Raw genomic sequence first — 144,179 nt, 5'->3', positions numbered from 1 at the left:
CATGCACAAAACAGCACACCCTAACGCCTTCACCATCGTTTTAGGAGATTTTAACCAGGCCAGTCTGAAAAAAATCCCTAAACAATTACCATTAACAGATCTCTACAGCTGTGAAGATCCCTGCTACACCCAGTGACCCTGTGATTTCCGTCTCAGAGGTCGATGTTAGACTGTCTTTAAAGAGAGTGAACCCTTGCAAGGCAGAAGCTCCCAATGGAGTACCTGGTAAGGGTCTGAAAACCTGTGCCAACCAACTAGCGGGAGTATTCAAGGCCGTTTTCAACCTCTCACTGCTACAGGCAGAAGTTCCCACTTGCTTCAAAAAGGCAACAATTGTACCAGTGCCTAAGAAGAATAATATGAGCTGCCATAATGCCTATAACCTGGTAGCACTCACATCAACAATGATGAAATGCTTTGAGAGCTTGGGCATGACTAGACTGAACTCCTGCCTTAGCAAGGACCTGGAACTACTATAACCGGAGCACCATTCGTGAGTTGGAGAGCAGGAAAGGTTCAGTCATAAAGGAGAACACTGCCTAGCAGAGTGATCTGAGGCAGAGTGGTAGGGCTTTGGCTCAGTTGGGCTTCAGTGAGATAAGTGGGTAAGTGGACATTGTTTTTTATCCTCCTTGCATTTTTTTCTGGAGGAATGGAGGGCATGTCTGTAGGGTTAGTACTTTGATCTGGGTGTCAGATTTGGGAATGCTGGGAATCATCCAGTCTCGCAGATTGCCACATCTGCACTAGGTGCACCGAGATACATCTTCTGAGAGACCGCTTATTAGGGTTAGGGAAAGTGAGCAGGCGAAAGATGGAAGCTACAAGGTGTTAGTCAACCTGAAGCTGCAGGAGTTAGGTAAGTGGGTGAATGTCAGGGAAGGGAAGGGAAGAGTTCAGATAGTATCCACCTATGAGGCAACTTTCAGGGATCTGTGGACATGTACCCCCAGATCCCTCTGCTCCTCCCCACTACCAAGTATCCTGCCATTTACTTTGTACTCTGCCTTGGAGTTTGTCCATCCAAAGTGTACCACCTCACACTTCTCCGGGTTGAACTCCATCTGCCACTTCTCAGCCCACTTCTGCATCCTATCAATGTCTCTGTGCAATCTTAGACAATCCTCTACACTATCTACAACACCACCAATCTTTGTGTCGTCTGCAAACTTGCCAACCCACCCTTCTACTCCCACATCCAGGTCGTTAATAAAAAGCATGAAAAGTAGAGGTCCCAGAACAGATCATTGTGGGACACCGCTAGTCACAATCCTCCAATCTGAATGCACTCCCTCCACCACGACCCTCTGCCTTCTGCAGGCAAGCCAATTCTGAATTCACCTGGCCAAACTTCCCTGGATACCATGCCTTCTAACTTTCTGAATAAGCCTACCTTGTGGAACCTTGTCAAATACCTTACTAAAATCCATATAGATCACATCCACTGCACTACCCTCATCTATATGCCTGGTCACCTCCTCAAAGAACTCTATCAGCTTGTTAGACACGATATGCCCTTCACAAAGCCTTGACTATCCCTGATTAGACCATGATTCTCTAAATGCCCAGAGATCCTATCTCTAAGAATCTTTTCCAGCAGCTCTCCCACCACAGATGTAAGGCTCACTGGTCTATAATTACCCGGACTAACCCTACTACCTTTTTTGAACAAGGGGACAACATTCGCTCCCTCCAGTCCTCCGGTACCATTCCCGTGTACAACGAGGACATAAAGATCCTAGCCAGAGGCTCAGCAATCTCTTCCCTCACCTCGTGGAGCAGCCTGGAGAATATTCCATCAGGCCCCAGGGACTTATCCATCCTAATGTATTTTAACAACTCCAACACGTCCTCTCCCTTAATATCAACATGCTCCAGAACATCAACGTCACTCATATTGTCCTCACCATCATCAAGTTCCCTCTCATTGGTGAATACCGAAGAGAAATATTCATTGAGGACCTTGCTCACTTCCACAGCCTCCAGGCACATCTTCCCACCTTTATCTCTAATCGGTCCTACCTTCACGCCAGTCATCCTTTTTTTCTTCACATAATTGAAGAATGCCTTGGGTTTTCCTTTACCCTACTCGCCAAGGCCCTCTCATGCCTCCTTCTTGCTCTTCTCAGCCCCTTCTTAAGCTCCTTTCTTGCTTCCCTATATTGCTCAATAGACCCATCTGATCCTTGCTTCCTAAACCTCATGTATGCTGCCTTCTTCCACCTCACTTGTCACCCATGGTTCCTTCACCCTACCATTATTTATCTTGCTCACCGGGACAAATTTATCCCTTACATCCTGCAAAAGATCTCTAAACATCGACCACATGCCCATAGTACATTTCCCTGCAAAAACATCATCTCAATTCACCCTGCAAGTTCTAGACTTATAGCCTCATAATTTGCCTTTCCCCAATTAAAAATTTTCCTGTCTTCTCTGATTCTGTCCTTTTCCATAATAATGCTAAAGGCCAGGGAGGGGTGGTCACTGTCCCCCAGATGCTCACCCACTGAGAGATCTGTGACCTGACCCAGTTCATTACCAAGTACTAGATCTAGTATGGCATTCCCCCTAGTCGGCCTGTCCACATACTGTGACAGGAATCCGTCCTGGACACACTTAACAAACTCTGCCCCATCTAAACCCTTGGAACTAATCAGGTGCCAATCAATAATACGGAAGTTAAAGTCACCTATGATAACAACCCTATTATTTTTGCACCTTTCCAAAATCTGCCTCCCAATCTGCTCCTCTGTATCTCTGCTGCTACCAGGGGGCCTATAGAATACCCCCACTAGAATAAGTGCTCCCTTCCTGTTCCTGACTTCCACCCATACTGACTCAAAAGAGGATCCTACTACATTACTCACCCATTCTGTAGCTATAATAGTATCCCTGACCACCCCTCCTCCCCTTTTTCTGCCCTCTCTATCCCTTTTAATGCACTAAAATCCAAGAATATTGAGAATCCATTCCTACCCTGGTGCCAGCCAAGTCTCTGTAATGGCCACTACATCATAATTCCATGTATGTATCCAAGCTCTCAGTTCATTACCAAATCTTCTTGCATTGAGGTACACACATTTCAGCCCTTCTACCTTACTGTCTTTACTCCATATATTCTACTTCTCTTTCCTCAAAGCCTCTCTATATGTTAGATCCGGCTTTACTGCATGCACTTCCTTCACTGCTCTATCGGTCTGGGTCCCATCCCCCTTGCAAATTAGTTTAAACCCTCCTGAACTATGCTAGCAAACCTACCTGCAAGGATATTGCTCCCCCTCAAGTTCAGGTGCAACCCATCCAATCTGTACAGGTCCCACCTTCCCCAGAAGAGATCTCAATGATCCAAAAATCTAAAACCCTGCTCCCTGCACCAACTCCTCAGCCACACATTCAACTGCCATCTCCTCCAATTCTTACCATCTCTGTCACGTAGCACTGGCAGCAATCCTGAGAACGCCACCCTTGAGGTCCTGTTCTTCAGCCTTCTGCCTAGTTCCCGAAACTCACACTTCAGGACCTCATCCCTCTTCCTGCCTATATCGTTGGTCCCGACGTGTATCAGGACTTCTGGTTGCTTTCCCTCTTGTACCAGGATGTCGTGCACCCGGTCAGAGACATCCCCGACCATGGCACCCGGGAGGCAACAAACCATGCGGGTGTCCTTCTCACGTCCACAAAATCTCCTGTCTGCTCCCCTGACTATAAAGTCTCCAATGACGACAGCTCTCCTCTTCTCCGTCCCACCCTTCTGCACCACCGGGTCAGGCTCAGTGCCGGATGCCCTGCCACCGTGGCAGGTCCACCCCACCAACAGTATCCAGGACGGTAAACTCACTCTTCTGGGGAATGGCTACAGGGGTGCTCTGCACTACCCATCTACTTATCTTCGCTTTCCCCGCTCTGACTGTCACCCAACGACCTGCTTCCGACAGCCTAGGTGTGACTACCTCCCATCTATGACTGCCTCATTCTCCCTTATAAGTTGAAGGTCATCCAGCTGCCGCTCCAGATTCCTCACACGGTCTTCCAGATCGCCCAGCCGTGTGCACTTCTGGCAGATGTGACTCTGCGGGAGAGGGGAGTTCCCCCAAGACTGCCACATCTCACATGAGAGGCACGTCACCATCTCAGGAGACATTGTAAAGACTAACTGGGAACAAGCTCATCCTCCGCCTCTTCTCGTCGAAACCTCTCAAGTCAAAGCCTCAAAGCCCCACTCCTTCACAGGCCGCTTCGCTTGAGCTATCCCTCTATTTATCTGTTTGAGCTTTTCAAAATGCTTGGTCACCTGACCTCGATTGCCCAATCAGCTGCTTTCTGCTGAGTCTGAGCTATTCAAATCTTGATTGTCTAATTACCGGCTTCCTGCTGATCTGTTCAAATCTTGATTGACTTGATTGCACAGAAACAACTGCCAAAACTGCCAGAATCTCTCGAGTCAGAGCCTCCAAGCTCCACTCCTTCACTGGCCCACTCACCCACTGGCCACTTTTCACATCTGGGAATGTGGTATTCATAGGGGAGTCCACAGTGAGGGGAACAGACAGGAGTTCTGTCAGCCTGATAGAGGTACCCACATGGTGTGTTGCCTCCCAGGTGCCATGGTACAGGATGTCTCAGATCAGGTGCAGAGTATTCTGAAGGGAAAGGGTGAGCAGCCAGAATTGTTGTGGTACACGTTGGTACCAATGACATAGGTAGAAAAAAGGAGGAGGTCCTGAAGAGAGAATTCAGAGAGTTGGGTAGGAAGCTGAAAATCAGGACCTCCAGGGTAGTAATCTCAGGATTGCTGCCTGTGTCACATGCTAACGAGTGCAAGAATAGCATGATCAGGCATATTAATGTGCGGCTGGGAATTTGGTGTAGGGGGCAGGGCTTCAGGTTCCTGGATCACTGGGGCCTCTTCTGGGGGAGGTGTAACCTGTACAAAAAGGTCAAGTTATACCTGAACCCAAAGGGGTCCAATATCTTAGCAGGCTTATTTAATAGAGCTGTTCGGGAGGGTTTAAACTAGTTTAACAGGAGAATGGGAACCGGAATGATAGGGCTGAGGAAGGAGAAAACAAAAATAAATCAAAGATAGCATGCAACAGAGATGATAGAAAGGACAGCCAGGAGATGAAGATTAATCACAGCCAGTGGGATGAGTTACAGGGCAATAGAGGCATTGTACAGGTAAAGCAGAAAGCAACAAATACTGGACTCAAAATCTTATATTTGAATGCATGCAGCATAAGAAATAAAATGGACAATCTTGAAATTCAGCTTCAGATTGGCAAGTATGACGTTGTGACCATCTCTGAAACTTGGCAAAAGGATGGCTGCCATTGGGAGCATGAACATCTAAGGATATACGGTGTAGCAGAAAGATAGGCTAGTAGGCAGAGGGGGTGGTGTGGCCCTGTGTATAAGAAATAATATATCATTAGAAAGGGATGACATAGGATTGGAAGGTGTAGAGTCTCTTTGAGTTGAAATAAGAAATGACAAGGGCAAAAGGACCCTAATGGCAGTTTTATACAGGTCTCCAAACAGTAGCCAAGATGTGGATTACAGATTACGGCAGAAGATAGAAAAGCTGTGTCAGAAGGGCAATGTCATGATAATCGTTGGGAATTTTAACATGAAGGTGGATTGGGAAAACTAGGCTAGTAATGGACCTTATGAGAGAGAATTTATAAAAGGTCTAAGGGATGGCTTTTTAGAACAACTTGTTCTTGAGCCCACTGGGGGATTCGCTGTGCTGGATTGGGTGTAGTGTAATGATCTGGAGGTGATAAGAGAGCTTAAGGTTAAGGAACCCCTTAGGGAACAGTGATCACAATATGATCGGGTTCACTTTGAAATTTGAGAAGGAGAAACTAAATTCCAATATGTCATTAATCATTGGAATAAAGGAAATTATAATGGCATGAGAGCGGAACTGGCCAGGGTTGACAGGAAAGAGACACTAGCAGGAAGGACAGCAATGGCTGAAATTTCTGCGATAAATGAGGGAAGTGCAAGGCGGATGTATTCCAAATAAGAAGAAATTTTTGAAGAAAAGAAGGACACTACCGTGGCTGACAAGTGAAGTCAGAGCCAAAGTGAAAGCAAAAGGGAGGGCCTACAAGAAAGACAAAGCTACTGGGAAGATAAAGGATTGGGATACTTTTTTAAACTTACAGAGGAAACTAAGAAGGTCATTTGAAGCATTGGCTGGTTGACAGGAAACAAAGAATGGGTATAAAGGGATCCTATTCTGGCTGGCTGTTGGTTGCCAGTGGAGTTCCACAGAGGCCGATGTTGGAACCGCTGCTTTTTACAATATATAACAGCGATTTGGATTATGGAATTAGTGGATTTGTGGAGGAGTGGGTAGTGTTGAGGAAACAGAGAACCTGCAGAGCAACTTAGTTTAGGGGAATGGGCAAAGAAGTGGCAAATAAAATACAATGTTGGAGAGTGTATGGTCATGCACTTTGGTGGAAGAAATAAATGGGCAGACTATTATATAGATGGGCAGAGAATTCAAAATACAGAGATGCAAAAGGGACTTGGGAGTCCTTTTGCAAGATTCCCCTGAAGTTAACCTCCAGGTTGAGTTGGTTGTGAAGGATGCGAATGTAATGTTGGTATTCATTTCTGGAGGTATAGAATGTAAGAGCAGGGATGTATTGTTTAGGCTCTATAAGGCAGTCGTGAGACCACACTTGGAGTATTGTGTGCAGTTTTGGTCACCTTATTTTAGAAAGGATATACCGACATTGGAGGAAGTTCAGAGAAAATTCGTGAGAATGTTTTAGGAATGAAAGGGTTACCGTATGAGGAACATCTGACAGCTCTTGGGCTGTACTACCTGGACTTCAGGAGAATGAGGGGAGATCTTATAGAAGCATTCAAAATGTCAAAATGCCTGAACAGATTAGATATGGCAAAGTTATTTCCCATGGTGCAGGATAAGAGGGCACGACCAGGATTGAAGGTCGTCCATTTAGAACGGAGATACGGAGAAATTACTTTAGTCAGATGGTGGTAGATCTGTGGAATTTTTTGTCATGAGTGGCTGTGGAAGCCAATCATTGGATGCATTTAAGTCAGAGATAAGTTCTTGATTAGTCAGGGCATCAAAGGGTATGGGGTGAAAGCAGGGAAGTGGGGATGACTGGAAGTATTGGATCAGCCCATGACTGATTCTTCCCTAGGATCTATTGCAATTTACCTATTCCCACAATAGGTCAAAGGCAGATGCAATCTCAATGGCTCTTCATACAGCCTTAGACTATCTGGACATTACAAACACCTATGTCGGGATGCTGTTCATCGACTATAACTCAGAATTTAACAACACCATTCCCGCAATCCTGATTGAGAAGCTATAAAACCTGGGCCTCTGTACCTCCCTCTGCAATTGGATCCTTGAATTCCTAACTGGGAGACCACAATATGTACGGATTGGTGATAACATCTCCTTCTCACTGACGATCAACACTTGTGCACCTCAGGAGTTTGTGCTTAGCCCACTGCTCTGCTCTCTATATATCCATGACTGTGTGGCTAGGCATTGCTCAATTATCATCTATAAATTCCCTGATGATACAACCATTGTTGGTAGAATCTCAGGTTGTGACGAGACGGTGTACAGGAGTGAGATATGCCAACTAGTGGAGTGGTGTCACAGCAACAACCTGGCACTCAACGTCAGTAAGACGAAAGAGCTGATTGTGGACTTCCGGAAGGGTAAGATAAAGGAACACAAACCAATCCTCATAGAGGGATCAGAAGTGGAGAGAGTGAGCAGTTTCAAGTTCCTGGGAGTCAAGATCTCTGAGGATCTAACCTGGTCCCAACATATCGATGTAGTTTTAAAGAAGGCAAGACAGATGCTATAATTTATTAGGAGTCTGAAGAGATTTGGCATGTCAACAAATACACTCAAAAACTTCTATAGTTGTACTGTGGAGAGCATTCTGACAGGCTGCATCACTGTCTGGTATGGGGGGTCTACTGCACAGGACCGAAAGAAGCTGCAGAGGGTTATAAATCTAGTGAGCTCCATCTTGGGTACTAGCCTACAAAGTACCCAGGACATCTTAAGGGAGCGATGTCTCAGAAAGGCAGCATCCATTATTAAGGACCTCCAGCACCCAGGGCATGCCCTTTTCTCACTGTTACCATCAGGTAGGAGGTACAGAAGCCTGAAGTTGCACACTCAGTGATCCAGGAACATTTTCTTCCCCTCTGCCATCCAATTCCTAAATGAACATTGATCCCGTGAACACTACCTCACTTTTTAATAACATTTTATTTCCATTTTTGCATGATTTTTAATCTGTTCAATTTACATTTACTGTAATTGATTTACTTATTTACTTTTTTATTTATTTTCTTCTATATGATGTATTGCATTGAACTGCTGCTGCTGCTGTTAACGAATTTCGCAACACATGCCGGTGATAATAAACCTGATTCTGATTCTGATTCAGATATAGGAGCAGAATTAAGCCATTTGGCCAATAGAGTCTGCTGTCCCATATCATGAAGACTGATCCATTTTTCTTCTCAGCACCAATCTCCTGCTTTCTCTCCATATCCCATCATGTCTAGGCCAAACAAGAATCTAGCAAATTCTGCTTTAAATATTCACAAAGATGGCCTCTATAACTCCCTGTGCCAGTGAATTGCACAGATTAACCACTCTGGCTAAAAGAAATTCTCCTCATCTTCATCCTAAAAGGATGCCCTCTATTCAGTGTCCGCTGCTCTTAAACTCCCCCTCCACAGGTTTCATCCTCTCCGCATCCAGTCTATCAAGACCTTTCACCATTTGTTAAGTTTCATCATGGTCAGCCCTTGTTCTTCTGAGTTCTAGTGAATACAGGTCCAGAGCCTTTGAATGCTCGTCATATGACAAACCTTTCACTCCTGGGGTCATTTTTGTGAATCTCCTTTGAACCCTCCTCAGTATCCGCACGTCCTTTCTCAAATGAGGTCTCACAATGCTCCAAATGAGGCTTCACCAGTGCTTTATAAAGTCTCATCATTATATCTTTGCTTTTATATGTTAGTCCTTTTGAAATGGATGTTAAAATCTCATTTGCCTTCAATGCCACTGATATTGAGGGATCCTGCACAAGCACTTCCAAGTCTCTTTGCACCTCAGATTTTTATATGTTCTCTCAGAAAATATTCAACAGTTTCATTTCTTCTACTGATGTGAAGGACCATACATATTTCTGATACTGTATTCTATCTACCATTTCTTTTTCATTTGGCGTGTGCGTCTGCGTGCATGCGTGCATCCATGCGTGTGCGATGTTGGTGGGACGATGTCTTTTTTATGCCTTTACAAGGCACAGAGTGAGAGAGAGACTGTGTGGTGCACCACTCCTCACACTGACATTACGCAGTATTTTCCCTTTATGGGGTTGAGTTGCGATCTCGACACTCAGCTGGGCATGGATGGAAAGCATGCTCGGGAGTGGCTCCGACTGGGTTCAAACCCAGAAACCTCCGTTCCAGAGTCCGGCACTGCTGTCATTGCGCCACCAGCCAGCCCCTATCTACCATTTCTTTGTTCATTCTTCTAATCCGTCTAAATCTTACGTAGCCTCTCTACTTCCTCATCACCTATCTTCATATCATTGCAAACTTTGCATTAAGCCATCGATTACATCATCCAAATCATTGACAAATAACATAAGAAGAATTGATCCCAACACACAATGGCAGTCGACCAGAAAAGGCTGCTTTTCTTCCAACTCTTTGCCTCCTGCCAATCAGCCATAACTTTCTTCATGCTAGAATCTTCCCTGTAATACCATGGGCTTGCAGCTTGTTAAGCAGCCTCATGGTGGCATCTCAAGGAAGGCCTTCAACTGATTTTCCTTTGTCTATTATGTTTGTTATTTCTTCAAAGAATTCCAATAGATTTGTGAAGCAAGATTTTCCCTTGAGGAAACCATGCTGATTACCACCTGTTTAACATGTGCCTCCAAGTACCCCGACACCACATTCTTAACAACTGAATCCAACATCTATCCAAATACTGAAGTCAGACCAACAGGCCAATAATTTATTTTTTTCTACCTCTCTCCTTTCTTGAAGAGTGGAGTGACTTCTGCAATTTTCCAGTCTTCCGAAACCATTCTAGAACCAAGTAATTCTTCAAAGATCATTACTAATGCCTCCACAATCTCTTCAACCACTTCTTTCAGAGCCCTGGGGTGTAGTCCATTTGGTCCAGGTGACTTATCTACCTTCAGACCTTTTAGTTTCTCAAGAACTTTCTCCCTAGTAATAGCAACTTCACACACTTCATACTTATACTTTATACTTCATTGTCGCCAAACAATTGGTACTAGAACGTACAATCATCACAGCGATATTTGATTCTGCGCTTCCCACTCCCTGGATTACAAATATTAAATATTAAAATATTAAAAATAGTTAAAATTAGTAAATATTAAAAATTTAAAATATAAATCATAAATAGAAAATAGAAAAATGGGAAGTAAGGTAGTGCAAAAAAACCAAGAGGCAGGTCTAGATATTTGGAGGGTACAGCCCAGATCCGGGTTGGGATCCATTCAGCAGTCTTATCACAGTTGGAAAGATGCTGTTCCCAAATCTGGCCATACGAGTCTTCAAGCTCCTGAACCTTCTCCTGGAGGGAAGAGGGGCGGAAAGTGTGTTGGCTGGGTGGGTTGTGTCCTTGATTATCCTGGCAGCACTGCTCCGACAGCATGCGGTGTAAAGTGAGTCGAAGGACGGAAGATTGGTTTGTGTGATGTGCTGCACCATGTTCATGATCTTCTGCAGCTTCTTCCGGTCTTGGACAGGACAACTTCCATACCAGGTTGTGATGCACCCTAGAAGAATGCTTTCTACAGTGCATCTATCAAAATTAGTGAGGGTTTTAGGGGACAGGCCAAATTTCTTTAGTTTTCTCAGGAAGTAAAGGCGCTGTGGGGCCTTCTTTGCAGTGAATTCTGCTTGGTTGGACCAAGTCAGGTCATTTGTGATGTTGACCCCGAGGAACTTAAAGCTTTTGACCTGTTCCACTTGCACACCACCGATGTAAGTTGGGTCATGCGGTCCGCTACTCCTTCTGAAGTCAACAACCAATTCTTACACTTCCTTCCTTACCAACAATCAGGGCCCCAGACAGTCCTTCCAGATGAGGCGACACTTCACCTGTGAGTCAGCTGGGGTGATATGCTGCATCCAGTGCTCCTGATGTGACCTATATATTGGCAAGAGCCGACACAGAATGGGAGATCGTTTTTCTGAACACCTACGCTCTGTTCGCCAGAGAAAGCAGGATCTCCCAGTGGCCACACATTTTAATTCCACATCCCATTCCCATTCTGATATGTCTATCCACGGCCTCCTCTACTGTAAAGATGAAGCCACACTCAGGTTGGAGGAACAACACCTCATATTCCATCTGAGTAGCCTCCCACCTGATGGCATGAACATTGACTTCTCTAACTTCCGCCTATGCCCCACCTCCCCCTCGTACCCCATCCGTTATTTATTATATACACACATTCTTTCTCTCTCTCTTTCTCCTTTTTCTCCCTCTGTCCGTGTGACTATACCCCTTGCCCATCCTCTGAGTTTTACCCCCCCTCCCCCTTTTCCTTCTCCCTGGGCCTCCTGTCCCATGATCCTCTCATATCCCATTGCCAATCACCTGTCCAGCTCTTGGCTCCATCCCTCCCCCTTCTGTCTTCTCCTATCATTTTGGATCTCCCCCTCCCCCTTCAACTTTCAAATCTCTTACTAGCACTTCTTTCAGTTAGTCCTGACGAAGGGTTTCGGCTGGAAACGTCAACTGTACCTCTTCCTACAGATGCTGCCTGGCCTGCTGCATTCACCAGCAACTTTGATGTGTGTTGCTTGAATTTCCAGCATCTGCAGAATTCCTCTTGTTAACCAATTCCTTCGTTCTGCTGACGTTGAGGAATAGGTTATTGTCTTTGCACCATGCCACCAGGTTCTTAATTTCCTCTCTGTACTCAAACTCATCATTACCTGAGATACGGCGTACAATTGTTGTGTCATCAGCAAACTTATATATTGAGTTTAATGGAAACTTGGCTACACAATCATGGGTGTACAGTGAGTCCAGCAGGGGGCTGAGTACACAGCCTTGTGGGGCACCGGTGCTCAGAGTGATTGTAGAGGAGAACTTGTCCCCTATTTTTACAGCCTGGGTCCTGTCTGTGAGGAAGTTGAAGATCCAGCTGCAGATCTGAGTGCTAAGGCCCAGATTCCGGAGCTTAGGAATCAGTTTATTTGGAATGATGGTATTAAAGGCAGAACTGTAGTCAATGAAAAGGAGCCTTACTTATGTGTCTTTATTCTCCAGGTGTTCTAAAGAGGAATGTAGGGCCAGACAGGTGGCATCTGCCATTGACCTGTTGCTCTGGTAGGCAAATTGCAAAGCGTCGAGATTGACCGGTGGGCTGTGGTTGAGGTGTGCCGTAACCAATCTCTCGAAGTGCTTCATAGCAATTGATGTCAGATCCACAGGTCGATAGTCATTCAGGCATGCCAGCTTGCCCTTCTTCGGCACTGGGATTATCGTTACCTTCTTAAAACACGAGGGGATCTCAGACTGAAGCAAGGAGCAGTTGAAGATGTCAGCAAACACTCCAGCTAGCTCGCTTTCACAGGCCTGGAGAACCCGTCCTGCGACGCTATCTGGGCCCGTCGCCTTCCTTGGATTTATCTTCAGGAAAGCCCTTCTAATGTCCTCCTTGGTGACGATGAATCTCGATGCCACCAGGTCCGGTTCATCCGGAGGGAGCGGGACGCTCCTCTTCTGTTCGAACCTTGCCTAGAATATGTTAAGTTCAACAGGAAGAGAAGTGCCACAGTTATTGATATTCCCAGCCTTTTATTTGTGCCCAGTGATCTCATTTAGACCCTGCCATAGTCTACTGGCATCCCACTGGTTAGCCTGCACTTCCAACTTGGTTCGATATTGTCTCTTAGCACCCTTTATGGCTTTCCGGAGTTCATGCCTGGATTCCTTGTAGCGACTGGTATCCCCGGACCTAAAAGCAGCAGCTCTAGCCTTTAAAAGGGACTTGACCTCATAATTCATCCAAGATTTCTGGTTAGGGAATACCCGGATCATCTTGCGAGACACACAGTACTCCGTGCATTTCCAAATAAAGCCCGTGACAGCTGAGGCATACTCATCGACGTTAGCTGCCCTGTCCTTGAATACTAACCAGTCCACCGATTCAAAGCAGTAAAGGAGGACCTCATCCGTTTCTTCCGTCCAACGCGACACCACTTTTGACACCGTGACCTCTCGCTTCAGTTCCTGTTTGAACATGGAACATAGAACATAGAATAGTACAACACAGTACAGGCCCTTCGGCCCACAATGTTATGCTGACCCTCAAACCCTGCCTCCCATATAACCCCCCACCTTAGATTCCTCCATATACCTGTCTAGTAGTCTCTTAAACTTCACTAGTGTATCTGCCTCCACCACTGACTCAGGCAGTGCATTCCACGCACCAACCACTCCCTGAGTAAAAACCCTTCCTCTAATATCCCCCTTGAACTTCCCACCCCTTACCTTAAAGCCATGTCCTCTTGTATTGAGCAGTGGTGCCCTGGAGAAGAGGTGCTGGCTATCCACTCTATCTATTCCTCTTATTATCTTGTATACCTCTATTATGTCTCCTCTCATCCTCCTTCTCTCTAAAGAGTAAAGCCCTAGCTCCCTTAATCTCTAATCATAATGCATACTTTCTAAACCAGGCAGCATCCTGGTAAATCTCCTCTGTACCCTTTCCAATGCGTCCACATCCTTCCTATAGTGAGGTGACCGGAACTGGACACAGTACTCCAAGTGTGGCCTAACCAGAGTTTTATAGAGCTGAAACAACAGGAATTCTGCAGATGCTGGAAATTCAAGCAACACACATCAAAGTTGCTGGTGAACGCAACTTTTATAGAGCTGCATCATTACATCGCAACTCTTAAACTCTATCCCTCGACTTATGAAAGCTAATACCCCATAAGCTTTCTTAACTACCCTATCCACCTGTGAGGCAACTTTCAGGGATCTGTGGACATGTACCCCCAGATCCCTCTGCTCCTCCACACTAACAAGTATCCTGTCATTTACTTTGTACTGCCTTGGAGTTTGTCCTTCCAAAGTGTACCACCTCACATTTTTCCGGGTTGAACTCCATCTGCCACTTCTCAGCCCACTTCTGCATCCTGTCAATGTCTCTCTGCAATCTTTGACAATCCTCTACACTATCTACAACACCACCAACCTTTGTGTCATCTGCAAACTTGCCAACCGACCCTTCTACCCCCACATCCAGGTCGTTAATAAAAATCACGAAAAGTAGAGGTCCCAGGACAGATCCTTGTGGAACACCACTAGTCACAATCCTCCAATCTGAATGTACTCCCTTCACCACCACCCTCTGCCTTCTGCAGGCAAGCCAATTCTGAATCCACCTGGCCAAACTTCCCTGGATCCCATGCCTTCTAACTTTCTGAATAAGCTTACCATGTGGAACCTTGTCAAATGCCTTACTAAAATCCATATAGATCACATCCACTGCACTACCCTCATCTATATGCCTGGTCACCTCCTCAAAGAACTCTATCAGGCTTGTTAGACACGATTTGCCCTTCACAAAGCCATGCTGACTGTCCTTGATCAGACCATGATTCTCTAAATGCCTATAGATCCTATTTCTAAGAATCTTTTCCAACAGTTTTCCCACCACAGACGTAAGGCTCACTGGTCTATAATTACCGGGACTATCCCTACTACCTTTTTTGAACAAGGGAACAACATTCGCCTCCCTCCAATCCTCCGGTACCATTCCCGTGGACAATGAGGACATAAAGATCCTAGCCAGAGGCTCAGCAATCTCTTCTCTCGCCTCGTGGAGCAGCCTAGAGAATATTCTGTCAGGCCCCGGAGACTTATCTGTCCTAATGTATTTTAACAACTCCAACACCTCCTCTCCCTTAATATCAACATGCTCCAGAACATCAACCTCACTCCTATTGTCCTCACCATCATCAAGTTCCCTCTCATTGGTGAATACCTAAGAGAAGTATTCATTGAGGACCTCGCTCATTTCCACAGCCTCCAGGCACATCTTCCCACCTTTATCTCTAATCGGTCCTACCTTCACTCCTGTCATCCTTTTTTTCTTCACATAATTGAAGAATGCCTTGGGGTTTTCCTTTACCCTACTCTCCAAGGCCTTCTCATGGCCCCTTCTTGCTCTTTTCAGCCCCTTCTTAAGCTCCTTTCTTGCTTCCCTATATTCCTCAATAGACCTATCTAATCCTTGCTTCCTAAACCTCATGTATGCTGCCTCCTTCCTCCTGACTAGATTTTCCACCTCACTTGTCACCCATGGTTCCTACCATTTTTTATCTTCCTCACCGGGACAAATTTATCCCTTACATCCCGCAAGAGATCTCTAAACATCGACCACATGTCCATAGTACATTTCCCTGCAAAAACATCATCCCAATTCACACCCGCAAGTTCTAGCCTTATAGCCTCATAATTTGCCTTTCCCCAATTAAAAATTTTCCTGTCCTCTTTGATTCTATCCATTTCCATGATAATTATATGGCCAGGGAGCAGTGGTCACTGTAAGTCATGAGGAGGAGTACGGCCTGATGGTCCGATTTTCCGAAGTGAGGTCATGGGATGGAACAGTAGGCATTCTTGACTGCTGTGTAGCAGTGATCATGTATGTTCGGGCCTCTAGTGGGGCAGGAAACATGTTGGTATAACTTTGGCAGCGCTTTTCTGAGGTTGTCCTGGTTAAAGTCCCCGGCTGTAATGAGCAAAGCCTCTGGATACCTGGTCTCAAGTTCACTGATGTTGGCATACAGTATGTTCGGAGCACACTCCACGTCCGCCTGGGGGGGAATGTAGACCGCTGTCAGTATGACCGAGGTGAATTCCCGTGGCAGATAGTAGGGACGACACTTCACCGACACGTGTTCCAGGTCCGGGCTGCAGGAGCTTGTCAGTGCCACTGTGTCCGAGCACCATCCAGTGTTGATCAGTAGGCAGACACCACCTCCCCTTGTCTTTCCCGAAGATGCCGTGCAGTCCATCTGATGGATCGAAAATCCCTCCAGTCGGATGGCACAGTCGGGGGTGGCAGGGGAGAGCCATGTCTCAGTGAAACAGAATACACAGCAGTTCTGCATCTCCCTGCTCTAGGTGAGTCTCCCTTTAAGATCATCCACCTTGTTCTCTATTACTTGCACATTAGCTAGTAAGATGGTGGGCATAGGGACCCTGAATCCCCTCAGCTTCAATCTGACCAGCAGCCCAGCTCTTTTCCCACACTTCCTCGGTAAGTAGTGCATCTTTCCAGGTTTCCATCGATGCAGTGTATTCTGGTTAGCTCTTTGAGGTGGACTCGTCCCGCGGGGATCGATCAGCAGGTTGCGTTGTCATGCACTCTGGGTCAGGCCGGGTAACAGGGGAGGCTCCACTGCCAGTTCCAGCTGACGGGGGCCCGGGCTGTCGATTGGGTCGGGCCTCGAAGCCGACACTTAATCCCAGAGGGCCAGCCTCCTGGCTGAAACAAGTCCTTAAGTCCTTAAGCCGAGTCACGGTTGCGGAGGCCTCTGCTCCAGCCGAGCCTCGGGCTGGATTTCCAAGGTCGGCAGCGGAGGCCTCACTTCTGGCAGCTGTGGATGGCCATCAACGGGGCTTTACGGTGGTCACTCTGGGGAAACGTCTGGGGCACCTTGAGGTCTCTGCCATCACTTCTGTGTGGTATCTGCTCCGGAGGGGTGCTGGTCAGAATGGGCTGTGTCTCCAAGCGCTCCGGCACGATGGCAGACCGCGGGTCTCCAGGAACGTGGTGGGACTCGCTGGTCAGGTCCAGGTGCGGTCCGGAGTTTCAGAAGCAGTTCTGGCACGGTGGTCTCCAGCTGGGTCAGTAGCTTCACCAGGGTGTTGTTGATCTTGATCTTGCTAAATTGGGGGTTTAGAAGGGTTTCTCGGGTATAGGACAGTGGAGAAGTCAGTTTGCTCGGGAGAGCACATACAAAGTCGCCAGTTACCGGCACCATCTTTAACTTCACACACTTCGGACCTCTAACAATCTCAAACTTCCACCTTCAACAGTGAAGGCTGATGCAAAATACGTAGTCAGTTGGTCTGTCATTTCCTTGTCCCCATCACTACCTCTCCAGCATTGTTTTCCAGTGGTCCATATCCAGCTCACTCAACTAATCCTATAAAGTCACTCTCACCTACCTTTTATACGTTATGTACCTGAATAAACTTCTGGTATCCTCTTTAATATAATTGGCTAGTTTACTTTCATATTCTATCTTTTCCTTCATAATGACTTTTTTAGTAGCCTTCTGTTGGTTTTTAAAAACTCCCAGTCTTCTAACTTGCCAATAATCATTGCTCTATTGTATGGCCTCTCTTTGGTTTTTACGTTGACTTTGACTTCTCTTGTTAGCCATGGTTGTGTCAACTTGCGTTTAGAATACTTCCTTTTTGAGATGTTCTATATCCTGTGCCTTCTAATTTGCTTCCAGTAATTTCAGCTTTTGCTGCTCTGCTGTCATCCTTGCCAGTGTTTTTTTTCAATCAGTTTTAACCAGCTCCTCTCTCATGCCTGTGTAATTCCTTTTACTCCACTGTAATACTGATACATCTGGTTTTAGCTTCTCCTTCTCAAATTTCAGGACAAATCCATTACATGCTGATCATTTTCTGCTAGGGGTTCTTTTACTTTAGTTGTTGAATCAATTCCAGTTCATTGCACACAACACCCAATCCAGAATAGCTGATCCCCTAGTGGGCTCAATAATGAGCTGCTCTAAAAAGGCAGCTCATAGCCATTCTAGAAATTCTCTTTCTTGAGATCAGAATTGGAGTGACATTAAATATCATCACCATTTGCCTTGTATATTTTGTAACCTAACAAAAGCAGTGCAATACCATATATAATAAATATAGAAAATAATTAAATAAATTACATCAATTAATGACATTAAATAGTGCAATAACAGAAATTTTAATTAAAAATGATGTAGTGTTTATGTATTCAAAGTCAATTTAGGAATCGGGTGGCAGAGGGGAAGAAGCTGTTCCTGAATCACTGAATGCGTGCCTTCAGTCTTCTGTACCTCCTACCTGACAGTAACAATGAGAAAAGGGCATGCCCTGGGTAGTGAAGGTCTTTAATAATGGACATTGTCTTCCTGAGGCATCACTCTTTGAAGAGTCATGGATAATACGGAGACTTGTCCCCATAATGGAGCTGACTAATTTTACAAAGTCCTGTAACTTCTTTTGGTCCTGTGCAGTTGCACCCCCCCCACCCCCCCACACACACACACAACAGACAGTGATGCAGCCCATCAGAATGCTGTCTATGGTACATCTGCAGAGATTTTTGAGTGTTTTAGGTGACAAAACAAATCTCTGATCCAGCACCATTTAGTCACTACTTTTCCAACCTACCTACAATTTGAAACACCCCATGGCTATTGTAACATTGCTCTTTTGGCATTCATTTTCTATCTCCTGTTGTAATTTGTAGGCCACATCCTTACTACTGTGTCAGGGTCTGTATACAACTCCCATTAGGGTCTTTTTTACCCTTGCATTTGCTTAGCTCTACCCACAATGATTCAACACCTGTTTCTATTGCCTCCTATGTCACCTCTTTCTAACTTTGCCAACAGAGCCACACCACCTCCTCTGTTTACCTGCCTGTCCTTTCAATACAATGTATAACCTTGGATGTTAAGCTTCCAGCTAACATTTTCTTTGATCAGTGAGATGCCTACAACATCATACATGCCAATCTACAAACAATGCTACAAGTTAATTTACCTTATTATGTATCTGCACTCATTCAATCATAACAACTTCAGTCTTTTTCAATTTTGTCCACCTTTTTCATTGCAATGCATCCTGTTTACTGCAATTAGCCATCCCTTGCTACAACTGCCTCTGTTTGTAAACCAACGTCCCTAACCTCAATACTATCACTTCAGTTCCCATCCCTCTGTCAAATTAGTTTAAACCTTTGCAAACAACTCTAGCCACCTACTGGATCCCTAGGTTTCAGGTGTAACCCGTCCCTTTTGTGCAGTTCATACTTTCCCCAGAAAAGATCCCAATGATCCACAAATCTGAAACCCTGCTCCCGGCACTAGTTCTTCATCCACACATTTATCTGCCAAATCAACCTATTCTTACTCTCACTGACACAGGCAGAAATCCAGAGATTACTACCCTGGGGGTTCTATATCTCAGATTTCTACTTAGCTCCTTAAAATCTCTCTTCAGAACCTCCTCACTTTGTCTACCTATTTCATGGGTGCCAATATGCACCAAGACTTCTGGCTGCTCAGCCTCCCCGTTTAGAATGCTATGGACCTAATCCAAGTATCTCTGATCCTGGCACCAGCGAGACAAGACACCATCCGGATGTCTCTATTGTGCTCACAGAACCTTGTCTCTGTTCCTCTGACTAAGGACTCTCCTATCAACAACGCAGTTCTTGTCACCTGTCTGCTCTTCTGAATCTCAGTGCCAGAGACCTGGTCACTGTGGCTCTCCCCACCCCCAGTAGTTCTTTCCCTCAACTGTATCTAAGATTGTATAATTATTATTGAGGGGAATGGCCGCATGTGCATTCTGCAATGGCTATCCATTTCTCCCTCATTCTGACAGTCACCCAGTTACCTGTTCCTGCAAATTAGGGGTGAGTACTTCACTGTTGTTTCTGTTTATCACCTGCTCATTGTCCCATATGAGTTGAGGTCATAGAGCTACACCTCCATGTTTTTAATATATTCTCTCAACTTGTGTAGATGTGTTTATCCAAGAGACTATAGGTTTCCCAGACTTCCCACGTTCCATACACAGTACAAAACACTGCCTCTGAAGCCATTCTCACTGCATCACGATGCCCTAACAGATGAGGAATGAACAATTAGAGAATGAACAAAAAGAGAAAATTGCCAGATACTTTACTTTGTCTAAGACTTTAATAAATCCCTCCTTGTTTATTGCTTACCTCGAAACTCAGAGAAACTGCTGTGTAGCTCAGCCTTTTAAATCTCAATTGTGGATCTATCTGAAATTGAAAAGGTAGTTCCTTTTATGCACCCATCTTGCTGCAAAACTGTACATTTTGATTTTTTTCTCTTCCATTTCTAAATTGAGTTAGTTTGACAGCCTTGGTTTGTCTCCTATCATAAACATCCCCTTTGTTCTTTCCATTCTCCCTTCCACTTTTTGAGTTCTGGCAGCTCTCTCGCTGCAGGAGTACTCTCTCTGAGTACTTAAAGAAATTCCATTTTAAATTATGAATAAGCACTGATTTCTCCCCACTCCACCCCCACCTTCCTCTTCCAATTTGAAAACGATTGCGTAATTTAATAACAGATACAAAATGCAGAAGGAACTTAACAGGTCAAGCAGCATTTTGAGTGTGTAACTCTGGATTTCCAGCATCTGTGCAATCTTGTGTTTATGACTTGCACCTATTCTACTATTTCTCTTTGTGACTTGTTCCTAAATATTATTTAATTGTGTTTCCATGAACAAGGTGCTAATTTAATACAGGTGGGATCTGATTCTGAGTGGGCATCTCAGACAAACACAATCTGGCTAAAATAGTAACACACAAAGAACTGTACTACTTATGCTGAGTGCATCATAGTCTAGGTTCAAAGCACAGAGTAATGTCGAGCAAACTGCCCTCTACACTATCCTATACCTGAGAAACCCTTCTGAACCTCCAAACCGCTACATCTAGCAAGATCAACAACATCCTGGCGAAGCTACTGACCCAGCTGGAGACCACCGCTCCAGAATTGCTTCTTAAACTCCGGACCGCACCTGGACCTGACCAGCGAGGCCCACCACGTTCCCGGAGCCCACCATGCCGGAGCGCTTGGAGACACAGCCCATTCCGACCAGCACCTCTCCGGAGCAGATAACACACAGAAGTGACAGCGGAGACCGGCCACAGCTGCCGGAAATGAGGCCTCTGCTGCCAACCTCGGAAATCGAGCCCGAGGCTTGGCTGGAGCGGAGGCCTCCGCAACCATGACTCGGCTTAAGGACTTGTTTCAGCCAGGAGCCCGGCACTCCGGGATTAAGTGTCAGCTTCGGGGCCCGAACCAATCAATAGCCCGGGACCTCGGCAGCTGGAAGTGACAGCAGAGCCTCCCCCGTCACTCGGCCCGACCCGGAGTGCCCAATGACGCAACCCACCAATCGATCCCCGCGGGACGCGTCCACCTCAAAGAGCTGACAACAGCACACTGCATCGATGGAAACCTGGAAAGATGCACTACTTACCTAGGAAGCGTGGGAAAAGAGCTGGGCTGCTGGTCAGATTGAAGCTGAGGGGCCTCAGGGTCCCTATGCCCACCATCCTACTAGCTACTGTACAAGTAATAGAGAACAAGGTGGATGATCTTAAAGGGAGACTCACCTACCAGGGAGATGCAGAACTGCTGTGTATTCTGTTTCACCGAGACCTGGCTCTCCCCGCCACCCCCGACGGAGAGATTTTCAATCCATCGGATGGACTGCATGGCGTCTTTCGGGCAAGATGAGGGGAGGTGGTGTCTGCCTACTGATCAACACTGGATGGTGCTCGGACACAGTGGCACTGACAAGCTCCTGCAGCCCGGACCTGGAACACGTGTCGGTGAAGTGTCGTCCCTACTATCTGCCACGGGAATTCACCTCGGTCATACTGACAGCGGTCTACATTCCCCCCCAGGCGGACGTGGATTGTGCTCTGAACATACTGTATGCCAACATCAGTGAACTTGAGACCAGGTATCCAGAGGCTTTGCCCATTACAGCCGGGGACTTTAACCAGGCCAACCTCAGAAAGGCACTGCCAAAGTTATACCAACATGTCTCCTGCCCCACTAGAGGCCTGAATATACTTGACCACTGTTTCACAGCAGTCAAGGATGCCTACTGTTCTGTCCCACGACCTCACTTCGGAAAATCGGACCATATGGCCGTACTCCTCCTCACGACTTACAAACAGAAACTGAAGTGGGAGGTCACGGTGTCAAAAGTGGTGTCGTCTTGGACAGAGGAAATGGATGAGGTCCTCCATGACTGCTTTGAATCGGTGGACTGGTTAGTATTCAAGGACTCATCAGCTAACCTCGATGAGTATGCCTCAGCTGTCACGGACTTTATTTCGAAACGCACGGAGGACTTTGTGTCTCGCAAGACAATCTGGGTATTCCCTAACCGGAAACCTTGGATGAATTATGAGGTCAAGTCCCTTTTAAAGGCTAGAGCTGCCGTTTTTAGGTCCGGGGATATCAGTTGCTACACAGAATCCAGGCGTAAACTCCGGAAAGGCATTAATATCGAGCCAAGTCAGAAGCCTCAGGCTAACCTAAGGGATGCCGATAGAATATGGCAGGGTCTAAATGAGATCACTGGTGCAAAGAAAAGGCTGGGAATATCAATAACTGTGGCGCTTCTCTTCCTGACAAACTTATCATATTCTACACAAGATTCGAACAGAAGAGGAGCGTCCCGCTCCGAACTGGACCTGGTGGCATCGAGATTGATCATCACCGAGGAGGACGTTAGAAGGGCCTTCCTGAAGATAAATCCAAGGAAGGCGATGGGCCCAGATAGCGTCCCGGGACGGGTTCTCCGGGCCTGTGCAAGCAAACTAGCTGGAGTGTTTGCTGACATCTTCAACTGCTCCTTGCTTCAGTCTAAGATGCCCTCGTGTTTTAAGAAGGCAACGATAATCCCAGTGCCGAAGAAGAGCAAGGTGACATGCCTGAATGACTATCGACCTGTGGCTCTGACATCAATTGCTATGAAGTGCTTCGAGCGATTGGTTATGGCACACATCAACCACAGCCTACCGGTCAACCTCGACGCTTTGCAATTCGCCTACCAGAGCAACAGGTCAATGGCAGATGCCATCTCTCTGGCCCTACATTCCTCCTTAGAACACATGGAGAATAAAGAAGCATACGTGAGGCTCCTTTTCATTGACTACAGCTCTGCCTTTAATACCATCATTCCAAATAAACTGATTCCTAAGCTCTGGAACCTGGGCCTTAGCACTCAGATCTGCAGCTGGATCTTCAACTTCCTCACAGACTGGACCCAAGCTGTAAAAATAGGGGACAAGCTCTCCTCTACAATCACTCTGAGCACCGGTGCCCCACAAGGCTGTGTACTCAGCCCCCCTCTGTACTCACTGTACACCCATGATTGTGTAGCCAAGTTTCCATCAAACTCTATATATTAAGTTTGCTGATGACACCACAATTGTAGCTGTATCTCGGGTAATGATGAGTTTGAGTACAGAGAGGAAATTAAGAACCTGGTGGCATGGTGCAGAGACAATAATCTATCCCTCAATGTCAGCAAGACAGAGGAATTGGTTGTTGACTTCAGAAGGAGTAACGAACCACACAACCCAATTTACATCGGTGGTGCGCAAGTGGAACAGGTCAAAAGCTTTAAGTTCCTCGGGGTCAATATCACAAATGACCTGACTTGGTCCAACCAAGCAGAGTCTACTGCCAAAAAGGCCCACCAGCGCTTTTACTTCCTGAGAAAACTAAGGAAATTTGGCCTGTCCCCTAAAACCCTCACCAATTTTTATAGATGCACTGTAGAAAGCATTCTTCTAGGGTGCATCACAACCTGGTATGGAAGTTGTCCTGTCCAAGGCTGAAAGAATCTGCAGAAGATCGTGAACATGGCACAGCACATCACACAAACCAATCTTCCGTCCGTGGACTCACTTTACACCGCACGCTGTCGGAGCAGTGCTACATTCATTCCACATTAACACATGAAAACAAGTGTTGAACAATATCAAAGCAAAGTAAGGGAAACAAAATGGCAGAAATGTGGTTTTTGAGCAGAATGATGAAAATATTGCGCAAGGACAGAATAATAAATGAGTAAATTAATTTACAGAGTATGGAGTATTGTTTGATTATCCTTGCATTATGTAATTTCAGTTTATTGGGAACTTGATTCCCTCAGGACCAAGAGGTCTGACACTGGAACTTTCCCAGAATTTAATATCTGTACTAAAAAAGCCTGTCACATTGTCAATGGTACCTTCCATCAGATGGTGTTCATTTGGTCTGCAACTACCCAGAAAAGTGCCTTTTGCCCGGAGTTGAGTGTGGCTGTATATACATAAATTTAATTTAAATGCATAGATTGATTTATGTACATAAAGTATATGACCATAAGGAGAGGCTGAAAGGAAATGATGCAGTGACAAGTTGATTCTTGGTAAGAGGAACTTTTCTAGGGTAAATGAAAACACAGTAGAACAATGATTGTCGGAGTGGATATGAGGTGTCTATTAGCAAAGCATAGAAGTTGCAGCATATGAGGGCTGATGCGTGCTGAGAGGCTGTGGAGATGAGTGGCTGATGTGGATGTAGTTGTGGGGGGTAAGAAACTGTTCTTGAGTTTAATGGTCCTGGCGTGAATGTTACATAGTTTCTTCCCTGACGGGAATCTGCTATTTGAAGGAAGAGAAATTATATTGGTCAAATTTCCTTTTTTAATTTGGGATTTTTTCACTGCGCCTTATTTCCTGTTGATAGAACATTCCAAGTGCATAACAGTGACCTTATTTAACTGTATGACAACAGGTATAATTCACTGTACATGAAATTTTGAGAAACATTTCAACAATGTGACATAAAGTGTTACATAGATTAGAACATTAGGAGTTATCCCAAATAAGCAGCTGTCCCGATTAACCGAATGCCCAATTAACTGGAATCCAGTGTGTGTGTGCGCATATGTAAATATTTATATATATAAATAAAGTGTGTATGTAAAATACAAAATTATAAATTATGGTATATTATATGTAAACTATAATATTGTAATTTATAGTATATTTATTGTGCTGTACTGCTGCCACGAAACAGCAAGTTTTACAATCGATATCAGTCGTAATAAATCTGATTCTGAATTGGAAGTTTTACATCAGCAACTAAATTACAATTAAGTGTTTTAGTTGTTCCCAACCCAGCCTACATCCTGCTGCGCTCTTTTGTTTCTTGGGTATAATAGAATAAATAGTTTTTCCAGATAGCAGCATCTAGGAAATTTGTCATCTTTATATTTCAGTAATCAGTAGGGAGACTGCCTGCAGTTTATATAGTAAGGATGGCGTTGTAATATGTGGTTGTTATTAAAATGGAGAACAGTATCAGGAATGTTTCTTTTTAAACATTAAATCTAACAAGCCTGGAGCTTGTAGACTTGGACTTAGCATTTCCATCAATTTCATGCCTTACCAATGAAGTTACTAATTAGGTGGTCACTATTGCCATGGTGATGACCAGGAACACTGTTGTGATTGACCGTTGTCACGGAAATTGTGATTAGCTAATTAGATGGTGTATGTGAAAAGCGATGTTCTGTCCTATCTCCCACTCTGTCTCGCCGGGGTCTTGAGTGAATTGTTATATGTGCAGGAAGTATGCATATGTGAGTTTGTAAAGTTATTGTGGTCACAGCTGCACATTTCAAAAAAAATGTGTTCTCTAGTGCTTACATCATAACTAGGTTGTAATAGTCTTGTTCTCTAATGTCAGTCATACTGGCTAATTTTCCAGATACCCCAAGGAAAGAAGTTTTCTTTATGGCAATAATTGACATTTTAACTCATTATGATGCAAAGAAGAAAGCTGCCCATGCTGCCAAAACTGTGAAACACGGGGTAAGTAGATCACCTGTGACAATTAAATACAATGCCAGTGATCAATAATGCCAGTTTCTCTGCCCCGCCTCTACATAAAGGCACTCAAGAGTCAGGATTTTTAAATGTCATTTCCAGTACTCAAGTATAACGGAGAATGAAATTATTTTGTGCTGCAACTCCTATGCAGCACAAAAAAAGCACAAGGTAAAGAACACAATAATGATTTTAAAAACAAAATAAATATTAATACATATGATTGTTTATCTGCTTTGATTGATTGTATGTCCATAAAGTGGCTCTAGGCACTGAAGTGTCTGTACATAAAGTGACTGATAAGGGAATGATAAAGGTGGTTGAGGCTGTGAAAGGGTGGGCTGGTGGGTGGAGATGTTGATTAACCTGTAAATGGTTGTAGCAGACGATTACTTGTATGCTACAAGGATAAGGTGTTAATCCTAGTAACAGAGAAGCAGTTGTTCCAATAGAGCCTGAATTCAGATCCAATTTATTTTATACTTTATTGTCACCAAACAATTGATACTAACAATTTTTGCACATTACTGAGGTATTGTCAGATATTTTGTTCTGTTCACTGCCTTTGTTGCTTTTTCCCGCATCTTCTCCCTATCTCAGTCATGGTATCTCCTCAAAATGTATCTCAGTCAGTACTGTTGGGTGGTGGGAGGAAACCAGAGCACCCAGTGGAAACCTGGGGTCGCTGGCAGAATGTGACATCCTCGGAGTTGATAACTGGAACGATGATCGGTGTTGTTCTTCAATGAATTTCTCTAATTATTACGTGGCACTAATCCAGCTCTCATTTACTCCTGAGTGGCACACAAAAACACTGGAGGAGCTCAGCCGGTCAGGTAGTATCCTGATCAAGAGATTCGGCCTAAAACACTGACTGTTCATTGTGCTCCATAGATACTGCCTGGCCTGCTGAATTTCTCCAGCATTTCGTATGCCTTGGTTAAGATTACTAGCATCTGGAGAATTTTTTGTGTCTCTTTTACTCCTTCCTACCCTCTAAATTATAGAACTAGTGAGCTCGGCCATTTCGACTTGAGTTCCCAGTGGATTCTGACTCAACAAGACCAGTTGCAACCTAGTCAAGGCCGACATCAGCTTGGTTTCCAAATGGGAAATCTTGCCTGACGAATATGTTGGAATTCTTTGAGGAAATAACAGGACAGGAATAAAGGAGAATCAGTGGATGCTTTACTTTGGCTTTTCAGAGAGCCTTTAATAAGATGCTGTACATGAGGCTGTAAAAAAGATAAGGTATTACAGGAAAGAAACTAACATTGATAGGAGATTGGCCAACATTTAGAAAGGAAAAAAGAGGCTTTTCTGATTAGTTGCTGGTGGTAGTGGTGTTCCACAGGGCTCTGTGTTGGGGCCACTTTTTTCATGATTTGGATGATAAATACCAAGATAGGTGGAGGGGTAGGTAGTGTCAGAGAAGCAGGTAGTCTACAGAAGGACTTGGACAGATTAGGAGAATGGGCAAAGAAGTGGCAGGTGGAATATAGTGTAGAGAAGTATATGGTTATGCACTTAGCTAGAAGGAATAAAGGTGTATACTATTTTCTATATGGAGAGGAAATTCTGAAATCAGAGGTGCAGGTGGACTTGGGAGTCCTTGCAGCATCTCTAGGAAGAGGTACAGTGGACGTTTCGGGCCGAGACCCTTCGTCAGGACTAACTGAAGGAAGAGCTAGTAAGAGATTCTTGAATTTTCATCATCTGCAGAATTCCTAGTGTTTGGGAGTCCTTGTGCAGGATTCCCTAAAGATTAAGGTTGTAGGGAATGCAAATGCAATGTTAACATTTATTTCAAAAGGATTAATATGCAAATGTAAGAATGTAACGCTGAAGCTTTATAACGCATTGGTTAGCTTGTACTTGGAAAATAGTGAGTAGTTTTCAGCATGGGGCAAGTTATTATTTAAGCAGAGGTTGATATGTTCTTGATTATTATTATATGCTCTTGATATATTCCACTATAAATATATCTAATGACTGGGCTTCCACATACTCATTTCTGTTTTTTGTACTCTGAATCCTGTGGACTTCAAAGTCAAATTTACTGTCAAATACAAAACTTCTTGTATGCACAGGTGCGATGAAAAACTTACTTTTAGCAGCGTCTCAGGCACAGAACATCATACCCACCTTTGTAACAACCTTTTTAAAACAACCAGGATCAATAGGTCCTGATAGATCTGTTTTGAACATTTTCCATATTTAAAAAAATATTCAGGTCCTCAATGTAATAGTCGTTGCATTAAAACAGAACAAATTGCCTCAGTCCAAGAAAATAAGATGTGGGAAATGTTTAGAATTAATATTTAAAAGAAGATGGGTTTCTACATGTTTATACTTAATCTGAACCAGAGCAGTTATCAACCATTAAAACAAAAGACCCTTTCACTCTTCTCAGACCTAGATACATTCCAATCGCTCATTCAATGTGATTTGTCAACCTCAATTAAAAATCTGAGTGGTCTCTGAATTTTTTACTTAAATTAATTTAACCTTTAATATTACATAAAATGTCAACTTTTAAACACACAAAAATTGCTGGAGGAACTGAGCAATTCAGACAGCATCTATGGGCCTTCATCAAGCCTGAATTCCTCAACATTTTGTGTGTGTTACTCAAGACAACTAATTCCTTAATTTTGATTGAACAGTAAGGTAACCATTTTAACACTCTCTTCTGTTGTTGTCTCTTGAAGGGTTAATGGTTTCCAAGGATGGTTCTCCATTGAAATAATGCATTGTTTGTGCATTGCAGGCTGGTGCCGAGATATCAACAGTTAACCCCGAACAGTACTCAAAGCGTTTCTTAGAATTTATGTCCAACATCATAACGTAGTACCATGCACCACACGCTACCCGCACAAGAGACTACTGCGGAGTATCAAATGCAGCAACGTGGGAATGACAGTTGGGGACACTCTAGTGGTGCGTGCAGAGACTAATCACAAAATTGCATCCTTTGGAAACAGAAGAAAAGCAACAAAAACAAAACACTTACACAATGGCAAATGTGCGTTGCCTCAAATTTTGCATTACTCCTGAAGTTTTCCCTCTCATGCATTCTGAGTGGATTTTTACTGGCAATAGTTTTGGCGGCATGCCATAAGACACAATGAGAAGTTCTGCATGTTCGAAAAGCCAAAGGAAGGTGCTCGCACACAGTGAAAGACAACAGGGCACTTTGGCCATGGCAAGAATCACTTTTCTTTTTGAACAGTTTTGACGTTGTCCAGCCAGAACAGAGACGTGGTGTATAGCTTGCATGTAACTCTACATAGGTGCACCTGGTACTGCCACTGTTAACCTGTGCCATGCTGTTTCTCAAAGCATTTTTAAGTTGCCATGTTGTCTAATTGCAGAAAAAATAAGACTTTTAACAGTTATCAATAAACCAACAGATCAATATGTAAATAAAACATTGTTTGATTGGGAACGGGAGGGCGGAAGAGAAAGGGAATGTTTACTAAAAAGTAATGTAATCTGTACAATATGATGCTTGTTACCCTCAATCTTGAAGAATCTGCCACTGTCTTGGAGATCTGAGATGATCCGGATAAGTTGATTGGATCCCAATATATTCTAAACATTTACTTATTTTTGTCGCTTGACAAGAGGGCTAGTGTTTACTTTGATGTAGACTACTTAGCATTTCAAGGGAGTACTGTCTGTAATATGTGCTTTAGCTATATTTTTGTGGACAATTTTGCCTTCTAGGTCAATAGACATGAGTAAAGGGTGTTTTTTTTTAAATACCTGACTCCTTTGTAAGGAACTTTTTGACAACTCAAAACTCTTTTGACAAAGCACATAGTTCACTGTTGAATCTGATGTTTTAAAGAGCAAACTGATAATAATGTTGCTCAGTAGTATTTTGTAAGAAAAAAATACCAAATTGATTGGTGATTGAATCCTTAAGGAATCAGAAATATTACAAAAAATGCTGCAACATTATTGTGCTGTTGTATTTACAAAAAAATGCTGAATGTATAAAAATAAAATATGCCAGCAGCGGGCATCAAATTTGAACCACTTATGTGTAGCTTGCAGAAATGATGGAAGGAATTGATTGGCACTTTAACATTTAACAGAATTTAGCGTGTACTGTTAATTATGTACAGCATAACTGATATTAACGGAGGAGGTGTGCTTGTTCTGAATTTAATCTTGACTTCTTGACCATTAAAATGTGTATGTGTAAAACCAAACTACATGTTAATGTTTGCACCCATTTAATGTTTAAACCACCTCTAACCCATTACTTTATATGGATGTTTAAGTATGGAACTTTCTTTACTAAAAGGACAGTGGCCGTTTTAGGAAGTGATCTGCTTTATATTTGGGAACAGAGGACATAGGGTGTTAGAGGTGTAACAGTTAACGGTAGTGTAGCAGTTAGTGCGGCGCTATTATAGCTTGGGCATTGGAGTTCGGTGTTCAATTCCAGTGCCTTCTGTAAGGACTTTGTACATTCTCCCTGTGACCATGTGGGTTTCCTCTGGATGACTTACAGTGGACTGAAAAGCTTGAGCATGTAGATGTTGAGCTTTTGGAAAGCATCAAGTTGGATAAGTCACTGGGACCGGATGGGATGTATCCCAGGTTACTGTGGAGGCAAGGGAGGAGATTTCTGAGCCTCTGGCGATGATATCTGTATCATCAAAGGGGACGGGTGAGGTTCCGGAGGATTGGAGGGTTGCAGATGTTTTTCCCTTATTCAAAAAAGGGAATAGAGATAGCCCAGGAAATTCAGTGGTTGGTAAGATGATGGGGAAGATCATGAGAGGCAGGATTTATGACCATTTGGAGAGGCATAATATAATTAGGAATAGTCAGCATGGCGTTGTTGAAGGCAGGTCATGCTTTACAAGTCTGAATTTTTTGAGGATTTGACTAAATACATTGATGAAGGTAGTGCCATAGATGTAGTGTATATGGATTTTAGCAGGGCATTTGATAAGGTACCCCATGCCAGGCTTATTGAGAAAGTAAGGAGACATGGGATCCAAGGGGACATTGCTTTGTGGATCCAGAATTGGCTTGCCCACAGAAGGTAAAGAAGTGGTTGTAGACGGGTCATATTCTACATGGAGGTCGGTGATCAGTGGTGTGTCTCGGATCTGTTCTGGGACCCTTACTCTTTGTGATTTTTATAAATGACCTGGATGAGGAAATGAAGGGATGGATCAGTAAATTTGCTGATGACACAAAGTTTGGGGGTGTTGTGGATAGTGTGGAGGGCTGTCAGAGGTTACAGCAGGACATTGATAGGATGCAAAACTGGGCTGAGAAATGGCATCTGGAGTTCAACCCAGAAAAGTGTAAGGTGGTTCATTTTGGTAGGTCAAATATTAGTATTAATGGTAAGACTCTTGGCAGTATGAAGGATCAGAGGGATCTTGGGGTCCGAATCCATAGGACACTCAAAGCTGCTGTGCAGGTTGATTCTGTGGTTAAGAAGGCATACGGTGCATTAGATTTTATCAATTGTGGGATTGATTTTAGGAGCTGAGAGGTAATGTTGCAGCTATATAGGACCCTGGTCAGACCGACTTGGAGTACTGCGCTCAGTTCTGGTCACCTCACTACAGGAAGGATGTGGAAGCCATAGAAAGGGTGCAGAGGAGATTGACAAAGATGTTGCCTGGATTGGGAATCATGCCTTCTGAGAATAGATTGAGTGAACTCAGCCTTTTCTCCTTGGAGCGATGGAGTATGAGAGGTGACCTGATAGAGGTGTATGAGATAATGAGAGGCATTGATTCATGTGGATAGTTAGAGGCTTTTTCCCAGGGCTGAAATGGCTAACACAAGAGGACACAGCTTTAAGGTGCTTGGAAGTAGGTACAGAGGAGATGTCAGGGGTAAGTTTTTTTTACACAGTGGTGAGTGTGTGGAATGGGCTGCCAGCGACGGTGGTGGAGGCAGATACAATAGGGTCTTTTAAAAGACTCCTGAATGGGTATATGGAGCTTAGAAAATAGAGGGCTTTGGGTGACCCTGGGTAATTACTCTGGTAAGGACATGTTCGGCACAGCTTTGCAGGCCAAAGGGCCTGTATTGTGCTGTAGGTTTTTTATGTTTCTATGCTCCAGTTTCCTTTCACAGTCCAAAGACATACAGGTTAGTAGGTTAATGGTAATTGTGTGATAAGGCTAAGGTTAAATACGTGAGTTGCTGGGCAGTGCACCCTTTGGGTCAGAAGGACCTGTTCCATGCTGTATCTCTAAATATTTTTTATTTTGATCGCAGGAAAATCAATAATTATGCAGCTTCTGATATCCCGTTGTTGGAAAACAAAATGTACAATTCTTACAATATATAATAGAGACTCTGGTGCCATTATAGCTAGCTATAAATATTGTAAAGGATGATCAAAGGAATATTAAATTCAGTTGCATCTGTATAAATGCACATCTGATCCAAGCTTCAATTTTCAATGTATCAACTGTTTTCTTACTTGCCCTTTTGTTATACAAAGTTCCAGATGAAAGCATAGCTCCTCAGTGGATATTGTGAGCCATGCATGATTCTGGTTGTAAGGCAGCCTAGTTGTTTCTGAGCTCAGGTGGATAGCCACGACACCACCAATCACTCAGGAGAAATTTGTGTTTTACAGTGATTTGGAGGAAACTGTTTTCTGACCAAGGCTTGGTATAGCATTCCATAGTTGCTATTAACTTATGAAAAATCAGTGTTTAAAATCATAACGTATACAAGGCAGAATTAAACCATTTGGTGAAGAAACACACAAGCCTATTCCACAGGATCAAAGATCTTGGGGAGGAGCTGCTGAATGTAAATTGTAACTGAGACATGAGAGTTTGACTGAAGAAAGCTTCTGAAAAAGATGTTTGTGTGATTGGTATCCCAGGAGATGAATGTGCAGCCAACGTATTAATGCTTTTAGTTGTGATTCTGCATCAAGTGATCCCCTTGCAGTCGGATTCTATTACCCTGTGAATATTTCTTTTATAAAATCTGTTGTTTACAGTAGTTGGAAATCTAACCGCTGCTGTAGAATGAATGTATTAAAATGTTTTACAAAATTGTCATAACATTTTACTGCCTTTAGGGGTTTTGGAGAAGACCCTAACCAAATATAGCAAACAAGATGTAGATCTGGGATCAATTTAGAATCTTCTGCTCCATGTAGCTCAGATCTACCCTGAGCAAGAGGCAAAAGACCATGAAACCTAGGAGCAGAATAAGGCCATTCATCTCATTGAGTCTGCTCTGCAATTTGAACATGGCTGATTTATTATTCCCATTCTTCTGACTTCTCCCCATTTCCTTTAACAGCCTTACAAATTCAGAACCTGTCAAATTCTGCTTTAAATATACTTACTGATTTTGCCTCCGTGACAATGAATTCAGATTCACTACCTGCTGGCTAAAGAAATTCCTTCTCAACTTTGTTCTAAAAGGACATCTTGTATTCCGAGGCTGTGTCTTCTGGCCCTAAACTCCCCCACTATAGAAATCATCCTCACTACATCCACTCTGAAAAGCAAGGCATGTATTTCGGGAGGTGCCCAAGGTGAATATCATGCCCTCTTTGCTACACCAACACCTCCATGTGGTATGGTAATAACAGCCATCAAATATCATTTTTTTATAAATGATGGTGAAGATGGCAGAAGTTACAGAGAACACTACATCACAGAAATAGACCCTTTGGCCTTAACCCATGACTTCTAGTTGTAGTCTCATCCAACCTCAGCGGAAAAAGTGTGTTTGCATTTAGCCTATCTAAACCCCTCATAATTTTGTATACGTCTGTCAAATCTCTCAATCTCTTACATTCCAGGGAATAAAGTCCTAACCTATTCAATCTTTATAACTAATTTTCTGTGTATTTCAACCTTATTTACACCTTTCCTGCAAGTAGGTGACCAAAACTGCAAACAATACTCAAAATTTTTCTCTTCACCCATGTCTTATACAATTTCAATATAACATAACAAATTCTGTACTTTTGATTTATGAGGGCCAATGCGCCAAAGGCATTTTTTTTAACAACCCTATCTACCTATGACGACAGCTTCAAGGAATTATGGATCTGTATTCTCAGATCCCTCTGTTCTACAGCATTCCTCATTATCTAACGCTCACGGTGTAAGCTGTACCATGGTTTCTCCTGCAGAAGTGCAACACCCTGCATTCATCAGCATTAAATTCAATCTACCATTTTTGATCCATAGCCTGCTGCAATCCTGCTGATCCAGCGAACCATCTTATCATCCCAATCATGACAAACAATGAAGGACCCAGCACTGATCCTACTGCACTCTACTACTCACAGGCATCCAGTCAGAGAGGCAACCTTTCTCTGGCTTCCCCCACAAAATCAATGTTTAATCCAATTACTACATCATTTTGAATGTCAGGCAACTTAACCTTCCACGTGGGACCTTGTCAAATGCCTTGGTAAATCTTATTTAGGCAAATACCTTACTTCATCCACTTTCCTGGTAACTTCCTCAAAAAAGTTTACAAGATTCGTTAGACATAATGTACAATGCACAAAGCCATGTCAACTATCCCTAATCGTTCCGTGTCTCTCCAAACACATACAGATTTGGTCCCTTAGAATACCTTATAACAACTTCCCCAGTGCTGTTAGGCTTACTGGGCTTTAATTTCCTAGCTTACTTTTAGAGTATTTCATAAACAGTGGAACATCAGCTATCCTCTATCACAAAACAACAAATTTCATGGCAGGTCAGTAACAATAAAGCTGATTCTAGATTTCTTCATACCAACGTATGTGACTTCCTCAGCTAGAATTAATGCAGTGTGGTTTGTAGGGAGAGTGTGCTGCACAGGTGTTGAATGGAATGATGGAAACTATACCAGTTAAGCCAGCAAATTTACGGTGAATAGTGGTTACTTTACTGAGAACTCGTATTGCAAATATCTAATCAGCCAATTATGTGGCAACAACTCAAAAGCATAAAAGCATGTAGGCAGGGTCAAGAGGTTCATTGTTATTCAGACCAGTCATCTGAAAGGAAATGAAACTTGATATAAACAACAGGAATTCTGCAGATGCTGGAAATTCAAGCAACATACATCAAAGTTGCTGGTGAACGCAGCAGGCCAGGCAGCATCTATAGGAAGAGGCGCAGTCGACGTTTCAGGCCGAGACCCTTCGTCCTGACGAAGGGTCTCGGCCTGAAACGTCGACTGCGCCTCTTCCTATAGATGCTGCCTGGCCTGCTGCGTTCACCAGCAACTTTGATGTATGAAACTTGATATAAGTGACTTTGACTGTGGAATAATTATTCATACCAAACTGGTTGGTAGGAGTACGTCAGAAGCTGCTGATCTGAGATTTTCACATACAACAGTGTCTTACAGTGCATATTGTGAAAAAAAATCAAATGAGTACCAGTTCTTGTTAATATTATAAGTCAGAGGAGAATGGCCAGACTAATTGAAGCCAACAGGAAATTCAAAGTTCAAAGTAAACTTGATATCACAACGTACAACCCAGAGATTCACTTTCTTGTGGGTATAAATCCTTTATAGAGAAATCATAATAAAATCAATGAAAGACATCAACTTGAGCATTCAACCACTGTGCGGAGACAATAAACTATGAAAATACAAAAATAAAGAAATAGTAATAACAAATAAGTAGTAAATATCAAGAACATGAGATAGAGTCCTTGAAAGTGAGTCCATCGGTTGTGGGAACATTTCAGTGATTAAGCAAATGATGTTGAGTGAAGTTATCCCCTTTGGGTCCAGAGCCTGATAACTTGAGGATAACTATTTTTGAACCTGGTGGTGTGAATCCCAGGGCTTCTCTATCTTTATCCCGTTGGAAGCAGCAAAAAGAGAGCATGACCTGGGTGGTGGAAATCCCGATGATGGATGTTGTTTTCCTGAAATAACATCGTGTAAATATGTTTAATGATAGGGACAGCTTTAACTGTGGTAGACTAAACCATATCACTGCTTTTTGTAGGATTTTTCATTCAAGATCATTAGTGTTTCCATCCCAAGCAATAATCTACATCATTTATTATTATATTGTAATTTGTCCCCTACTGTGCCTATTGTCTTATTTATTATTTATTGTACTGCCCTGCACTGTTTATGCACTTTATGTAGTCCTGTGTAGATCTGTAGTCTAGTGTAGTTTTTGTGTTGTCTTACATAGTCTAGTGTAGCCTTGTGATGTCTCAGTCTAGTGTAGTTTTGTGTTGTTTCATGTAGCACCATGGTCCTGGAGGAACATTGTTTCGTTTTTACTGTGTACTGTACCAGCAGCTTATGGTCGAAATGACAATAAAAAGCGACTTGACTTGATGAAGCCCATTAACACATGTAGAGAAGTTATGGATGTCATGCTGAATCTTCACAACCTCTTAAGGGGGTAGAGACACTACTGTGCTTTCTTCGTAATTGCACTTACATGCTGGACTCAAGACAGATTCTCTGAAATGTTAATACCATTATCATTTCTTCAGTAAGTCAAGTAACCATGTTACAACAGTGTTGTGCAGAAAAGCATCTCTGAGCGCATAATACATGAACATTAAAGTGGATGGGCTGCAGAAGCCAAGCACCATGAACAAAATGATGTGTTCGGTACCTACTCATTACAGGAGATACATAATAAAATGACCACCAAATATAGAATGCTGAGTGAGGTTGCAAAAGTAATCTAGCACAGATAGTACGAGGTAATGCATTCTGAGAAATCAGGGCATAAAGGACATAGGCACGAACTTTAGGACTGTTGATATTGTGCTGCAAATCCATAGCTCACTTGAATGTTGGTTAGGACAGTGAAAAAAAGGCATTTGGTATGATTGACTTCATAGGCTGAGGGCTCTTAGTTTAAGAGTTGAGGTGTCATGTTGAAGGGGAATTACACATTTAAAAAAAGGCTGTACTACAAAGTTTACTGACAAAGCTAAATCTTTAATCTGCATAAAACAGTAAGACTGTACTTAATAGAAGTATGATCTCTCAAGTCAAAAATTATATTCTGCTAAGGGGTTGTTCCCATTGATTCCCTTAATGAGAATGTCTATACGTGTCCAGTTAACTTGGGAGGCCACTACATGGTCCTTGACAGATCGGGTCAGGGTCCAATGGCATGGAGTGCAAGATAACTGGGGACTTTTCACTAGTGCAGCTTTCCTCTACCTTCACTCTTTTGTATCATCATCTTTCACCAGCTCCACCACTGAGGATGGATCGCTGTTTGGAACTTCTGCTTTGACTTTACCACCAGGAGCTAAGTGCCAGATGACTAAATTCCAAATGTCATTGTTTCTGGGATCTTTAGAACTCACAAGCCTCCCCACTACGACAAAGTGAATATGAACAAACTTTATATTTAATAGAAATGAATTTTATATTTAACATTTAAAATTGCTTTTGTTGGTAGCTTAATGACTTCTTCCAGCCCTAACAAGTTAGTCATTGATCAAACCAATTTTCCTTTTCACAATTATTGCTTTGCACAGTACTATTCTCCATTTTGACATTGTACTTGGATTTTAACATCTTAGTGACAGTTGCTGCCATTCATTGAGCGCTGTTATACATTCAGTGGTCACTTTATTAGGTACAACTATACCCTGGCTCATTAATACAAATACCTAATCAGCCAATCATGTAGCAGCAACTTAATGCATAAAAGCATGGTGATATGGTCAAGAGATTTAATTGTTGTTCAGGCCAAACATCAGAATGGGAAGAAATGTGATCCAAGTATTAAACACAAGAAATTCTAGTCCTTCTTCCCCTGACCCCACCCCCCAACTTAGTCCTGAAGAAGGAATTCAACCCAAAACATCAATAGTTCATTCATTTTCACAGAAGATGTCTAACCGGTTGAGCTACCCCAGCATAGTGTGTGATCTTGACTGTGGAATGATTGTCAGTGCCAGGCGAGGGGGTTTGAGTATTTTCTGTGATTTTCATGCACAATGTCTGTAGAGTTAACAGAGAATCGTGCTAAAAACAAAAAAACGGCCTGTAAGCAGTAATTTTGTGAGCAAAAACAGATCGTTAATGAGAGAGGTCAGAGACTGGCCAGACTAGTTGAAGCTGACAGGAAGCTGACAGTAACTCAAATAAACATGTGTTACAACAGGAGTGAGCAGAAGAACATCTCTGAATGAACAACGTATTGATCTTTGAAGTGGGTGGACTACTGTAACGGAAGACCATGAACATTATACTCAGTGGCCATTTGATTAGATATAGGAGGTATATTATAGAGGATCCACTGTAAGTTGAGATCATAAACTCCAATCCAACACTTTATTTTATTGAAACAAAAACTCTACAATGATCTGAAAATTATTTATACAAGTGGAAATTTTTATCTTCATTTGGTAGGGAGAACTTTTTTAATTCAGGATCCTAATGTTGGTTTTTGCTTTGGACAATGGCAACTGATATTTTGTCAATGTCCAAGCAGGTGGTCCAATTTATATAGCAAAATCATTTAAAAAAGAAACTAACAGTATTTGTCAGAAAATAATTCCCTCATCAGAATGATTCAATGTGTGATCCTCCCCTTCTCCCTGTTCAATAAATCATATTTGTTATATAAATTAAATCAACATACCTTAAAACGCATTTCTTGCTGTTTGCAACAGAAATAAAATTATTCTGTATTTATAACCAGACTTGTTTGTAGAGCTAATTTATGTGTTTAAATTATACTCCTTTTATAAACAGTATACTATGTCACCAGATAAAATATGAAAGATCTACAATTCAGGTTATCTGGTTTCAACCGATTCTCGCCTGATACTATAGCTGAAGGGAAATTACACATTTAAAATAAAGCATGCAATGATGTTTACTGAAGAAGGCAAGTCTTTAATCCATGTGAGCCTTCAGTGTTCTGGTAGTAATCTTGTCCTTTTCACTGCAAAAAAAAAGAAAATACATGTCAGAAAGTATAATATAACAGAACAATCTATATGATTACAATGACCAGTTGATTACAGAATCATAGAAAAGTATGGCACAGGAATAGGCCCTTCAGTCTATCTAGTCTGAGCAGAACCATTTAACTGCCTGCTCCCAACGACCTACACCTGGACCATGTACCTATCCAAAATTTTTTTTAAACGTTGAAATTGAGTTTGCACACACCACTTGTGCTGGCAGTTCATTGCACACTCTCATGACCCTCTGATTGAAAAAGTTTCTCCTCATGTTCCCTTTAAACATCTTACCTATCACTCTTAACCCCTTAACCAATGACCACTGGTTGTAGTCCCTCCCGGCCTCAGTGGAAAAGGCCTGCTTGAAGGCCCTATCTATATCCTTCATAATTTTGTACACCTCTATCAAATCTCCCTTCAATCTTGTACATTCCAAGGAATAAAGTTCTAAGCTATTTGTGGGAGAAAATATCAAGGCCTTACATTGTAATGGGCATTGAGGGGCTAATGATTTGTTTTAACATATGAATTCAAAGTCTACAATCATTTATCTGTAACTAATGTACTCTGTGTGACTGAAATGTGCCTCGCAGAAACAACTGTATCCGTACCTCTTTGTTCTGAGATTTTTTATATGTCTGCGGTTGAGCCAGCTTGCCTGATATATATTTTTTGAGACCTAGAAACATAGAAACATAGAAAATAGGTGCAGGAGTAGGCCATTCGGCCCTTCGAACCTGCACCACCATTCAGTTTGATCATGACTGATCATCCAACTCAGAACCCCGCCCCAGCCTTCCCTCCATACCTCCTGATCCCTTTAGCCACAAGGGCCATATCTAACTCCCTCTTAAATACAGCCAATGAACTGGCTTCAACTGTTTCCTGTGGCAGAGAATTCCACAGATTCACCACTCTCTGTGTGAAGAAGTATTTCCTCATCTCGGTCCTAAAAGGCTTCCCCTTTATCCTCAAACAGTGACCCCTCGTTCTGGACTTCCCCAACATCGGGAACAATCTTCCTGCATCTAGCCTGTCCAATCCCTTTTGAATTTTATACGTTTCTATAAGATTCCCCCTCAATTTTTTAAATTCCAACGGGTATAAGCCTAGTCGATCCAGTCTTTCATCATATGACAGTCCTGCCATCCCAGGAATCAATCTGGTGAACCTTTTTTGTACTCCCCCTATGGCAAGAATGTCTTTCCTCAGATTAGGGGACCAAGACTGCACACAATACTCCAGGTGTGGTCTCACCAAGGCCTTGTACACCTGCAGTAGTAACCCCGCGCCCCCCCCCGCCCGCTCCTGTACTCGAATCCTCTTGCTATGAATGCCAGCATACCATTCGCCTTTTTCACCGCCTGTTGGACCTACATTCCCACTTTCAATGACTGGTGTATAATGACACCCAGGTCTTGTTGCACCTCCCCTTTTCCTAATCGGCCACCATTCAGATAATAATCTGTTTTCCTGTTTTTGCCACCAAAGTGCATAACCTCACATTTATCCACATTAAATTGCATCTGCCATGAATTTTCCCACTCAACTAACCTATCCAAGTCACCCTGCATCCTCTTAGCATCCTCCTCACAGCTAACACTGCCGCCCAGCTTCGTGTCATCCGCAAACTTGGAGATGCTGCATTTAATTCCCTCATCTAAGTCATTAATATATATTGTAAACAACTGGGGTCCCAGCACTGAGCCTTGCGGTACCCCACTCGTCACTGCCTGCCATTCTGAAAAGGTCCCGTTTATTCCCACTCTTTGCTTCCTGTCTGCCAACCAATTCTCTATCCACATCAATACCTTACCCCCAATACCATGTGCTTTAAGTTTGCACACTAATCTCCTGTGTGGGACCTTGTCAAAAGCCTTTTGAAAATCCAAATATACCACATGCACTGATTCTCCCCTATCCACCCTACTAGTTACATCCTCAAAAAATTCTATGAGATTCGTCAGACATGATTTTCCTTTCACAAATCCATGCTGACTTTGTCCGATCATTTCACCGCTTTCCAAATGTGCCGTTACCACATCTTTGATAATTGACTCTAGCATTTTCCCCACCACCAATGTCAGGCTAACCGGTCTATAATTCCCCGGTTTCTCTCTTCCTCCTTTTTAAAAAGTGGGGTTACATTAGCCACCCTCCAATCCTCAAGAACTAGTCCAGAATCTAAAGAGTTTTGAAAAATTATCACTAATGCATCCACTATTTCTTGGGCTACTTCCTTAAGCACTCTGGGATGCAGACCATCTGGCCCTGGGGATTTATCTGCCTTTAATCCCTTCAATTTACCTAACACCACTTCCCTATTAACATCTATTTCCCTCAGTTCCTACATCTCACTAGACCCTCTGTCCCTTACTATTTCCGGAAGATTATTTATGTCCTCCTTAGTGAAAACAGAACCAAAGTAATTATTCAATTGGTCTGCCATGTCCTTGCTCTCCATAATCAATTCACCTGTTTCTGTCTGTAGGGGTTTGTCTTTACCAGTCTTTTCCTTTTTACATATCTATAAAAGCTTTTACAGTCAGTTTTTATGTTCCCTGCCAGTTTTCTCTCATAATCTTTTTTCCCCTTCCTAATTAAGCCCTTTGTCCTCCTCTGCTGAACTCTGAATTTCTCCCAGTCCTCAGGTGAGTCACTTTCTCTGGCTAATTCGTATGCTTCTTCTTTGGAATTGATACTATCCCTAATTTCCCTTGTCAGCCACGGGTGCACTACCTTCCTTGATTTATTCTTTTGCCAAACTGGGATGAACAATTGTTGTAGTTCATCCATGCAATCTTTAAATGCTTGCCATTGCATATCCACCGTCAATCCTTTAAGTGTCATTTGCCAGTCTATCTTAGCTAATTCACATCTCATACCTTCAAAGTTACCCTTCTTTAAGTTCAGAACCTTTGTTTCTGAATTAACTATGTCACTCTCCATCTTAATGAAGAATTCCACCATATTATGGTCACTCTTACCCAAGGGGCCTCTCACGACAAGATTGCTAATTAACCCTTCCTCATTGCTCAAAACCCAGTCTAGAGTAGCCTGCTCTCTAGTTGGTTCCTCGACATGTTGGTTCAAAAAACCATCCCGCATACATTCCAAGAAATCCTCTTTCTCAGTACCCTTACCAATCTGGTTCACCCAATCTATATGTAGATTGAAGTCACCCATTATAACCGCTGTTGCTTTATTGCACATATTTCTAATTTCTAATTTCATGTTTAATACCATCCCCAAACTCACTACTACTGTTAGGTGGCCTGTACACAACTCCCACCAGCACTTTCTGCCCCTTAGTGTTATGCAGCTCTACCCATATCGATTCCATATCCTCCCGGCTAATGTCCTTCCTTTCTTTGCGTTAATCTCCTCTCCAACCAGCAATGCTACCCCACCTACTTTTCTTTCATGTCTATCCCTCCTGAATATTGAATATCCCTGAACGTTGAGCTCCCATCCTTGGTCACCCTGGAGCCATGTCTCTGTGATCCCAACTATATCACAATCATTAATAACAATCTGCACTTTCAATTCATCCACCTTGTTACGAATGCTCCTTGCATTGACACACAAAGCCTTCAGGCGCTCTTTTACAACTCTCTTAGCCCTATACAATTATGTTGAAAAGTGGCCCTTTTTGATTTTTGCCCTGGATTTGCCGGCCTGCCACTTTTACTTCTCACCTTACGACTTTTTGCTTCTACCCTCATTTTACACTGCTCTGTCTCTCTGCACTTGTTCCCATCCCCCTGTTGTGAACTATCCTCCTCCCTCCTAGTCTCTTTAATTTCATTCCCAAACCCCAACCATTCTAGTTTAAAGTCACCTCAGTAGCTCTCGCAAATCTCCCCGCCAGGATATTGGTCCCCCTAGGATTCAAGTGTAACCCGTCCTTTTTGAACAGGTCACACCTGCACCAAAAGAGGTCCCAATGATCCAAAAACTCGAATCCCTGCCCCTGCTCCAATCCCTCAGCCACGCATTTATCCTCCACCTCAGTGCATTCCTACTCTCACTGTCGCGTGGCACAGGCAGTAATCCCGAGATTACTACCTTTGCGGTCCTTTTCCTCAACTCCTTTCCTAACTTCCTATATTCTCCTTTCAGGACCTCTTCCCTTTTCCTACCTATGTCATTAGTACCTATATGTACCACGACCTCTGGCTCCTCACCCCCCCACTTAAGGATATCTTGGACGCAATCAGAAATATCCCATACCCTGGCACCAGAGAAGCAAACTACCATCGGGGTCTCCCAACTGCGTCCACAGAATCACCTATCTGACCCCCTATCAAGTCCCCCATTACAACTGCCCTCCTCTTCCTTTCCCTACCCTTCTGAGCTACAGGGCCTGACTCTGTGCCGGAGGCACAGCCACTGTCGCTTCCCCTGGGTAAGCTGTCCCCCCCAACAGTACTGAAACAGGAGTACCTATTGTCAAGGGGCACAGTCACAGGGTACTTTCTATTACCTGACTCTTCCCCTTCCCCCTCCCAACCGTGACCCACTTGTTTGCCTCCTGTGGCCCCGGTGTGACCACCTGCCTGTAACTCCTCTCTATCAACTCCTCACTCTCCCTGACCAGACGAAGGTCATCGAGCTGCAGCTTCAGTTCCCTAACGCGGTCCCTTAGGAGCTGCATCTTGGCGCACCTGGTGCAGATGTGGACGTCCGGGAGGCTTGGAGACTCCAGGGCCTCCCACATCCAGCACTGAGAACAACAAACTTCCCTCACACTCATACTGCCCCTCTCCTCAAATAACAACAAAAAATGAATACCAAACCTTCCTCGCCTCGCCCGTTTCCGCCTAAGTCCGTTGAGCCGAAGCCCTTAAGCCTTCACTCTGCCGCCCACAAACTGCGCTGCTTGCTGTATGAGGCTCTGTTCCTTTTAAATCTTCTGCGCTTCACTGCCCGACATCATACGCCTGCGCAGTCCTGCCTCTCTGAATGCTGATGGAAAAAAAAACGAAAAATTCAAAAATGGCTTCCTCCGCACTCCCACTCTGATTCTCAGACTTCCTTCTTCGAATACTTAAGTAAAATGTGTAGCTGCTCAAGGATACATTTGCTACTTCGCTGTTCGGTTGCGTTGCTGGAGTTCTGCTAAATACTAAGAAACTGTTTGCTAAGCTTTGCCTTGGAGTCGTCTTGCAGGATGCAGTGGACTAATTATACACTGGTCTCTAAAATGCTAGACAAAGGTTCCAATAAGGAATTATCTGGCCATACAATGTCCTAAGGCACATGATCTTTACTTCTGTAAAATCCACTTAAGTGTCTCTTGTCACGTACCATTCATGTATAAATATGACTGAGTTTTCTTGTTTGACGGAGTCCCAAGACCCCACTTTTAAGAGCTTGTGCTCTCCCTGATATCATGTATGAATAAAGATTTTCCAAAACAGCTCCCTCCGGGTCCGAGTACTCTTTTCCGCGACACTATTCTACTTTTTCTTATAACTCAGGTACTTCAGTTCTGGCAATATCCCAGGTAAATTTGTATTCTATATACTCTTTCAACCTTATTTATATCTTTCCAACAGGTAGGTGATCAAAATTGCACACAGTACTCTAAATTATCAATGTCTCATTAATGTCTTACACAACATCAGCATAACATCCCATCTCCTGTACTCAATATGAAGGACAATGTTTCAAAAGCTTTCTTTACAGTCCTGTCTATCTGTGTGACTTATGAACTTGCATTCCCAGATCCCTTATGAATTCTTAACTAAGGAACCATATACAGATAAACAATATAGGTATGAAATAGATTATTTATGTAAGTTTTAAATATACACAACAATGCCAGTGATGTTAAACCTGTTTCTGATCTCAAGAAGGAGAATTTCTAGAATGCCTACAAGATGGCATTTGTTGAGCACACTAACAAACCAGCTATTCTGGATTGGGTGTTGTGCAAAGAACCAGAATTGACCAGAGAACTTAAGGTTAAAAAAATCTTAGGGAGTAAGTGATCATAATATGATCAAATTCACCCAAAAATTTGAGAAGGAGATACAAAAGTCAGGTGTATCAGCATTACAGTGGAGTAAAGGGGATTACAGAGACAAGAGAGAAGAGTTGGCTAAACCTGATTAGAAAAGAACTCTGGCAGGGATGAAGGTACAGCAGCAATGGCTGCAATTTCTGGAAGCAATTTGGAAGGCACAACATATATACATCACAAAAAGGAAGAAGTACTCTAACGGCAAGATGACACAAGCATAGCTAACAAGAGAATTCAAAGCCAATATAAAAGCCAAAGTAGGACGTATAATACAGCAAAAATTAGTGGGAAGTTAGAAGAGTGGGAAGCTTTTAAAATCCAACAGAAGGCAACTAAAAAAGTTATTAAGAAGATAGAGTAACAGAGTAAACTAGCTGATAATATTAAAGAGGATACCAAAGATATATGAAGTGTATAAGAGAGGCAAGTGGATATCAGACCATTAGAAAATGGTCTACCACCCCAGAGTTCAGAGCCACGCTGAAGAGATTAAGGAGGCATTAGTGATGATCTTTCAAGAATCAATAGATTCTGGATTGGTTCCTGAAGGCTAGAAAATTGCATGTGTCATTTCACTCTAAGAAGGCAGAGGAGCAGAAGAAAGGAAATTATACATTAGTTAGTTTGACCTCAGTGGTTGGAAACATCCCGGAGTTAGTTGATGGTTAAGGATGTGTTTTGGGGTACTTGGAGGCACACGATAAAATGGGCCGTAGTCAGCATGCTTTTCTCAAAGGAAAATTTTCCCTGACAAATCTATTGGAATTCTTTGAAGAAACAAGAAACAGGATAGACAAAAGATGATTGGTTGATGTTGCGTATTTGGATTTTCAGAAGCCTTTTGACAAGATGCAACACATGAGGCTGCTTAACAAGCTACGAGCCCATGGTATTGCAGGATAGATACTAGCATGGATAAAGCAGTGGCTGATTGGCAGGAGACAAAGAGTGGGAATAAAGAGAGCCTTTTCTGATCAGCTGCTGGTGATTAGACACATTCCACAGGGTTTTATGTTAGGACGGATTCTTTTTACTTTATATGTCAATGGTTTCAATGATGGAATTGCCAGCTTTGTTGCAAATTCTGCAGATGATACAAAGATGGAGGGGCAGGTTAGTTCTGAGGAAGTAGAAAGATTACAGAAGGACAGACAGATTACGAGAATGGGCAGAGAAATGACAGATAAAATACAGTTTTGAGAAGTATATGATCATGAGCTTTGGTAGAAGAAAATGAAAGTGTTGACTATTTTAATGTTTCACAGGATTGAGAGATTCAATTACCTTATTTTCTACATTAATTACTCTTAAAATGTCGTCTGATCTTCATCTAGGTCACAATAGACAAATACAATCTGCCTAAACCAATAACACACAAACAATTGTACTTTTCACATCTTTATTGAACACATTGTTTAATCATGCAGAGTCCAGGTCAGAAAAAAACATGTAAACCCTTGTATTCAATAACAGCTAGAAGAAATAACCTCCACCAAATGTTTCCTGTAGCTACTGATCAGATTGCCCAAAGATAAGGAGAAATTTTTGACCATTCTTTCATATAAAACTGTTCCAGTTCATCTTTCTGGGATACCTTGAACAAACAGCACTTTTCAGGTCATCCCATAGCACCTCAAAGGGATTAAGGTTTGGATTCAGATTTGGCTATTCCAATACACAAATTTTCTTCTTCTTAAACCATTCTGTTGTTGATTTAAACGCAAACAACAGGAATTCTGCAGATGCTGGAAATTCAAGCAACATACATCAAAGTTGCTGATTTACTTGTGTTTCGGATCACTGCCTTGTTGTTTCATCCAACTTTTATTAAGCTTCAGGTGACAGACTGCTACCCTGATATAAAGTCTTGATACAATTTTGAATTTGTTGTTTCCTCAAACATTATAAGCTGTCCAGGTCCTGAGGCAGCAAAGCAGCCCCAAACTATGATGCTCCTTCCACCATGCTTCACAGTTATGATGAGGTTTTGGTGTTGCTGTGCAATGCTCTTTTTCCTCCAAACATAGTCATGTACTTTTCTGCCAAACAATTCTTCCTTTTTGTCTCATCTGTCCACAGAGCATTGTCCCAGCGGCATTGTGGAACATCCAGACAGTCTTCTGCAAACTTGAAACAATGCAGCAATGCTTTTTGGACAGCAGCAGTTTCCTCCATGGTATCCTTCTATTAACACCGTTTTTGTTCAGTATTTTTCTTATAGTGAGCACATGAACAGACTTTAGCAAGTTCTAGAGATTTTTTCAGGTCTATTACTGCTCTTGGGTTCTTTTTCACCTCGTTCAGCATTGCACGTTGTAGTCTTCGTGTGATCTTTGTAGGACGCCCACTCCTAGGGAGAGTAGCAACAGTACTCTTACTGTGGATTGATAGAACACTCATGTCATTAGATTTGCGTTTTGTAGCCTTTTACAGCCTCATGCATCTCTACAATTCTTCTTCTAAGGTTCTGAAACGTGTTTTGATCAAGACATGGTGCACATAAACGTATCTTTCTTGAGAAGAGGAGGCTCTGTCAATAACCTGACCTTGTTTGTCTTTTATATAAGGCAAAGCACCTCTGCAACCCACACCTCCGATCTCATCTCATTGATTGGAACTCTTGTTCCAAATAACTTTCGTAGGTGATCCTCCAGAGGTTCACATACATTTTTTTGAACCTAGACTGTGATAGTTTAAATGGTGTACTCAGTATTGACCAGAACAAGTACAATTATTTATGTGTTACAGATGCACATTCCTTTATCCCAAATTCTGAAATCCAAAAAGCTCAAAAAACTGAAGTTTTGTTGCCGACAGCTGACGTCACTCAGGTGTGACTTGGCAGCACTAGCCGAGGCCACCAGACATCAGTTGTGTCTCAGTGCTCGTACTGGTTACACGTGCATTTTCTGTTTGCTGATATTTTGTGTTCACTGTTGACTTTGTGTTTAATTTCACTGTGAAAATGTCAAAAAGAGCTGCAGATACCCCTATGGGTGACAATGAGAAAAAGAGAAGGAAGCATCTATCATTATCAATAACGCAGAAAGTGGAGTTACTGCAGAAGCTTGATCGTGGTGTGTCTGTGCGGCATCTTACTGAAGAAAATAGTGTCAGAACTACCACTGTACATGATTTAAATAAACAGAAAGACAAGTTACTGAAGTTTTATAGTGACAGTGATGTTCTACATTTATTCCAATAAGTCATTTACCATGTGTTTGATTCGGTTTGTTTGAAGCTGTATATCTTTATGTTTCATTGAATGTTTTTGTTGGAAATAAAATGTTTTCTTGTCATTATTCCCTAAACAATAGAGTATAACAACTATTTACACAGCATTTACACTGTCTTAGGTATTATAAGTAATCTAGAGATGATTTAAAGTACACAGGAGGATGTGCGTAGGTTTGGTGCACCACTGGGTCCTAAAGTCTATCGTACAGCAACAGGTTAAATAAGGCAGCAGTCCCCAACCACCAGGCCACAGACCTGTACTGGGCCGCAATGCATGTGCTACCGGGCCGCGAGGAAACGATATGATTTGGCGATAGGAGTCAGCTGCACCTTTCCTCATTCCCTGTCATGCCCTCTGTTGAGCTTGAACACACATGAGGTCATTACCCGTGCGGGAAGGAGATTAACTCCTCGAGCTTGCAAATGACGGCGGGCTGAAAAGTTATGTTTGACATAACATCTCTGCCGGCATTCTGGATCAAAGTCAAGGCTAAATATCCTGAGTTAGCCACGAAAGCACTGAAAACGTTGCTTCCATTTCCAACATATCTCTTCAATGAATGCAATGAAAACTAAATTGCGGAATAGACTGGACATAAGGAACCCCTTTCGAGTATCGCTGTCTCCCATCACCCTTCAATGGGACGGTCTCATTGCAGGGAAGCAAGCCCAGGGCTCCCACTGATTCAGCAATACTGGTGTGCTGCAATGATTTTATATGTTCAAACGGGGAAAATATGTGCTGTGTGTTTAATATCCAAACATTACTTAAAATGTTATGGTGCTATTGACTTATATAACCATATAACAACTACAGCACGGAAACAGGCCCTCTCGGCCCTTCTAGTCCGTGCTGAATGCGACTCTCACCTAGTCCCACTGACCTGCACACAGCCCATAACCTTCCATTTCTTTCCTGTCCGTATACCTATCCCATTTTTCTTTAAATGATAATATCAAATCTGCCCCTACCACTTCTACTGGAAGTTCGTTCAACACCTACTTCAAGCTCCCCTATCCTCCCCTGATAATTGACTTATTTCTATATTCAGGCGAGGAAAATATGCGCTGTGTGTTTAATATTAAATTCATTAGATAAACCCTTATAGAAACGAAATTGAGTGTATTAGCCACTTATCACCGGTATTCCAGTTGTGATTAACACCCCCCCCCCACCCACCCCGAACAGAATCGCCAAAAACGATTTGTAGAAAAAAACTGGCACGTACCCGCATGCGCGCTGGCGCCCGCGCAAGGCTTCATGGTCATTGTAGTCTTTCTCGGCGTAAACCCAACGTATTTGACTGCTATTCTTGTCCGTTGGCAACCCACCTCCCCCACCCCCCCCCCCGGGTCGGCCGGTCTGCAGTGCAAAAAAGGTTGGGGACCCATGAAATAAGGGACTTGAGCATACGTGTTTTTTGGTATGGGGGGGGGGTCTGAAATCTGAAAAATTCTGAAATCCGAAATGCAACTGGCCCCAAGGATTTTGGATAAGGGATTGTGGACCTGTATTAACTTAGGCAGATTGTGTTAGTCTATTATTGTGACTTGTATGAAGATCACACCACATATTATGAGTAACTAATGCAGAAAACCAGGAATTTGCATAGGGTTCACAGACCTTTTTCTTGCAATTGTATATACTTTATAATAAACTTAGTTTGATTTCAACTTTGTAATCACTTAACCAATCGGCTTGCTGTTTCAAGGTAATAATATTTTCCTAATTTTATGAAAATTAGCAAGTAGCAGCATGATAAAAACTTCTCCGATCTGGACCTTTAGCTTGAAGGATATTTATTACCAGACTAGTCCACCCATGTAATTTTAAACAACACCTCATGCAATATGTGGCACTATATACATTTCATGATCTAGCACCATATCCCTGCATTTAATAGTGTAATTAACTCTGCTGAAGGCCCTATGCTACTTTACAGTGATAGAATACTACAGTGAGAGAAACAGGCCCATCTAGCCTATGCTGAACTATTATTCTACTTGGTCTCATCAACCTGCCGAACCACAGTCCTATCCGTGTACCTATCCTATCCGTGTACCTAACTAAATTTCTCTTAAATGTCGAAATCAAACCCACATCCACCTCTTGTACTGACAGCTAGTTCCACACTTGCACCACCATCTGAGTGAAGAAGCTCAAGTTCCCCTTAAACATCTCACATTTTATCCTTAACCCATGACCTCTAGTGTAGTCTCACCCAGCTTCAGTGGAAAAAACCTGCTTGAATTTACCTTATCTATAACCCTTATAATTCTGTATAGTTCTATCCAATCTTCTCACAATCTCTTACATTCAAGGAAAATGAAGTCCTAACCTATTCAACCTTTCTGTATAATTCAGGTCCTCAGGTCCCAGCAACATCATTGTATGTAGGCAGGTAGCTTTATGACAGCCCACAAATATCACACAGGGAGTTTGTTTGCAGAAAGAATGGGGTTCTGCCAGTTTGAAAAAGTGTACCACACTTACATGATATGCACGATGACACCCATCCCAGACACAGCATCTCTATCCATTGCATTCAGCATAACCTGAGAAATGGTTTCGAACAGATCTTATGGTTCCTGGAAATTGAAATATGGATTTAGTAGCATTCAAGTAAAAATACAGTAGAGTAGAAATGATTTCTTGAAAGAAAGAATGAGCTATGTCACTTTTGACTTGCTGTCAGGAGTCATAAAAATGCCATTCACTTTGCAACCCATTCCCCACTCGATGGAAGTCAAACTTCACAGCTCAGGAGGATTGTATGGGAGACTTCCAGTGAGGTACTGTATCCAACCATTCTCATAGGATCAGAAGTCTTCCAAGCTGGGGAATGAAGCTGGGTTATAGAATATAGCACAGTAAAGGCCACTCAGTCTACGATGTTGTGCTGACCATTAAATGTATTCCATGAACATAACTCTTCCATAACTCTTCCTTTCCAAGTAGGCACATGGATGAAAGAAAAATGGAGGGCTATCCAAGTGCCTCTTAACACGCATCCATTACTCTCTGTAAAAAAAAACTACCTAACACCACCTCCTATACTGTTATCTAATCTCGATAAAATAATGCCCCCTCAAATTAGTCATTTCCATCCTGGCATCAAGTCAAAAATGACATTTCTCATCCTTTCTTTCAAGAAAGCATTTCTACTACATTTGTTCTGGAACCAGAAGATCTGCTTGAAACCATCTCTTGGGCTATGCTGAATGCAATGGATAGAGTTTCATAAAGCCACAATATTATCTTACAGTTCTTGAACTTAATCTCCTGACTAATGAAAGCCAACACAATATACATCTGCTTAACTACCCTTTAAACAACTTTGAGGGATCTATGGACGTGGAGCCCAAGATTTCTCTGTTCCTCATAGTGCTAAGAATTTTGCCATTAACCTTGTACCCTGCCTTCCAAGATATTTATCTCTTCACACTTTTTTTGAGGTTGAACTCTATCTGCCACTTCCCAGCCAAGCTCTGCATCCTATCAATGTCCCATTGTAATCTACAACAATTTTCTACAACTCCAACCATTGTATATGATTTCATGATCTCAAATGACAGTTGAAAGTCCTGTATATGAAGCAATTGTGTTTAAAGAACCCGAACTTCCTTCCTCAACCAATGTCGATCCTATGCTAAATCACATAGAACAGTACAATAAATACCCTTCAGCTACAATGTTGGTCCACCTTTGAACCTACTCTACAATCAATCTAACCCTTCTCTCCTACATAACCCTCCATTTTTTAAATCATCATTGTACCTATCTAAGAGTTTCTTTAATATCCCTGAGGTATTTGCCTCTACCACTGCTGGACAGATAACAATTCTTATCTGATACCAGAATCAAGTTAGCTTAACCTTACTGGCATATTTGATTTTTGTATGCAAGGTTCTTTGGTGGTAGGGATGCCAAAATAATGTAGTGGTTAGCACATGCTTTACAATACAGGCAACCCATGACAAATTCCTGCCATTGTCTGTAAATGATTTCGTATGTTCTCCCCATGAATGCACGGGTTTCAAGTGCTCTGGAATCCTTCAACATCTAAAGATGTACCAATTGGTAGTTTAACTGGGACTTCCACCTGTTGCCTAATGGAGTGACACACAATTTGTGTGGCTGCATTTAATTCTCCCTTTCCCCCAGTTTAAACTCTGAATTTTTAACTTTTATTTGTCGGATCTTAGGGGGAATAGTTGTTATTATACCGCAATCTTTAAGAACTGGAAAGCAGCTTTCTGAATCTAGCAATGGAAAGGGAAAAACTTTGAAAGAAAAATCAGAAGATATGCCTGTTTGGGCTGAGCGTTTAGACTATGCGTTGATGGCTCTTGACAAGAAAATAGATAATAACACTATTGAGATGACATCGTTTTGACAGAGTTTTCATTTCGCAGAGGGAAGTATTATTTCCTTGAGTTCTTAACTTAAAGAGTCGAAGCGTCAGATAGCAAATATTTCAGCCCACTTGGAACAGTCTCAATGCAAGATTATCAATCTGAAATTGTCCTGGTTAGTCTATATGGACCTAATGTAGATCAGCATTCTTTTTTTAAAAATGTATTTGGTTTATAGCCGGATTTAAATGAATATATTTTGTTAATGGGTGGTGATTTTAACTGTTGTTTAAATCCTTTGATTGACAAGAGTTCAACCAATCAGCAGCTACCAAGTTGTTCAGCATGACTTATTAACTCTTTTTTTAATCGATTATGGCCTGGTTGAAATTTGGAGACATCTACATCCTAATGACAGAGATTATTCCTTCTATTCACATGTTCTCAAAAAATATTCAAGAATCAATTATTTTATAGCTGATTTTCAATTTTTGTCCAAAGTCCAGAAATGTGAATATGATGCTGTCGTTATTTCAGATCATGCACCTTTAAGCTTAGCTTTTGAACTGAATGATGTCGGTATTGCAAACTTGCCATGGCATTTTCCAGAAAATTTATTACGAAGTTTAGAATTTGTCGAAATTATTGAGACTCAGATAAAAGATTCTTTTCTTTTTAACAATATGGGAGATGTGTTGAAATTAATTATATTGGATACATTTAAAGCATATTTGCGAGGTCAGATAATCTATTTGGCTAAGCTTAAGAAACAGACAAAAATAGAGTTAGATAAGATTTCAAAACAAATTAAAGACTTGGATAATATTTATGCAATCTCTCCTAACATTGATTTATTTAAACAAAGGATTGTACTTCAATCACAATATAATTTACTATTAACTTATCCTATTGAAAGAAGTTTGCTTAAATTGAAAAGTCAATTTTATGTGTTTGGAGATAAAAATAATAAGCTATTAGCATCTCAATTAAAAGCAGCTAGAGCTAAAAAACAAATTTTAAAAATTTGTAAGGGAGACAGTAGTTTAGCTTGTAATTGTGAAGACATTAATATAATTTTTCAAGATTTTTACACAAGTTTTGTAAAAGGCCGTTATTCCTTCTCTAATACTCGGAGACTGTTAAATGTTATATACTCATCCCTTTCTAAGACTCCCCAATGTGTTGTTTATGTTGATGCTGAAAAGGCATTTGATAGAGTTGAATGGAAATACTTATTTAACGTTTTGGAAAATTCAACTTTGGTACTAATTTTAATAAGTGCATTAAAATGATATATGAAAGCCCTATTGCCACTGTTATTACTAGTAATTGCAGATCTTTTTTTCGACTCTCGCAGGGTACAAGACAAGGATGTTCATTAAGTCCCCTGTTATTTCATTTGGTGTTGGAATCCTTGGCCATTGCACTTCATGAGGCTAAAGATATCCACGGAATTTCCATAAATGGGACTATTCATAAGATTTCCCTTTATGTAGATGATCTCTTGGTTTATGTTTTGAATCCTGAAGAATCCATTCCTAGCTTATTAAAATTATTAAATGAAATTGGAAAGTTTTTGGGATATAAATTAAACCTTCATAAAAATGAATTATTTCCTGTAAATGATGCCGCTTTTATGTACGATGACATTCCTTTTAAAGTTACGGACTCTTTTAAATATTTAGCTATTATTATCGCTAAAAATCACAGACACCTTTATAGAGCTAATTTGGTTCCTTTAGTGGATTTTATGAAGCAATTATCTTGTAGATGGAATCCACTTACACTTTCATTAGCTGGTCAAATTCATGTAGTTAAAATGATGATTTTACCAAATTTTTATATGTAGTTCAAAATATTCCTTTTTTTAATTAAGATGTTTTTTGATCAGGTTGATTCTATTATTTCATCTTTTGTTTGGAATAATAAAAGACCAAGCATTGGAAAATATTATTTACAAAAATTAAAAAAGGATGTTGGTCTTGCTCTGCCTAATTTAAGAATGTATCATTGGGCTGTTAATATACGTTATGTGTGTTCTTGGTTATATTGGACAGATAAAAACGAACGACTACCTTGGGTTGATTTGGAATTGAAAGCTGTGGAACAGTTTCACTTAACCTCGTTATTAGGAGCTTCTTTACCTGTACAACTGGCCAAAATTTCTTATCTTAAATTTATATCCTATGATTAAGCAGTCGTTACAAATTTGGTACCTGTTTCATAATTTTTTTAATCTCAAAAAATTTAACCTTCTTAGTTTAATTTATCAAAATTATTTATTTCAAACTTTTTTCTTTGGAGGAATAAAGGAGTTTATTCCTTCATGGATCTGTTCCAAGAAGGCCAATTGATGTCTTTTGAGAAATTAGTATCTAAATACTTTCTCTCATACTCACATTTCTTGCAATATTTTCTTACAAGTAATTTTCTATATATACAGGATTACAACCTGTTAAAGACATTATTTTAAAAATGAATCCTTTAGTGAAAGGTTTTATTGGGAAGATTTATAGTTTACTATTACAACATTCTTAAGATTACACAAGGTTGGGAAAGAGAGCTTAACATGACCTTGATAACAGAGGATTGTTTGCGAATTTTGAAGTTGGTTAACTCTTCTTCGATTTGTGCCAATCACTCTTTAATTCAATTTAAAATTGTACATCGTTACTATTTGACAAAGGAGAGACTGTTTCCTAATGTTGATAGTCAGTGTGATAGATGTAAAACCGAGACAGCAATATTGACACATATGTTTTGGTCATGTTCTGTATTGAAACAGTTTTGGAAATCTATTTTCTCTACAATTTCTAAAACTTTAAAAATTAATTTACAACCTAATAAATTGACAGTTTTGTTCAGTATATCCTTCAATATATTCATGGTATTTCTATATCAGACCAACATGTAATTGCATTTGTTACATTATTGGCCAGAAGGGCTATTTTATTGAAATGGAAAGATGCCTCTGCTCCCACTTTGATACAATGGTTCTCTCAGGTGATGTTATGTCTTAGTTTGGAGATAATCAGAAGTTGAACTTTTGATCCTAGATTTGACTTTGAGAAAAGGTGGGGTTCTTTTGCCTGCTATTATCATCTGATTTGAGTTAATTAAGATGGTTTCCTTCTGATTCTTGTTTAAATGGATTTGAGTTGGCAGAGTGATATTTTTCTTTTATGGAAACTTATATGGCGTATAGCTCCAGGGTCATGTTCCCAATGGGTTTCTTTTTCCTCTCTTTCCATTTTTTTTTTGTTAGCAGGGTTTTATTTTTGTTTTAGTTAGTTGGGTTTTTTTTTCCCTCTTTTTTTTTCCCCAAAAAAATATTCTTAACACTTTATTTTTTTCTTATTATTATTGCTATATTGTTCAGCTTTGTTAATTGGTTATTTGGTAATTTAATTCCTCACTGTACATATTGACATGTTGACTTGATTACCTTAACGTATTTTTTTGTTGATCTCAATAAAAAAATCAATAAAAAAGAAATAAAAATGAAAATGTCCATTTAACTGGTCATTGTAAATTGTCCTGTGATTAGGCTAGGATTCAACTGGGAAATTACTGGGGGACATGGCTCTAAAAGCCAGAAGGCCCTTTTCTGCACTCTACCTCAATAAATAAATAAATTAAATTAACCAGGATTTCAGTGTTGATTGATATTAATTTTTGGAGAGTGTCCAGATGAGGTTCACTAGAATGATTCTGGGAATGTATGGTTAATGATTGGGCCTGTATCAGAGTTTAAAAGAATGGGGATGTCTATCATTGAAATATTGAAAGGCCTAGATGGAGTGGATGAGCAGAGGATGTTTCATATGGTGTTGTAGTCTAGGACCAGAGGGCACAGCCTCAGAATTGAAAGAAGTCCATTTAGACAAGAGATGAGAAAACATTCCTTTATAAGAGGATGGTGAATCTGAGGAATTTATTGTCATGGATGGCTGTAGAGGCCATGTCTTTTGGTATATTTAAAATGGAGGTTGATAATTCCTTGATTAATAAGGGTGTTAAGGTTAAAGGGAGAAGGCAGAAAGATATTAAATCAGCCATGATCAATGTTTTTTCTTTTCAAATCTTTTTTATTATTATTATCCAAAATTAACAAGAGTACATTGAAGTAGGCAACACTTACAATGTCTCAAGAAAAAAAAAATTATTTTAAAGATTGAAAAAATTTTGGTGATTTAAAAAACGCCTACTAAGCAAGAAAACGTGAGGGAAAAAAACCCATTAGGTGTTCAAACCCGGAGAAATGCGTCATACAAAAAGCTTCTAAAGATAAACATCAAACCGCCAGCAAGAAAAAAACATGTACCAAAAATTTACAGTTAGATCATGGAGGAAATCTATCAATTAAGTCAAATGATAATAACAAGCAAATGAACCCCATCATTTCTCAAAATCAAACATAGGTTCAAAGGTTCAACTTTTAATTTTCTCCAAACTAAGACATAGCCTCACTTGAGAGAACCATTGTGACAAAGTGAGAGCCTATGTATTCTTCCACATCAACAAAATGGCCCTCCTAGTTATCAATGTAACTAATGCAATAACATGTTGATCAGACGAAGAGATACCATGGATATTTTGAGGAATTACTCCAAAAAGCACGGTTAATTTGTTAGGTTGTAAATTAATTTTAAGTGCTTTAGAAATTGTCGGAAAACTGACTTGCAGAACTGTTCCAGTATAGAACAAGACCAAAACGTGTGTGTCAGTGTACCTGTCTCAGTTTTACATCTATCAGAATAACTATCAACATTAGTGAGTATTTTAGATAATCTCTCCTTCGTCAAATAGTAACGATGTACAATTTTAAATTGAATCAGTGAATGGCTAGCACAGATCAAAGAAGAATTAACCAGCTTCAGAATCCACGTCCAATCCTCCCTTATAAAAGTCAAATTGAGTTCCTTTTCCCAAAATTGTTTAATCTTAAATAAAGGACGCTTTATTGTAACACTATAATAGTAAATTACAAATTCTTCCAGTGGAAACCTTCATCAAAGGGTTCATACTCATAATAGTATTTAACAGGTCAGCATCCAATATGCAAGGAAAATTACTTAAATATTTTTGTAAGAAATGTCTAACTTGAAGGTATTGTAAAAATTGTGAGTATGAAAGAGAATATTTATCAACTAATTGTTCAAAAGACATCAGTCTATCTTCTTTATATAAATCCAAAAAAGAATTAATACCTTTATTTTTGCAAAGTAAAAAAATTGGATCACTCAAAGAAGGCTTAAAAAAGTAATTTTGATAAATTAAACTACAAAGTTTAAATTTTTTAAGATAAAAAAAATTGCGGAACTGGAGCCAAGTTTGTAAAGAATGCTTAATTAGATGGTATAAGTTTAAATTAGCAACTTTAGCTAATAGTATAGGAAGCAACTCCCAATAACGAGGTTAAATAAAACTGTTTCACAGCTTTCAATTCCAAGTCTACCCAAACTGGCCGATCGTTCTTATCAACCCAATATAACCAAAAGGACATGTATCGCACATTAACAGCCCAGTAATACATTCTTAGATTAGGCAAAGTGAGAACTCCAACCTTCTTCAACTTTTGTAAGTTATATTTACTAATTCTTGGTCTTTTATTATTCCAAATAAAAGATAAAAAAATAGAATCAATCTGATCAAAAAACTTCAGTCCAAAAAACAGGGATATTCTGAAATATAAATATTTTGGTAAAATCATCATTTTGACTATGCGACCAACAAGTGAAAATGTAAGTGGACTCCATCTACTTGTTACGTACCCCGTAACTGGGTTGCCAAACCAGCAGAAATGGATCACTCAGTTGGAGTCTGGAGTACTAGAACTAAGAAAGTTTTATTAAAGAAACAAGCAACACAGTAATCGAAAGGATAATAAATGCAACAGTTCAGCGATGATAAACACACATGTGCACAGAATTAAGATAACAGCATCAATCAAGCTCTATCGTTGTCTAGGGGTAAATGACCAAATTTCAAAGTGACTCAAAGTTCAGTCCAGTTTAGTAGTTCAGTTTGCAGTAATCGTTGCCCTGGCGATGGACAATGTGGATGAAGAGAGAGATAGAACAGGAACAACTGATCATTCAGAACGGCTTCACTCACAGACCGGCGAGATGGCTCACAAACAGCTTTTGGGCGGGTCCTTGGTGATGTCACCTGAGGTCACCGACTGTGACCCCTCCTCCAGATGCAGTCGATCCTCTGCAGTGAACCCGGCACCCAGGCAAGGGCGGACACACACCGGGTTCCCGCTGATCGTACCTTTCCACCCTGTGCATTGTCCGGTACTTCTCACCCACTCGTGAGAGGCGTACCGCTTCCAGGGTCTCGTTACCTCGGGTGGCGTGTGTGTCGCCTTAGCGAACTGGTCCCTTTTTATCCCCCTGCTGGGGTATCGCCTGTCCACCACTTCAAACAGTTCAGGATTCAAAGGGGGAGCAGCTCCAGACAGCTCTCTCTCCCCCGTTCCTTCATTACACATCTCCAGACGCTGTGCCATTGTTCCTTATCTCTCCTTCCCCTGAGGGCAGGTGGCAGACCACTTGCTGATGTCACTGATGCTAACCCAGGCCAGCAAACATCTTAATTTTATGTGTATTCTCGTCACATACTAAATAAATACTTCATAGAATCTACCAAGGGGAATAACATTGGCTTGATAAAGATCCTTATTTTTTTTAGTGATTATAAAACCTAAATATCTAAAAGAATTCATGACTTTGAAAGGAGTATTATCATATACAGAAACAGATTCATTTAAAGGAAACAATTCACTTTTACTAAAATGTATTGTATATTCTGAAAAATCTCCAAATTCAATAAATAATTTTAGCAAGGCAGGAACAGATTCCTCGGGATTAGATATATAAACCATTAAATCGTTAGCGTAAAGAGAAATCTTATGAATGGTCTCATTCACAAAAATCCCATAGATGTCTTTAGCTTCACAAAGAGCAATAGCAAGGGGTTCTAATATTAAATTAAGTAACAGAAGTCTTAATGGACAACCTTGTATTGTCCCCCATGAACGCTGAAAAAGGAGACCTACAGTTATTAGTAATAACAGCAGCAATAGGAGTTTTATATATCATTCTAACCCAGTTATTAAAATTAACACCAAAGCCAAGTTTCTCCAAGACATCAAATAAATATTTCCATTCAACTCGATCAAATGCTTTTTCAGCATCCAAAGAGACGACACATCGTGGAGTTCTAAAAGAGGACGGATATATAATGTTAAATAATCTCAGAACATTTGAAAAAGAATAACGACCCTTTATAAAGCCTGTTTGATCTTTAAAGGTAATTTTACCCAAAATATTCTCTAACCGATTGGCCATTATCTTTTACAGAATCTTAACATTGACATTCAATAGTGAAATAGGTCTATATGGGGCACAATCAGTAGAATCTTTATCCTTTTTAAGAATTAAAGAAATGGAAGCCTCATAAAAAGTAGAGGGTAAGTCACCTTTCACAAAAGAATCCTTAAACATTTCCAACATATACGGAGAAAGCAATTTTCCAAGTTTTTTATAAAATTCTACAGGATTACCCCAGGGGCCTTACCAGATTGCATTGAAAAAATAGCTTTATGAATTTCGGCTTCAGTAATTTGGGCATCGAGAGTTTTTTGATCCTCAACAGAAACTTTAGGAAAAGCAATCTTCCGTAAGAAAGCATTCATTTTAGAAGAATCAACTGACATCGATATTTATAAAGTTCAGTATAAAAATCTTAAAACATCTTATTAATTTCTTCATATTCCCAAGCCAGGGTACCAGATTTCCTATGGATTTTCATGATTTGCCTTTTTGCTGCAGCCATTTTTAATTGAGATGCGAGCAGTTTGTTGTTTTTATCTCCAAGCATATAAAATTGGCTTTTTAACTTAAGCAAATAGCCTTCATTAGAATGAGTTAATGATAGGTTATACTGTGATTGAAGTCCCCCCTTTGTTTGAATAAATCAATATTAGGGGAAATTGCATAAATACTAACTAAGTCTTTAATTTGTTTTGAAATCTTATGTAATTCTACTTTAGTCTGTTTTTTTAAGCTTAGCTGAATAAGAAATTATCTGACCACGTAAAAAATGCTTTAAGTGTATCCCATATGATTAATTTAGATGTACCCCCCATATCATTAAAAAGATAATATTATTTTATCTGGGTTTCAATGAAAGTGACAAAGTCAGAGTTTTGCAATAATGTCTGAGACATGTGCCATGGTGGATGGGCAAGAATGACATCATCAAATTCAAAAGACAGACTCAAGAGGCGTATGATCAGATATAGCAATAGCATCATATTCGCAAGTTTTAACACTAGGCAACAAGCGAGGATCAATCCTCGCATACTTTTTATAACCATGTGAAAAAAAAGAATATTCTCCGTATCAGGGTGTAGTTACCTCCATAATTTGATCAATCTAAAATCAGTCAAAAAGGAGATAATATGTGACAGAGCGATTTGAAAGTCGCTGATTGATTGAGCTCTTGTCAATCAAAGGATTTAAACAACAGTTAACCCATTAACAACATATATTCATTTAAATCAGGCAGTAAAGCAAATACCTGTTTAAAAAAAGAAGTATCATCTAAGTTAGAACCATACGAATTGACCAAAACAACTTGTCTGTTACAGATCACTCCTTTAACAATTAAAAATCTACAATTAAAATCTGACTCAATATCCTCTTGAGTAAATATATTGGATTTAATAAAGATGGACACTCCCTTAGTTTTACTCTGAGAAGTAGAGTGGAATTGTAAACCCCTCCACCATCCAAAAAAATCTATTTTGATCTCCCGCCCTGATATGTGTCTCTTGGGCAAAAATTGTATCAGGTTGGAATTGGTTAATGATTTTAAAAGTCTTTTTTCGTTTGATAGGATGATTCCAATCACGTATATTCCAACTTATTACATTAATCTGTTTAAATACCATACTATAATTTTATTCTACTTTATACATGCGCAGAGCACATACCAATAAGGGAAGATCAGAAATGGTGGCGATGAAGAATACAACCACATAGAAAACATGCATGCTCTAGAACCACCCAATGGGAAAATGCTCCTAATTCTATCCCCACCCTCCTCCCCCCATAGCCCCAAAAAAACAGACACCCTATGATAGAATACGAAGCCAGGGACTGCTCTGTCTTTACAAAAAAAATTTAAAAAGATTCTCTCTCCCGCTCCCTAGTTTAAAAAAAACACTGACCTTGTAAGAGGAACGATAAAGTCTCAACAAAGGAAAGTGTTTACATTCCAGCATCTACAAACTATCCTATATTTATATTTAATCTTTTTTTAAACAAGAAAGAACCAAAATAATGTTATCTCTTAAAAAGAAAAACTAGCGCCATTTTTAAATTTAACATTAAATCCCTAAAAAAACCTTTAAATTTGGTTATAAGACGCTATAATATAGCAGGAAAAAGTTAATAGCATATTTAACCCAACTAAATTTTCAAAAATACCAATTAATAGTAAATAATTGAACCCTCCCCTAAATATATATATATATATATAAGAAGAAGCCCTATTAGTAGGAAAAACTACCAATTAATTAACTAATTAAGAAAGAAACAAAAAAAAAATCAAACCAGATATTAGGTTAAAGGATCAAGTCCCTCTATCTTCTTTTTCTCAGCTGAATGTCTGAGTAACCATTTAAACAGTCATACTTGAACCAACGATCTTCTTTCCAAAAAAAACCAATAATATGCAATAATGAACAAATCTCCTTATCTTCTTTTAATAGTCTCTCAATGAAATATCCAAGTAACCTTCATAAATCTTCTTTCCTAAATGCCAATATACAGATAACCAAACAACCTTCCGGACAGTTCATTCGGTAACAGCGGCAGGTATAGTTTGAACGAAATCCAATGCGGCTTTTGGATCAAAAAATATACGAGGAGGAAACTTTAATTCTTGTTGGGTAACACAAGGAAGGGAACAGTTTCTTGTCATATGCCTGTTTCATTACTAGAACAAATTTTGATCTTTGTTCCATTACCTCCTTTGGATAATCTTCATAAAAACAGAGCTCAGATTCCTTAAAGCTAAAAACTCTGTTTTCTTGCCTGTTGCATTATTTGATCTTTAATTTTAAAGTGATGAAAACAAACCAAAACAGACCTTGGTTTATTTGGATCTTTAGATTACAAAGTAAAAGCTCTGTGTGCTCTTTCTATAGTTGGCGGCTGTGATAATACGGTAGGAAATAGAGTATTAAAAAACTTACCAAAGTAAGCAGTTCAATCTCCATCTCCAGCTCCTTCCTGCAGCCCAACAATTCGTATATTCCTTCAGCGAGACCTAGTTTCCAGGTCTATAATCTTAGTTTGATATCTTCCCAAACAAGTTGTGGCTTCAAATAATTTTTGCTTAGTTATCTTCAATTCCTCTTCATGTGTAATAACTTGAGCTTCCGCATCTTTAAGTTTTCCCAGAAATGACTTCATTTCATTACTAACAACACACATCAAAGTTGCTGGTGAACGCAGCAGGCCAAGCAGCATCTCTAGGAAGAGGTACAGTCGACGTTTCAGGCCGAGACCCTTTGTCAGGACTAACTGAAAGAACAGTTAGTAAGAGATTTGAAAATGGGAAGGGGAGGGGGAGATCCAAAAAGATAGGATGATAGGAGAAGACAGAAGGGGGAGGGATGGAGCCAAGAGCTGGACAGGTGATTGACAAAGGAGATACGAGAGGATCATGGGACAGGAGGTCTGGGAAGAAAGACAGTGGGGGGGATCCCAGAGGGTGGGCAAGGGGCACAGCCAGAGGGACAGAGGGAGAAAAAGGAGAGCGAGAGAAAGAATGTGTGCATAAAAATAAATAACAGATGGGGCACGAGGGGGAGGTGGGGCATTAGCAGAAGTTAGAGAAGTCGATGTTCACGCCATCAGGTTGGAGGGTGCCCAGATGGAATGTAAGGTGTTGTTCCTCCAACCTGAGTACAGCTTCACCTTTACAGTAGAGGAGGCCGTGGACAGACATGTCAGAATGGGAATGGGATGTGGAGTTAAAATGTGTGGCCACTGGGAGATCCCGCTTTCTCTGGCGGACAGATAATATCCGCTTACACGGATAAGTGCCAGGAGGGAGATCAATGGGGAGGGATGGGGGGAACGAATGGACAACAAGTGCTACACATGCCCTTACACTTCCTCCCTTACCACCATTCAGGGCCCCAAACAGTCCTTCCAGGTGAGGCAACACTTCACCTGTGAATCGACTGGGGTGATATACTGCGTCCGGTGCTCCCGATGTGGCCTTTTATATATTGGCGAGACCCGACGCAGACTGGGAGACCGCTTTGCTGAACACCTACGCTCTGTCCGCCAGAGAAAACAGGATCTCCCAGTGGCCACACATTTTAATTCCACATCCCATTCCCATTCTGACATGTCTGTCCACGGCCTCCTCTACTGTAAAGGTGAAGCTGTACTCAAGTTGGAGGAACAACACCTTATATTCCGTCTGGGTAACCTCCAACCTGATGGTGTGAACATCGACTTCTCTAACTTCCACTAGTGCCCCACATCCCCGTCGTGCCCCATCTGTTATTTATTTTTATGCACACATTCTTTCTCTCGCTCTCCTTTTTCTCCCTCTGTCCCTCTGGCTGTGCCCCTTGCCCATCCTCTGGGATCCCCCCCCCACTTGTCTTTCTCCCTGGGCCTCCTGTCCCATAATCCTCTCATATCCCCTTTGCCAATCACCTGTCCAGCTCTTGGCTCCATCCCTCCCCCTCCTGTCTTCTCCTATCATTTTGGATCTCCCCCTCCCCCTCCCACTTTCAAATCTCTTACTAGCTCTTCCTTCAGTTAGTCCTGACGAAGGGTCTCGGCCTGAAACATTGATTGTACCTCTTCCTAGAGATGCTGCCTGGCCTGCTGCGTTCACCAGCAACTTTCATGTGTGTTGCTTGAATTTCCAGCAACTGCAGAATTCCTGTTGTTTTCATTTCATTACTATTCTCTTCCAGTTGGTCTTTAATTGATTCATTCTGATCTTTAATTGAATTGTGTCTGAACGATATCTTCAGCCCACGATGGCATTTCATCAGATCTTTCCTTTTGCATCTTTCCCTTCCCATTACCTCTGTCACTAGGTTCAGATAAGTTCTTCCCACTTCTCGTGGACATAGACATATCGCTCCCCCTCAAGAATCAGCAAAGAAAAATTATAAATTCGAAGTTTAAACTAGGGGCAAAGGAACAAAACTGTTGCTACTCCATTTACAAACAGGCGCAGTCTCCCAGCCATGATCAGTTGATGGAGCAGACTCATTGGAGTAGTCTAATTCTGCTCCTATTTTTATAGTGTAGGCACTGAATGAGGATCAGATCAAAATCTGGGCATTGAATGACCAATTTAGAAATACAATTAAATGGAAAATAAACACCACTGAAGTATGGAACTAAGGAATAAACAATATCTGTACAATTCTTCCTTGTAAATAATTTCCTTTAAAATAGTGGGATAGGATTCTAGGACAAGGTCTTATCAGTCATAAAGTATTAACTCAGCCCTTTATCTGGAATTTTTGAGCTAAATGCAAGATATCTGTTATCATATGATCCCCCCTTTAATCCAAGAGGCTTGCTTACAATTAATCGCTTGTAAAAGGGCAGAAAAATGGCAATATAACACAAGAAACAATGCAGCTAAAAATTCAGTGCTGCTGTCAGAAAAAGACCAAAATATATATTTTTGTGGTTCTTAAGCAGCAAATGAAACTAGTAGAATTTATGTTTACCTGAGGTAATAAACAGGCGCATGTGTCAAAGCCATAATTCAGAAAGAACTTACCATGTCTGGTTCCCAGAGGGACTCGCACATGCCGTACATTTGTTCTGCGCATGTTCCACTGACCACAAAGTCTTCAGTCTCCATCGGGCAGCCAATCAAGTCCAGTGAACAGATAAACGGTTGATAGGTCTTTGGATCAAGTCCCGCAATTACTGGCTCGACGTAGTATGGACCAAATCTATAAGTGTGAGAAGTAATAATGAATTCACTGATCAAGTGGGTCCCTTATCTAAGAAATGATATGTTGGCATTGGAGAAAGTCCAGAGGAGTTTCGTGAGATTGCTTCCAAGAATGAAAGGGTTAACATTTGAGGAGTGTTTGGGCCTGTACTTCCTAGAGTTTAGAAAAATGAGGGGTGGAGGTTTTAGAAACATAGAAACATAGAAAATAGGTGCAGGAGTAGGCCATTCGGCCCTTCGAGCCTGCACCGCCATTTATTATGATCATGGCTGATCATCCAACTCAGAACCCTGCCCAGCCTTCCCTCCATACCCCCTGATCCCAGTAGCCACAAGGGCCATATCTAACTCCCTCTTAAATATAGCCAATGAACTGGCCTCAACTGTTTCCTGTGGCAGAGAATTCCACAGATTCACCACTCTCTGTGTGAAGAAGTTTTTCCTCATCTCGGTCCTAAAAGGCTTCCCCTTTATCCTCAAACTCTGGCCCCTCGTTCTGGACTTCCCCAACATCGGGTACAATCTTCCTGCATCTAGCCTGTCCAATCCCTTTAGGATCTTATAAGTTTCAATCAGATCCCCCCTCAATCTTCTAAATTCCAACGAGTACAAGCCCAGTTCATCCAGTCTTTCTTCATATGAAAGTCCTGCCATCCCGGGAATCAATCTGGTGAACCTTCTTTGTACTCTCTCTAAGGCAAGGATGTCGTTCATCAGATTAGGGGACCAAAACTGCACACAATACTCCAGGTGTGGTCTCACCAAGGCCTTGTACAACTGCAGTAGTACCTCCCTGCTCCTGTACTCGAATCCTCTCGCTATAAATGCCAGCATACCATTCGCCTTTTTCACCGCCTGCTGTACCTGCATGCCCACTTTCAATGACTGGTGTATAATGACACCCAGGTCTCGTTGCACCTCCCCTTTTCCTTATCGGCCACCATTCAGATAATAATCTGTTTTCCTATTTTTGCCACCAAAGTGGATAACTTCACATTTATCCACATTAAATTGCATCTGCCATGAGTTTGCCCACTCACCCAACCTATCCAAGTCACCCTGCATCCTCTTAGCATCCTCCTCACTGCTAACACTGCCACCCAGCTTCGTGTCATCCACAAACTTGGAGATGCTGCATTTAATTCCCTCATCCAAGTCATTAATATATATTGTAAACAACTGGGGTCCCAGCACTGGGCCTTGCGGTACCCCACTAGTCACCGCCTGCCATTCTGAAAAGGTCCCGTTTATTCCCACTCTTTGCTTCCTGTCTGCTAACCAATTCTCCACCCACACCAATACCTTACCCCCAATACCATGTGCTTTAAGTTTGCACACTAATCTCCTGTGTGGGACCTTGTCAAAAGCCTTTTGAAAATCCAAATATACCACATCCATTGGTTCTCCCCTATCCACTCTACTAGTTACATCCTCAAAAAAAATTCTATGAGATTCGTCAGACATGATTTTCCTTTCACAAATCCATGCTGACTTTGTCCGATGATTTCACCGCTTTCCAAATGTGCTGTTATCACATCCTTGATAACTGACTCCAGCAGTTTCCCCACCACCGAAGTTAGGCTAACCGGTCTATAATTCCCCGGTTTCTCTCTCCCTCCTTTTTTAAAAAGTGGAGTTACATTAGCCACCCTCCAATCCTCAGGAACTAGTCCAGAATCTAACGAGTTTTGAAAAATTATTACTAATGCATCCACTATTTCTTGGGCTACTTTCTTAAGCACTCTAGGATGCAGACCATCTGGCCCTGGGGATTTATCTGCCTTCAGTCCCTTCAATTTACCTAACACCACTTCCCTACTAACACGTATTTCGCTCAGTTCCTCCATCTCACTGGGCCTTCTTGTCACTGAACTCTGCTTGGTTGGACCAAGTCAGGTCATTTGTGATATTGACCCCAAGGAACTTAAAGCTGTTGACCTGTTCCACTTGTGCACCACTGATGTAAGTTGGGTCGTGCGGTCCACTACTCCTTCTGAAGTCAACAACCAATTCCTTCGTCTTGCTGACGTTGAGGGATAGGTTATTGTCTTCGCACCATGCCACCAGGTTCTTAATTTTCTCTCTGTACTCAAACTCATCATTACCCGAGATACGGCCTACAATTGTTGTGTCATCACCAAACTTATATATAGAGTTTGATGGAAACTTGGCTACACAATCATGGGTGTACAGTGAGTACAGAGGGGAGCTGAGTACACAGCCTTGTGGGGCACTGATGCTCAGAGTGATTGTAGAGGAGAGCTTGTCCCCTATTTTTAACAGCCTGGGCCCTGTCTGTGAGGAAGCTGAAGATCCAGCTGCAGATCTGAGTGCTAAGGCCCAGGTTCTGGAGCTTAGGAATCAGTTTATTTGGAATGATGGTATTAAAGGCAGGGCTGTAGTCAATGAAAAGCAGTCTTACATATGCATCTTTATTCTCCAGGTGTTCTAAGGAGGAATGTAGGGCCAGAGAGATGGCATCTGCCGTTGACCTGTTACACCGGTAGGCGAATTGCAAAGCATTGAGGTTGACCAGTAGGCTGTGGTTGATGTGTGCCATAACCAATCTCTCGAGCACTTCGTAGCAATTGATGTCAGAGTCACAGGTCGATAATCATTCAGGCATGCCACCTTGCTCTTCTTCGGCACAGGGATTATCGTTGCCTTCTTAAAACACGAGGGGATCTTAGACTGAAGCAAGGAGCAGTTGAAGATGTCAGCAAACACTCCACCTAGCTCGCTTGGACAGTCCCGGAGAACCCGTCCTGGGACGCAATCTGGGCCCGTCGCTGTCCTTGGATTTATCTTCAGGAAGGCCCTTCTAACGTCCTCCTCAGTGACAATGAATCTCGATGCCACCAGGTTCGGAGGGAGCAGGACACTCCTGTTCGAATCTTGCGTAGAATACGTTAAGTTTGTCAAGAAGAGAAGCGCCACAGTTATTGATATTCCCAGCCTTTTCTTTGCACCCAGTGATCTCATTTAGACCCTGTCATAGTCTACCGGCATCCCTTTGGTTAGCCTGGGCATCCAATTTGGCTCGATATTGCCTCTTGGCGCCCTTAATGGCTTTCCGGAGTTCACGCCTGGATTCCGTGTAGCGACTGGTATCCCCGAACCTAAAAGCTGCAGCTCTAGCCTTTAAAAAGGACTTGACCTCATAATTCATCCAAGGTTTCTGGTTAGGGAATACCCGGATCGTCTTGTGAGACACAAAGTCCTCCGTGCGTTTCCAAATAAAGTCTGTGACAGCCGAGGCATACTCATCGAGGTTAGCTGCCGAGTCTTTTAATACTAACCAGTCCACCGATTCAGTGGAGCAGTGGTCAAGTATATTCGGGCTTCTAGTGGGGCAGGAGACATGTTGGTATTACTTTGGCCTCACCTTTCTGAGGTTGGCCTGGTTAAAGTCCCCGGCTGTAATGAGCAAAGCCTCCGGATACCTGGTCTCAAGTTCACTGATGTATACAGTATGTTCAGAGTACACTCCACGTCCGCCTGGGGGTGGGGGGATTGTAGACCGCTGTCAGTATGACCAAGGTGAATTCCCATGGCAGATAGTAGGGACGACGCTTCACCGACAAGTGTTCCAGGTCTGGGCTGCAGGAGCTTGTCAGTGCCACTGTGTCCAAGCACCACGCAGTGTTGATCAGTAGGCAGACACCACCTCCCCTCATCTTGCCCGAAGACGCCATGCAGACCATCGGATGGATTGAAAATCCCTACCATCAGTTGGCACAGTTGGGGGTGGCAGGGGAGAGCCTCGCTTTCCGAGGTTGATGGTGGAAGCCTCACTTCCGACAGCTGTGGATGACCACGAGCGGTACTTTACAGTGGTCACTCCGGGGAAGCGTCTGGGGCACCTTGAGGTCTCCGCCGTCACTTCTGTGTGGTCTTCTGCTCTGGAGAGGTGCTGGTCGGAATGGACCGTGTCTGCAAGCGCTCCGGCACGGTAGCACACCGCGGGTCTCCGGGAACATTGGTCAGGTCCAGGTATGGTCTGGAGTTTCAGAAGCAGTTCTGGTGCAGTGGTCTCCAGCTGGGTCAGTAGCTTCACCAGGGTGTTGTTGATCTTGATCTTGCTAAATTGGGGGTTTAGAAGGGTTTCTCGGGTATCAGATAGTGGAGAGGCAGTTTGCTCCGGAGAGCACGCGCAAAGTCGCCAATTACCGACGCCATCATCTGCAAGTTTATTTGAGCTATGTGTGGCAGCACAGTCATGGGTGTAAAGAGAGTAGAAGAAAGGACTCCTGGGAGGCACCTGGGGGACATTGGTGAGGGAGCCTACCTTTACCACCTGTTCATGATCTAGAAGGAAGTTTAGAATCCAGCTGCACAAGATGGGGTGCAGGTTTTCTTCAAGTCTGGAGGGAAGTATGATGTTGAAAGCTGAACTGCATTCTAACATAAGAATCCCTCTTCTCCAGGTGAGTGAGGTTGGTGTGTAGTGGTGTGGCTATGGCATCAGCAGTAGACCAGTTCCATCAGTAGGTGGTCTAGTATGGATGGTAGCATACTGCAGATGTAGCCCTTGACCAGCTTTTCAAAATATTTGCTTATAATTGAAGTGAGTGTGACAGGACGCCAGTGTATAAGTGTGTGTGTGTGTGTGTGTGTGTGTGTGTGTGTGTGTGTGTGTGTGTGTGTGTGTGTGTTTATGTGTGTGTACCTGTGTGTATGTATATGTATGTGTTTGTGTGTTTGTGTGCTTACACGCATTTGTGTATGTATATGCGCATGTGGTTGTGTGTGTGTTTTTGTGCATGCGTGTGTTTGTGTGTGTATATGTGTGCTTGTGTTTATGTGTGTGTGTACATGTTTGTGTATATGTGCACGTGCCTGTGTGTGTGCGTGCATATGTATTTGTGTGCATGTGTGTTTGTGCATGTGTTTATGTCTGTATATGCGTGTGCATTTATGTGTATGTGCGTGTGTGTGTTTGTGTGTGTACAGTAGTTATGGTCTTGCTTTTTTAAATTGGTTTATTTGGGTTTCTTGCTTTGTAATCAAATGTATCTCAATGTTGTATATTTTATACATTCTTTAATAATAAATGCACCGTGAATCTTTGAATCTTCTCCTGCCTTCTTTTTACAACTTTTGACACCATTACGAATCAGAAAACTATCAACCTCCACTTTAAATTTACCCAACAACGTCCCCTACAGCCATCTGTGGCAATTAATTCAAAAGCCACAGCCCTCTGGCTAGAGAATTTCTCATCTCTATTTTAAAGGGACATCCTTATCTTCTGAGGCTAGGCCCTCTGTTCTTGGACTCTCTCTGCGTCTACTATCTAGTCCTTTCGATATTTGATAGGTTTCAATGAGATCTCCTCTTATTCTTCTAAACTCTACCAAGTACAGGGACCAGAGCTATCAAAAGCTGCTCATACATTAACCCCTTCATTACCAGGAACATTCTCATAAAACTCCTCTGACCCTCTCCAATGCATGAAAACGCTGAAGTTGGGATCAGAGAAGGGAAGATATCTTGCAAGGTTCACCAATGATGCTACATGGATAGATATCAGATCATTTTAATGGGTTTGTACAGTACGCTTCAATAACCCTTCAAAGAACTGTCACAGCCATGAGCAATCAAGTCAGTATCGCTCTGGGAACTTATGACTTTGAGTGTATCTCTAAAATAAAGGAACTAGTTAAAAGTCCTCATTTCATGTTATTTCTATTTCATACAGCTTCTGTCATAATTCGGAAAATAAGCAAGATCAACTAGTATAATACCATAGTGGTTACATTATTGGACCAATAATCTTGCTATACAGATTAATAATAACTTTATTTATATAGCACTTTTCATACAATAAGATACTGGCTCAAAGTCCTTTACATAGATTATACAGATGAATTAATATAGTCATAAAATACAAGATAAAATTAAAAATCGTAAGTAGAGATGAACATTATATAGACTAAAAGATAATTGAATACTTCATTTATTTATTGAGATACATTGTAGATTAAACCCTTTCGGCCCTTTGAGACATGCTGCCCAATTCAATCCTATCCTAATCACCGGACAATTTACAATGTCCAATTAATCTAACAACTGGTACACCTTTGGATTGTTGGGGAGACCAGAGCACCCTGAGGAAACCCACACCATCATGGACAGAACATATAAATTCCTTACAGGCGGAAGCAGGAATTGAACCTAGTTAGCCAGTACTGTAAAGCCTTGTGCTAAATACTACACTACCGTGCCATCTCAATACCAAATTATATAAATCAACATCAACAAGCATTAAGTAATCCTATAAGTAGGCCAAATTTAAAAAGTAGGTTTTTAGAAGTGTTTTAAACCATTTCATGGTACAAGTTTGAAGTAGCTCAGTTGGTAGCGTTGTCCAGACTTTTGGTGCATAAGAGCAAAAGGCCACATCACCAGTTCTTATATGAATGGTTCTAGGAAGAGTTAATGTGATTGTGTGTACAAGACTGTGCAATGATGTGCAATACATTTGATTAAAGCTTTATCAAACAAAGGGGAAGGAGGGCAAATATGTGCCAGTCTACATTGTGGGAAAGATCAGCAACTTCAAATTCCCTGGGCGTTAACATAGCGGTCTTAAAAAAGCTTCCAGTTCAGAACCCAAACCAAGACAATGAAGAGAAGCAGGAAGACGTGACAAATTGTGAGGTGTGTGGACTGAGTGACCTTGAAGATAACCTTCTCTTCTGTGATGGTTTTGATGCATGGTATGTAAACACACGTAAGCTAATGTTATGGAGACACTGGCAATTGACATAATTATAGTGGCATTCTGATGGCTGATCAAATGTTTATCCAAAGACTAGCACAGCTGTAAGGAATGTTTTCAGACTATATTCACTGCATTTGTTAGAGGACAGTTACTTAAAAGTTCATGTGTATGTTACTCTAGAAACAATAGGCTGCAGAAACATTTATTGTTCATGTTCCCAAAGTGTTCAGTACAAAGTGATAACTACTATTTGACAATAACTGCTACATTACCGTAGCTCTGAAACTCAGGTTCAAAAAATTACGTAATGATAGTGATCTAGAAGATTATAAAGCTAGCAGGAAGGAGCTTAAGAATGAAATTAGGAGAGCCAGAAGGGGCCATGAGAACTCCTTGGTGGACAGGATTAAGGAAAACCTTAATCCTGTCCACCAAGTATGTGAAGAGCAAGAGGATAAGACTTCAGAGAATAGGACCTACCAAGTGTGACAGTGGAAAAGTGTGTATGAAACCAGAGGAGATAGTAGAGGTACTTAATGAATACTTTCAGTATTCACTACGGAAAAGAAACTCGGCAAATGTAGGGATGACTTACGGTAGATTGAAAAGCTTGAGTATATAGACCAGGGACAGCCAACCTTGTACAGCCCACGCATCAATTTTTTCACGCATGAGTTCAGATGCACCGTACAACTCTTGTACCCCCATTCAATTCTTGTAAAAATGTCAATATAAACATATTTAGCATTTTTACATGATATATTGATTTAATATAAAAACAAGATAAACATTACTTAAAGAGACTTTTAACAAATATATTTTGTCTTCTTTTGATTTCTTCCTTTTTCTTAATCACACATTCTTTCCGTAACTCAGACCCAAGCACTAGCTTCAGTTTTCCTTCTATTTCAGTCTGATGTTGTGTTTTATAGTGTCTATTAAGATCATGTCTTCTATTATGTAAGAAAGTGTTTTCACAAACAATGCACAACGGTTTTCCTAACGGACCAGCTATAAATAAGAACTCATTTTCCCACAGTTCATTGAATTCACGCTTACTATCACTTTTTGCTCATTTTCTTTTGCACTGTGATGGGTAACTGAATGTAAAAACGAGGCTTAATTTTGGAAAAAATACAAACTGCAAAGGTTCACAAGGACGAACAAAGCACAACTCCGTAGTGCACGAGTGTCAATTGTAAACTGACTGGCAAAAACCTGCAACACACCACTGGTGCAGACGCCTGGCGCCTCAGGATCAAACAAGCATCAAATGTGTATTGAACAGTTATGGAATGACTGCAGAACAAAAGTCCTTCTTTCCTAGTTTGACTCATTGAACATTTTTTAAAATTGAAAACAGATTAATGTGAAAGAAGATAACATTTGCCAAAAGATGCGCACAAAATAATAAAATCGCTAAAAATAATTGCTAAGTTTTAGATTTATTCTCAGTAAAATCCATTTCTAGCTCTAAGCTACTTGAATTCCTGTTACAGGTTTTTTTTCTACAAATCAGTTTCTGGTTAATACTTTTTGCATGAGTAGGCTTACTTTTTTATTATTATCACTGGGGTGCAACGTGCCACTTCTAATCATCCAATGCACCACTTTTGCCGCATGCGCCATAGATTGGCCATCCCTAATACAGACCTTAAGAATGAGAATGTGCTGCTAGATTTAAGGACTGGACAGCTAAAGGAATAACAGTTCTTTGCAAGATAATGAAAGAAGGAACACTGTTCAGTTTTGAAATGTTTAAAGAGAAATACATCTTAGAAAAACAAAACCATGAGGAAATCCGCAGATGCTGGAATTTCAAGCGACGCACTTAAAAGTTGCTGGTGAACGCAGCAGGCCAGGCAGCATCTCTAGGAAGAGGTACAGTTGACGTTTCAGGCCGAGACCCTTCGTCAGGACTAACTGTGAGTAAGGGATTTGAAAGTGGGAGTGGGAGGGGGAGATCCAAAATGATAGGAGAAGACAGGAGGGGGAAGGATGCAGCCAAGAGCTGGACAGGTGATAGGCAAAAGGGATATGAGAGGATCATGGGACAGGAGGCCCCGGGAGAAAGAAAAGGGGGAGGTGGGGAAAACCCAGAGGATGGGCAAGGGGTATAGTGAAAGGGACAGAGGGAGAAAAAGGAGAGAGAGAAAAAATAAAATAATAATAATAAATAAATTAATAACAGATGGGGTACGAAGGGGAGGTGGGGCATTAATGGAAGTTAGAGAAGTCAATGTCCATGCCATCAGGTTGGAGGCTACCCAGACGGAATACAAGGTGTTGATCCTCCAACCTGAGTGTGGATTCATCTTTACAGTAGAGGAGGCCATGGATAGACATGTCAGAATGGGAATGGGATGTGGAATTAAAATGTGTGGCCCTTCGTACCACATCCATTATTAATTAATTAATTTATTTATTTATTTTCTCTCTCTCCTTTTTCTCCGTCTGAAGATCCATCACTCCGAGCCCTAGCGGCTCCCAGGGCTGTGTACTCAGCCCAATGCTGTTCACACTGCTGACTCATGATTGCACTGCCAGAGCCAGCTCAAATTACAAGTTTGCTGATGATATGACAGTGGTTGGCCTCATTAGCAACAATGATAAATCAGCATACAGAGAGAAGGTAGAGAGACTTCTCAAGTGCTGAATAACAACCTGACTCTCAATGTGGACAGAAGTGATGACTGTGACCTTCAGGAAGATGTAGGTCAACCACTCTCCATGGCTCATCACCGGCTCTGCCATGGAGGCAGTGAAGAGTACAAAGTTCCTTAATGTGCACATGACAGATGATCTAACCTGAATACACACCACCTCCTCACCCGTTAAAAAGTCACAGCATCATTTACACTTCCTGAAGTGACTGAGGAGTGCAAGGCTCCCCACCCCCATTCTAACAAGTTTCTACAGGAGCAGCATCAATAGTGTCTTGTTTAGATGCATCACTGTGAGGAATGAAAGCTGCAAGGTATCAACCCGCAAGAGCTTACAGAGGACAGTAAAAGCTTCCAAGAGGAGCATCATGGTTTCCCTCACGTCTATTTATGACATTAACCAGGAATGATGTACACAAAAGGCACAAAGCATCATTCAGGATGCCTACCACCCATCGCACTACCATCCAGAAGAAGGTACAGAAGCATCAGGACCAGGACTGTCAGACTGGGTAACAGCTTCTTCCCTCAGGCTGTGAGATGAATGAATACCCTGCCACCACCGAGATCTTGTCATTATTAGAGTGAGCTGTTTACTGTACACTGTTTCCCTGTGCTGTCACTACATACACTTTGAATTATATTTTATTAATTTATTTGTGGTAGTGTTTTGTACTATATATATGTTTCATGAATACACTGTGATCCAAAGAAACACTGTTTCATTTGGTTGTATGTACAGTTAGAAGATAATAAACTTTTGTTGTTTTGCAGCAGCAGTACAGTGCAAATACACAAAAGATTATACATTGTAATTAAATAACTAATGCAAAAAAACTAAGGTGCTCTTCATGGAGGGGAAGAAGCAGTTCCTAAATTATTGAGTGAGGTATTCAAGTTACTGAACTAGGGGTCTATGGACCCGTCGGTAACTGACAGTGGTGCATGCATTTAAAAAAAGGTTAGGAACTCCTGCTGTAGCTCCTCCCCAATAGTAGTAATGAGAAGTGGGCATGTCGCATATGCTGAGAGTTCTTAATGATGGATGCCGCCCCTCTTCTTGAAGATGTTATCGGTTGTGGGGATGGTTGTGCCCATGATGGAACTGGCTGAGTCTACAACCCCCAATAGACTTTTGTGATTCTATTTATTGGATCCTCCATATCAGGCTGCGGTGCAACCAGAGAGTGCTCTCCACTGCACATCTATAGGATTCTGCTGGAGCCTTTGGTAACACATCAAGCCACCTGAGACACATTCAAGTTGACGTGCTGCAGCGTGTTCTTCAGGTCTGCATCAATATGCTGAGCCCAGGACAGATCCTTGAAGATGACGGCACCCAAGAACTTGAAACTGCTCACCCTTTCCACTGCTCAACACCAATCAGTGAAGACTGGTGTATGTTCTACCAATTTTTCCTTCCTGAAGTCCACTGACCTGTCCTGAGCCCAGGAACTGGTGTGCTAGTGTCTCTACTTTCTTAGGAGACTGAGGAGCTTCAGAAATTTGGCTTATCATCAAACACTCTAATAAACCTGTTGAAAGTATCCTGCCTGGCTGCACCATGGTCAAGTATGGCAATCCAGCTGCAAAAGAAATTAAGAAGCTTGAGAGAGCAGTGGACCTTGACCAATACATTATAGGTGCAGCCCTCCCTATTGGTAGTAACTACAAACGGCACCATCTCATGAAGACAACATCTATCCAAGATCCCCAGCATCCGGGCCATCTATCTCTTCACAGTTAGCAATGGACAGGAGGTACAGAAGCCTGATGTCCCACACCACCAGGTTCAAGAACAGCTACTTTCCTTTAATCATTCAGTTTCTGAGCCAGCCAGCAAAACCCTAGTCAGTAGAGTTTAGCAACACTATGATCCCTTTAACCACCTTGCATTAAAATGGACATTGTTTTATCTTCTATTCTTGTAAAAACTGTGTACAATTTATCTTGTTTTTCTTGTGAATTTTCCTCTCAGCCCCAATTTTGTGACTTCCTCCATACCTCTTCATCCTCTAATTAAGAATCTATCAACCTCTGCCTTGTATACCTAATGACTTGGCTTCCACAGCTGCCCCTGACAACAAATTCCACAGATTCACCACCCTCTGGCTATAGAAATTTATCCTCATCTCTGTTCTAAATGGATGTCCCTTTATTCTGAGGCTCTGTCCTCTCATCTTAGACTCCCCTACCATCAAAAACATCCTCTCCACACCCACTCTATCACGGCCTTTAACCATTCGATAAATTTCAAGGCAGTCACCCTCTCATCTTTTTGGATTCTAGTGAGTACAGGCCCAGAGTCATCAAACGCTACACGTACGATAAACTTTTTAATCCCGGAGTCATTTTCATGAACCCTCTTTGAACCCTCTCTGCAGTTTCACACATCCTTAAATAAGGAGCCCAAAACTCCTCACAATACCCCAATTGAAGCCTCATCCATGCTTTATAAAGCATCATAGTTACACCCTTGTTTTTAAATTCTAATCCTCTCGAAATGAATGCTAACATTGAATTTGCCTTCCTCACCACAAGGAGTCCTACACAGGACACGTAAAACCCTTTTCAACTCAGATTTATTAATTTTTTTCTCCACTTAGAAAATGGACTATGCTTTCATTTCTTCTACCGAAATGAATAGCTGTACACTTCCTGACACTATTACACCTGCCACAAGCGATAAATACTGGGGCTGCTAGTGAGCCACCACAAATGATGAATGGGTAAAACTTAAAACAGCTCCTTTTTCTACAAGGCACTCAGTCATTTGCCTGCAAACACCAAATTTAGCTACTTTGATTTTCTTCAAATTAACTTCAGTAACTTCCAGACTTTCTTGTATATACTCAATGATTCCAACAATCTATCTTATTGAATTGAATTGACTTTATTTCTTATATCTTTCACATACATGAGTAAAAATCTTTACGTTACATCTGTCTAAATGTGCAAAGTGCAATCATAGTAATTTATAATAAATGGAACATTCAATGTAACATAGAAATACACTCAAATCAGCATGAGTTAATCAGTCTGATGACCTGATGAAAGAAGCTGTCTCGGAGCCTGTAGGTCCTGGCTTTTATTTTGCGGTACTGTTTCCCAGACGGTAGCAGCTAGAATAGATTGTGTTTGGGGTGACTCGGGTCCCCAGTGATCTACGGGCCATTATTAAACACCTGCCTCTGTAACTGTCCTCAATAGTGGGAAGTTCACAATTACAGATGCGCTGGGCTGTCTGCACTACTCTCTGCAGAGTCCTGTGATTGAGGGAAATACAGTTCTCATACCAGGCAGTGATGCAGCCAGTCAGGATGCTCTCAATTGTGCCCTGTAGAAATTTCTTCAGATTTGGGTGCACATACCAAACTTCCTCAACCTTCTGAGGTGAAAGACTCAAAAGTTGTGCCTTTTTCAACACACAGCTGATGCATACAGACCACGTCAAAGAGTAAGCTACTGACAAGAATACAGTGCTTCCCTTTCAGCACGGTTTTGCGATTATAACAAATGGTCTTTATTAAACAAACAGTTTGGAGGGGGTTTCAACCTGGCGGCGCAGTGAAAAGTCTACTTTGCTGAGCTCAGCACCACAACACTGATAATTTTGCATATAAACCTATCCTTTCCAATTTTTTTTTAAATGCTCAAGTGTTGGATTTAATAGCATGAACATTGATGAGTTTTTTTTTGAGCTGCTTCAACACCATGCCATCGAAAAGCACTAAAAAGACAGCCAAGGTGGGCTGCACGGAGCACTCTCCTGGGGCTGAGGAGCTACCTGCTACTAGCTATGCTAACACGTTGGACCCTGCTTTTCGTCAAGTAATTCAGGAAGTTACGGAGAACATATCCAAAATGGTGGGTGAGAAGCTGGCTCCACTCTCTCTAACAGTCCAAAACCACACATTGGAGCTTAAAAATCCTGATACAAGAACGACTGAGGCGATGGGCTGAGTCCCCAGGGTAGAGACTGTAGCTGATCAAGCCCAAAGCCACATTTGGCGCTGGAAAAGCAAGTTCAAAGCCTGTCTGACCATATTGATAATCTTGAGAATAGAGGCAGGAGGAAGAACATACTGATCATCGGTCTACCTGAAGGTACAGAAGGCAGCCAGCCAATGAAGTTTTTTGAGGGCTGGTTGCCTAATTTCTTTGATTTGCAGACCAAAGCTGGATGCATTAAAGTGGAAAGAGCTCATCGTACGTTGGCTCCAAAACTGGGCCTAGACCAATGCCCTCGACTTGTCCTCATGCAGTTCTATAACTTAGGTGATAAGCAAAGAGTAATGGAGGCTTTGAGATGCCACGGGACTGATGCCCAGGCTTTAATATATGAGGGATCCAGGCTTATGTTTTTTCAAGTTTTTTTGGCAGCTGTTATTAAGAAGCACAAGGAATTCAACCAGATAACGGAGCAGCTGAGGGAATCCGGAATCCATTACTTTATACTGTACCGGCGCTGAAAATCACCTACAATGGGTCCACCAAGACATTTGATTCTCCTGGCAAAGCTAAAACTTCTGTAGACACGTTGGGCTAAAGAATGTAAATATTGTGTAACTTATAGGATGGGTAACGTGTTTATTTTGATTGATACAGTTTCATTATTTGTTTAAATTAGCGGTGCTGCTCCAGCCTGAAGGAGCTTAAACATCATGGTAACAATCGGTGCACTGATAAATTATGTCCTGTTTTCATTTTTGACCATGTTAAATGCCATATTGGCAGTGGGGCAGAATATGGGATGCTAGAAAGTTCAGATATCCCCTTTAATCTGGCTAAGTCTTCTTGTTCGGTGCTGTTGGCACTTTGTTTTTTTTGATTCACTTATTGTTGCTCAGCTGAAGTCGGGTTTCTTCTCCAGAGTCGAATGATTGTTATAAAGGGTTATGACCAGTAATATATTAAATTATGCACTTGGAACATTAAGGGGAGTCATTCACCCAGCAAGAGAAAGAAAATCCTACTAAACCTGAAAAAGGAAAGGGTTGACATAGCCTTATTGCAGGAGACACATTTAAATGATAAAGAACATCTAAAACTGCCACAGAGTGGATTTGATCAAGTCTACTTTTCATCTTTTAATACCAGGAGTAGGGGGTGGCCATTTTAATTAGGAAGAACCTACCTTTTATTTATTACACTGCATTAAGGCTAAGTATAGGAGATTTGTGATTGTTAAGACTTCAATATATGGAGAGGAGTATACTATTCTCAATGTTTACTGCCCTCCAGCTCAACCTCACAAATTCCAAACAGATGCTGCTTCTTCCAAACTTATCAAGCTTTTCAATACAAAACAATATTGTAGGTGGGGATTTTAATTGTTTCATTGTCCCATTGATGGACAGAGTGCCCAGTGGTCCCCCAGTGCTCTCCAAACAGTCCATACAAATCATGGGCATATGTGGAGAACTAGGACTTGTGGATGTCTAGAGGTTGTTATATCCCTCAGACAAAGACCACGTTTTTTTCTAATCCACACAAGTGTTACACCAGAATAGACTTTTTTCTAACCCTCAAAATGCTCCTAGATTTAGTTGCATCCTGCACAATTTTCATTGACTACAGCTCTGCCTTTAATACCATCATTCCAAATAAACTGATTCCTAAGCTCCGGAACCTGAGCCTTAGCACTCAGATCTGCAGCTGGATCTTCAGCTTCCTCACAGACAGGACCCAGGCTGTAAAAATAGGGGACAAGCTCTCCTCTACAATCACTCTGATCACCGGTGCCCCACAAGGCTGTGTACTCTGCCCCCTGCTGTACTCATTGTACACCCATGATTGTGTAGCCAAGTTGCCATCAACTCAGTATATAAGTTTGCTGATGACACAACAATTGTAGGCCGTATCTTGGGTAATGATGAGTTTGAGTTCAGAGAGGAAATTAAGAACCTGGTGGCATGCTGCGAAGACAACAACCTATCCCTTAATGTCAGCAAGATGAAGGAATTGGTTGTTGACTTCAGAAGGAGTAGCGGACCACACTTACATCGGTGGTGCACAAGTGGAACAGGTCAAAAGCTTTAAGTTCCTCGGGGTCAATATCACAAATGACCTGTCTTGGTCCAGTTATCAAAGATGTGATAATAGCACATTTGGAAAGCGGTGAAATCATCAGACGAAGTCAGCATGGATTTGTGAAAGGAAAATCATGTCTGACGAATCTCATAGAATTTTTTGAAGATAGAACTAGTAGAGTGGATAGGGGAGAACCAGTGGATGTGGTATATTTGGATTTTCAAAAGGCATTTGACAAGGTCCCACACAGGAGATTAGTGTGCAAACTTAAAGCACACGGTATTGGGGGTATGGTATTGATGTGGATAGAGAATTGGTTGGCAGACAGGAAGCAAAGACTGGGAATAAACAGGACCTTTTCAGAATGGCAGGCAGTGACGAGTGGGGTACCGCAAGGCTCAATGCTGGGACCACAGTTGTTTACAATATATATTAATGACTTAGATGAGGGAATTAAATGCAGCATCTCCAAGTTTGCGGATGACACGAAGCTGGGCTGCAGTGTTAGCTGTGAGGAGGATGCTAAGATGATGTAGGGTGACTTGGATAGGTTAGGTGAGTGGGCAAATTCATGGCAGATGCAATTTAATGTGGATAAAGGTGAGGTCATCCACTTTGGTGGCAAGAACAGGTAAACAGATTATTATTTGAATGCAAACAACAGGAATTCTGCAGATGCTGGAAATTCAAGCAACATACATCAAAGTTGCTGGTGAACGCAGCAGGTAGATGCTGCTTGGCCTGCTGCATTCACCAGCAACTTTGATGTATGTTGTTATTATTTGAATGGTGGCTGATTAGGAAAAGGGGAGGTGGAACGATACTTGGGTGCCATTGTACACCAGTCATTGAAAGTGGGCATGCAGGTACAGCAGGTGGTGAAAAAGGCGAATGGTATACTGGCATTTATAGCAAGAGGCAGGAGCAGGGAGGTACTACTGCAGTTGTACAAGGCCTTGGTGAGACCACACCTAGAGTATCGTGTGCAGTTTTGGTCCCCTAATCTGAGGAAAGACATTCTTGCCATAGAAGGAGTACAAAGAAGGTTCACCAGATTGATTCCTGGGATGGCAGGGCTTTCATATGATGTAAGACTGGATCGACCAGGCTTATACTCTGGAATTTAGAAGATTGAGGGGGGATCTTATTGAAACATATAAAATTCTAAAGGGATTGGACAGGCTAGATGTAGGAAGATTGTTCCCGATGTTGGGGAAGTCCAGAACGAGGGGTCACAGTTTGAGGATAAAGGGGAAACCTTTTAGGACCAAGATGAGGAAAAACTTCTTAACACAGAGTGGTGAATCTGTGGAATTCTCTGCCACAGGAAACAGTTGAGGCCAGTTCATTGGCTATATTTAAGAGGGAGTTAGATATGGCCCTTGTGGCTAAAGGGATCAGGTGGTATGGAGAGAAGGCAGGTACTGGTTCTGAGTTGGATGATCAGCCATGATCGTACTGAATGGTGGTGCAGGCTGGAAGGGCCAAATGGCCTACTCCTGCACCTATTTTCTATGTTTCTATGTAACCAAGCAGAGTTCACTGTTGAGAAGGCCCACCAGTGCCTTTACATCCTGAGAAAACTAAAGAAATTTGGCCTGTCCCCTAAAACCCTCACTAATTTTTATAGATGCACAGTAGAAAGCATTCTTCTAGGGTGCATCACAACCTGGTGTGGAAGTTATCCTGTCCAAGACCGGAAGAAGCTGCAGAAGATAGTGAACACAGCCCAGCACATCACACAAACCAATCTTCCGTCCTTGGACTCTTTACACTGCACGCTGCCAGGATAATCAAGGACACAACCCACCCAGCCAACACACTTTTCGTCCCTCTTCCCTCTGGGAGGAGGCTCAGGAGCTTGAAGACTCGTACAGCCAAATTTGGGAACAGCTTCTTTCCATCTGTGATAAGACTGCTGAACGAATCCTGACCCGGATCTGGGCCATACCCTCCAAATACCCAGACCTGCCTCTCACTTTTTTGCACTACCTTACTTTCCATTTTTCTATTTCCTATTTGTGATTTATAATTTATATTTTTAATATTTTCTATTGATTTGTAATGCAGGGAGCGGGAAGCGCAGAATCAAATATTGCTGTGACGATTGTACGTTCTGGTATCAATTGTTTGGCGACAATAAAGTATAAAGTATATCGCAATTTACCATGCAGCAGTTCATTTAAATATTAAGCCCGAAGATAATTCAGCACCATCTAGACATTGGAGGCTGAATCCTTTTAATCTAAAAGATAATAAATTTATAGACTACTTTACTTCTGAATTCAAAACTTTCCTAACTATTAATTCCAAATTAGCTAGTAGTCCATTGATGCTCTGGGAAACCACTAAGGCCTATGCAAGGGGATTAATTATCTCCTACTCTGCTAGTAAGAAGCGACAAGCTGTGGAACAGCAGTGCCTTGTGGAAGCAAGGCTTGTGGCAGCTGAAAGGGATTATATTAATAAGCCTTCTGCAGCTCAGTTACAGCATATCACAACCCACGCTTTACACTAAACTCTTTACTTACACAAGTAGCCAAAAGAAAACTGACATTTGCTAAACAACGACTGTTTGAACATGGTGAAAAACCAGGTAGGTTTTTGGCTTATTTAGCTAGAAAGAAAAATGCCTCTCAGACTATTGCTTCAATTAGAGATGGGACAGGAGCCCTCACTAGTAATTCTAAAATGATTAATGTTGTGTTTAAGAATTTTTATTCTAAATTGTATCAATCTGAGAAATGTAATGACGGATAATCTAGGACAGAGTTCTTCTTCAGGAATTTAGATCTCCTAGGCATTTCTTCCGAACAAGAGTCCCTCCTCTATGTTCCGTTATCTATACATGAGATACAGGAAGCTGCAAAACAGCTCCAAAGTGAGAAGGCTCCTGGTCCTAATGGACTCAGTAGTGAATTCTATAAGGAGTTCACAGGGTTATTATCAGAGCCTATGCTAAACATGTTCAATCATGCATTTAATTATGGTCTCCTCCCACCATCATTGAGAGAAGCTAATGTCTCCCTAATTCTTAAGAAAGGAAAAAGCCCCGAAGATTGTGCCTCCTACAGGCCTATTTCATTGTTAAATGTTGACTTTAAAATCTTACCTAAAACCTGAGCGTTGCGATTAGAAACTGTGTTACCTTTTACAGGTTTCCCCCGCCATCCAAAGGTAAAGCATTCCTATGAAACGGTTCGTAAGCCGAAATGTTGTAAAGTGAAGAAGCAATTACCATTTATTTATATGGGAAAGTTTTGCGAGCGTTTGCAGACCCAAAAATAACCTACCAAATCATGCCAAATAACACATAAAACCTAAAATAACAGTTACATATAGTAAAAGCAGAAATGGTATGATAAATACACAGACTATATAAAGTAGAAATACTTCTCCACAATCATCACTGTTCTCCAAAGCAAAAATCTCACGCAAGCGCTCTCGGAAGAAAATCTCACACAAGCGCTGTTGGCAAAAACACTCTCTCCAGTAACATTTAAGCTATGAAGCTGCCAAATCATACCAAATAACACATAAAAATACAAAGCCTATATAAAGTAGAAATAATGTATGTACAGTGTAGTATCACTTACCGGAATTGGGAAGACAGCGCAGAGCACACTAATGATGGTGTGTTAAACTGAGTCGTCGCAGGCTGGTGTGGTGCAGTGGTGTCCACCCTCCGGGCCGCTGACCGTTACATTACCGCGAAGCACGCAGCAGTAACCGGGAGGCACACAGCACATCTTTAAGAAAAAAGCCGAAATAAACATGCTAATAAATTAGGTGCCACCCCAAAGGTAACCGTTGGCCCAGATCAATGCCGATTGCCGACTGCATCGCCTCTGATCTGGGCTGACATTTACGTGTCGGTCGGCACCTAATTAATTAGCATGTTTATTTCAGCTTTTTTCTTAAAGATGTGCTGTGTGCCTCCCGGCTACCGCTGCATTCTCCGCGAATCGGTATCTGTACGGGGCCCAAGGGTTGGGGTGGTGGGACACTGGGGTGTCATCTCATTGTCTGTTTCCATTAGAGCAGGTGGCTCATCTTCTCCTATGACTCCGGCCTTGATATCGAAGGTCAAGGTTCGTCGTCTGTTGTGGCTGATGTGGAAGGCTTGCTTGACTGCTGAGCCTCGCGCATTTTTCTATCATACAGTTCTTTGTAAGCATTCAAACCATCCTGCAAATATCCCCTAAACCTACGTACCCTTTCAAAATTAAAGTCGTACTTTATCATTGCAGCGCAAATCTTATGCAGTTGCTTCACGTTCATTTCCCTACTGCATTCGGTTTCTATTGATATACTTCCCTCTTCCAAATGCATCAGCTCTTCATCCCATCAGTTCTTGGTCATGGGATGCCAAAACCTCTTCAACATCACCTTTGTCAGCTTCCACAAGCCAAACTCACTTTGTCCTTACTTCGATCAAAACGTTTAATTATGTCTAGTTTTACGCTAAGCGTAACACCCTTATGAGCTCTTTCAGGCTTTTCCGACACCTCAGAACTCATCTTGCAAACAGCTACTCACAGGCATGTATTAAAGCAATGCTGCGAGAATGCCATTCCGAATCCAAGGGAGGGTGGCTGCTCGGGGCACATGCTGCCTTTTATCGCGTGCTTGTTTTTTAGCATGCTGATTTTTTATCGCGCGCTGATATTTTTCGTAACAGTGAAAGCACCTCCTATTAGCGAAAACAGAGTACTTATGTAGGTCTTTCGTAACAGTGAAGTTTCGTAAAGCGAACATTTGAAAAGCGGGGGACACCTGTATCATAAAAGTGGATCAAACCGGTTTTGTAAAAGGCCGTAGATCATCTAATATCAGAAGATCACTTAATGTGATTCAGGCATGTCAGCAACAGGCAGTGGACAGCTTGGTGCTTTCCTTAGAAGCAGAAAAGGCCTTTGATCGTGTCGAACGGCCATATCTATTTTGTACCTTAGAACAATTTGGTTTGGGCAATAATTTTATTAGGTGGGTGGAGGTTCCTTGGCTGCGATTCTCACTAATGGTATTAGGTTGGATAATTTTAGTATTCTGAGGGGCAGTTGGCAGGGCTGCCCTTTATCATCACTATTTTTCACACTAGTGGTCAAGCCATTGGCTGAGGCTATTCGGCAAGACTCCAAAATATCTGCTCCAGACATAGGACTAAAGTCACATAAAATTACATTGTATGCGGATAATGTTCTAATTTTCTTATCAAACTCTGCTATATCAGTACACCACCAGGATGCAATGCATCAATTCATTTAGTGCCTTTTCAGGTTATAAAATCAACTTCACTAAATCAGAGGCTATGCCTCTGGGGAATCTACAGCAGGTACCTGACACTCAGGGTGTTTTCCCCTTTAAATGGTCGCAGACAGATTTTGTTTACTTAGGCATATTTATCACACCTACGTTTGATTAATTGTTCAAAGCTAACTTTACACAGTAATTTGACAAAATCAAACAGGATGGAGCACTCTTCCCATTTCTTGGCTTGGCCGAGTATCCTTGCTCAAAATGAACATTGTTCCTCGTCTGCTCTACCCAATACAAATGATTCCAGTCATTTTTACCCAACAAATACTGTAAAAAAAATAAATGGCTGGTTTGTTTCTTTCATCTGGAACAAAAAAAGACCCTATATTAAAATGTCTAAGTTACAGCTTCACAGTAGTCTAGGGGTCTGGATTTTCCAGACATCAAGAAAATATCAATTAAGTTCCTTTTTATCTTATGTGGTTGACTGGGTTTGCAGGGACCCCTCCTCAATTTGGCTGAACATTGAAGCTTCACAAGCAAAATGCCCTCTTATTAATTTGCTTTTCCTCAATAAGATGAAACTAGTTAAGGAATATTGTCGCAATCCAATAATTGTTGCAATACAGTCAGGGCTTGGAGGGCGGTGCGACAAATTGAGGGCAACGCAGTGAAAATGTCACTCTTCACTCCATCAACCGGCAGTCCAGATTTTCAGCCTGGCATAATGGATTCTGGATTTAAACTTTGGATCTCTAAGGGTATTTTCCATCTAGGAGATTCATTTGACGAAGGAACAATATTGTCTTTTAGTCAAATAGTACAGAAATTTAACATACCCAACAAGGATCTTTCTCGTTTTTTTCAGGTAAGATTATATACAGAAAAAAACATCATTGTTAACTGATTTCTATAGTTTTGACATAGAAAAACGGGTGTTTTGTTCTAAGGGTGAAGTCTCCATTAGTACTTTTTACAGCATCCTGAGGGAATGTTCTAGAGAGGCTGAGCAGCTGGGAAAGGTCTGGGAGGAAGAGTTGGGAGCAGAAATTACAACTGAAACATGAGAAGACATCTGTGATAATGCAAAGAAAATTTCAGTTGTAATAGAACTAAAGCACTGCAACTCAAAATTCTGCATACAGCCCATCTGACTCCAGATCGTATCTCGAAATTTAAGACAGGGATTTCTCCAATGCGTTCTAAATGTAAAGTAAATACTGGAACTTTCATCCACTGCTTTTGGACTTGTCCCAAACTTCAGGCATACTGTAGTGATATTTTGGGTGAAATGGAAAAGATTCTGAAGGTGGAGCTTGAACTGGACCCAGTGTCTTTTCTCTTAGGCTTACCCAGCAGTCGTATTATTAATGCAAATCAGAAAAAACATTTTAACATCCTGACTTTTTGTGCAAGGACAAACATTTTACTTTGTTGGATATCCGATAAGGCCCCTAGACTTATTGGTTGGCGTAAATTAAACATAGAATACATTGCTTTGGACTTTTTGACATGTATGGTACACTAAAAAACAAATAGTTTTCATAAAACATGGCAACCTTTTCTGTAGTATGTAGATGTAAACCTGTCTGCTATACTAATAAGGGCTTCTGTATAGGATGATGTGGTGATGTCTATATTTTGATGCAAGTGTTCTGATAGCTGATATCTGTGAGGAGAACAAATGTAAATGTATCTGTAAATTGAAAGTTTTGTAATGCTGAGCAAAAAAAATTTTTTTTAAAGTTTGGCAAATCAAAGTTGCCTCAGAATCGAAGTCATTTTGACTTTAAAGACTAACTTTATTTATCATGTGTACATTAAATAGCCTCAGACAGTTGAGGAAGTTTGGTATGGGCTCCCAAATCCTAATAACTTTCACAGGGGCACATTGAAACATACAGGTAAATCTGTGTTTGCATCAACAACTAATAGTGTCTGAGGATGTGCTGCAAGCAACCCATAAGTATTGCCATGCTTCCGACACCAGCACAACATGACCACAACTTACTAATCCTAACCTACATGTATTTGGAATGTGGGAGGAGACTGGAGTACCCGGAAGGAACCCACACAGTTGCATAAACTCTTTGTAAACAGCAGCAGGAATTGAACCCTACTCTTATACAACTGCCACTGTAAAGCATTATGTCAACTTCCATGTTACCATGTCATCCCATTTAAAGACTACACAAGTCATCCAGTTAAGGCCGGGCTTGGCAAATAGCATACATCCTGTTATTTACTGATTTATTTATATGACACTTGGAAGGCAAATGACAAAACATTTAAAGAATGCCAAGTTAAGCTATTCATTTAACAGTAGAACAAGAAGTCAGTAACTCTAAGCTGATAGTGCACAGCTGTTTAATGTGAAGAACAGGCCACACTAAGACAACTAATTTACTTGTCATTTGCAAAGGAAATTGCCACATATCTTATTCAGTTAACTGTAATTCTCAGTTTTCTGCTCAAACTGCAGTCAGTTAATTCCCAAGTTCCTCAATAAGAGTTCTTGTCTGCATATTTAAAGGTGCTCTCTTCTGATGCCACGAAGTGCCAAGCAGTGTGTTCAATTCACACTAATATAATATATTATAACTAGAACCTATGAAAGGATTAACAGTGACAAACTCCAATTGAAAAATCAGTTTGCAAGTGTTCAGCTTGGCCACGCAACACAACATTTCAGGATAAAAATCACACAGCATAAATGCAAACACTTCACAACAGGGTTGGAGTATTTAACTTACCGTCATTTGTAAAGCAGATTTGAGACCATGCTCATAAATGTTTTTGGTTTGATCTGTCTGTCTTCTTTTAGTTCATAAAGGTTCAACCTGAATTTAAGATGCTGTGAACTAGAAAACAAAATTGGAGAGTGATTGAGAGTAGTGGACTATTTCAGCTCATATTAGAAGTAAAGTGTTTTAATTCTGTATTATCAGAAACTCATGAACCACTGTAGTACCTGTTGTCAGAACACAAAAAGAATGTGGCTAAGTGAGGGAAATGGAGCAAGCCAAGTCTCCAAAACTACATAAGATACAGCCAACTTGGGGGACGTCACGTGATGACGTGGGATTGAGATGTGTAAATCCAGCTCTCCCGTTAAAAATTAGCAAAGTACCATTTAAACAAAGCAAAGTTAATAAATACTTTCCGAAAACTACTTATAAACTTTGCAAGACTACTTTACGACATGCCTCGTAAACCGCAACAGAAGAAGTCTGTTGTTGCGAAGTCGCCGCGAGATGGGAAGAAAAAAGGGCGTACTGCAGCAATGGAGCCTCGGACTCAGGTTGGATCTCCTTCGGAGGAGATGCATTCTATCTCCGGCGTAGAAGAACTGAGAGCAATGGCGGCGGTAGCGGTCTCTCGGAAGAAGATGCCGGAAATGCGCATGCACAAAGAAGAACACGTGTGCAAATCGACACAACTTAAACTACAAGAACCGACGGCCACTGCAACTGAAAGTGACTCAGAGTCAGAATTGGATACCGCAGAGAATACAGATGAAGAAGAGGAGGAAGAACTGGAAGAGATTGGAAGTAAAGGAGATGATGGTGACATAAGAGAGGCTCTATTGCAATTAACAGCTGAACTAAGAAAAGTAAGAGCAGAGCTTACAGACATGAAGATGTGCTATGATAGAGCTATGAAAAGACATGGATAGGAAACTTCAGAAGATGGAAAGAACAATGGAGTATATTAACGATAGAGTGGAAAAAACAGAAAATGATCTGCTTGTCTGGAACACGGAAAGAAATCGACTCTTGGAGATAGTGGACGTGTTGGAAAATTTTAGTAGACGTATTAACATTAAAATTGTTAGTCTTAAAGAAGGTATGGAGGGAGACAATCCAATAGAATTTTTTCAAAGATGGATCCCGGAAACTTTGCAAATGAAGACTGGGTCAAGGAATAGATTTGCTGGATTTTTAAAGGCGGATGAATATATAAATATATTATTAATTATATGAGGGAGGGGAAGAAAGGTTAAAATTTGAGGAATACTAGCTGGGAATAGTGATATTAATTTTTTTTTATATATATATAATTTTTTTGTTACAGGGGAGCTGGAAGAAATACTAACCAATCGCTATGCTAATCATGTGTGTAAGTGTGGCAATAGCCACGGCCCGCAAAATGGATGGGGGTAGTGTTGTGTATCCTTTCATTCACAACATTAGTAGGGGAGTATTTTGTTTTTTCTTTTTTTGTATCATATCTATCTTTTATTTTTTTCTTTTTGGGAGGGAAACACATAGCAACATGGTGAAGTTCAAAGAGATTCCCCAAGGAACTATGGGAGTTGAGAAGCTAAGTAATGTTTTAGATTGGAGTAACTTTGTTAAGAATAATGACTAATTTGTTGAATTTTTTTGAATTTTAATGTTAATGGGGTTAATGGACCGGTGAAAAGAAAAAGAATCTTGAGACATATTAAGAAAATGAAGGTAGAGTTAGCCTTCTTACAGGAAACGTATTTAACAGAAACAGAACATCAGACATTAAAGAGAGATTGGGTGGGTAGTGTTGTTGCAGCTTCATTTAATTCAAAAGCAAGGGGAGTAGCAATTTTGATCAATAAAACGTTACTAATTAGAATACAAAATGTAATAACCGATTCTGCGGGGAGATATGTGATTATACACTGTCAACTTTTTTCTGAATTATGGACTTTCATGAATACTTATGCACGAAATGAAAATAATGCAGGATTCATACAAGAAGCTTTTTTGAATTTGACTGATGCACATGAAAAAATATTAATAGGAGGAGATTTTAATTTTTGCCTAGACCCAGTCTTAGATAGATCAACTAAGGCTGTCACAAAATCGAAGGTGGTAAAACTAACTTTATCATTGATGAAAGATTTAAATTTGATTGATATATGGAAAAGAATCAATCCTAAAGAAAGAGACTATTCGTTCTATTCTAATAGACACAAAACTTATCCAAGGATAAATCTTTTCCTATTATCAATGCATATTCAACACAGAGTGAAAAATATGGAATATAAAGCAATAATATTGTCAGATCATGCTCCTCTATTAATTGCTATATTAATGACTGATAAGGAAGAAGTGGCTTATAGATGGAGATTTAATTCAACATTATTAAAACGTCAAGATTTTTGTGATTTTATGAAAAAGCAGATCCAATTTTTTTTGGATGCAAATTCTTATTCAGCAGATGATAAATTTATACTATGGGATGTGACGAAAGCATATTTGAGGGGTCAGATAATAAGTTATACGTCTAAAATTAAGAAAGAATATATGGCAGAACTAGATCAATTGGAAAAAGAGATTACAAAATTAGAAAAAGAATCTCAAAGACATATGTCAGAAGAAAAATGAAGGCAACTTGTCAATAAGAAGTTACAATATGCTTCAGACATACAGAATGGAAAAAGCAATCATAAGAACTAAGCAAAGGTATTATGAGTGAGGTGAGAGAGCACATAAAATTCTTGCTTGGCAGTTGAAAACAGAACAAGCTTCCAAAACGATAAATGCAATTAGAGCAAGTGCAAATAAAATTACTTATAAACCTTTAGAAATTAATGAAACCTTCAAAAGTTTCTATTCTGAATTATATCAATCAGAATTACAAAATGATATTAATGAGATAGAAAGGCTTTTATCACAAGTAACTCTTCCAAAATTGAATTCAGAAGAACAGAAGGGATTAGATATGCCTTTTACATTAAAGAGGTTGAAGAAGCTTTAGGATTACTCCAAAGTAATAAATCTCCAGGAGAAGATGGTTTTCCACCTGAATTTTATAAAAAGTTTAAAGATTGATTATTTCCTCCCTTTATGGAGTTAATACGTCAAGCAGAAAAAATACGTAAACTCCCAGAATCTTTTTCGACAGTGATTGTAATAGTATTGCCAAAAAAAGACAGAGATCCTTTAAAACCAACATCATATAAGCCTATTTCTTTATCGAACATGGATTATAAAATAACAGTAAAAATTTTATCCAATAGATTATCTAAATATTTACAAAAATTAATACGTATGGATCAAACAGGATTTATTAAAAATAGACAATTGGCAGATAATGTATCTCGGCTACTCAGTATAATTCATTTGGCACATAAAAGGGATGAGAAGAGTATAGTAGTAGCCTTGGATGCAGAAAAAGCATTTGATAGATTGGAATGGGATTTTTTTATTTAAAGTATTAGAAAAATATGGGTTAGGAACATCTTTTATAAACTGGATTAAAACTTTAAATACTAACCTTAATGCTAAAGTAGTGACAAGTTCTCAAATTTCAACACCATTCCAGTTAAAAAGGTCAACTAGACAAGGTTGTCTATTATCACCTGCTTTATCTGTACTGACGATAGAGCCATTAGCAGAACTAATTAGAATTGATCCAGATATTATGGGTTTTAGAGTTAATCAGGAGGATTATAAAACTAATCTTTTTGCTGATGATGTTTTGATTTACTTAACAAACCCACAACATTCATTATATAAATTATCTTCTAGATTGGATGAATATGGGAAAGTATCAGGGTATAAAATAAATTGGGATAAAAGTGAAATTTTACCTCTTACTAAAGGAGACTATAGCCAATGTCGATTAGCAACTCAATTTAGATGGCCAATAAATGGTATAAAGTATTTAGGTATAAGACTTGATAATGTAAAGAATTTATATAAATTTAATTATTTACCACTATTGAAAAAAATTCAAGAAGATCTTGACAAACGGATGATACTACCAATAACATTAGTGGGTAGAGTCAATGTTGTAAAAATGAATATATTTCCTAGATTACAGTATTTATTTTAAACATTACCAATACAATTGCCACAGAAATTCTTTCAAGAGTTAAATAAATGTGTGAGAAAATTTCTTTGGAAAGGTAAGATGTCAAGAATATCATTGGAAAAATTGACATGTAAATTTGAGTTAGGAGGGTTACAACCTCCAAACTTTAAAAAATTATTATAAAGCAAATCAACTTAGATTTATTGTATCTTTCTTCGATGATCGAAAACCGGCATGGATTAGAATAGAATTAGACAAGATAGGAGAAAATAGACCTGAAGATTTTATATATAAATGGGAATCTAAATGGATATGGGAAAAGAAAGAATCTCCTATATTAAAACATTTGATTGATCTATGGAATAAGATAAATGTTGGTAATGAAATAAAGAAATCTTTATTAGCAAGGAAACCTTTGTTCCAAAACAGACTTATTCCTTTTACAATAGATAAATAACCTTTATATAATTAGTACCAAAAAGGGATTAGATCTATAGGAGACTATTATGAACAAGGTATATTGATGTCATTTGAACAACTAAAGAATAAATATAAAATATCAGATAACACTTTCTTCTGTTACCTTCAATTAAGGGCTTACTTAAAAGGCAAGCTGGGTCAAACAATGTTTTTGCCAAAACCTAATGAAATTGAAATTTTAACTCAAAAAGGAAAAATTTAAAAATTCATTTCTTGTATGTATAATTTGATTCAAAAACAGACAATTAAACATGGAATCCACAAGTCAAAACAAAAATGGGAAACGGATCTGTATATTAATATTGATGTAACAAATTGGTCAAGACTGTGTCTTGACAGTATGACAAATACAATAAACGTTTGACTTAGATTAGTACAATATAATTTTTTACACCAATTATATATCACACCACAAAAAATAAATAGATTAAATTCAAATCTATCTGATAAATACTTTTGGTGTCATCAAGATATTGGTACTTTCTTACATCCTACTTGGTCTTGTTCTAAAATTCAACCTTTTTGGATAAATTTAAGAGTTTTATTGGAACAAATTACTGGAACTCAATTTCCACATAACTCTGTATTGTCTCTATTAGGTGATATTGAAGGGATAAAACCGAAACTTAAATTGAATAAATATTAGAACAACTTCATAAAAATTGTACTGGCAGTAGCTAGGAAGGCTATAGCAGTTACTTGGAAATCTGATTCGTATTTAAGTATGAATTGTTGAAACAATGAAATGGCTAGTTCTATTCCACTCGAAAAATTACTTATAATTTAAGAGATAAATATGAAACATTTTTGAATATTTGGCGCCCTTATTTACAAAAGATAGGATGGCATATTTAGTTGCTCCAATAAAGATCTTGGTCCCTTGGGGAAAGTAACAAATAAATATACTAAATTTATTTTGAATCCCATGGAGCATGTGGAAACCTTCCAATATCCAGGCGGTTCTTCTTTTTTTTCCTTCTTTCTTTCTTTTTTTACTTTTTAGGTAGGAGTATATATCAGTGGGAAGGGTTAAGGGGGGGGAGGGTAGATATTATCTTCTCATGTATTCACTTTGAAAACTCAGTAAAAATTATACTAAAAAAAAAGATACAGCCAACTCAGACACTGAGATTTTGGAAGATTCCTAATCAGCTCCAAGCCTGGTCCACCACTGCAATCCCTTTTGCAACAAAGAAAGCCTTGCAGCCAATTTCACCACACTTCCTTAAGAGGTACAACAGATATAAAGTACAAGAAGGAAAGGTCTTAGCCTAAGACTTTTGCACATTACTATTTTTGTCAATATGGATCAGAAAGCAAGTTTGTAAATCTGGCGGGAGCAAAGGGATAGGTGTGGAACAGGAGGTAGAGGACTGTCAAGGGTGGGGGAATGGTGTGGATGCAGACCCAGCAAGCCTTTAGACCTCAGGAAGGTCACTGGATTCAAAACAGTTGGTTTACAGAATGTCTCTCAGGTGCTTTCCACTCCTTCCCCTCTCCGTTTTCCTTCTCCCAACAATGAAAGAGCAGAAGTAGGATCAATAAGATCATGGATGATCTGTCCATGGACTCATTTCTACTTACCTGCCTTTTCCCCATAACCCATAATTCCGCTACTATGCAAAAATCTACCCAACCTTGTCTCAGATATATTCTGAAGTAGCCTCCACTGTTTTATTGGGCAGAGAATTCTACAGATTCACCACTCTCTAGGAAAAGCACTCCTCTTCATCTCCATCCCAAATCTACTTTGCAAAGTCTGAGGCTAGGTCCCCTAGTTCTAGTCTCACCTACCAGTGGAAACAACTTTCTGCCTCTATTTTATCTATCCCTTTCAAAATTTACAAGTTTCTATAAGACCTCCTTTTATTCTTCTGATTTCTAGTGAGTACAGTCCCATTCAATCCCTCCTCATAGTTTAACCCCCGTACCTCTGGAATCAACCTAGTGAACCTCTTCTGCACGACCTCCAAAGCCAGTACGCATTTCCTCAAGTAAGGAGACCAGAATTGCATGCAATATACTAGGTGCATCTCCACCAGTACCCTGTTCAGCTACAGCAAAACCCCCCTGCTCTTAAATTCAATCCCTCTAGCAATGAAGACCGCAGAGGAAACTTTCCATTGTCCATAATTCACTGATCTGCATGTGAATAATGGCATTTCTCCTACAACCCACAACTTATCACATATTCTGTTCGTATTCTCAGTGATTCACAGAATGAAATATGTGCAAATGATATCTCTCACAACCTAGAACAGTCTGCCCATTGTCTGTAATCCAAGAATTATATGTGTACTCATCCATTTCTCTTACAACCCATAATGAAGGCAGTGCACTGATTCCATTCTCAGTAACTCACACAAGAAAATCTGTGTAAATAATATCTCTTCCCCCACAATACATTCCCTGTAACCTTTGACACCCTTATTAATCAAGAAGCTATCAGCCTCTGCTTTAAATATACCCAGTGGTTTGGACACGCCCAGCGAATCTACAGCCACTTCCAGGACAGTGGCAAACACGCGGTGCATGTGGAAGGACATTCAGGACATCATTAACTACAGGACAATATCACCTGACTGTGCAGGTGATGCCTCCCTCCCAGACGCACTGATCAACTTCTACACTCGTTTTGAGGTGAAAAATGACGTAGCGGCGAGGAAGACCACCCCTCCTCCAAATGACCAGGTACTGTGGCTGATGTGAAGAGAACCCTGTTCAGGGTCAACCCACGGAAGGCTGCTGGACCAGACAATATTCCTGGCAGTGCTTAGAGAATGTGCAGACAAGCTAGCAGATATTCTCACTGACATGTTCAACATCTCCGAGCAGTGCTGTCATTCCTACATGCTTCAAGGCCGCCACCATCATCCCTGTGCCAAAGAAGTCTTCAGTGTCCTGCCTTACTGACTACCATCCCATTTTACTCACATCCATCATCATGAGGTGTTTAAAGAGGCTCGTCATGAGACTCATCAAGACCCTGCTGCCCTCCTCACCAGACCCCCTGCAGTTCACGTACTGTCCCAACCGTTCAACAGACGACGACATTGCCATCACCCTCCACTTGGCCCTAACCCACCTGGACAAAAAAGACACATACATTTGAATGCTGTTCATAGGCTTCAGTTCAGCATTCAACACAATCATTCCTCAGAAACCGATTGGAAAGTTGAGCCTGCTGGGCCTGAACACCTCCCTCTGCAACTGGATCTTAGGCTTCCTGACTGGGAAACCTCAGTCAGTCCGAATCGGAAGCAGCACCTCCAGTACCATCACACTGAGCACAGGGGCTCCGCGGCTGTGTGTTCAGTCCACTGCTGTTCACTCTGCCGACCCACGACTGTGCTGCAACACACAGCTCGAACCGCATCATCAAGTTCACTGATGACTCGACCGTTGTGGGTCTCATCAGCAAGAACGATGAGTCAGCAAACAGAGAGGAGGTGCAGCGGCGAACTGACCGGTGCAGAGCCAACAACCTGTCTCTGAATGTGAACAAAACAGAAGATATGGTTGTTGACTTCAGGAGGACACGGAACGACCATTCTCCGCTGAACATCGACGACTCCTCCATAGAAATCGTTAAGAGCACCAAATTTCTTGGTGTTCACCTGGTCCCTCAACACCAGCTCCATAGCAAAGAAAACCCAGCAGCGTCTCTACTTTCTGCGAAGGCTGAGGAAAGTCCATCTCCCACCCTCCATCCTCATCACATTCTACAGAGGTTGTACTGAGAGCATCCTAAACAGGCGCATCACTGCCTGGTTCGGAAATTGCACCATCTCGGATCGCAAGACACTGTAGCGGATAGTGAGGTCAGCTGAGAAGATCATCGGGGTCTCTCTCCCCGCCATGAGAGACATTTACACCACACGCTGCATCCGTAAAGCAAACAGCATTATGAAGGACCCCACACACCCTTCAAACTAACTCTTCTCCCTCCTGACATCTGGCAAAAGGCACCGAAGCATTCGGGCTCTCACGACCAGACTATGTAACAGTTTCTTCCCCCAAGTCATCAGAATCCTCAATACCCAGAGCCTGGACTGACACCAACCTACTGACCGCCACTGTGTCTATTGTCTTGTTTATTATTTATTGTAATGCCTGCACTGTTTTGTGAACACTTCATGCAGTCCTGGATAGAACTGTAGTCTAGTGTAGTTTTTGTGTTGTTTTACGTAGTTCAGTGTAGTTTTTGTATTGTTTCATGTAGCACCATGGTCCTGAAAACGTTGCCTCGTTTTTACTGTGTACTGTACCAACAGTTATGGTCGAAAGGACAATAAAAACTGACTTAACTTGATTTGATAGCCTGCTGCACCTGCAAACCAACCCTTGTGATTCATAGAAACATAGAAAACCTACAGTACAATACAGACCAAAATGCTGTGCTGAACATGTACTTACTTTAGAAATTACCTAGGCCCTCTATTTTTCTAAGCTCCATGTACGTATCCAGGAGTCTCTTAAAAGACCCTATCGTATCCACCACCACCACCATCGTCGGCAGCCCATTACACGTACTCACCACTCTCTGCATAAAAAACTTACCTCTGAGATCTCCTCTGTACGTACTTCCAAGCACCTCAAAACTGTGCCCTCTCGTGTTAGCCATTTCAGCCCTGGGAAAAAGCCTCTGATTATCCACATGATCAATGCCTCTCATCATCTTATACACCTCTATCAGGTCACCTCTCATCCTCTGTCGCTCCAAGGAGAAAAGACCAAGTTCACCCAATCTATTCTCATAAGGCATGCACCCCAATCCAGGCAACATCCTTGTAAATCTCCTCTGCACCCTTTCTGTGGTTTCCATGTCCTTCCTGTAGGGAGGTGACCAGAAATGAGCACAGCACTCCAAGCTGGGTCTGACCAGGGTCCTATATAGCTGTAACATTAGCTCTTGGTTCCTGAACTCAATCCCACGATTGATGAAGGCCAATAGTATGCCTTCTTAACCACAGACTCAACCTACACAGCAGCTTTGAGTGTCCTATGGACTCAGAACCCAAGATCTCTCTGATCCTCCACACAGCCAACAGTCTTACCATTAGTACTATATTTTGCTATTATATTTGACCTACCAAAATGAACCACTTCACACTTATCTGGGTTTTACTCCATCTGCCACTTCTCAGCCCAGTTTTACATCATATCGATGTCCAGCTCTAAACTCTGACTGCCCTTAACACTATCCACAGCGCCACCCTCTGTGTCATCATCAAATTTACTAAACCATCCAGTACATTTCCACTTCCTCATCCAGTACATTTATAAAAATCATGAAGAGAAGGGGTCCCAGAACAGATCCCTGAGGCACACCACTGGTCACCAACCTCCATGCAGAATATGACCCATCTAACAGCCAGTCTTTGCTTCTGTGGGCAAGACAATTCTGGATCCACAAAGCAATGTCCCCTTGGATCCCATACCTCCTCACTTTCTCAATAAGCCTGGCATGAGGTACCTTATCAAATGCCTTGCTGAAATCTATACACTACATCTACTGCTCTACCTTCATCAATATGTTTAGTCACATCCTCAAAAAATTCAATCAGGCTCGTAAGGCACGACCTGGCCTTGACAAAGCCATGCTGAGTGTTCCTAACCATATTATGCCTCTCCAAATGTTCATAAATCCTGCTTTTCAGGATCTTTTCCATCAACTTACCAACCACTGAAGTAAGACTCACTGGTTTATAATTTCCTGGGCTATCTCTACTCCCTTTCTTGAATAAGGGAACAATGTCCGCAAGCTTCCAATCCTCCGAAACCTCTCCCGTCCTCATTGATGATGCAGAAGTGATTGCCAGAGGCTCACTAATCTCCTGCATAAGCACTCCCAAGTCCCTCTGCACAGCAGCATACCATAATTTTTTTTACCATTTAAGTAATAATCTGCTTTTCCATTTTCCTTCCAAAGTGGATGACCACAGGTTAACTAACTTTGTATTCCATCTGCCAAACCTTAATCTCTATCTCTCTGTAGACTCTCTTTATCCTCTGCACAATTTGCTTTTCCACTAAATCTAGTATCATCTGCAAACTTAGATACACTACACTTAGTCCCTGCTTCCAGATCATTAATGTATATTGTTAACAGTTGCAAGCCCAACACCGACCCCTGTGGCACACCGCTCACCACTGATCGCCAATCAGAGTGCCACCAATGTATCCCAATTCTCTGCTTTCTATTAGTAAACCAACTCTCTATCAACATTAATATATTACCTCCAATTCTATGCATTATCTTACCAATAAGTCTTTTATGCAGCACCTTATTGAAATGCAAGTAAATAATGTCCATCTGTTCCCCTCTATCCACTGTGCTTGTTATATCCTCAAAGAACTGCAGTAAGTTTGTCAAAACAGGACCTGCCTTTGCTGAATCCATGTTGCATTTGCCTAATGGATCCATTTCTTTCTATATGCCTTGCTATTTCTTCTTTAATGATAGCTTTGAGCATTTTTCCAACTACAGATGTTAAACTAACTGGGCTGTAGTTATCTGCCTTTTGCCTACATCTTTTTTGAACAGTGGCATGACAGTCATCATTTTCTAATTTGCCGGTCCTGACCACAGTCCAGAGAATTTTGGTAAATTATCACCAAAATCTCTACTATAACTTCTGCCATTGCTTTCAGGACACTGGGATGCATTCCATCAGGACCAGAGGACTTCTCTATCTTCAAGCCCACAGGATTGCTCAGTGCTAGCTCTTTAGTGATAGCTATTGTATCGATTGTACCTCCCATCACATCCATAACATCTCCCTTTGGCATGTTAGGCGTGTTTTCTAACTTGAAAATCAACACAAAATAATCATTAAAATCCTCCCCCATTCCCTCATTACCCAATATCAATCCCCCCTTCTCATCCTCCGAGGGACCTACGTTTTAGCAACCCCTTCCCACTCTATAATTATAAAAACTTTTACTATCCATTTTCATATATTGTGCTGTTTTATTTCGATAACCTAGATTCCCTCTTTTTATTGCTTGCTTAGTGGTACTTCATTTTTAAAAGTTTTTCCAATCTTCCAATTTCCCACTACTCCTGTCAACTTTGTATGCATAAGCTTTTAGTTTGATGCCTTCTTTTATTTCCTTAGTTATCCAAGGCTGGCTCTTCCTTGCTTTTAACTGGAATACACTTTTGTTGAGCACTATGAAAAATCTCTGTGACAGTCTTCCATTGTTCCTCAACCAGCGCACCATATAGCTTGTGTTTCCAGTCTTCACTAGCCAAATCCTTCCCATACCATTGTAGTCTCCACTGTTTAGGCATAATACACTGGTTTTAGATTGTATTTATTGCAACCTCCATTTGCATGAAAATCATACTGTGATCACTCCTTCCAAGAGGATCCTTAACTACAAGATCACTGATTTTACCTGTCTCATTGCAAAAGACCAGAGCTAAGATAGTATGTTCCCTTGCGGATTCGGTAACATGCTGTTTAAGAAAGCCATCATGCATGCATTCTACGAAGTCCTCCTCAAGACTACCTTGACCAACTTGATTCACCCAATCTATGTGCCAGTTAAAGTCCCCCATGATAGCTGCTGTTCCATTCTGACATGCCTAATATATTTCTGTCTATTGACTGTGTCACTGTAATGTTATAGAAAAGTCCTACCAGATTTTTTCTCTTTACTATTCTCAATCACTATCCAGATGGATTCTCGTATTATCTCTCATCCTTAATTAAGAGCACTACTCCACCTCCCTTCCCTTCCCGCCTACCCTTCCTGCCTATCCTTTCTTATCATTTGATATCTTTGGATTTTTAATTCCCAATCCTCTCCACCCTGCAAACACATTTTTTATAATGACCGCTAAATCATACCCTTTTGTGCCACAAGTTCACTAACCTTATTTTGAGTACTACAGGCATTCAGGTAAAGTGTTCTTAAACTCATTGTGCTTTTAAAATCTTGTAATCTTTTTCTTTTGCATTTGACTTTACTCCACTCACTTATCTTTTTATCTTTTGCTTTTACTTCTTTTCTATCCACACTTTTCTCTTTTACTTTATCCATACTTCTCCAATCTGTTAAACCCACCCCCTTACTATTTAGTTTAAAGCCCTATCCACAGCCCTAGTTATGCAGTTCACTAGGATTCAGGTCCCATCACAGTTCAGCCTGTCAGCTCCCTTCTTCCCCAATACTGCTGCCAATTTCCCATGAACTCAAACCCATTCTCCCACACCAATCCCTAAGCCATGCACTTAACTCTCTAATCTTCTTGACCCTGTGCCAATTTGCACATGACTTAGGTAACAATCCTGAGATTTACTCCCTAGCTGCTCAAATTCCCTCAGCAGAACCTCTTTCCTCATTCTATCTATGTCATTGGTACCCACATGGACCATGACAACTGGATCTTTCACCTCCCACTGCGCAAATTCCTCTGCAGGTCATATAAGATGTACAGAACCCCAACACCAGGCAGGCAACATAGCCTTTGGGATGCTCTATCCTCATGACAGAGAATCCTGTCCATTTCCCTGATTATACCATCCCCAATTACCACTACAGTTCTCTTCTCTCCCCGTCTTGAATGGCTCATGGTCTACGGTGCACAGTTAGGTTGCTCATCCTTCCTACAGCCCCCACTCTCATCCACACAGGGAGCAAAAATCTCAAATCTGTTGGACAAGCTCAAGGGCTGAAGCTTCTCCCGCACTGTCTCTTGGATCCCACTACCAACCCACTCACAGTCACACCCTCTTGTCCCTGACCACAGAACGAATTTGAGGCAGCTAATTTAATGGGTCTGACTAGCTCCTGAAATAGAGAATTCAGGCAACTCTCCCCTTCCCTGAGGTGTTGCAGCATTTAAAGCTCAGATTCCAGACCGTCAGCTTTGAGCCCGAGTTCCTTGAGCTGTCAACAATTACTGTAGATGTGGTCATCAGGAATCATAATTGAGTCCACCAACTCCCACGTCATGCAGCTACAGCACATCACCTCATCCTGCATCATCCCTATTTTATTTAATCAGCTGTAATTTAGTAACTTTTTATTCAACCACAACAGCCTTACCTGCTACTTGCCTGTGACTCCGCGACAAAGCCTCATTCTCATTCCTACACTAATCCAGTGGTCCCCAGCCACCAGGTCGCGGACTGGTGCCGGGCCGCAAGGAAATGATATGATTAGGCAATATGAGTCAGCTGCACCTTTCCTCATTCCCTGTCACACCCACTGTTGAGCTTGAACGCACGTGAGGTCATTACCCGCACGTCATCCATGTCAGCGCTGGAAGGAGATCAAATCCTCAAACTTGTAAATGACGGTGGACTGAAAAGTATGTTTGACATAACATCTCTGCCAGCATTCTGGATCAAAGTCAAGGCTGAATATCCTGAGATAGCCACAAAAGCACTGAAAACGTTGCTTCCATTTCCAGCATATCTCTGCAATGAATGCAACGAAAACTAAATTGCAGAATAGACTGGACATAAGGAACCCCCTTCGGGTATCGCTGTCTCCCATCACCCCTCGATGGGACGGTCTCGTTGCAGGGAAACAAGCCCAGGACTCCCACTGATTCAGCGATATTGGTGTGTTACAATGATTTTATATGTTCATACAGGAAAAATATGCGGTGTGTTTAATATCCAAACGTTACTTAAAATGTTATGATGTTATTGACTTATAAGTGACTTATATAACCACATAACAACTACAGCACGGAAACAGGCCATCTCTGCCTTTCTAGTCCGTGCCAAATGCTACTGTCACCTAGTCCCACCGAACTGCACTCAGCCCATAACCTTCCATTCTTTTCCTGTCCATATACCTATCCAATTTTTCTTTAAATGATAATATCAAACTTGCCTCTACCACTTCTACTGGAAGTTTGTTCCACACTTACTTCAAGTTCCCCTGTCTTCCCCTGATAATTGACCTATCACTAAATTCATGCCAGGAAAATATGTGCTGTGTGTTTAATATTAAATTCATTAGATAAACCCCTTTAGAAAAGAAATTGAGTGTATTAGCCACTTATCACCTATATTCTGGTCATGATTAACACCACCCCAACCCCGAACAGAATCGCCAAAGACGATTTGTAGAAAAAAATCGGCACATACACGCATGCGCACATAGGTGCCCACACAAGGCTTCACGGTCATGGTAGTCTTTCTCGTGGTAAACACAACGTATTTGACTGCTACTCTCGTCCGTTGGCAACTACCCCACCCACCTCCCGGTCGGCCGGTCTGCAAGAATATTGTCAATAATAAACCAGTCCGCAGTGCAAAAAAAGGTTGGGGACCACTGCACTAACCCACTCACACAATGACCACTCTGCCTTACTTTTATTTACTCCTGCTAAAAAACTGCGCATCGATTGGTCCGCTGCTAATGTGCCAGTTCCTGCGAAACACTCCTTTTTTAAACTCATCTCCCTGACGTGAAGAATGAGTGGAAGTATAAAACGTTCCTCATATGATAACCCAATATGATATTCCAAGAATCATCCTTGTTAACCTACTCTGAACCCTCCCCAATGCCAGCACACCTTTTCTTAGATGAGCCTAAAACCATTCACACCAGCCAAGGTGAGGCCTCACCAGTGCCTTATAAAGCCTCAGCATCACATCCCTACACTTGTACTCTAGACCTCTTGAAATGATTGCTAACATGGCATTTGCCTTCCTCACCACTGACTCAACCTGTAAGTTAACCTTTAGTTTTCTGCACAACGACTCCCAGGTCCCTTTGTATCACAGATTTTTGAATTTTCTCTCTATTTAGAAAATAGTCTGCACATTTATTTCTCCTATCGAAGAGCATGACCATGCATTTTCCAACATTAAATTTAATTTGCCACTTTCTTGCCTATTCTCCTCATCTTAATGTCCCTATGCACACTACATGTTTCCTCAACACTACCTGCCCCTCCACCAATCTTCGTATTGTTACGTACCCCGTAACTGGGTTGCCAAACAGCAGAAATGGACCACTTAGTTGGAGTCTGGATTACTGGAACTAAGGAAGTTTTATTAAAGAAATAAGTAACACAGTACTTTAATCGTAAGGATATGAATGCAACAGATTAGCAATGATAAAACACACATGTACACAGAACTAGGGTAATAGGAATCAACCAAGCTCTTTCGCAGTCTAGGGTAAAATGATCAGTCTCAAGTGACGCAGAGTTCAGTTCAGCTTAGTACAGTTCACAGTAATCGCTGTTATGCCGTTGGAGAGAGAGAGAGTGAATATGCAAATTCTGATTCAAACAGACCTTTATTCTTCACAGTTAGCTTTCGGGCACACCCTTTTAATGTCTTCGATGGTCTCCGACTGTGACCCCTCCGCTCCGGATACGACTGTTCTTCCGCGGTGAACCCGGCACCCAGGCAAGGGCGGACACACACACCAGGTTCCCGCCGATCGTACTCTTTCACCCTATGCGTCTATGGTCAGTCCCACGACCAGACCTCCAAGCTCTCATCAACTTGTGGGGGCACAGCGCACTTCCAGGATTTCGTTATCTCATGATCTCGTGGTGTCTGTCGTGCTTTAGCGAACCTGTTCCTTTTATCCCCCTGCTGGGGTATCGCCTGTCCATCAAACTTCAAACGGTTCAGGTTCAAAGCAACCAGTCTGTCAATACTCGGAATTGTGTCTCTTTTTGTTAATCACTCTCCTCTCTCATTAACATTTTGAATGCTTCTCCACTTGTCTCTCTTATCTCTCTCATCTCTCTCATCATCATCAATCTTCTGATAACTTGGTTTTTCGTCACACCCCTACCCTTCAAAGGATTTTTACCGGGGTAAAAATTATAGGCATGAATATATTATTAGATAAACACTAATATACAGGGTCATCAGCTATTCGGCTAATACAGAGAACTTTAACTTGTCAACACCTTGAGAGACAGTCAGCAATCACCTTTCCATTCCTTTTATATGTGTTATTTTAATAATCCTCTAAGACCAGGCTCCAACTTAGCAAACTTCATAGTGGCCAAAAACACTAATGATTTGTGATCAGTGTAACTTCTCAGTGGTTTCCATCCTGGACGAATATAACAGGGGTCGTCCCGCACAAACTTTGCATTCTTTTACAGGAGCTTAGTAAGAGGGAGGGTAATATCCGCAAAGTTTTTGCAAAACTTCCTATAGTACCTCACCATCCCCAAGAACCTTCTCAGGGCTCTTTTGTCTGTCGGTGTTGAGACTTCAGAGATAGACCACACCTTAGCCTGCATCGGAGCCAGCTGCCCCTGTCCTACCACAAATCCCATATAAGTGACCTTCGCGCGGCCGAACTCACTTTTTGCGAGGTTCACTGTCAGGCTGGCTTCAAACAGCTTTTTAAGCAGCTCCTCCCACGTGTCACTCCAGACCACTAAATCGCCAATATATGCTTCTGCGTTCTTTAGCCCTTTTGTCACTGAATTAATCATTCTATAGGGGTGTTGCTCACTAGGCTGACCTGATGTGACAACAACACCATGTCCCGGCTCTTTACATTGCCTCGGGACATTCGGACATACGTGTGCGTGCTGGTTAATTAGCTTTATCGGCAGCTCGCTTTGTTCGGGGGAAGTGAGAGAACCCATCAGCAAAGTTGGCCAAAACAATCGATTTCTCCCACCTGGTCGGCACCATTCCTTTCAAAATGGGCTTTCCCCTTATCAGGTGGCACCCTAGCCTCATTAATTTTCGTGATAACACCAACAACTAGATCTGTTTTCTGACCGTGGTAAGCTGTTAGCATGTCAAAAGCCTGTAACTGTGTTAGCTCACATCTACAATAGTCAATAGCATCCTTCCTCCTGTGCGGCCAGTAAAACTCTTTCATGATTTTATCGACTGTCTTCCTCCCCCCGAAATGTCCACCGAGGGGTATCTTGTGGGCCAGGTTAAGAATCTCATCCCCATAAATTTTTGGCACCAGCCTCCATTCCTCATCTGCGGGCATGGTACATGTTCTCCATTTCCTCCTTAGTACTCCCTCCTTCACATAATAGCCCACTGGCTCCCTTTTTAATTCTGCTTCGGAGAGAGCTGTCTCCCCCAAAACCATCAGCTCCTCATCTCGCTCCTATGCCTGTATAAATTCCTTCCTTGCTAATGATAAGTCTACCTCAACTCCCTTACTTCCTTCTGTTTTACTATGCTGCTTATCACTTTCTAACCCCTCCTGGTACCAGGCTGGTAAAAACGTCTCTGCTAAATCTACATTCGCTTCGGCAGCCTTTCTGGACATGCGCCGAGTCACTGCGCAAACGGGATAAACCTGTGAGTCCATGGGCGGGGCCTCAATGCTGGCAGGCTGGCTTGTCACTCTTACTGCTGGGTACACCTCTCCGCCGGAGAGGTCATTACCGAGTAAGACCTCCATGTCTTCCATCGGTAGTTCGGGCCTCACCCCGATCGTGACCGGTCCGGAGACCAAGTCGCTTTTTGGGTGTACCTGGTGCAAAGGTACTGCTTCAGTCCCTTTCCCAATGCCTTTTATCACCCTGACCTCCCCAGTCTGGGTCTCTGAACTAAAGTCTAACACACTCTTTAATATCAATGACTGACAAGCTCAGTGTCTCTCCAGATCCGTACTGGAACTGGGTTCAACCCCTCCTTTACCGACATCAATCCGACCGAGATAAACCTCTCGCGCCCTTCCTGAACTTTATCAGACCTCTTCTCCCCTAGCGGTTTGTTTACCAGGTCAATACAGCCATTCGGAACCGTGGTTTTCCCTTTCTCCATCTCCCTCTTTGGGGCAAAGCACCTAGACGCAAAGTGACTGGCTTTCCCACAATTATAGCATACGACCCCAGGAGACTTCCTACCAAACTGCTCCCGGTCTACCTTATCCTTCTCACTAGTCCCCGGCTTACTTTCTGACTTTTCTGGCGGACTCTCCCCGCCCTCCTGACTACCCTTCTGGTAGCTTTTACTCGGGGTAAAGTTCGCTTTGTGCGTTAACGCATATTCATCCGCTAACTTAGCAGTTGCGGCTAAGATTTCTGCCTCTTTCTCATCTAGACAGGGTCTCATACCTTGAGGGACACAACCTTTAAACTGCTCAATCAGTATTAGTTGTAGCAGTCTGTCATAATCCCCATTGACCCCTTTCGAGGCGCACCAACGCTCACAATATGTCTGCATCTCACGGGCAAACTCTAAATACGTGCTTCCTCACATTCCGGAACCTCTGCCGGTATGCCTCCCAGACCAGCTCATAAATCCTAAGTATAGCCTCTTTCACCACCTCATACCTCTGGGTATCTTCTGCGGACAAGGCTTGTTGGGTTTTTCCTTTAAGTACACTCTGAAGCAAAACAGTCCACTTATCCCTCGACCAGTCCTGACTTGCAGCAACTTTTTCAAAATGGAGAAAGTACTGATCAACATCGGTCTTGTCAAATAGGGGAACCAGCCTAACCTCCTGGGTCGCCCCGAACCCTCCATCTTGGTTTGGTTTTGCGCTAGCATGATCCTTAACTTCTCTAGCTCAAATTCCCTTTCCTTCTCTCTCTCTTCCTATTCCAGCTGTTTTATTCTCTCTTCGCGTTCTAACTGCCCATCCCTCTCTTCTCGCTCCAGCTGTTTTACCCGGAACTCGTGCTCGAGTCTCAATTTTTACATTTGAAGCTGTACTGCTTTTCCACCAGGTTTGCCCATAGACACCACCTCCAGCTCTCCTTGGGGAAACACACCTTTAGATACATAGTGCTCTATGATAGCTCTGTGCATCTCCGTTCTCCTCATTGTCGACTTCCCCTTAAAAAGATTCAACCGTTTTGCCACAGTTGCCAATTCTGATTTCCTGGCATCCTCTAATGCCTCTAAGATTGGCGCCTTTTGAAATTCCTCAATCTCCATTTCTGCTGTTTGTCCTTTCTTTCTTTCTTTCGGGAATTTCAACCCAATTAATTTACCCAGTCCCAAATTTGGCATTCAAAATCGTGGACGAGATCCCCACTTATGTTACGTACCTCCGTAACTGGGTTGCCAAACCAGCAGAAATGGACCACTTAATTGGAGTCTGGATTACTGGAACTAAGAAAGTTTTATTAAAGAAATAAGTAACACAGTACTCTAATCGTAAGGATATATATGTAACAGTTTAGCAATGATAAAACACACATGTACACAGAACTAGGGTAATAGGAATCAACCAAGCTCTATCGCAGTCTAGGGTTAAAATGATCAGTCTCAAGTGACGCAGAGTTCAGTTCAGCTTAGTACAGTCCACAGTAATGGCTGTTGTGCCGTTGGAGAGAGGGAGAGTGAATATGCAAATTCTGATTCAAAAAGACCTTTGTTCTTCGCAGTTAGCTTTCGGGCGGACCCTTTTAATGTCTTCTATGGTCACCGACTATGACCCCTCCGCTCTGGATATGACCGTTCTTCTGCGGTGAACCCGGCACCCAGGCAAGGGCGGACACACACACCAGGTTCCCACCAATCGTACCTTTTCACCCTGTGCATCTATGGTCGGTCCTGCAACAGACCTTCCAGACCTCCAAACTCTCACCAACTTGTGGGGGCACACCACACTTCCAGGGTCTTGTTATCTCGTGATCTCATGGTGTCTGTCGTGCCCTAGCGAACCTGTTCCTTTTATCCCCCTGCTGGGGTATCGCCTGTCCATCAAACTTCAAACAGTTCAGGTTCAAAGCAACCGGTCTAAACAATACTCGGAACTGTGTCTCTTTTCTTTAATCTCTCTCCTCTCTCATTAACATTTTGAATGCTTCTCCAACAAAATACACTGCTTTCTAGGAGCAATAACTCAAAGTTAACACAAAGGGCAAAATATGTTGCTGATTCCTTACTGTCCCTGACACCACCTTCTTCAGCAGCTGCTTCTGATGAGAATAGGAATGGAATTACAAGGTTTCAATGATGATGATAAATGAAGGATTGGCAATATGATTGCAAGTCAGGATTCTGTACAGCTGAAAATAAGAAGGTGAATATTTAGCATGCATTTTGTCAATGAGATGTACTGCTACTACTGCTTTGGGTAATGGAGAGGAGCTTATTAAGTGGGCTGCCTTCTCCTGGATGGAGTCAAGTTTACTGAGTGTTGAAAGACATGCGCCTTCAGAAAGAGGTTAAGTAGTAACATCTGACATGAAGATATTGCAGGTTTAGCCTGAAAAACTGAGAACAACCCTACCTATTGTGGGTTTCACTGTAATATCTGGAAATATGTATAATTATAATTGGAAGGTATGATGCCATTTACTAGTATCAGGGGTAATTCTGCAGCAGTAAAATTAATGCATCACCAACATTATCAAAAAAGGGAAAGCATCAGTAATAACCCACATGGATGCAGGGAGAAAATACGCACTACACAGACAGCACAGGAAGTCAGCATCAAATTTGGTTCACTGAAGAGGTGAAGACATAACAACTGCAACGAAAAGACCGATGATCTTACTTTAAGAACTCTATCACAAATTTCAGGACACATGCCAATGATAATAAACCTAATTCTGATTCTAATTCTAACTTGATATTTCATGCTCTTTCATCTCATACTCACTATTTCTGGCTATTTATTTATATTTACATTTGCACAGTTTACTGTTCATTGATCCTGTTTACAGACTATTCTTAGATTAGTTGAATACGCCTGAAGGAAAAAGAATCTTGGGGTTGTATGTGGTGAAGTGCATGTACTCTGATCACAAAATTTTACTTTGAACTTTGAAATGGACAGAATGTCTGGATGGGTTAGTAAGGCAGTGAGAATTACACACAAAATCCAGCGCAAATAGAATGTAGCTGATTTCTGTAATGTCCTGAACTGTGTATACTGCACGTCCCCGAGCAGATCAAGGGATACTAAACTCTATGTCAGAAAAATCTCTCCACCATCCTCCCAACTTTCTTCTCCTCCACTCAAAAGGAGAGGGAGCTAACACCACCAGAGATCGAGCTTACTTAAATCTGACAACCTATGCTTCATGTGCATCTTGTAATGTACTTACACAGTCTGTATGTCTGTGGCAAGACCTGCCAGTCCAACATACAACCTCTCACCCGTTAGAAAGATTTTCTGGAAGTCAGTTGTGACCATCTGTGCTTGAATTCCAAACCACCGGTCAGCAGTTATTGCCACACAATCCTTGCCTCTCATGGCCATAACAGCCCCTCCATTATAGGACATGTGAGACTATGGGGAGAAACAAGAAATATACAAATTAGTAACAAACTATGATTAAGATTAATAAAACTTAGACATTTTATTACAGGTTAATAAAGATGTGACATTTGTTACATGTACAGTGAGACACAATGAAATCCGTCACTTGTGTTGACCAAATAATATGTCAATTAAATTCTGTAGTTAACTAAAAACATAGAGAAATTTGGTATGTACTGTTTGACGCTCACCAATTTTTTAAAGTTTAATTTTTAATTATTTATTACAAACAAAAAAAAATTTAAAACTACAGCACATCCACAAAAACCACAACCATAACAAAATCAAATTAAATATTGAGCAGCAAAAGGGAGGAAAAATATAAAGGCAAAAGTAAACATACACAGCAGAGGTGCACCGCACCAAAAAACCTCAGTCCTCACCCCATGAGAAAGTCCAATACAGGGCCCCATATCCTTTCAAGGATGTCCCCTCTGTCCTCATTACATAGCCTGTCTCTCCAAATGTAAAGTATTTGCCAGTTTTCTCAGCCACAAATCGTAAGTAGGCACAGTGTCCATTTTCCACATTTGCAGGATTAATTTCTTAGCAATCAACTTTCCAAATAATACACCAATATTTATCAATGCACCAAGAGAGCATCCTATAGTGATCCATCATGGCTTGGTACAGCAACTGCTCTGCCCGAAGCTACAGAAATAGCAGAGAGTTGTGGGCAGAGCTGAGCACATCATGAAAACCAGCTTCCCCTCTATGGACTGAGTCCACACTTCTTGCTGTCTCAGTAAAGCAGCCAACATAATCAAGACTCCAACCACCCTGAATATTCTTTCTTCTCACCCCTCTCAGAAGAAGAAGAAATAAAAGTCTGAAGCACTCTAGGTTCAGTGACAGCTTCCACTCGAATTTATAAAACTAATAAGATGAACTCTTGACCTCACAATCAATCTCATTATGACATTGCATCTTTTCCTCTACCTGCACTGCACTTTCCCTGTAACTGTAACACAATATTCTGCACTGTTATCGTTTTTCCCCTGTACTACCTCAATATATTGATGAAATCATCCGTGTAGATGGCATGCAAAATATGTTTTTCAGTGTACCACAAAAACTGATACCCAAATAAGTATAACTGTGACAGGTGGATGCTGCAAATATTTGGATTTGCTTGAACAAGTGGACCCAGACTTGGTAGTTCCTTCAAAACCCACTTTATTGTTAATACAGAGAAGAAATAGAGAGTTGTGAGAAATGACCAATGTTGTACAATACCTACACAGCTAATACGTAGGGCTAACTTAAACAACCCCTAGTGGTCTACACAGTCGAGTATACTTAGCAATGTCTGCTTGGACCCTGAATCAGGCGATCGACTGTGGACCGGCTAGGGTGGAGGTCCTTGGCGCCTGTTCAGCTGCTCGGCCCGAAGGTGGGACCCAGGCGAGTGGTCTGCCCAAGAAAGAACTTTCCCACCTTTATAGCACTATCGCCACCTCCCAGTCCAGAGGGGAGGGACGAGGCATACAATCTGACCCTAACCTTTTGGTCGGGTGACCTTCAATAGTCGGCCTCTGCCTCCTCAGGGACAATGCATCCTATTAATATTACAACCAAACAATGTAAAAAAATATTCTTTAGAGACATGGTGATTAATTACTTTTACACAAATCAGCACTTTTAGTTTCCTTTTACACCATGTTATCGGGTAGACCAGAGGCACATTGTTCTCCCCTTAAGGGTTAATTTGCCCAACACGCAGGTAGACCTTCAAAACAGGACAGACCCACAAATTCCTAACTGTTAGCCATCTCCTTGCCGTACCAATTTTTCAGACCCACACATCTCATCCATACACTTACCTATACACTCCACCCCGACTCTGGTATAGCCGATTACAGATTCCTGAAAGCAATTACAGCAGCACACATTGACTTAAGCACATGCAAAATAACTACTATAACGACTAATATTATTACCATCCATATTACCCATTGCAGTATCTTATATTGGATGCCCCCAAAGGCGTTAAATAACCAGGAAAAGGGTCCCCACTCCACAGAAGGAGGTCTGCAGTGTTGGCCCAAAGCGGTCAACTTAGCTGATTCTATTTGAATATGGTTTGCCAAATCGGTAATGTTCTCACTCTCGTCCGGAATGTAAGTACAACATTCTTGACCGATTATGGCACAAGTTCCTCCCTGCTTTGCTAGCAAAAAGTCCGACGTCATCCAATTCTGCAGGGCCACTGTACGGATAGCAACCAACTCAGCATTAACCTTCTGAAACATGTTACTAGTCTGGGCTAAAGCTAGGGCAGTTTCATTGGCTAATTTTTCCATCACATCAGTTGAATGAATCACCTCTCGGGAAATATGGGCGGTACCGTAAAAAGGAAACAACATAAGCCAGAAACGCTCAGATTCGGTAATGTGCTTACGAGGGTCACGAGGGTACCTTGCTTTCATATATAGATGGTCTGTGAGAGAATACAAATGATGATGGTAAGGTACAGCATAAGCAAGGTAACAACAACCTTTCCAAGCATGGGGTAGTCAAGGGTAAGCATTCGGGAATTATAGTAGTGATCCCAGTACACAAACTAATTTCCAACTGTATTTGACCTCTATATTTACAGATACACTAAAAAACCTCGTATGTGAGGGGATACCTTAAATGTAGGGGGCATCTTAGTCATATCATATAGGGGCAAAAAACACCCTTTGAAAACAGTGGCTTGGCATATCCCTTTTATCAGAATCTGTACTATACTTGGGTCAACCACATGTTCCCCAACAACTGTATCTGACGTAGTGGTGAGGACCGTAGTTATCCTAGAGTAGTTATTAAATGCTTCCTCAGCCATGAAGAGTATTTGGATCATGATGGTCCCTACAATGCATGCAACGGTCCCATTGAACACACCCAACACTTTGACACATTCAATCGTACAGCACATTCATAACTCATTCTCAAAAACATATTTCAATGCCTGATACTATCATCAAAGTCCTCAATCCTTCAATGCGGTCGCACCATCCAGACTTCCTTCTCCCAAACCATTTGACGGAGGAGAACAGCAGGGGGAATCCGCGACTCCGGACGGTGACCCATAGACCAAGGGTGTTTTCCTTTCGCCTTAGACAGAGCATCTGTATCACTCATTGAATTCGGAGATTGCCTATATTGATCGCGTAAGGTTGCCCTGTTTGGGGGCTACTATTTCCCCCTTCCGTTGTTCCCCTCTTAGCCCTGTCACCCATACCTTTCTAGCTACCTCACTTATCTCACTCATGGGAGCCCCCTCTAAAGCCACAGGATAAATCTGAATCAAACAGGAAATAGGGGAACGCCCCATTTGTGGTCGATTGTTCAGAACATTCGTTGCTTGTTGCAGCACTGAATGCCATCTCTTCATAGTGTGGGTGGGGGTCATCAATCCAATCTGTTGCTTCAAAAGTCCATTTAGTCGTTCAATCAAGCCAGTGAGACTGGATCCACTCTCTCCTTGTATTCACTGAGTATCACCCGAGGGTCGCAGAGCAGCGGCCTTCCACCGTTGGCGCCCTGACACCCAATGGCTTGAGCCATCCGTAAACTAGGCGCTAGCCTTTTCATCCGATGTCAATTCCTCGTACAGCCGGCCCCATCAAATGGGGAAGGGTTCGAGACGGGGAACCGCCTTCTCTTCCTCGGTTCCAGCTGTCATAGGTAATTTGGCTACTTGTTCATGAAGACAGCTGAGTCCTTCGGGTCTTTTAGCAGCCCGGTCCTGTTTATACCATTTCCACTTCACTATGGATGACTGCTGTGCACGCCCCTGTCTCACCTTCGTATCTGTGGCCAGCACAAAGGACATAAAAGGCAAATCGGGTCACAACACCGTGTGGTCCGATCCCGTGATGGACTCCGTTTCCACCAGGGCCCAGTAACAAGCCAGGAGCTGTCGTTCAAACGGGGTGTGTCGTTTAGCAGCCTCCGGCTTAGTGCGTGACCAGAACCCTAGGGGCACCCTCCTTCCATTCTGCAGTTGCTACAGACTCCATACGGCCACGTTATCCTGAACAGACACTTGTAATTCATACGGGGCCCCCCGGTCCTGAGGTGAAAGGGAATGAGCCTGTTCATCTGCCATTTTGGCCAGCTCGAATGTTTACTTTTACTCATCTGCCCGTGTGAATTCGCTCTTCTTACGAGTTGACAGTGTATAATGGTTTCAGTAGGAGAGTCAAATGGGGAATATGTCTTCTCCAATATCCCAATAACGCCACAAAGCGCTAAGCTTCTTGCTTATTAGTGGGGGTAGCTGTGGCTTGAATTTTATTTCGTACCATTTCCGGTATAACCCTCTCCCCAGCATGCCAGTGGCTCCCCAGAAACGTCACGGATTGACTGAGACCTTGAACTTTATCTTCATTCACGCCCATCCCCTCTCTCACGCACACTGTAACAGGGACCCCAGTGCCTCTGCGACACTGTCCTCGTCAGGTCCCTGTGACATAACATCATTGATACATAGTCATAGTCATAGTAGTAGTCATAGTCATAGTCATACTTAATTGATCCCAGAGAAACTGGTTTTCGTTACAGCTGCACCATAAAAAAAATAAATAGTGATAATAACCATAAATAGGTAAATAGTAATATGTAAATTATTCCAGGAATTACACACAGTGGTGTATTCTGACGTTAGGGGGCAGTGTGCAGGTCTCCAAATCACGTGCCACTATCCCGTGGCATAAGGTAGGACTATGAACATATCCCTGTGGCAAACGAATAAAGGTATATTGCCGACCGTTCCAGGTGAAAGCAAACTGCTCCTGTGATTCCTCCTCCAAGGGGATCGAAAAGAAGGTGCTGGCCAGATCAATAACAGCGTACCATCGACCATCTGCCTCATCTGAAATATCACCTACCAGCGTCACTATGTCAGGCACAGCAGAACTCAACGGGGAAGAGTATCGATTCAATCGTCGATAGTCAACAGTCATTCGCCAGGACCCGTCTGGTTTCTTTACCGGCCAGACCGGGCTATTGTATGGGGATGTGGCAGGTCGAATAACCCCAGCTTGCTCCAAGGAGGCAATAGTATCAGTTATTTCCTTGTGACCTCCCGGGATCCGGTATTGTGGAACCGACACTTTCTGCGTCGGTGGAGGGATAAACACTTAGCCCTTCCGACTACCACCCGAATGCTCCGGATCCCAAACCTGAAGGTCCCTTTCGAGGTCTTCACTTGCATTCCCCGTAACACATTCATTCCTAAAATACACTCTGTGGTCACAGCAATCAGGAAAGATACAGAACGCGGGACGTTTTTGTTAATCATTACTCGCACTAATCATTACTGCTCCTCCTGCCTCCTCACTCTACCCATCGTACTTCCCGGGCCTCAGTAAGGGCACAACCCATCCCTTCAATATTTCACTCCGGTTCCCTCCACTTGTCGGGATCACCGGGATCACAGTATGTTCTGCTCCCGTATCCACCAGAACAACAAACCGTTGATCATTTCCCTTAGCCCAGTGGACCACTATAGGTACATACGGTCTAGGGTACCACCCACCCCTGGGTTCACATCGAATTGATCTTATATATCGAGGGAACCCGGTCACCCCCCTAGGTCCGGGAGGGGTTGGGAGACTGCCATTTCACGGTCTCCTCCCGTATGGTCTTTTTCACTACGTCCTGCAATTCAGTTTACGATGGGTAGAGTGAGGAGGCAGAAGGAGAAGAAAGGGCAGCCGGCATCTTCCCAGCTTTCATGTGCTCATAATACATAGCATACAATACACTAGTCGGTACAAAGTCAATCTTCTCCTTACTGACGCCTGCTTTCAAAAGGGTAGTGAACATCTCCCTGCGCATCAGGGCAGGTTTCCTAGTTCTATTGGTACAATTAGTGCCTTCCCCTCCAACATTCGTTAGCCATGTCGAACGGACTCGGGGTTTTACCACCTGCAAGTCCGAAAAGTTCACCAAGCCATTAATCGCGCCCTCCACATCCTCCTGAACTAAGGGCCCCAATAATGCAAGAACCACATCCTGGACAGATGGGGCGACTGACCGCACCAATCTCGAGGACATCCCTCCGGTGAATTCCTCTTGGTCGGGACACCGACCTAGTCGCCACTGTGTGTCCCAGTCCCCATACATCCTATTGACCAGGGCCTGTTATCTTAAGCAGTGAATGCCTTCAGCGGCAGTCTCCCAGTCCCTCTGTATCTATGAATCCCAATCAAGAGGGTGCAGGAATACCTTCCTAACAGCCTCCAACACTTGAAAAAAGAACCTATCTGCACGGGGAAATTGGCGTAACTCAGTATTAATACGGGGATAAAGATCCTAGCCTTGCTAATTCTTCAGGATAAAAAGTTATAACAGCACCTCCATCGTCCCACAAGCAGAGTGACCATTCCGCTAGCCATTCCCCAGACCTTCATTTAAAACAGACAGCCATCTCAGGTAGCTCCTTATCATTTATGTTAAACATGACACCAGTAGCTGGCGACTTTGCGCATGCTCTCCCGAGCAAACTGCCCTCTCCACTATCCTATACCCGAGAAACCCTTCTAAACCTGCAATATAACAATATAACCATACAATAGTTACAGCACAGAAACAGGCCATCTCAGCCCTTCTAGTCCATGCCGAGCTCTTACTCTCACCTAGTCCCACCTACCTGCACTCAGCCCATAACCCTCCATTCCTTTCCTGTCCATACATCTATCCAATTTAACTTTAAACGACAATATCGAACCTGCTGCAACCACTTCTGCTGGAAGCTCATTCCACACAGCCACCACTCTCTGAGTAAAGAAGTTCCCCCTCATGTTACCCCTAAACTTTTGTCCTTTAACTCTCAACTCATGTCCTCTTGTTTGAATCTTCCCCAATCTCAATGGAAAAAGCCTATCCACGTCAACTTTATCAATCCCCCTCATGATTTTAAACATCTCTATCAAGTCCCCCCTCAACCTTCTATGCTCCAAAGGATAAAGATCCCTGAGGCACACCGCTACACACCGTCCTCCAATCTGACACACAGTTATCCACCACTACTCTCTGGTGTCTCCCATCCAGCCACTGCTGAATCCATTTTGCTACTTCCATATTAATGCCTAGTGATTGAACCTTCCTAACTAACCTTCCATATGGAACCTTGTCAAAGGCCTTACTGAAGTCCATATAGACAACATCTACTGCTTTACCCTCGTAAACTTTCTTAGTAACCTCATCAAAAAATTCAATAAGATTTGTCAAACATGACCTTCCACGCACAAATACATGTTGACTGTTCCTAATCAGACCCTGTCTATCCAGATAATTATATATACCATCCCCAAGAATACTTTCTATCAATTTACCCACCACTGACGTCAAACTCACAGGCTGATAATTGCCAGGTTTACTCTTAGAACCCTTTTTAAACAATGGAACCACATGAGCAATACGCCAATCCTCCCGCATCATCCGAATTTCTAATGACATTTAAATATTTCTATTAGTGCCCCTGCTATTTCCACACTAACTTCCCTCAAGGTCCTAGGGAATATCTTGTCTGGACCCGAAGACTTATCCACTTTTATATTCCTTAAAAGCACCAGTACTTCCTCTTCTTTAATCATCATACCTTCCATAACTACCCTTCTTGTTTCCTTTACCCTACATAATTCAATATCCTTCTCCTTAGTGAATACCGAAGAAAAGAAATTGTTCAAAATCTCCTCCATCTCTTTTGACTCCGCGCATAGCCATCCACTCTGATTCTCTAAGGGACCAATTTTATCCTTCACTATCCTTTTGCCACTAACAAAACTGTAGAAACCCTTTGGATTTATTTTCACTTTACTTGCCAAAGCAGCCTTGTATTTTCTTTTAGCTTTTCTAATTTCTTTCTTAAGATTCTTTTTACAGTCTTTATATTCTTTGAGTACCTCATTAACTCCAAGCTGCCTATATTTATTGAAGATCCCTCTCTTTTTCTGAACCAAGTTTCCAATATCTCTTGAAAACCATGGCTCTATCAAACTTTTAACCTTTCCTTTCAACCTAACAGGAACCCTCAAAATGTCACCTTTAAATGACCTCCATTTCTCTGTTACATCCTTCCATAAAACAAATTACCCCAATCCACTCCTTATAAATCCTTTCACATCTCCTCAAAGTTAGCCTTTCTCCAGTCAAAAATCTCAATCCTAGATCCAGTCCTATCGTTCTCCATAATTATACTGAAACTAATGGTATTGTGATTATTGGACCCGAAGTGCTCCCCAACACATACCTCCATCATCTGCCCTATCTCATTCCCTAATAGGAGATCCAACACTGCCCCTTCTCTAGTTGGTACCTCTATGTATTGCTCCAAAAAACTATCTTGTACACATTTGACAAACTCCAAACCATCCAGCCCTGTTACAGAATGGGCTTTCCACTCTATGTTTGGAAAATTAAAATCTCCCACAATCACAACCTTGTGCTTACTAAAACTATCTGCTATCTCTAACTACCTTTTCAGTCGAAGCAAGTAGCCGAAGAAGTGAGCGGAAGAATTTCGGGTCGAAAAAGTCGTATTGTTTTAAAAGAACTGCTCGGGGAGAAGGGTCTGTACTGCGCAGGTATGTAACGTAGTGCGCCAAGGTTTGAAAAGCAGACCACCATATACAGCAGCCATCGTTGTAGCGGCCATCGTTGGAGTGGACTGAGTCAGAGTGGGGCGGCTTTGGCTCAAACAGGCTTCGGCGAGAACAGGCACAGGCCAGGGTAGGTTCTGGTAAGTTGTTTGTTCAGATTGTTTAGAGTAGTGAGAATGCCAGGCAGGATGTTGGAATGCTCCTCTTGCAGGATGTGCGAAGTTAGGGAGCCCTCCAGTGTCCCTGACAACGACACCTGCAAGAAGTGCATCCAGCTGCAGCTCCTGACAAACCGTGTTAGGGAACTGGAGCAGGAGCTGGATGACCTGCGGATCATTCGGGAGAATGAGGAGATTATAGATCGTAGCTACAGGGAGGTAGTTACGCCAAAGGAGCACGGCACAGGAAATTGGGTCACTGTCACGTGAGGGAAGAGGAAAGGTCAGGCAGAGCAGGGATCCCCTGTGGCCATTCCCCTCAGCAACAAGTATACTGCATTGGATACTGTTGGGGGGATGACTTACCTGGGACTAGGTTCTGTGGTCGTGACAGAGAATCCAGGATGGTTTGTTGCCTCCCGGGTGCCAAGGTCGAGGATGTCTCTGATCAATTGCATGTCATTCTGAAGTGGGAGGGTGACCAGTGTGATGAGAATACACATAAAATTAAGATGTTTGCTGGCCTGGGTTAGCATCAGTGACATCAGCAAGTGGTCTGCCACCTGCCCTCAGGGGAAGGAGAGATAAGGAACAATGGAGCAGCGTCTGGAGATGTGTAATGAAGGGACGTGGGAGAGAGAGAGCTGTCTGGAGCGGCTCCCCCTTTGAACCCTGAACTGTTTGAAGTGATAGACAGGCGATACCCCAGCAGGGGGATAAAAAGGGACAGGTTCGCTAAGGCAGGACACACACACGCCACCCGAGGTAACGAGACCCTGGAAGCGGTACGCTTCTCACGAGTCGGTGAGAGGTACCAGACAACGGCCAGGGTGGAAAGGCACGATCATCGGGAACCCGGTGTGTGTCTGCCCTTGCCTGGGTGCCGGGTTCACTACAGAGAATCGACCGCATCTGGAGGAGGGGTCACAGTCGGTGACCTCAGGTGACATCACCAAAGACCCGCCCAAAAAGTTGCTCGTGAGCCATCTCGCCGGTCTGTGAGTGAAGCCGTTCTGAATGATCAGTTGTTCCTGTTCTATCTCTCTCTTCCCCCACCTTGTCCATCGCCATGGCAACGATTACTGAGAACTGAACTACTAACTGGACTGAACTTTGAGTCACTTTGAAATTTGGTCATTTACCCCTAGACAACGATAGAGCTTGATTGATGCTGTTATCTTAATTCTGTGCACATGTGTGGTTATCATTGCTGAACTGTAGCATTTATTATCCTTTCGATTACTGTGTTGCTTGTTTCTTTAATAAAACTTTCTTAGTTCTAGTAATCCAGACTCCAACTGAGTGATCCATTTCTGCTGGTTTGGCAACCCAGTTACGGGGTACGTAACATAAGTGGGGTTCTCATCCGCGATTTTGAACGCTAAATTTGGGACGGAGTAAATTGATTGAGTTAAAATTCCCGAAAGAAAGAAAAGACAAACAGCAGAAATGGAGGCTGAGGAATTTATAAAGGCACAGACCTTGGAGGCATTAGAGGATGCCAGGAAATCGGAATTGGTAGCTGTGGCCAAACGGTTGAATCTTGCTAAGGTGAAGTCGACAATGAGGAGAGAGGAGATACACAGAGCTATTGTAGAGCACTATGCATCTAAAGGTGTGTTTCCCCAAGGTGAGCTGTGGGTGGTGTCTATTGAAAAACCTGCTGGAGACGCGGTACAGGTACAGCTTGAAAAACTGAGACTCGAGCACGAGTTCCGGGTACGGCAGTTAGAACACGAAGAGAAGCAGTTAGAAAGGCAGGAGAGAGAGTTAGAAAGATGGGAGAAAGAGAAAGAGGTAGAAAGGCAAGAGAGAGAAAGACAGTTGGAGAGAGAAGAGAAAGAGAGGGACAGACAGTTGGAGAGAGAACAGAGAGAGAGGGACAGACAGTTGGAGAGAGAGGAGAAACAGAGGGAAAGGGGATTTGAGCTGGAGAAGTTAAAGATAAGGGCCGAGCAGGGGCTCGTGCCGAACCAAGGTGGAGGGTTCCGGGCGACCCAGGAGGTTAGGCTGGTTCCCCCATTTGACGATACCGATGTGGATCGGTACTTCCTCCACTTCGAAAAAGTGGCTATGTCAGGACTGGCCGAGGGATAAGTGGGTTGTTTTACTTCAGAGTGTACTGAAAGGGAAGGCCCAAGAAGCTTACTCAGCTTTGTCCGCGGAAGATGCCCAGAGGTATGAGGTGGTGAAAGAGGCCATCCTCAGGATTTATGAGTTGGTCCCGGAGGCATACCGGCAGAGGTTCCGGAATGCGAGGAAACAGTGGGACCGCACGTATTTGGAGTTTGCCCGTGAGATGCAGACATATTGTGAGCGTTGGTGCGCCTCGAAGGGGGTAGAGGGGGATTATGACAGACTGCTGCAGCTGATTCTGATTGAGCAGTTTAAAGGTTGTGTCCCTGAGGGTATGAGACCCTACCTCGATGAGAAAGAGGCAGCCACGTTAGCCGCAACTGCTAAGTTAGCGGATGAGTATGCGTTGACGCATAAAATGAAGTTTGCCCCGAGTAAAGGCTACCAGAAGGGTAGTCAGGACGGCGGGGAGAGTCCGCCGGAAAAGTCAGAAAGTAAGCCGGGGACTAGTGAAAAGGATAAGGTAGACCGGGAGCAGTCTGGTCGGAAGTCTCCTGGGGTCGTCTGTTATAATTGTGGGAAAGTCGGACACTTTGCGTCCAGGTGCTTTGCCCCAAGGAAGGAGACGGGGAAAGGAAAAGCGGAAATTTTGAATGGCTGTATTGAGCTGTTAAGCGAACCGCTAGGGAAGGACAGGTCTGAAAAAGTCCAGGAAGGGCGCGAGAGGTTTATCTCGGCCGGATTGGTGTCAGTGAAGGAGAGGTTAAAACCAGTTCCAGTGCGGATCTGGAGAGACACGGGAGCGTGTCAGTCACTGATACTGAAGAGTGTATTAGAGTTTAGCTCAGAGACCCAGACTGGGGAGGTAGAGGTCAAAGGTGTTGGGGAAGGGACAGAGTCAGTCCCTTTGCACCAGATACACTTACAGAGCAACCTGGTCTCTGGACTAGTCACGATCGGGGTGAGGTCCGAATTACCGATGAAAGACATGGAAGTCTTGCTCGGTAATGACATCGCCGGAGGAATCGTGTTCCCAGTCGTGAGATTGACAGGTCAGCCTGCCAGCATTGAGGCCCCGCCCATGGACTCACAGGTTTATCACGGGCCCGCGATGGTGAATTTAGCTGAAACATTTCTGCCAACATTGTATGAGACAGGGTGTAGTGAGATAAGAGGTAGTGAGGGAGCTGGGACGGACGTAGCAGTAGCCAGGAAAGAATTTGTGCAGACGCAGGAGCGAGACGAGGGTCTGATGGTTTTGGCAGAGACAGCTCTGACACAGCTTTAACAAGGGAACTAGTAGGCTATTGTGTAGCGGAGGAAGTGCTAAGGAAGAAAGGGAAATCAAGTACAGTACCCGCAGATGAGGAATGGGGGGTGGAGCAAAAGAGTTATGGGGATGAGGTTTTTAACATGGCCCACGAGGTACCCCCCTGTAGACATTTTGCGGTGCTGGAGGAAACAGTTGGTGGAATCATGAAAGAGATTTACCGGCTGCCCAGGGGGAGAAATGTTATTGATCATGACCGATGCGAACTGAGACGGTCACCGGCTTTTGATATGCTAACAAACCTAGTCGGTGTTAGCGTGGAAATCAATGAAGCTAGGGACCCCCTGATAAGAGGAAAAAACCATTTTGAAAAGATTAGGATGGGATCGGTCAGATGGGAGAAGGCTATTGTTTTGGCCAGGTCTACTGATAAGGTCTCTCCCTTAATCCCCGAACAAAGCGAATCTTCAAAAGAAGTCATTAAACAACTCGCACCCGTGTGTTTGATTGTCCCGAGGAAATGCAAAGAACTGGGACGTTGGGTGATTGTGGTTACAATAGGGTAGCCAAGTAAAGAACACACATATATAATGAGTAATTCAGTGACTAAAGGGCTGATGAACACAGAGGTGTGTATTGGCAATTTAATACAGCTGTCTGAAGCCAGCTTGATAGTGAACCTTGAAAAAAATGAATTCGGCCACACGAGGGTCACTTACTTGGGAATTGTGGTGACACAGGGGCAGCTGGCAGCGATGCAGGCTACAGTGCAGGCTATCGCTGATCTCCCAACCCCGACAGACAAGAGGGCCCTCAGAAGGCTTTTGGAGATGGTGGGGTACTGCAGGAAGTTTTGCAATAACTCTGCGGTCAATACCCGTCCCCCTCCTACTAAGCCCTTGTGAGAGAAAACTGAGTCGGAATGGGACGACCCTTGTTATTGTGGTCCGGGACAAAACCAAATGAGAGGTTACATTGGTCGCAATTCATCAGTGTTTTTGGCCACTATGAAGTTTGCTGCGTTGGAGCCTGGTCTAAGGGATTATTAATAACACGTGTAAAAGGAACAGAAAATGTGATGACTGTCTGTCAAGGTGTTGACAGCTTCAAATTCGCTGTGTTAGCCAAATAGCTGTTAAAGATGTATATTTGTGTATGTATCAAATAATGTATTCATGTTTGTAATTTTTACCTCCCGGTAAAAATCCTTAAAGGGGAGAAGTGTGACGAGAATACACATAAAATTAAGATGTTTGCTGGCCTGGGTTAGCATCAGTGACATCAGCAAGTGGTCTGCCACTTGCCCTCAGGGGAAGGAGAGATAAGGAACAATGGAGCAGCGTCTGGAGATATGTAATGAAGGGACATGGGAGAGAGAGAGCTGTCTGGAGCGGCTCCCCCTTTGAACCCTGAACTGTTTTAAGTGATGGACAGGCGATACCCCAGCAGGGGGATAAAAAGGGACCAGTTCACTAAGGCAGGACACACGCCACGAGGTAGCGAGACCCTGGAAGCGGTACGCTTCTCACGAGTCGGTGAGAGGTATCAGACAACGGCCAGGGTGGAAAGGCACGATCAGCGGGAACCCGGTGTGTGTCCGCCCTTGCCTGGGTGCCGGGCTCACTGCAGAGGATCAACCACATCTGGAGGAGGGGTCACAGTCGGTGACCTCAGGTGACATCACCAAGGACCCACCCAAAAAGTAGCTCATGAGCCATCTCGCCGGTCTGTGAGTGAAGCCATGTCTGAATGATGAGTTGTTCCTGTTCTATCTCTCTCTTCCCCCACGTTGTCCATTGCCATGGCAATGATTACTGCGAACTGAACTACTAAACTGGACTGAACTTTGAGTCACTTTGAAATTTGGTCATTTACCCCTAGACAACGATAGAGCTTGATTGATGCTGTTATCTTAATTCTGTGCACATGTGTGTTATCATTGCTGAACTGTTGCATTTATTATCCTTTCGATTACTGTGTTGCTTGTTTCTTTAATAAAACTTTCTTAGTTCTAGTAATCCAGACTCCAACTGAGTGATCCATTTCTGCTGGTTTGGCAACCCAGTTACGGGGTACGTAACACCAGCCAGATGTCGTGGTGCACATAGGCACCAATGACATAGCAAGGAAGAGTGAAGAGGCCCTAGACAGTGAGTATAGAGAGCTTGGTAGGAAGTTGAAAAGCAGGACCTCAAGGATGGTAATCTCAGGATTGCTACCTGTGCTAGGTGCCAGTGAGGGTAGGAATAGGATGCTCTGGAGGAGGAACAAGTGGCTGAGGAACTGGTGCAGGGGGCAGGGTTTCAGATTTCAGGATCATTGGGACCTCTTCTGGGGCAGGTGGGACCTGTACAAGAGAGACAGGTTACACTTGAACCACAGGGGGACCAATATCCTTTCAGGGAGGTTTGTTAGTGCTAATGGGGAGGCTTTAAACTAGATTTGCAGGGGGATGAGAACCAGAGTGCCAGAGCTGACAGTGTGGCTGGGGTGAAAATAAATGATATTGAAAGTTTAAGCAAATCCGCTGATAGAAAGGTTGTGAGTGGTGGTAAAAATCTTCTGAGGTGGATATATTTCAATGCTAGGAGTATTGCGGGGAAGGCGGATGAGTTGAGGGCGTGGATTGACACGTGGAATTATGATGTTGTAGCAATTAGTGAAACTTGGCTACAGGAGGGGCAGGACTGGCAGCTTAATATTCCAGGGTTCCGATGTTTCAGATGTGATCGAGGCAGAGGAATGAAAGGTGGGGGAGTAGCATTGCTTGTTAGGGAAAATATTACAGCAGCGCTCAGGCAGGACAGATTAGAGGGCTTGTCTACTGAGTCCTTATGGGTGGAGCTGAGAAACAGGAAAGGTATGGCCACATTAGTGGGATTGTATTACAGACCACCCAATAGTCAACGAGACTTGGAAGAGCAAATCTGCAGAGAGATAGCAGGCAACTGCAGGGAACATAAAGTTGTGGTGGTAGGGGATTTTAATTTTCCATACATTGATAGGGACTCCCATACTGTTAGGGGTCTAGGTGGTTTAGAGTTTGTAAAATGTGTTCAGGAAAGTTTTCTAAATCAGTATATAGAGGGACCAACTAGAGGGGATGCAATATTCGATCTCCTGTTAGGAAACGAATTAGGGCAAGTGACGGAAGTCTGTGTAGGGGAGCACTTTGGTTCCAGTGATCATAACACCATTAGTTTCAATTTGATCATGGACAAGGATAGATCTGGTCCCAGGGTTGAGGTTCAAAACTGGAAGAAGGCCAAATTTGAAGAAATGAGAAAGGATCTAAAAAGCGTGGATTGGGACAGGTTGTTCCCTGGCAAAGATGTGACTGGTAGGTGGGAAGCCTTCAAAGGGGAAATTTTGAGAGTGCAGAGTTTGTATATTCCTGTCAGGATTAAAGGCAAATTGAATAGGAATAAGGAACCTTGGTTCTCAAGGGATATTGCAACTCTGATAAAGAAGAAGAGGGAGTTGTATGAAATGTATAGGAAACGGGGTAAATCAGGTGCTTGAGGAGTATAAGAAGTGCAAGAAAATACTTCAGAAGGAAATCAGGAAGGCAAAATGAAGATATGAGGTTGCCTTGGCAGTCAAAGTGAAGGATAATCCAAAGAGCTTTTACAAGTATATTAAGAGCAAAAGGATTGTAAGGGATAAAATTGGTCCTCTTGAAGATCAGAGTGGTCGGCTTTGTGCGGAACCAAAGGAAATGGGGGAGATCTTAAATAGGTTTTTTGCGTCTGTATTTACTAAGGAAGCTGGCATGAAATCTATGGAATTGAGGGAATCAAGTAGTGAGACCATGGAAACTGTACAGATTGAAAAGGAGGAAGTGCTTGTTGTCTTGAGGAAAATTAAAGTGGATAAATCCCTGGGACCTGACAGAGTGTTCCTTCGGACCTTGAAGGAGACTAGTGTTGAAATTGCGGGGGCCCTGGCAGAAATATTTAAAATGTCGCTGTCTACGGGTGAAATGCCGGAGGATTGGAGAGTGGCTCATGTTGTTCCGTTGTTTAAAAAAGGATCGAAAAGTAATCCGGGAAATTATAGGCCAGTGAGTTTAACGTCAGTAGTAGGTAAGTTATTGGAGGGAGTACTAAGAGACAGAATCTACAAGCATTTGGATAGACAGGGGCTTATTAGGGAGAGTCAACATGGCTTTGTGCGTGGTAGGTCATGTTTGACCAATCTGTTGGAGTTTTTCGAGGAGGTTACCAGGAAAGTGGATGAAGGGAAGGCAGTGGATATTGTCTACATGGACTTCTGTAAGGCCTTTGACAAGGTCCCGCATGGGAGGTTAGTTAGGAAAATTCAGTGGCTAGGTATACATGAAGAGGTGGTAAATTGGATTAGACATTGGCTCGATGGAAGAAGCCAGAGAGTGGTGGTAGAGAATTGCTTCTCTGAGTGGAGGCCTGTGACTAGTGGTGTGCCACAGGGATCAGTGCTGGGTCCATTGTTATTTGTCATCTATATCAATGATCTGGATGATAATGTGGTAAATTGGATCAGCAAGTTTGCTGATGATACAAAGATTGGAGGTGTAGTAGACAGTGAGAAGGTTTTCAGAGCCTGCAGAGGGACTTGGACCAGCTTGAAAAATGGGCTGAAAAATGGCAGATGGAGTTTAATACTGACAAGTGTGAGGTATTGCACGTTGGAAGGACAAACCAACGTAGAACATACAGGGTTAATGGTAAGGCACTGAGGAGTGCAGTGGAACAGAGGGATCTGGGAATACAGATACTAAATTCCCTAAAAGTGTCGTCATAGGGTCGTAAAGAGAGCTTTTGGTACATTGGCCTTTATTAATCAAAGTATTGAGTATAAGAGCTGGAATGTTATGATGAGGTTGTATAAGGCATTGGTGAGGCCGAACCTGGAGTATTGTGTTCAGTTTTGGTCACCAAATTACAGGAAGGATATAAATAAGGTTGAAAGAGTGCAGAGAAGGTTTACAAGGATGTTGCCGGGACTTGAGAAACTCAGTTACAGAGACAGGTTGAATAGGTTAGGACTTTATTCCCTGGAGCGTAGAAGAATGAGGGGTGATTTGATAGAGGTATATAAAATTATGATGGGTATAGATAGAGTGAATGCAAGCAGGCTTTTTCCACTGAGGCAAGGGGAGAAAAAAACCAGAAGACATGGGTTAAGGGTGAGGGGGGAAAAGTTTAAAGGGAACATTATGGGGGGCTTCTTCACACAGGGAGTGGTGGGAGTATGGAATGAGCTGCCAGACGAGGTAGTAAATGCGGGTTCTTTTTTAACATTTAAGAATAAATTAGACAGATACATGGATGGGAGGTGTATGGAGGGATATGGTCCATGTGCAGGTCAGTGGGACTGGGCAGAAATGGTTCGGCACAGCCAAGAAGGGCCAAAGGGCCTGTTTCTGTGCTTTAGTTTCTATGGTTCTATGGTTCTATGGTTCTGTCCCCTAAAACTCTAACTAATTTTTATAGATGCACCGTAGAAAGCATTCTTGTAGGCTGCATCACAACCTGGTATGTAAGTTGTCCTGTCCAGGGAGTGGGAAGTGCAGAATCAAATATCGCTGTGATGATTGTATGTTCTAGTATCAATTGTTTGGTGACAATTAAGTATAAAGTATAAAGTATACTCTTTGTACTCGAGAGTCTGTCCTCCTGTGTACATTCTTTTGAGACGTCGCCACAGCAGGCCAAGCCTGCAATGGTTCTGGGGGAAAAGCAGTTTCCCTATCATTAAAGAGCCCATTGTCATTGTCATCATACCATATATCCCCATACCAGGTATCCGGGTCTCCCTGGAGAGCAACATTGATCTTATCTTCATGGGATTGGGGGGTGGGGGGGGGTGTGTATAATTCTGACAGCCGGCCACCTCCTTCATTCACTTCATCCCTCAACTTATCCTTTTCTTGTTTCACTTTACGGATCCTTTCCAACTGTTGGTGCAAGGCTGTGGCCAGCAGCCAATAGCCATCAGTATGAGAACCTTGTTTCAAAGGAAAAAATTACTTCCCAATTTCTCGCCAGGATTATCTAGGCCATCATCCCGAATTATAGGAGGTCCCAAATTAACAAGGGTGTTAGCAAGTGCAGTAAACCCATCAGTATTATCCGTCCACCCAGGTATGCAATATTATTATGGGGTATCCTCTTTGTTCCAGTAAAACATTGTCAGCAATCCACGTGTCCTGCCGACTACACCAATTGTTCCACAAAAACTGACACCCAAATAAGTACAACCGTAACAAGCGGATGCTGCAACTATTTGGTTTCACTTGAACAAATGGAACCAGACTCGGTAGTTTCTCAGAGACTCACTTTATTGTCATTACAGAGGAAAAAAAATAGAGAGTTGCGAGAAATGCTTTGTATTATACACCAGAGGTCCCCAACCTTTATTGTACCATGGACTGGTTTAATATTGACAATACCCTTATGGACCGGCTGACCGGGGGTGGGAGGGGGGGGTGTGAATCACAACCGGGGATATAGGTAATAAGTCACTTATAAGTGGCTAATACCTCAATTTTGATTCTAAAGGGGTTTATCTAACAAATTTAATATTAAACACACAACGCATATTTTCTTCACATGAATATAGTGATAAGACAATTATAACAATGATCCCAAACCTCCAGGCCGTGAAGAATGCAGCAGTACAGAGGTGGCCAGAATATACCTGGCACATCTTTAATAAAAAAACCGAAATAAACAAGTTAATTGATTAGGTGCTGCCTGGCAATCAGCAATCACCTCTGATCTGTGCTGATATTTACGTGCCGAGTGGCACCTAATTAATTAGCTTGATTATTTTGGCTTTTTTATCAAAGATGTGCTGGATGCGTCCCAGCCACTGCTGTACTGCTGCATTCTTCGCAGCCCGGAGGCTGGGGACCACTGAATTATAAGTCACTTGTAAGTCAACAGCATCATAACATTTTAAGTAACGTTTGGATATTAAACACACAGCGCATATTTTCCCCGTATGAACATATAAAATCATTGCAACACACCAATATCGCTAAATCAGTGGGAGCCCTGGGCTACTTCTCCTGCAACAAGACAGTCCCATTGAGAGGTGATGGAAGACAGTGATACTCAGACGGGGTTCCTTATGTCCAGTCTATTCCGCAGTTTAGTTTTCATTGCATTCATCGCAGAAAACTCCACTTCGCAGCAATATGATGTTGGAAATGGAAGCAATGTTTCCAGTGCTTTCGTGGCTATCTCAGGATATTCAGCCTTGACTTTGATCCAGAATGCCGTCAGAGATGTTATATAAAATATACTTTTCAGCCCACAGTCATTTGCAAGCTCAAGAAGTTGATCTTCTTCCCGCGCTGACATGGATGATTCACCAGAAACATTCACAAGTGGGTCACGGACCCATTCCTTTGCACGTCTTGGGTCACTGATGACCTCGCATGTGTTAAAGTTCAACAGTGGGCGTGATAGGGAATGAGGAAAGGTGCAGCTGACTCATATCGTTTCATATTGCCAAATCATATCGTTTCCTCGCGGCCTGGTAGCACATGCTTTGCGATCCGATGGTTGGGGACCAATGTTGTACAATACCTACACCACTAATACGTAGGGCTAACTTAAACAACCCCTAGTGGTCTACACAGTCGAGTATACTTAGCAATGTCTGCTTGGACCCTGAATCAGGTGATCGACTGTGGACCGGCTAGGGTGGAGGTCCTTGACGCCTGTTCAACTGCTCGGCCCGAAGGTGGGACCCAGGCGAGTGGTCTGCCCAAGAAAGAACTTTCCCACCTTTATAGCACTATCGCCACCTCCCAGTCCAGAGGGGAGGGACGAGGCATACAATCTGACCCTAACCTTTTGGTCGGGTGACCTTCAATAGTCGGCCTCTGCCTCCTCAGGGACAATGCATCCTATTAATATTACAACCAAACAATGTAAAAAAATATTCTTTAGACACATGGTGATTAATTACTTTTACACAAATCAGCACTTTTAGTTTCCTTTTAGACCATGTTATCAGGTAGACCAGAGGGACATTGTTTTCCCCTTAAGGGTTAATTTGCCCAACACGCAGGTAGACCTTCAAAACAGGACAGACCCACAAATTCCTAACTGTTAGCCATTTCCTTGCCATACCAATTTTTCAGACCCACACATCTTACCCATACACTTACCTATACACTCCGTATGTGTCAATAACCAACTAGTAATAAAAATTGCTTTCCTGAACAACATTTGCATGAAGCATTATGTATAACATTCTGTAAAATCCAACATCAAGAGTTCAGGAGTCAGGCAGTTATGTTGCAACTTTATAAAACTCAGGTTAGCCCATATCTGGAGTACTGCATGCAGTTCTGTTCACCTCAATTTAGAAAGAATATAGAGGCTTTGGAAAGGGTGCAGAAGAGGTTAACAAGGATTAAAAAGGCAAGTACTGTAAGGATGGGGGGATGAAATAGGGTTGCTTTCTCTAGTGGTGGAGGTTGAGAGAAGTTTGACAGGAAGCTGTCAGCTTATAAAATTATGAGGGGTATAAACAGAGTAGTTTTCTCTGAAGAATTTCAGGCAGCAATTGGGGGGAAGTTTGCACCAATACTCCTCCTTGATGAAGACCTGGAAACCACCACAAATAACTTTAACACAGTGATGATGGAAACAGCGAGCAAGATTTTGGGAAAAACAGCCATAAGTCTAAACCACCGCAACACACATAAAAGTTGCTGGTGAACGCAACAGGCCAGGCGGCATCTCTAGGAAGAGGTGCAGTCGACGTTTCAGGCCAAGACCCTTCATCAGTTCTAACTGAAGGAAGAGTGGGTAAGGGATTTGAAAGTTGGAGGGGGAGGGGGAGATCCAAAATGATAGGAGAAGACAGGAGGGGGAGGGATGGAGCCAAGAGCTGGACAGGTGATTGGCAAAAGGGACACGAGAGGATCATGGGACAGGAGGCCCGGGAAGAAAGACAAGGGGGGGGGACCCAGAGGATGGGCAAGGGGTACACTCAGAGGGACAGAGGGAGAAAAAGGAGAGCGAGAGAAAGAATGCGTGCACAAAAATAAGTAACAGATGGGGCACGAGGGGGAGGTGGGGCACCAGTGGAAGCCAGAGAAGTCGATGTTCATGCCATCAGGCTGGAGGCTACCCAGACGGAATACAAGGTGCCGTTCCTCCAATCCAAGTGTGGCCCCATCTCCACAGCAGAGGAGGCCGTGGACAGACACGTCAGAACAGGAATGGGACGCAGTATCAAAATGTGGTTCCACGTCCCATTCCTGTTCTGACATTGGCCACATTGGGTTGGAGGAACGACACCTTGTATTCCGTCTGGGTAGCCTCCAGCCTGATGGCATGAACATCGACTTCTCTAACTTCCACTAATGCCCCACCTCCCCCTTGTACCCCATCTGTTACTTATTTTTGTGCACGCATTCTTTCTCTCGCTCTCCTTTTTCTCCCTCTGTCCCTCTGTCCCTCTGTCCCTTGCCCATCCTCTGGGTCCCGCCCCCCCCCCGTCTTTCTTCCCAGGCCTCCTGTCCCATGATCCTCTCGTGTCCCTTTTGCCTATCACCTGTCCAGCTCTCGGCTCCATCCCTCCCCCTCCTGTCTTCTCCTATCATTTTGGATCTCCCCCTCCCCCTCCAACTTTCAAATCCCTTACTAACTCTTCCTTCAATTAGTCCTGACGAAGGGTCTCGGCCTGAAACGTCGACTGTACCTCTTCTTAGAGATACTGCCTGGCCTGCTGCGTTCACCAGCAACTTTGATGTGTGTTGCTTGAATTTCCAGCATCTGCAGAATTCCTGTTATAAGTCTAAACCATGGGTCATTAACAAGATACTGGATATGTGTGACATAATAAGGAAATCAAAGAAAGATAAAAACACAGCAGAGGGAAGAACAGAATAAGGGAAAATCAACAAGGAAATCAGGAGGGAAATGAAGGAAGCAATGCAAAGATGGATAACCCAACAATGTGCGGACATTGAAGACAGCCTCTCCAACAACAACACAAAGAAGGCATTTCAACAGGCAAAAGATCTTACCAAAGAAAAACAAGCCAAAGTGAACACCATCCATAACAAAAATAACAGAAGTCTCACAGAAGAAATGGAAATAATGGGAAGATGGACAGAGTACTGTTCAGAACTGTACAACTAACCAGAGCAAAGGGGATCCAAGCGTGCTGAACATGCAGGTATCTTCCAATGAGGATGACTATCCAATCATGTGTGAAGAAGTTGAAGCCGCAATACAATCACTAAAGCACGGGAAGTCAACAGAAGTTGACAACATCCCTGCTGAACTACTGAAGCATGGAGGACAGGCCACGATAGACATGCTTACCACCATCTGCAATAAGATCTGGCAGACAGGTGAATGGCTGACACCTTGGACTCAGTCGATGGTCATTGTGCTTCCCAAGAAAGGCAATCTCCGACTTTGCCAGAATAACTGTACCATCAGTTTGATCAGCCGTGTAAGCAAGGTAATGCTTAGAATCATCTTGAACAGACTGAGACCTCAGGCAGAAGACATCATTGCCGAGGAACAAGCAGGCTTCCGTAAGGGCAGAAGCACCACTGAGCAGATTTTCTGTGAGAAACACCTTCAGCACCAGAGAGAGTTCTACCACGTCTTCATAGACTTCAAGAAGACATTTGACAGAGTCTGGCACGATGCCTTCTGGTCCACCATGAAGAAATTCAACATGGGGCAGAAACTGATTCATACAATCCATCAGCTTTACGCCAAGGCAACCAGCGCAGTACTCACACAGGGAGCCATCAGGGATTGGTTCCATACCTCTGTAGGAGTCCGTCAGGCCTGCCTCCTCTCCCCCACTCTCTTCAACATCTTCCTGGAATGGATCATGAGTGTTTACCTGAAGATCATGTGGGCACAGTCAGCATCGGAGGGAGGAACATCACAAACCTAAGATTTGCTAATGACATTGATGGACTTGCAGGGAAAGATAACGAACTGGCTAACCTGGTCAGCCATCTTGACAGAGCCTCCATACCAAGCTCATGGAAAATGCCTATGGTGCCATCACAACAGACATCTCAGTCCATGGTCAGAAACTTGAGACAGTGCAGCAGTTCAAATACCTGGGGGCAATCAACAGTGATGAAGGATCAAGACCAGAAGTCCTGGCAAGAGCCACACAGACAATGACCGCACTATACAAACTCAAGACAACATGGAGGGACAGCAACATCACCATGAAGTACAAGATCAGACTCCTGTGTGCATTGGTATTCTCCATCTTACTGTACGCATGTGAGACATGGACCCTCACAGCAGAGCTACACAGGAAGATACAGGCATTGGAAATGAGATGCTGTTGCAACTTCTTGGGTATCTCATACTTGGACCACATCACAAACGAGCAGGTCCGCAAGACCATCCAGCACCACATTGGCCCCCATGAAGACCTTCTCACAACGGTGAAGAAAAGAAAGCTGAGATGGTACGGCCACGTAACAAGATCCAGTGGCCTTGCAAAGACCGTTCTACAAGGAACTGTGGAGGGAAAAGAAGGAGAGGTAGACAGAGGAAAAGATGGATGGACAACATTAAAGAATGGACAGGGAAAACATTTGAGGTGACCCAGACTCTGGTACACAACGACAGATGGAACAGACTGGTGCAAAGCTTGTCATGACGGTGCCCTGATGACTCCACCAGGAGTTTAGGGCGCAAGGCAAGGCAAACAGAGTAGACAGCTAGGCTCTTTATTCCCAGTGTCAAAATGTCTAAAACTAGTAGTAACATACATCAAAGTTGCTGGTGATCGCAGCAGGCCAGGCAGCATCTCTAGGAAGAGGTACAGTCGATGTTTCAGGCCGAAACCCTTCGTCTGGACTCAAACGTAGACTGTACCTCTTCCTAGAAATGCTGCCTGGCCTGCTGCGTTCACCAGCAACTTTGATGTGTGTTACTTGAATTTCCAGCACCTGCAGAATTCCTGTTGTAAAACTAGTAGTCATGTTTTTATGGTGAGCAGGGGAAAGGGAATTTCAATGGACATGTGCAGGACAAGTTTTTGCTTATTACAGAGTAGATGGTACCTAGAATGCAATGGTGATGGTGAAGGCAGACATATTAGGTGCTTAAAAGCGCTTTTAGATAGGCACATGAATATGGATTGGACCATATGCAGGCAAAAAGATAAATTTAATTGTGTCATTTGCTTAATTAGTGCAACACATTAATTTGTTTATTAATTGACTGAATGATTGATTTACATGCAGCATGAAATAAACTCTTCCAGCCCTCTGGCCATGCCGCCCTGCAACGCTTTGGATTAATCCCAAGCTATCAAAGGACAATTTACAATGACTAGTTAACCTACCAACCAGTATGTCTTTGGACAGGGGCAGAAAACCACAGCACCTGGAGGAAACCTATGCAGTCACAAGAAGAAGGTGCAAACTTCTTACAGGCAGCTGTGGGAATTGAAGTAACACATATCAAAGTTGCTAGTGAACGCAGCAGGCCAGGCAGCATCTTTAGGAAGAGGTACAGTCGACGTTTCGGGCCGAGACCCTTCGTCAGGACTAACTGAAGGAAGAGCTAGTAAGAGATTTGAAAGTGGGAGGGGGAGGGGGAGATCCAAAATGATAGGAGAAGACAGGAGGGGGAGGGATGGAGCCAAGAGCTGGACAGGTGATTGGCAAAAGGGGTATGAGAGGATCACGGGACAGGAGGTCCGGGGAGAAAGAAAGGGGGGAGGGGGGTAAACACAGAGGATGGGCAAGGGGTATAGTGAGAGGAACAGAGGGAGAAAAAGGAGAGAGAGAAAAGAATGTGTGTATATAAATAAATAACGGGTGGGGTTCGAGGGGGAGGAGGGGCATTAGCGGAAGTTAGAGAAGTCAATGTTCATGCCATCAGGTTGGAGGCTACCCAGACGGAAAATAAGGAGTTGTTCCTCCAACCTGAGTGTGGTTTCATCTTTACAATAGAGGAGGCCGTGGATAGACATATCAGAATGGGAATGGGATGTGGATTTAAAATGTGTGGCCACTGGGAGATCCTGCTTTCTCCGGCGGACAGAGCATAGGTGTTCAGCAAAACGATATCCCAGTGTGGGAATTGAACTCGTGTCATCTGGGAGTCAGATGACACGAGTTCAATTCCCACACTGGGATATCGTTGGGGAGTCACATTGGGGAGTCTAGGACTAGAGGGTGAAGAGTTATTTGCAAAATTAAAAGGGCTAAAATCTAACCGACTTATTTGCAACACACATCAAAGTCGCTGGTGAACGCAGCAGGCCAGGCAGCATCTCTAGGAAGAGGTACAGTCGACATTTCAGGCCGAGACCCTTCATCAGGACTAACTGAAGAAAGAGCTAGTAAGAGATTTGAAAGTGGGAGGGGGAGGGGGAGATCCAAAATAATAGGAGAAGACAGCAGGAGGAGGTCGTTCCTGCCCATGGCCATCGAACTTGCAGCTCCTCCCGTACAGGGTCAGACACCCTGAGCCAATAGACTGGTCCTGGACTTTTTTCCATCTGGCATAATTTGCATTCTGTTGTTTGATTGTTTGTGGTTTTTGTATTGCTACATTCATGCTCTATTCTTGGTTGGTGCGGCTGTAACAAAACCCAATTTCCTTCGGGATCAATAAAGTATATCTATCTATCTATCCAGTTAATAACAGCCTGTCTTGTGTGGCATGTATCTGAACAAATATATCTGTATTGTAAGGGGAACTGTTTGTTAGTTTGGTGGATCGGGCAGGAACTGTCACAGACAGACTGTTCCAGTTTGAGCAACTAACTGAGTAAGCCCCAAGGTGCTTTGAATAAAGAGTTTGTACTTATACGGTCTCTGAGTGATTTTATCCGATCCAACTTCCACATCTGGCACAGTGAGCAGGGTACCAACATAGGGACTGTGACATGGAGGCGGGCTGAGTAAGTGACAGACCGAACATCCTATCTACAGGGAACGATCAGGCCCGCAAAGACGAATTGTCTTTGTCGCTCCCTACAATACCTGTGTGAGTCTCTGCCCCTCGCCTGGACCGCAACACAGGACCTTGACGGGACCCCAATTGAATCTGCTGAGAGACTCGTATAAGGTAGGGCAACTATTTGAAAACTGGACAATTGACAGGTGTCTGGTAAAAACAGGAAGGATAAAATTGGATAGGTGGCACAGGTCGGGTAAAATTTGAAGTCGCCTAAGAATTAAAGTTGGGTAAACGAATCGGGAAAATTGAACAGTAGATACTGTGCACAGGTACTAGGTAAAAAGTTATGAGTCATTTCATGTTTCAAGAGAGAGATTTACGTGTTTTAAGTGGTATTTTATGTAAGAAATTGGGGGATGAAGTGTGGCCATGGTGAGGGACTTGAAATGTGACAAGCTGTGAACAAGCCATAAAAATGGTCCGGAAAAAGATCAGTCATAATTAATGCAAAACCTTGATCAAGGAATAAAACCCAGGGGACGAAAAGGGAATGAACTATGGGATACCGGGAACATGTCTAGCTTACCGACCCCGTCTGATGAGAGTGATCGCAATGAGGACTGACTAGTGACAAGAACCACACCACTACAGTGGGAGCTGCTACTAGCCACGGTACCTGAAAATTCTCCAGGGTTCTCCAACACCGTGGGAGGAAGGGTGAAAGAAAGGGAGAGGGGGAGGACAGACGCCCAATATCCAACCATCCCAGGGGGTGATACTGAAGAATGGATAAGCTCAGTCCCCAAGAAAACTCCCCCACACTAATCTCAGAAATGGTTACCTAACCTATTGACGCCAAATCCCAGGGCAGGGGAGCAAGATGAACCAGCAGTTATCCCTGTCTAAGTCCCATGGAAACCACAAGAGATGATCATCATAAAGAATCAGGCCCCTGACAGAAAGGAAAAGCAGGTGTTTTTCACACAGTATGTGCAAAGCAAAATTCAGATGTATAACGCTACCCACCCACCCACCCCCACCCCCAGGACCTTTCTGGACTTTGTTGCATGATATTATCTGCAGACGAGAGATGGAAATGGAAGGCAGAATTGGGATACCAGACTTGCCAAGAACTGGGGGGCGGGGGGGTGGGAGGCAGTTGTCAAACAGTGAGGATCAGACCAACCAGATAATTAATCCGGGGCTTGGAAATTAAAAAGGAATGGTGGTATGGCTTTGCCTAACTTTAGAATGTACTATTGGGCAATTAATATTCGATATATTACTTTTGGATTCACTATTCAGATACAGGTTTCCCCGCCATCCGGAGGTAGAGCATTCCAATGAAACGGTTCGTAAGCCGAAATGTCGTAAAGTGAAGAAGCAATTACTATTTATTATATGGGAAAAATTTTTGAGCGTTCCAGACCCAAAAAATAACTTATCAAATCATGCCAAATAACACCATAAAACCTAAAATAACAGTAACTTATAGTAAAAGCAGGAATGATATGATAAATACACGGCCTATATAAAGTAGAAATACATTTTGCAATCATTGAAGCACTATCTAGCGCAGCGAAAATCTCAGGCATGCGCTCTCGGCGGAAGCACTGTCGACACAGGCACTGTCGGCAGAAGCACTCTCTCCAGTAACCTTTAAGCAACGAGACTGACAAATCATACCAAATAACAAATCATACTAAGTAACACAAAAATACACAACCCATATAAAGTAGAAATAATGTATGTACAGTGCAGTTTCACTTACGGGAATCGGGATGGTGTGTGAGGCTGAGTCGTAGGAAATTGGGGTGGTGGGAGGTAGAGGAGACTGGGGTGTCATCTCATCGTAGTCTGTTTCCAATAGGGTAGCCAGGTCATCTTCTTCTATGTCTGCCTGCCTCGATGTCAAAGGTCAAGGTTCGTCATCTGCTGTGGCTGATGTGCAAGGCTTGAAAAACGACAGTATACCTGACTGCTGAGCCTCACGCATTTTTCTATCATACAGTTCTTTGTAAGCACTCAAACCATCCTGCAAATATGCCCTAAACTGACGTACTCTTTCAAAACTAAAGTCATACTTTTCTGCAATCATTGCAGCGCTGTCAACCGCAGCGAAAATCTCACACAACTGCTTCACGTTCAGTCCCTGGACGACTTCATTTTCGCTACAGCATTCGGTTTCGATTGTTAATCTTTCCTCTTGCAATTGCATCAGCTCTTCATCTGTCAATTCTTGGTCATGGGATGCCAAAACCTCAACATCATCTTCATCAACTTCCACAACTTCCACCTCCTTAGCCAAGCGCACTATTATCGTATTTATTGTTGATGGTTCAAAGCCTTTGAAATCGTTCACTGCTTCAGGACATAGTTTCTTCCAAATGCCATTTCTCATCGAGACTGTTAGCATATCGAGAGCATCTCCAATTGCCAGTTTTATATCGTAGTCTTTCCAGATCTCTCACAAAGATGCTTCGGAGTTGCCCTCTCTGTCAGCACTTACAATAAAACGCATCACATTTTGCATATAGTAAGCCTTAATTGTGGCTGTTAGGCCTTGGTCACACGGCTGCAGCAACGATGTCGTATTCGGTGGTAAGAACGCAACACGAATGTTACTGCCATACTCGGTAATGTCAGGCGGATGAGCAGCACAATTATCGACAATCACAAGGCACCTATTATCAAGGTTATTTTCTCTGCAGTACTTTTCATCAAAAGGACTAACGTATCTGCTCACATACTCAGAAAAAAGCACTTGGGTGTTCCAACTGCTTGGATGTGAGTGGAACACAACAGGAAGTGTATTCTTATCTACGCCTTTAAGTGCCCTCGAATTTTCTGAATGGTACACTAGTAGAGGCTTAGTGGCGTTAATAATAGGCATTAAGGTAAACCTGTCCTTCGATGCCTTGTGTCCCTTAGCCTGCTTTTCTTCTATCGAAATAAATATCTTGCTTGGCAATTTTTTCCGATAAATTGCAGTTTCGTCACAGTTAAACACTTGCTTATAAGAATAACCACCTTCTGTAATTATTTTCTTCAGTTCTGCTGGCAACGTTTCAGCAGCTTCAGTATCAGCCGAAGCACTCTCTCCGGTAAACGTTAAACTATGAAACTGCCCTCGCCTCAGAAACCAATCAAACCACCCATGACTACCTTTAAATTCCACTTTCGCAACACTTTCATCACCATCGGCCAGTGCTTTCTGTTTCAGCTTATTAAAAAGACTGACTGATTTCTCCTTAAGTATAAGAAAATATAATGGAACACCACGCTTTGTAAACCCATCAATCCACTCAAGCAATAGACTTTCCATTCTATCCATTATTGGATGCGGACTAAGAGAGACCACTTTGCTACGAGCAGAACCAACAGTAACATCGGCAGCTTTCAGGATTCTTTCTCTCTGCATGTAAATAGTGCGAATGGTGGATGCAGGCAAGTTCAACGCGCGGACAATGTTCCTAATTCGTTCACCACGATCGAAAGGCTTAATTATGTCTAGTTTTACACTAAGTGTAACACCCTTACGAGCTCTTTGAGGCTTTTCCGATTCCTTAACTCAGCTTGCTAACGGATGCACAAAATAAATCGAGATAAAGCACGTGTTTAAGCAATGGTTGCTAGAATGCAGTTCCAGGGGAGGAGCTTGGCTGTTCGGGCGCACGTTGTCTTTTATTGTAACAGTGTAAACACCTTCTGTTAGTGAAAACAGGTAACTAATGTAGGTCTTTCATAACAGTGAGGTGTTGTAAAGGGAACATTCAGAAAATGGGGAACACCTGTAAACCTACCCATTCCAGCTCTTTTTTAAATGCCCAAGTGTCGGATTTAATGTCATGAACATTGATGAGTGTTTTTTTTTGAGCTGCTTGAACACCATGCCATTGAAAAGCACTAAAAAGGCGGCCAAGATGGCCTGCACAAAGCGCTCGCCCGGGGCTGAGGAGCTGCCTGCTACTAGCTATGCTAACACATTGGACCCTGCTTTTCATCAAGTAATTCAGTAAGTTACGGAGAATATATCCAAAATGGTGGGTGAGAAGCTGGGTCCGCTCTGTCTAACAGTCCAAAACCACACACTGGAGCTTAAAAATCTTGATACAAGAACTACTGAGGCCAAGGGCCAAGTCCCCAGGGTAGAGACTGTAGCTGATTAAGCCCAAAGTTGCATTTGGCGCTGGAAAAGCAAGTTCAAAGCCTGTCTAACCATATCGATGATCTTGAGAATAGAGGCAGGAGGAAGAACATACGGATCATCGGTCTACCTGAAGGTACAGAAAGCAGCCAGCCAAAGAAGTTTTTTGAGGGCTGGCTGCCTAATTTCCTTAATTTGGAAACCAAGGCTGGATGCATTAAAGTGCAAAGATCTCACTGTACTCTGCCTCCAAAACCGGGCATAGACCAACACCCTCGGCCTGTCTTTGTGCAGTTCCATAATTGCTGTGACAAGCAAAGAGAGATGGAGGCTTTGAGGCACCGCGGGACTGATGCCCAGGCTTTAATATGCGAGGGATCCAGGCTTATGTTTTCTCAAGATTATTCAGAAGCAAAAGGAATTCGACCAGATAACGGAGCAGCTGAGGGAATCCGGAATCCAGTACGTTATGCGGTACCCAGTGGCGCTGAAAATCACCTACAATGGGACTACCAAGATACTTGATTCTCCTGACAAAGCTAAAACTTTTGTAGACACCTTGGGCCAAAGAATGTATACATTGTGTGGCCCTGGTTATGGACAATAACATGCTCAATGGTTGCTTTATTTTACCGTTTCATTATTTGACAGCAAGATATCTTATAGGATGGGTAATGTGTTTGTTTTGATTAATACAGTTTCATTATTTGTTTAAATTAGCGGTGGTGCTCCAGCCTGAAGGAGCTTAAACATGACAGTAACAAATCAGTGGATTGATAAATTATGTCCTGTTTTCATTTTTGACTATGTTAAATACCATATTGGCAGTGGGGAAGAATATGGACTGCTAGAAGGTTCAGAGATCCCCTTTAAGTGTGGGGTAAGTCCTCTTGTTCAGCGCTGTTGACGTCTTGTTTTTTTAATTTTTTTTTATTCACTTATTGCTGCTCAGCTGATCTTAACTCCGGTTTCTTCTCCTCCAGAGTCGAATGATTGTTATAAAGGGATACGACCAGTAATATATTAAAATTATGCACTTGGAACATTAAGGGGAGTCATTCACCAATCAAGAGAAAGAAAATACTATTAAACCTGAAAAAGGAAAGGGTGAGCATACCCTTATTGCAGGAGACAAATTTAGATGATAAAGAACATCTAAAACTGCAACAGAGTGGATTTGATCCAGTCTATTTTTTCATCTTTTACTACCAGAAGTAGAGGGGTGGCCATTTTAATTAGGAAGAACCTTAAGTTATTAGACTGCATTAAGGATAAGTATGGGAGATCTGTGATTGTTAAGGCTTCAATATAGGGAGAAGAAAATGGTATTCTCAATGTTTACTGCCCTCCAGCTCATCCTCTTAAATTCCTAATACAGGTGGCCCCCGTTTTTCGAACATTCACTTTATGACACCTCACTGTTATGAAAGACCTACATTAGTTACCTGTTTTCACTAACAGAAGGTGTTTACACTGTTACAATAAAAGACAACGTGCGCCCGAACAGCCAAGCTCCTCCCCTGGAACTGCATTCTAGCAACCATTGCTTAAACACGTGCTTTATCTCGATTTATTTTGTGCATCCGTTAGCAAGCTGAGTTCTAAGGAATCGGAAAAGCCTGAAAGAGCTCGTAAGGGTGTTACACTTAGTGTAAAACTAGACATAATTAAGCCTTTCGATCGTGGTGAACGAATTAGGGACATTGTCCGCGCGTTGAACTTGCCTGCATCCACCATTCGCACTATTTACATGCAGAGAGAAAGAATCCTGAAAGCTGCCGATGTTACTGTTGGTTCTGCTCGTAGCAAAGTGGTCTCTCTTAGTCCGCATCCAATAATGGATAGAATGGAAAGTCTATTGCTTGAGTGGATTGATGGGTTTACAAAGCGTGGTGTTCCATTATATTTTCTTATACTTAAGGAGAAATCAGTCAGTCTTTTTAATAAGAAATTTGGCCTGTCCCCTAAAACCCTCACTAATTTTTATAGATGCACCGTAGAAAGCATTCTTCTAAGGTGCATCACAACCTGGTATGGAAGTTGTCCTGTCCAAGACCGAAAAAAGCTGCAGAAGATCGTGAACATGGCGCAGTACATCACACAAACCAATCTTCCATCCGTGGACTCACTTTACACCGCATGCTGACAGAGCAGTGCTGCCAGGATAATCAAGGACATGACCCACCCAGCCAACACACTTTTTCGTCCCTCTTCCCTCCGGGAGAAGGCTCAGGAGCTTGAAGACTCATACAGCCAGATTAGGTGGACAACTCACTGGATGGATGAATAGCTATGTAGATAGAGATATTAGTAAGGCGAATAGATTTCTGGATTCATAGATACATAAATGGGTACACAGATTGATACATAGATAGGTAGATAGGTTGACAGAGATAGAGTGATAGCAATTGAAAGACAGATGGATAGATTGATAGAAAGATGGATAGATAAATATAGAGAGATATACAGATAGATTGACAGAAAGATAAATAAATAGGTATACAGATAGTTAGATATACAGATATAGATAGATCGATAAATATAGATATGTAAGTAGATAGATGGATAGATAGGTAGATAGACAGATAGATAGGTAGATAGATAGATAAACAGAGAGATAGACAGACTCTGATAGATAGACAGATGGATATAGACAGATAAATGAATAGAGAGACAGATAGATGGACAGACAAATAGCATGATAAATATGTATATAGTTGTATGGATGGATGAATAGCTACGTAGAAAGAGAGATATTAGTAAGGTGACAGATTGCTGGATTGATAAATACATAGATGGATAGGTAAGTAGGTGGATAGATAGGTTCATAAGAGACTGATAGATAGAGAAACAAATAAATAGCTAGATAGATAGGTAGATAGAGAAATGTTTAGATAAATATAAAGACAGCTAGGTAGATGGACAAATAGGTAGATTTACAAACAGATAAATCAGATAAAAGGAAGATAATATGCACAGATAGATTTTTAGATAGACAGACAGATAGGTAGACACTTAAATAGATATAATGAGAGGTAGATAGATAAGCTCCATCCCTCTGCACGAACTGTCATAGAGACAGATAGATCGGTAGATAGGTAAATCGTTTGGTAGAGAGACTGACAGATAGATAAGCAGACAACAGACAGATAAATAAATAAGATACAGATAGGCAAAAAGATAGAGGTAGGTAGATAGATAAATAGATATGTAGATAGGTGGATAGATAGATAGAGATAGATAAAATAGATAGGTAGATTTATAGATAGATGGTAGAGACAGATAGATAGAGAGCAACGTAGGTAGATAGATTGATCAATAGTTGGATGCGTGAACGGATGGATGGATGACTAGCTATTTACAGACAAAAATATTACATAGATAGGTGAGTAGCTTGCTGGATAGACAAACAGATGGATAGGTAGATAGGTAGATTGATAAATAGATAGACTGATTGATTAATAGATAGATA

At 42.3% G+C, this 144,179-nt stretch overlaps 1 protein-coding gene and 1 pseudogene across 2 annotated transcripts in view; one reads left to right on the top strand and one right to left on the bottom strand.

Moving 5' to 3' along the window:
• Positions 1-28,641, top strand: part of LOC134341419 (phosphatidylinositol 5-phosphate 4-kinase type-2 beta-like) — a 209,311-nt gene extending 180,670 nt beyond the window's left edge. For both annotated transcript variants that reach the window (XM_063039280.1, XM_063039278.1), the window contains 2 exons: positions 25,672-25,775; positions 28,561-28,641. In XM_063039280.1, the coding sequence (XP_062895350.1) occupies positions 25,672-25,775; positions 28,561-28,641 (185 nt within the window). The remainder of the gene's footprint in view (positions 1-25,671; positions 25,776-28,560) is intronic.
• A 10,019-nt stretch (positions 28,642-38,660) lies between these two features.
• Positions 38,661-110,510, bottom strand: LOC134341423 (proteasome subunit beta type-3-like; annotated as a pseudogene).
• Between the last annotated feature and the right edge of the window lie 33,669 nt (positions 110,511-144,179).

The sequence above is a fragment of the Mobula hypostoma genome (assembly GCF_963921235.1).
Source record: "Mobula hypostoma chromosome Y unlocalized genomic scaffold, sMobHyp1.1 SUPER_Y_unloc_1, whole genome shotgun sequence".
Classification (NCBI taxonomy): Eukaryota; Metazoa; Chordata; class Chondrichthyes; order Myliobatiformes; family Myliobatidae; genus Mobula; species Mobula hypostoma.
This window is presented reverse-complemented; position numbering and strand designations above follow the sequence as displayed.